At 46.2% G+C, this 144179-nt stretch overlaps 1 protein-coding gene and 1 long non-coding RNA gene across 7 annotated transcripts; one reads left to right on the top strand and one right to left on the bottom strand.

The window, feature by feature from the left end:
* The first annotated feature begins 4972 nt into the window (after positions 1–4972).
* ALPK2 (alpha kinase 2) lies at positions 4973–120629 on the top strand. 6 transcript variants are annotated; one of them, XM_072822337.1, is made up of 15 exons: positions 5271–5541; positions 10899–10962; positions 15849–15899; positions 19875–20002; positions 23173–23290; positions 49076–50810; positions 83237–86450; positions 89909–90056; positions 93604–93731; positions 93836–93871; positions 96721–96995; positions 98619–98707; positions 101489–101706; positions 106757–106805; positions 119856–120629. In XM_072822337.1, the coding sequence occupies exons 4-15, from the start codon at positions 19894–19896 to the stop codon at positions 120082–120084; spliced, it is 6348 nt and encodes a 2115-aa protein (XP_072678438.1). In that variant the 5' UTR covers positions 5271–5541; positions 10899–10962; positions 15849–15899; positions 19875–19893; the 3' UTR covers positions 120085–120629. The 6 variants fall into 6 exon arrangements, with proteins under 6 accessions (XP_072678422.1, XP_072678464.1, XP_072678438.1 ...); XM_072822327.1 differs by lacking the exon at positions 10899–10962 and having other exon boundaries at positions 5276–5541; XM_072822347.1 differs by lacking the exons at positions 5271–5541; positions 10899–10962 and adding an exon at positions 14904–15028.
* LOC140631114 (uncharacterized) lies at positions 30232–63813 on the bottom strand. Its single transcript, XR_012028775.1, has 4 exons — positions 63467–63813; positions 62931–63064; positions 40547–40673; positions 30232–31376 (listed from the first exon to the last, which is right to left on the bottom strand). It is a non-coding gene; the product is annotated as an uncharacterized lncRNA (long non-coding RNA).
* Positions 120630–144179: the final 23550 nt, after the last annotated feature.

Genomic DNA, 144179 nt, shown 5'->3' on the forward strand with positions numbered 1-144179 from the left:
TTTTGGATGCCTTTAGTTGATATCTGGAGCACTAAAATGGCTGCTTGTCTGTATTATCTATTTTATCTATCTATCTATCTATCTATCTATCATCTATCTATCTATCTGTATTTTTTTGTATTTTCCATCTTTATAGTTGCTTTTGAGGGAGATTTTCCAGCCTCTTTATTCAGTCACAGTTAAGTCTTACCTCCCATTTCATTCTATTTTTAATGGGGGGAAATCTAGTTTTCAAATCAAAATCCTATCTGTATCAATCTCTTAGTTGCGAAGGGTGGAAGCCACTAAGAAAGGAACTGAGAATCTTAGATATCTGGGTTAAGGAAAAAGACACAGACTGATCCAGGACACTAGCATAGATGAAGTAACATGAAAAAAGGAGAAGAGCTTGATTCAGACCCAACTTTACTCTCTGCTCTACCTGCAGCAGCATGGATAGTGGATAAGTCCATAGAAAAATGGAGGCTTTATAAGCTAAGGAAGAAACCATAGGAAAAAGATAGTTTTCTTTTTTATTGTGGTTTAAAAAATAACAAAGTTTGCCATTTCTTTCTTTCTTTTTTAAAGATCTTATTTGTTTATTTGAGAGAGAGAGAGAGAGAGAGAGCATTGGGAGGGTAGAGGGGCAGAGGGAGAGGGAGAAGCAGGCTCCCCACTGAGCATGGAGCTCAATGGGGGCTCGATCCCAGGACCCCAGATCATGGTTGAAGTTGGAGGGAGACTGTAGCCGTTTGAGCCACCCAGGTGCCCCCTGAATTTGCCATTTCTAAGGGTGCAGTTCAGTAGTGTTAAGTATGTTCACATTGTTGTGAAACAGATTTCCAGAACTTTTTCATCTTGCAAAACTGAGACTCAGAACTCATTAAACAATTCCTCCTTCCCTCCTGACCCTGAGCTCATTTTTGGTAAATAAAAATTCAGAACTTCTCTATGTCAGAACTTCACAAGTAAAAGGGAAAACCATAAATTGGAAGATAGAACCCATTTGCAACAAATTACACATGAAATGCTTTTATATGTTGCAAAGGAAAATACTCAAAGGTGGCCAAAAAATTTGAAGAGACAATCCATCAGAGAAACAGGGACTAATGAACTCATGAAACAATATTTAGCCTTGTTAGTAATCAAATAAATGTACATTACAATATTAATTTTGCTTCTAAGATTACCCAAACATTTTCAGTGATGTGCTAAGCACCAGGAGTTGCCCCCTCAGTGAGATGGGTGGGCTCAGACCTACTGTTAGAAATGTAATGCAATACAACCACTATTGTTTTATTTGGCAATATGTTTCAAAACCTTAAAATGTTCATACTTTTCACCCACTAATGTCACTTTCTGAATGTATAAGCACCCAGAAAGGGAAAATAAAAGAGGTAGAAGGCAATTAGCCAAAAAATGGTGGCTATCTTGAGATTTCAAAATCAAAATATTAAAGATTTTCAGCAATGAGTATGTAATTTTCAGTAACGAGTTTATATTGCTCTTATAATCAAAAGTAAAGCCTTAAAAAGGAAAATTTTATAAAATAGTATAAACAGCATACATAAATCTTTTTTAAAGTTTAAATATCCAGGCACTGTTTAACTAATTAATTTCATTTAGTATTTGTGAAACTGAAATAAACTGTGCCAGAATTTTATCTTGGAAGTCAAAGTCTGGATGTTTTTTTGCGGACAGACTTTCATATTTAGTTAAATTGAATTTTAACCTAGTTTTGACACTTGCGGTTTTAGGAAGCTGAAATATGGCACTTTGGGTACACGATGGATTTAGTACTTCTGTAAGGTGTTCTGTGAACCTAACTCCCATTTATTATTTTGAACCTTTGGGGGAAAATGAAATCTAACTTCCAAGCAACATTCATATGGTTGGAAAAGCCCTTCTTGAATATAAGAATTCTGAGAAAACTGCATTTTAAAAATTATTTTGCAAATTTTTTTAATAAAGATCTTTTAAGTCACCTGTATATCCAACAGGGGGTTTGAACTCATAGCCTCAAGGTCAAGAGTCACATGCTCCACTAACTAGCCAGCCAGGAGCCCCTTTTTTCAAGAATTTTTTAAACCTCATATTCTCATGAAAAATTTTATGTTACCTGGTATGAAAAACATCACGAGAGAACACAGTCCTGTATTTACATTGATATTTCTGTTGCCACTGCACTTAAAGAGTTCAAAATGCCTATTGGGTTGACCTACCTGATTGGCAGTATGGGGAAGTGAATGAAGGTTGCAAAAGTTGGATTTGGGTCATGTCCACCGGCAAGATAGCACACCCAGTGCATAAACTATGAGAACCCCTATATCCTAGGTATATGGACTATTGAGAGAGGGAATCCGAGCTGATGCTCTCAGTAGTGGGGGGCTCTCCCTAAATGCAGACTGTGCCCTGAAGGTGGAGAGGCTGCCTCAGCTCCGGCTTGACCCAAGGACCCTGGCAGAAAATCTGATCTGACCTGACATGTGATTGGTACCAAGTCTCAGCCAAGAATGTGCTCTGCTGGAAAGGGCATTCATCACTCCTACCATTAGGAGTGCAGTTAGACATGAACATTTGAGGGCCTTCTGTGCCAGCAGGGATAAAATGAACAGATAAACTCCTCACGTACCAATTCAAACCCAATTTATGGGAGTGAAGAGCAGCTTGAGAACCTAATGAATTGGCTTTAAATATTCAGATTAGTTGGGAACTGACTCGATCTGGTCCCATCGAGCCTAGAGTGGCCAAGGAATTGTGAGGCACCCACTCATTTGAGAAATGAAGAGAATAACAAAGCCCCAAAGGTCTTTGAGAGAAGCAATTAAAGGACATCCAATAAAAAAAAAAAAAAAAACAAAAACACACATGTCCAGGGCACCTGGGTGGCTCAGTGGTTGGGCGTCTGCCTTTGGCTCAGGTAATGATCCCTGGGTCCTGGGATTGAGTCTCACATCAGGCTCCCTGAATGGAGCCTGCTTCTCTGCCTATGTCTCTGCCTCTCTCTCTGGCTCTCATGAATAAATAAAATCTAAAAAAAAAATAAAAAATAAAAAAAAAATAAAAAAATATTTCCAACTCTGCTCTCTGGATGGATAAAGGGAGGTTCTTGTTTCTCCTTCTCTAGCTTCAGAAAAAAGAGATAACTTATGCATACTTTCTTATGTGCTATATTACTTTACCTGGAATGATACTAAACATTTTTAGGTCTTCATTTTTAATCACAAACTCATGTATTTTTAAATGCTATTGAAAAGGCACAAATGTATGCCCTCCTTTTTCTCTTCAATACCTTAAACCACAGAAAATTCAGAACAGTGTCCTGGCCTCATTGAATTTAATCCCAAGGTCTGTTTCTGACTGTCATCTATTCTTGCTCCCCAAACCTAAGATTAAAACAGAAGCCCTGGGCAGCCCTGGCGGCTCAGCGGTTTTGTGCCACCTTCAGCCCAGGGCGTGATCCTGGAGACCCAGGATGGAGTCCCACGCCAGTCTCTCTGTGTGGAGCCTGTTTCTCCCTCTGCCTGTGTCTCTGCCTCTCTCTCTCTCTCTGTGTCTCTCATGAATAAATAAATAAAATCTTTAAAAAATAAATAAATAAAACAGAAACTCTATGGCTGCAGGTTAAGGAGATGAACAATAAAATATATAAACAATATATACAATATATTGTATATATCGTATATATATACACTGAGCCAATATATACAATAAAATTTATAATCCAATATAAATTATATGTATATTTTAATCCTCTGCTCCTTACATTTATTTTACTAGAAGATGAATGCTAGACTGGGAGGGGGTCCATCTTTCAGATGGTTTGTCAGGAACAAAAGCAAGTTTCATAATGAGTGACAACTTTTCCATTTAAGAACTCCCAGGCAACAATTCTTTCATGACCATATATGTCTGTCTACTGCATTGGGATGTTGGTTCCCTTTGTCTTTATCCTATCCTGTTGCTGTGTGATAACTTTCATTTATTTTTTATCATCACACCTTCCTCTTATCTGCTCTCTTAATGTTCTCTGCTTTTATTTGGAAAGAGCCTCTATGAAGAGGATCCGTCTTTAAATAAAACCAGCTGATACCCACAGTCATCAAGGGGTGGTAATTTTTTGCATCCGGCTGCGTTTCATAGGTGTGTTCCCAATGGGACAGTCATTATTTTAGAGTCTCTCGGCTTTCAATGCCTTTCTTCTCATATGAAGAGGAAACTGAGAAACAGATCACATCAACCATATACATCTTGATATTTAATGACTTTAGGTGATGACTTTTTCATCTTGTGAAAAATTTCATTCCATCCAGGTATGGTGATGCACACACTGCTCTATGCAAGCACAGTCTGCTTTTGAGGATTGTACTGCCCAGCACAGAGTGAGTGTATCCAGTTATGTCCCCTTCAAAGTCACTCACTCAGAGCTGCTAATTTTAGCCACCTCTGTGAGTGTCCTAAGAAGTTTCTCTCCAAGCTGTCAGTTTCCAGGTATGGCACATACTTTTCCGGAGAGACAAAGTAGTTCCAGAGAAAATACTCCTGGATTTTGTTTATCTTCTGTCTTGGATTTGGACACAGTTCAATAAAAGAAATGCCCACATTACAAATTCTACTTGGTATGTAACAAGAGCAATTCTTGACAATTTGACAGATACGTGGCGTTTTTTTTTTTCCTATGGTTTTCTTGTGTTCTTCCTCTCTTCTCTTCTTACTACTGTAGTCAGAAATAGGAAGAGAGAGAATGTGTGTGTGAGTGTGTGTGTGTGTGTGAGAGAGAGAGAGAGACAGGGTGGGAGGGGAGGGTGTGGGGAGGACCGCTAGGGGTGGAGGGAGGAGGGTGGATCCTGCTTGCTGTGGCTTCTGCGTTTCTCAGAGAACTTCAGAGAACAACTGTAATACCAGTTCTAAACGAACAGCATAATGCCTCTTTTTTTCACCTCCCCTTCACCCCCACCACCCCCTGCACAGGTTTCCTATGCCTGGTATTCTTGGTCTGAGAACTGCCGGTGTCACTCCGGCCCCAGAGACTTTATCAGACAGCAAGATTCTGCTTTTCTAGGAGGCAAGCCACTAAAGCTGAGGGCCTGCACAATCTTGCAGAGCAGTGCTCGGTGTCCCAGGCCTCGGGGACAGCTCGTCTGTGTTTCGTCAGCTCGCTGGAGCTGCATTTCACCAGGTCCCTTTGCCAGGGCCTCCCCGGCGGCGTCAACAAGTGTCACACCTACTGCAGAAACAGCCCTCAAGTTTCATCACAGTGATGCTAAAAAATATTCTCCAGCTTCAGCAATGACCTAGTTTATTCAAGGGCAGGGAAAAAATGTCTTCTTCCAGAACGTCCCTGGGCACAGAATTTTCCCTCTTAGGAGGATAGGAGCTTTTCTGGAAACAGACCCAACTGTGCTTTGACTTGAACGTGGATAAGACCCTGAACCCTGTAACTCTTCTGAATGCCCAGTCCCAGGAGCAGGGACACCCAATCAATACCTCCCAACACAGCCCGGGGAGCCCACAGCCGAGCCAGCCCTCCTATCACGTCTCTTGGACAAAAAATACTGAAAAGTAAGTATCCAGACTTTGGTTTTTACATAAGGAATGGCTGTGCTTTAAATATGTAGTTGTTTGCATTTTTGCAATAAGGAACAGAGCAGATGGTTTCCTGATGATACAGAACAGGACGGAACAAGTAGGGGCCATCTGGCACATTTGACTCTATAGGCTTTAAAGTAGCCAAATTACCATTTGTAGTTTAGGTCCGTTCAGACCCTCTTGGGAAATGATTATTTTTCATGTCTGTTTATTTGGGCCCAGCAGTAATTAAAATAGACACTTTCTATCTCAGCAATTAAAACACACACACAGGATGACTCGAAGGAGTGATCTGCAAAGGTTTTGCAAAGTAACATGAAAAATTGGAGTGATCATCCTGGTAACTCAGCCCCAGATCCTTCTGTCTGAAATATTTGAGTATTTTAGTCAAAAGTTATTGCTTAGATTATATGAATGATTGAAAATCCCCACTTTCTGGATGGACACAGCAGTATCTTGTCTGACACCCAGAATGCAAATTGCTGAAAAGCTATCAGGCATTTCAAAATGGCTGATGGAGACATTCATCAAGTCATTAAATAGATTTGCTTTCCTCTCCTTTCCCCCTCCCTTTTTAAAAAAAACTGAGGTAAGAACGCTTGACATCTAACCTCTCGAATTTTAAAGTGTATAATGCAGTTTCGTTAACCATAGGCAGGATGTTGTACTCAAGTTGTTAAATAGATTCTTTAAAAATTTAAGGCAAGAAGTCAATCAAAAAAAATCCATCGATAAAATGGCCCCACTGTCACATTGCATTTTGATGAACACATTCAAACTTTAAAACCACCGATTAAGGGTGTCAGTTACAGACATCTGGCAATCATTTAAAAATAGATAAAAGCAAGAACAGCATTTAGAGCTGCTTCTGCTCTAATATTTCCCTTCCCCAGTCTTTTCCTTAAGTATAGTTATCCTTAATTTTGGAAGCTTAAGTGACCAGGAAAGGTAAGAGATTTTTTTTTTTTTTTTTTTTTTTTTTTAACAGCATGCCAGCCAGCTAAGGGTAAATTGAAAGAACTTCTTTGCTGTGAGACTTATGTACCAAAATCCAGGATGTTGTTCTGAATCAACAAATTGACAAATCCTGTATCAACAGGCACTGATGGTCCATTAGCACATTCAGATCTTGGAAATCAGGATTTAAAACAAATTGAAACAGATTTGCTGCCAAATGTCATCGTCCTTTTGGAGTTTTTGCAAAACACTCACTTTCTGGGGAAGGCTTTTAGGTCATGTGGATTCTTGTGTCTGTCACAGGCAAAAATCTCCCCTGTCCCAATCTAATTTGTTTTTAAGCGCCCCATGCACACCTACATGTAGATATCAGCCTAAGCAAGGAGGAAGCGGTGGACATTCTAATGTGGGTAGAAGGTAGTGGGGGGCCGGGGATGCTGAGGAGTAAAGCACAGGCTCTGGAGTCAGATTTCCAGTCAAATTCTGAGTCTAGCACAGTTTTTCAGCCTGTTTGAACTCCAATGTTCTCATCTGTGAAATGAAGATAGCAACATCCACTCTGACTGGAGTGATGGGGACATGAATAAATATACCTAAAGTATATGTAACATCCTAGCTTCTCCCCAAAGGCCAGTTCTTCTCCTTGGTTAATTTAAAAACTTCTCTCTCTCTTTTTTGCTAAAACTTCTAAATGCTTTTACAATAGAAACTATTAAAGTGGTGGAAGTTAACACATTTTTGACATCAATACAATGATTAAACCAAAATAACGTAGAAAATTAGATTTTTTGGGTGCCTGAGTGGCTCAGTTGGTTAAGCATCTGCCTTCAGGTCAGGCCATAATCTCAGGGTCCTGGGATTGAGTCCCACCTCCAGCTCCCTGCTCAGCAGAGAGCCTGCTTCTCCCTTAAACCTCCCCACACTCATGTGCTCTCTCTCTCTCTCTCTCACGCATAAATAAAAATCTTTAAAAAAAAAAAGAAAATTAGATTTTTTGAGGAAACTTCTGTACTTAAAAATAAAGTGTTTGAGAGCAAAACAAACAAAAAAAGATTATATTTTAGAATGTGCCTGCAATAAATGAGAAAAACTATTTTTTGTTTGAAGATGGTTGATGGTATATTTATTACCTGTACAGGTAGGGATTTATCAACATCATAGGATACTTTTTAATATATATCAGTGCCATATTTAAATATGAGTTCTCATAATCCATAAGAATGGAAAGTAAAGGTATAAATCTATACATATGAAGTGATATCTCTGTGATTATTATGAAAATTAAGGCACAGGTCCAGTCTTTCCTCAAACTTTCTAGGGGCACCTTTTTGCTTGGACAGAGGCCTAGTGGAGTGAGGACATGTGAGAACACTCTGAAATGGGCTAGCCATGGGGGGCTCAGCGGAGACAGCAGCTAGATGGACATTTCAAGAGCCATGGCTGGAATTTCGAGGTCAGTGATGAAAGCGCATTATGAACAGGGTGCTTCCTCGTTCTGGAGTGAGGATAAGTCAGGCATAGAGGGATGGAGCAGACAAGAGTCATGAGTAGGCCTCATGGGACAGGTCCAAAGAATGCTAGCCACATCTTTATTATTGCACTGTCTTGACTGAGCTACGGCACAGCTTCTGCCCAGGCACATCAGAGTAGCTTGATAAATCCTTTGCTTGAGCTACTGACAGGTTCACAAGGAAACTTGTTGTTCTTTTCTGCCAAAAAGGAAATCTAGACATTCAGAAATGTAAAGGAACTTGGGAGACAGTAAGCATGTCATCTTAGGGTTGGTAAAAATCAAAGAATAAATGCCCAACTTGCAAAAGAGGAAAAAGACCCACAACTCACCTCTATCTTCACTTGGTCTTCACTCCTGCTCTTGGATAACCAGGCTCATTTGCTCCTCAGTCAGTAGTTGGAGATTTTTCTTCTAGTCCAGTGGTTCTCAAACTTTAAAGCGCAACAGAATCAGAAAGCTTGTTAAAATACAGGCTCCTGGGTCCCACCCCTAGAGTTTCTGCCTCTGAAGGTCCGGAGAATTTGCATTTCGGACAAGTCCTCAGGTGATGCGGATGGATGGCGTGGTCCAGGGACCACACCTGAGGGTCACTGCTTTAGCTGTTTCTTGGGCCTGTAATTTCTGGGGAAACCCTATTTGCGTTGATCCTTTCAATCACTAAACTTGCCTACTTTTCAAAAGATGTGTGGCAGGCCCAGTCACAATATGCTAGAACTGGGGAGAACACAAAAGATAAACCCAGGAGTCGTCTTGCAGGCAAACCTCTCACAGTGGAGTATGTCTGTGGGGGACACTGAGTGTAGGCAGGGCGCACGGAAGTGAGTGGTCCACCATTTGGGGAGGAGGCTCTTTTTTCCTCCCACCCTAAGGCTCTCAGAGGAGGCTTCAAGGACAATTTAGCCCTTTAGCTGGGGTTTGAAAACTAGTGGGACTTGAATGGAAGAACCAGATGGAAGATGGTCTTTCTGTGTAAAGGATACAACACTGAGCAAAACGAAACACGAAGGGCAGCTTGGAGAAGGCGTGTCCCACACAGAGTTGTGGAGTGGAGGGCCAGGGGTGGGAATTTCAGGCGCCCTGGGCCAGGGAGGACCAATCTGGACCAATCAGGGCCCAGGAAGCAGGAAGGCTGAGGTCGCACCCATCCTTGAGGTCCAGGTGGAGTGATGATGGGAGAGGAATGTGGGGAATGCAGTTAGGACGACTGGGAAACTTGGCCAGTCAAGGAGGTCTGGGATTTTTTTTTTTTTTTGAAGATTTTATTTATTTATTCACGAGAGACACACACACACACACACACACACACACACACAGAGACAGAGAGACAGAGACACAGGCAGAGGGAGAAGCAGGCTCCATGCAGGGAGCCCGATGCAGGACTCGATCCTGGGACCCCAGGATCACGCCCTGAGCTGAAGGCAGGCACTAAACCACTGAGCCACCCAGGGATCCCCGGGCCTGCTTTAAACTGCAGCCCAAACAAGTTTAAAAAAAATCTCCTGTAGAAGGGTCCTGTGTGTGACTGCAGTGAACGCATGGTACAGTGCTACTCCCCTGCTTTCCTTGGGGGTGGTGCTCCTTATCTCTTAGGCACACTTTACTAAAAACAGCTCGATAATGAATGATAAAAATAATTCTTCAGAAAACAAGGCAAGTGGAGGCAAAACCACAACATTTTCTCCCAAGGCCCCCTGACTGGCTGGGAGAAGGATGGCGGATGAAGGTGGCCGAGGTGACACTGGCACTCTCCGTAGCAGCCCCAGCTCCCATCCCAGGCCGGGAGGGGACAGAAGGGAGGAGAACTTTCCCCAGGTGCTCCCCTGTCTACAGATGCCTGACATTGCACACATTTTGGTCCAATTTAAAATAGACATTCTATAAATACATAAATAAATAAATAAATAAATAAATAAATAAATAAATAAAATAAAATAAAAATAGACATTCTCTCCAAAGAGCGACCCAGGGAGCCTAGGAGAAAGCAGAGGACAAGAGGAAGAGGAACGAGAGAGAGGATTTCTTCACAACACAGTGAGGACTGTGATGACACATGCCTCCATGGGACACAGCCTTCGGCCCCCCATGTTCAACCTCCAACCAAAGTGATGTTAGCCAGTTAGTCCATGGCAGTTGGTCTCATTAACAGTACAGTCCTGCTCTGTATGTTGATAGCATCGTGATCTTTCCTTTCTACCCTGTCTTTGCCCGGAGAGAAGACAGGGATAAGCCCAGTAGAGGAATATGTCCTCTCAACATAGTAAGTTGAAAATTAGAATCAAGAATTATGGACTCTGCCATTCATAAGCTGTAGGACCTTGGAAAAGTCACTTAAGCTGCCAGTTTCAGGGGCATTTTTCTTTTTTCTTTTCTTTTTAAAAAGATTTTATTTATTTACTCATGAGACACACACACACACACACGCACAGAGAGAGAGAGAGGCAGAGACACAGGCAGAGGGAGAAGCAGGCTCCATGCAGGGAGCCCGATGTGGGACTCGATCCCAGGACCCCAGGATCATGACCTGAGCTGAAGGCAGATGCTCAACCACTGAGCCACCCCGACGTCCCAATCACTGTTTTTAACAGGCTTCCCACTCCCCTTCCTTAGATACTTGGGCCTCCATCCAGAGACAACCATGGTACCAGTGTCTTGAGAGGTTTTAGAATCATTGTGTGTATGGATAAGCGTATCAGAATATTCTTCTTGTTTTGCCTATACAAGTGATAGCTGCTCTCCACTCTTCTATATTTTATTTCGCTGAACAATATATCTTGGAGATTATTTCATATCAATACATACAGAAATTCCTTATTCATTTTTAATGCCCATTGCTGTTAAAAATAGAAAATCCATTCAACAGATAAACTGTAACCATATTCCTACCTGTGGAGATTTTGGTTGCTTCCAGTCTTTTGCTATCACAGGTAAGACTGCAATGACTGCAATATGTGCTTATGACATGTTTGTCTCCTTGCTTCTATTTCGGAAATTAGCTTTATTGGGGCACCTGGGTGGCTCAGTGGTTGAACATCTGCCTTTGGCTCAGGTTGTGATCCTGGGGTCCTGGGATCAAGTCCCGCATCGGGCTCCCCTCAGGGAGCCTGCTTCTCCCTCTGCCCGTCTCTCTGCTTCTCTCTCTGTGTGTCTCTCATGAATAAGTAAATAAAATCTTTAAAAAATTAACTTTATTGAGACATATATTGCATTTTGTATAATTCACCTTTTCCTTTTTTCTCACCCATCCCGCAATTATAATTCACCTCTTCTAAGTCTTCAATTCAATGATGTTTGAAGTAAATTTATCAAGTCGTACAACCGTCATCATAGATCAGTTTTAGAACATTTTCATCACCCCAAAAAGATCCCTCATGGACACTTATTATTATTATTATTACTATTTTTTTAAAGTAGGCTCCACACCCAGCATTGAGCTCAACACAGGGTCCCATCTTATGACCCCAAGATCAAGACCTGAGTTGAGATCAAGAGTTGGGTGCTTAACTGACAGAGTCACTCAGGTGCCCCCATGCACATTTATTATTAATCAGTGTTCTCCCGCTGCCTCCATCTCCAGCAACTACTAATCTACTTTTGGTCTTTATAACTTCTTTTGGATATCTCATATAAACAGAATCTTACGGTATGTGGTCTCTTGTGTCTGGCTTCTTTCACTGGAATTTTTTTGGAGTTCATCCATATTGTACTGTGTATCCACGTTTTTTCCTTTTTATTTCTCCATAGTATTCTATGGTGTGGCTATACCCTATTTGTCTATCTGTTCACTAGGTTTTTCCAGTGGGCATTTAGATTGTTTCCAATGGAAATTTAGGTTATTTCCAATTTTAGGTTATTATGAATAATCCTGTTAATATTTGTGCGCAAGTCTTTGTGTGAATATTTGTTTTCATTTCTCGTGGTGAGATACTTTTGGTAAATTCATGCTTATCTTTTTTTGGAAACTGCCAAACTGTCTTCCAAAGTGTCTGTACTGTTTTATATTCCCACCAGCCATGCTTGAGGATTTTTCTCCATATCCTTGCCCACACTTGGTTGCCTATCATGTTGTAACCACTCCAGTAATTGTGAAATGCTATCTCATTCATTATATTAATTTGAATTTCCATAATGACTAATGATAGTGAGCATCTTTTCATGGGCTTATTTTTTTGCCTCTGTTTCTCACATACAACCCAAAAGTCACACCCAAGAAAGAAAATAATGCTTGAGCTCCAACAAACCTGGACGCAATATCAACACTGTCCCTTGCAGGCAGTGAGGAATTAAGTTTGTTATGTCAACGCTTTTAAAGTTACCTTAAAGTGTCAAGTCATTATGTATGAAATGGGAAAGAACACCTGCCTTGGTAGTTTTGCTGTGGAGATTCAAAGTGATGATGTCTACGAAGTGTCCAGCCTAGGGGCTGACACATAGAAGGTACCAAAAACATGTTAATTGTTTCTCTCTCCCCACCTGGTTTGCCTCCTCCTCACCCACTTCCCCAAATTCCCAGATCCCAAATTCCCAGACCCCATCTTTGGGGAGCGTATGCTTCCCTAACTAACATGGGATAGTAGATGTGACATCCAAATCTGTAGTAACTCAGATACCAATTGCCATTTGGATTAGGTTGAGTAATCAGAACTAATCCCTCCTGTCCCCAGTGAGAAAGCACGGCGACAGCTGGCTTTCCTGCCAGCTCCAGAGGCGCTGGTTAGCTATTATCTGCATGTGGGATGAGAGTATTTCCCTGACCCTGTCAGTTGACAGCAGCTTTCCTGCTGACAGCAGCCAAGCCACCGAGTGATTGGGGCAGATTGGCCAAAATAAAACTTGGCATCCATCGAGGGCTCTAATGATTCAAAGAATTCTATAACCTCCTATCTCTTTTCTAATTTGAGAGGAAGATGTTTTGGTGATTTTACTGATATTAAACCCAAAGCTCCTGGGCAGCCTGGGTGGCTCAGCGGTTTAGCGCCGCCTTCAGCCCAGGGCCTGATCCTGGAGACCCAGGATGGAGTCCCACGTCAGGCTCCCTGCGTGGAGCCTGCTTCTCCCTCTGCCTGTGTCTCTGCCTCTCTCTCTCCCTGTGTCTCTCATGAATAAATAAATGAAATCTTTTAAAAAAAACAAAACAAAAAAACCCAAAGCTCCTGATAGCTAACACTTACAGAGTTCTTACTCTACCATTTAGAAGAGCTTTATACATACTCACTTAGTTTTCCTAACAACGAAATGAAGTAGATACTGCTATTATCATAGTTTTACAGATGAAGAACCTTTGACAGAGCAAAGGTGCGCTAGTAAGTGGCAGAGCTAAGACTTGAACTCAGGAATCGGGCCCTTCATCACCATATCCTTCTGCTATTCTGTTAAGGGCCCTGCCCATTTGGAGTATCTATCAAAATAGAATATGTGAATGCTCTTTTATCCAGCAATTTCATTTCTTGATATTTAGTCTGGAGAACCACTTATGTGCCCAAGGAAGCATGTAGCAGGATGTAGTTTTATTGGAGACACACTTGTAAGTGTAAAAAACTCCAGCCTAGCTCAATGTCATCAACACAAGAACACACAGATTAAGCCTGGTATTGCCATACTAGGCAATATTGATATCATTGAGCAGCATTTAAAAAATGATGTAGCCTTTAATGGATTGGATTGGCAATCCATAACAAGCCAACGGTTATTACTAAGTAAGATAAGCCAACTGCCTGGGAAGTATACACAATTTAATGCCATGCATGCCACAAAATTATATATAAACACACATATGAGATACACATAAATGGATAGAAAGTATATAGATATAACAAAATATAAATGTTATGTAAATGTATACATATTTAGATGCTGATATACATACATGGATAGAAAAATGCCTGAAAGTACAGCAAATCTTTCCTCTTTTTAAAAAAAATATTTTATTTATTTATTCATGAGAGACACACAGAGAGGCAGAGACACAGGCAGAGGGAGAAGCAGGCTCCATGCAGGGAGCCCGACATGGGACTCGATCCTGGGTCTCCAGGATCACGCCCTGGGCTGAAGGTGGTGCTACACTGCTGAGCCACCTGGGCTGCCCCACAAATCCTTCCTCTTGAGAAGGTATTGAGATGGAGGGATAGGCATGAGGGAAACTTTGCCTTTATATGTGTTTTTACAAATACATGTAACCTATGCATTTAGAATCTGTATAATTAAAGGCAAGCCAATTTTTTTTTTTAAAGGAAATGACTTGTTCTGGACCCCACAGCTAAAAGAAACAAAATAAAGTCATGCAAATCTTGTGCTCTTTCCAGTTAACATGTTACCTCTCCATGTCTGTGAACACCACCAGAGCCCCCTCTGCTTATATCAGTAATTCAATATTGGTTGTCCTCGTTTAGCGGAGAATGATAAATCTGTCTCCAAGGAGTCTAACCTTCAGAAAAGCCACGAAACATGAACCACAGCCTGACTTAACTGTCCTCTCTCCTTTATAGTCAGCACAGTCGTGGCTGGGACAGGCAGTGACTGAACCGTCTCTATGAGTCAAATAGCATGTTTGTAAGTGTTGTAACCTGTGGGACTTCACCGTCAGGAAGCAGTCACCTGGGGAGGAGTCAGAGATGACACATAAGGTTCCCAGTGTCACCCTAACTCTTCTTCTTGGCCGTTTGATATGTCCTTTCTTCCCTTTCTATCCATAGGGGTGGATCCTGGGAATGGGGATGGCAGGAGTCATGTCTTGAAATTACTATTACAGGTGAATGTTCCATGAGGAGAGATTTTTAGACATCTATTGGTGTATTGCTTAAAAAAATTATTGTGGTAACCCACAGCAGGAAAGGAAATTGATGAAACCAAGTGACGTCTTTCCTTAAAGCCTACTGATTACCACCTCGAAGACCAATTATGTGGCAGGTTCTCGTTAGGCCATTTATGTAAGGATTATTCTAATCCTTAGAACATTAGCATCATCTCCTTTTACAGATGAAGAACTTTGACCAGGTAAGTGGCAGAGACAGATGTAGATATGTCCCTTGCAAGTGACAAAGCCTGGGTTCGGTCCTCAGTCCTGTGATGTTTCCTGGATCAGGAGAATTTTCCAGATTCTAGAGCCCTTCCCCCCGCTAACTCCCCCCTCCCCCAATCATCTAAGTAAGTGTCCTAGGAATGTGGAGAGCCAGGGCAGTCAGTCTTGTGCCCCGACAGTTGCTCCCAAGAAGGGTTGAAGAATGGTGTAAAAAGGAGTGAATACTGACCCATGATGCAGCACAAATGGACCTTGGAAATGTCGCGCTAAGAGAAAGAAGCCAGTCACAAAGGACCACGTAGCATTTGATCCTGTTGATCTGAAATGTCCAGGATAGGCAAATCCACAGAAACAGAAAGTGGATTAGTGGTTGCTCGGGGCTGTGTGTGTAGCTTTGGGTGAAGGGACAGAAAGATGAGAACTTGAAAGCTAAGGAGTGTGGGATTCTTTTTGGGGAAATGAGACTATTCTAAAATTGATTGCGGTGATGGTCACACAACTCTGAATATATTGAAAGCCGCTGAATTGTACACTGTAAATGAATGAATTATATGGCATGTGAATTCTATCTCACTAAAGCTGTTAAAAAATGTTGCATATCTCTCAGCCTTGCTGCCAGTCAGATGGGCTAATGTTTTCAATCAAAGCCGCATTTAAAAAAATAATTAGTGCTAACATTTATCGGGCTCCTACTTTTGTGCCAGGTGCTGTACGAAGTGCTTTGCAAGCAGTAACTCGTTTAATCTTTATAACAACCTAGGAAGTATAGACCACTGTTTTGCCTTCATTTTACAGATGAGGAAGCTGAGGCACGGAGGGGTCGTGACACGCTTCTTGACAATGCTGGTAGGGAGTGCCGCCAGCGTGTGAAGCCAGGGTATCCGGCTCTGGATCTCCTAGCACCTGTGCCATGCTGCCGCTCAAAAACAATAAAGGGATGCGTTGGAACTAAGAGCTCTGACTCCTACTCCCTGCTTTTCTTGAGTTGTAAAACCTACTTACATGCTGTGTCCAACCAATATGCTACCTGGTGTATAAAATACGTAAAATTGCATGGTTCTCATTTTTGGAAAATTTGCCAGACCAGTAATAAATACTCCAAATATCTTTATTTGGAGGATGATTCTAAATCTCACTCTCTTTCTCTTGCCTTCCTTCCTTTTTCTTTTTCTTTCTTTTTCTCTTTCTTTTTTCTCTTTCTTTCTTTCTTTCTTTCTTCTTCTTTCTTTCTTTTTCCTTTCCTGCTTTCTTCTTCTCCTTTTCTTTCTTTTTCTTTCTTCCTTTTCTTTCTTTCCTTCTTTCTTTTTCTTCTTTTCTTTCTTTCTTTCTTTCTTTCTTTCTTTCTTTCTTTCTTTCTTTCTTTCTTCTTTCTTTCTCTTTCTTTTATTTCCTTCCTTCCTCCTTTCCTTTCCTTTCCTTTCCTTTCCTTTCCTTTCCTTTCCTTTCCTTTCCTTTCCTTTCCTTTCCTTTCCTCTTTCCTTTCCTCTCTCTTTCTGAAGCTGTACTTTGATATGTTTGCCAACCCTTGTTCTATATTTTATATTAAGTTAAAACAGCAGATGAGGTCACAAATACAACTTGCATTTTCAGTTCTGAAATACAGTAAAAAATTTAAAAGTGGACTTAGTCCATTCTTACTGCCTTTTGCTTACATTTAGCCCCAACAATGTTTGTTCAATAATACTGAGAAATATCAACTTTTATCTCAATTCCATAGCTCTAGCTCTCATCACCTGCTCAGACCTCTGAAATGGATGAGCAAATACTGACATTAACCGAAGAGCTGCTTCTTTCTGTGTGTATTTTCGGTGGGGGGAGGCACAGTACGTGGGGTGGGGAACATTTCTTCAGCAGTGAAAGAACAGCACGTTGCCATTCATTTTTCCTGGCTTCTGAGCACCGTGGGACCCACACTCATTCTGGCTTAGTCATCTATTCGTACAGTAATTCAGCCACACACACCAAGTCTTCTGTAAACTTCCTTGTGCAAAGTGGCTACCATAAAAGTTGCCCTTTGGAGTTATTTGTCTTTGAGATTTCTTTCAACCTAGTTGAGATAGTTTTTCCATTAGACATTTCTGTGACTGCTAAGTAAATAATAATGCAGGTCAAGTCTGGCCTTTTTATACTGATTGGAACCATCAACCACAAATGTACTTATTATGTAATCTGGAGTGCAGGTGTCTGTTTGACATCTTGCCAACAGAATTTCTTGCTGTTCTGTGCAACTAACTTACTATCTAGACTAAGAGGTGCTTATGATCTTTTAAATATAATACCTATTAATCAGGAACCCTGTGGGGCCCAATCTCTACAGGTTGCATTTAAAATGTCCTATAACTGGGGCACCTGGGTGGCTCAGTTGGTTAAGCAGCTGACTCTGGGTTTCAGCTGCTGTCATGATCTCAAAGTCGTGAGATCAATAAGTGGGGAGTCTGCTTGGGATTCTCTCTCCCTCTCCCTCCAGCTCTTGTGCGTGAGCTTTCTTTCTCTCTCTTTCAAATAAATAAATAAACAAATCTTAACAAATAAATAAATCCAGTAAAATGCCCTGTAACCTAAAATCACCAGAAATGCAATTCAAGTCTTGATTAAGGGGTGTCGAGAGGATCCAATTAACAAATGTAGAGCAAAACTTCTTAACATCCTCTTTTCCGTTTCTCTGGCTCAATCTTCTTTGCCCCAGTTCCCCGCAGCCCTGTGGGCTTCTCTCCCTGCCCTTGTGCTCTGTCTCAGACCTAAGCACTTACCTTCCTCTTTGATGCAAACCTACTATTTCTTCAGCTGTACAGCTCTCTCTCCCCGTTCTGTATGTTAGCTGAACCTCAGGTCAAAGCACAAAGTTGCTTTCTACACATTCTCCTGAAGAAAGGAAGGAAGTACATTCTCCTAAATTAATTGTTTTTACCCCCATACTCAGAGAGCTTGGGTGTTTCACTAAGCAGCAGTTGGGAGTGCTTTTTTGTTTTCAAGGACTAACCTTATTTCTAAACAGAACACCTTAAGATTAAGGAAATGCCCTGGGAACACCAAATGCTGAAGGAAAGGCCTCAAAGGGGAGGAAGCACTAGTGGCCATTGGTGAGCAGAATGTTCTCGGGGCCGTGTCCACCGGGCAGGGCCAGCCTCAGGATCCCACAGTGTGAGCCTCGCACAGGGCCCCATGCCCAGAAGGGCCCCAGCACTCAGTTTATGGCTCTGTTGTTGCCATCTCAAATAGCTCGATCATTTTTGAACAAGGAACCCCTCATTTTCTTTTCTTTTCTTTTTTTAAATTTTTTAATTTATTTATGGTAGTCACAGAGAGAGAGAGAGAGGGGCAGAGACACAGGCAGAGGGAGAAGCAGGCTCCATGCACCGGGAGCCCGACGTGGGACTCGATTCCGGGTCTCCAGGATCGCGCCCTGGGCCAAAGACAGGCGCTAAACCGCTGCGCCACCCAGGGATCCCGAACCCCTCATTTTCATCTTGAACCAGGCCCTGCACATTGGAGGAATTGGTTCTAAATAGTTAAGGTCCACCCATATGGAGTGGGATTTCCCCTTCGATGATACAGTTGTGACCATTAAGATACAGCCTAGAGCTTGGATCGCTCCTGCTTTTGGATGCTCAGCATCCCCAGAATCACCGTTTGCATGTCAAAGTGCGCCTCACCCCATCCATGCTAAATGTATCCCACTGTGGGATGTGCTTTCCCTTTCCTGAGCTTTGAGCATATGGGAACTGTTCACCAACATCCAGAGGAGTGGGAGCCTCCCGTTTGGATAGAGCAAAATGTTATTTACAAGCGCGGGGCTCTCCAAAGGATCATTTTGGCAGAGTGGTGCTAGCCTGTATCTGGAGGAAAGAGAGGATAGGGTCCTCTGGGTTCAGACAGACCTGGCTTCTTAGGGGTGTGTGGGTTGTGCACTGCGCAACTCCGGGGACACCTTGCACGCTAGCAGTGTCAGCCTACACAACCATGAAGGGCACCCCAGGACAGCAGCCACTTGGGCTGTGTGACCTTGAGCAACTTGTCGAATTTCTCTGAGATTCCACATGGGTAAGATTCCACATGGGTAAGATGTAGGAGGTGTTAATAACCATTCAGGGAATTTAAAAGAAATGAAATGAAATTACACACCTGGTGACTAATCAAGTGTTAAAAGCCTTCCAGTATCAATGAATACAGGCTTGCTCAAAACTGCCAGCCCATCCCCCGCCCTCCTGGGGGCGCTCGTCTGGGGGCTCAGAGGGAGCAGTACTTTCCCAATTTCAAAATACCTCCCACCTGGAGATTCCTTTGCATTTAATCAACTCTTTATTTGGACGCAAGCGTGGCTTGCACCCTTTTTGAGTGCAATGAGAAGACTTTAAGGACAGAAAGAAAGAGAAAAGAGAGATGGTAAAGCCGTGCTCTCTGTCTGGGGACCAGCTGCCTTGCAACCCACTGGGGTGCATGCTTCTGTACTGGGGCTGCCCTCCCTGGGGAAACTTGGCAGTGTCTGCAGATATTTTTGATTGCCACGACTTGGGGGAGGGCTGCGGCGTCTGGTGGGTGGAAGCCAGATGCTGCTAAGCATGCGACAGTGCACAGCACAGCCCCCACGACAAAGCATCTGGTCCCAGTGCCGGGCGTTGCGCAGGTGAGAAAACCTGCCCACGGGCTTCTTGCAACCTGCCCACCTGCCCACCTGCCCACCTGCCGAGGGCCACCGCCCAGCCTTCCGCAAGCCAGGGACACGCTGCGTTCCTTCTCTCCCCAAGAGCCACCACCAGCACTCCCGGGAAAGTCAGAGGAATCCCCCAACAAATGGTGATGTCAGGGATTTTTGTTTTTCAGATTCACGTGGCATGAAAGGATGACAGACTTGGGAGGGCCCCAGAGGCGCACACTTTGTTTTTTATCTACGTTACTTTCCCAGAAGGTTCCTGAGAAGTCAGACGCCGTGCTTCGCTGCATAATATCTGGTAACCCTCGGTGGCTAATGACCCTCTGCAATCTTCCTGGGGCCCAGGGTTTTAGGCTCACAAAGGCATTATTAAAAACATCATGGCCTGGCTAGCGTGGTCTGAGTGATCAGTGGAACAACTAAATCCTCTATGATTTTTTTCCCCCAATCTGGAGAATTTCTTCAAGTAGCTTCCTGGCCATATTTTTTTTTAATATTTTATTTATTTATTCATGATAGTCACACACACAGAGAGAGAGAGAGAGAGAGAGAGGCAGAGACACAGGCAGAGGGAGATGCAGGCTCCATGCACCGGGAGCCCGACGTGGGATTCGATCCCAGGTCTCCAGGATCGCGCCCTGGGCCAAAGGCAGGCACCAAACCGCTGTGCCACCCAGAGATCCCTGTGGCCATATTTTAATGATCCTTTTCACTTCACATTGTGGTTCTTGGTTAGGCGATTCCCACACTGGTTGTTTTTTCAAATAATACACTCTTAATTTCCTGTGTACGTAGGAATGGGATGATTGACTTTACTTCAGATGACTTGATGAAATCTTCCCTCACTCTTTCCCTGACATTCCCAAACTGGCTAAATGCATCTCCCGCTGCTCGCCTTCTTCAGGTGTGCTAGTCAACAGTAAAGAGGGCAAAACCAAGGCTGAGGATGCCCAATGGAGAGAAGCAGGAGACTGGAACTCCCCCTGGACTGGAGAGTAAATAGCCCAGACCTGGCCCCCTAATAGGTACCCCCAGTAGTAAGGAGGATTTATTATTAAAAGGAAATAGTAGAAGCAAAATAGTAGGGTAGGGAAGTAGTATCTTGTACCTTGTGGGTTTTCTTTCTTGGATTATGTCTCTTCCTTCAAAGACAGAGGCACCGGTGGTCTTCCCTGAGGGTACCTAGAAAACTCTTCTCCCCTGAGCTCACTTTTTCTAGGGAAGAGGAGAGGAGCCAGCTTCTGAAATGGCCACGATTCCTTAGCCAAAGTCGTAATAAAATCTCTTCTCTGGTCTGGGTGCTGGAGTGTATGACTGTGCGCTTAGCTCCTTTGAGGCCAGAGCCAAGCCCCCATCTTTCTCGGTGTTTGTCCATCATTGAACCTTCAGAGGAGGGACAGGCACAAGTCTACACTGAGCCTTCATACTGGGGCTCCCATGTCTCCTCAGGAAGCCCCAGTGTTGGGACATACACGAAACTTGCCTACCAGTCCCCACACCCATTAGCCGGATGCTTGTGAAACATTCTGGAGGTGGCTCTCAATATGTGACCTGCAGGTAGGCTTCAAAAACAAGGGAGGATTTTCGGGTGAGGTTTCCAGCAAGTGGAGGGAGAAAAGAAAACCACCCACAAGGTATAAGATACCACTTCCCTGTGTAAGTCTCATTTCTGGCTGATTATTCAGATCTATACTGCACAGAAGGAAAAAACCCGTCAGCCATTAAGAAACTGCGGGCATCAACCAGCCCTGATCAGTGTGAATAAGAAAACTGGGGTCCAAGCGATTAGAATGAGTTCCCCATACCTTAGGTACCGTCTTTAAAAAAAAAAAACCACACACAACTATGCATAAAAATAGGAGCAACTCGATACTTCCTGGGAAGGAATCTAGTAAATTTGACTAGATGATTTTAGGGGGATGCAAAGCTGCTAAGAACAAGCCGAAATGAATTATGATCAGCAGCATCCTTGACGATTTTTCAGGGAAGCTCATTTTTGGTGGTTTAGTCATTTGCCTGGAAGGGACTCCACCAAGCCACTGGTAAAGAAGGATGTGTCCTTGCACGCAGGCCTGTCTGCTCCTGGTTCCGCGGACCGATTAGTCAGGCCCCTGCCTAAAGAGAGAGAGGCAAGGAGTGATAGCCACAGTGGCCACCAAGCACATTGGTGGAGTTAGCACAGAGGTAGCCTGGCTGGGAGGCCCCAGATCAGACAAGACATGGGGAGAGAGGCAGGGCCTCTGAGCACCCTCAGGTCCTGTCCATGGTGCAGATCTCAGAAGCGCATCCAGCACTTCCCGTAGTGATCTCTGGGGCCGCTCACCAAAAATCCTGTGATGAATTAAACAGAAACACAAGAAGGATGGATCTAGAAAGTGTTTTGTTTCTCAATATTGGGCTTTTCCTCTGATCACATGGCACATTTTGGTATGTTTTCAATGAAACAGAGGCTAAGGGGAAAGCTCACTGGGACACACTGGAAACCTTCCTTCGGCTGTAACATGGGGTAGAAAAATCCCAAGAGGTGATCTGGGGTTTTGCCAGATGAGTCCATTGGCATCACATCTGGTTAATGATCACAAGGGCACGATGGGCTCCTTCTGAGGGAGAAGGCGTAGGGCAGTGTCTGTGATGGCGCCAGCCAGGTATGCACAGACCCAGCCTGGGAAACACACATCCTGGACTCCTTCATCCTTAGGAGATGGCATTTTGCTCCTGCACTTCGTTCTTCCCTCTTCTGTGCCATTACAGTTAAAGTACAATTTTCCAAAGGTCAAGCGACTTCCCTGCAAATGTGAAATGAACATTTCAATGGTTTCATTCAATCTTTAAGTAGAGAGGGAACCGGAAAGTAGGAAGTCCTGGTCAAAGAACATTTGAGGAACTATTTATTTATGGGCAACTTGATAAAAGAATGTTAGGATAAGATTGCTGATCCAGGTAAAATACTGGTTAATGTCCTATAGGGCAATAAACCATGACTTACAGAGTTATTTTTTTCAGCCAGGCAGAGATCATTTACATCTCCACTGGATAAAAATTTACCAGTTTACATGTAGCTTCACTAAATCTGGGAATTTTAATCAGTAGTAATCTTCGAATTAAACAGAGTACATTCCTCTAGATGGACCTTTGTCCCCCTATGACACTGAAAGAAGATCCTATCCACATTTTTGCCTCATATCCATGTTTTAGATAATTTTTCTTAATAGCTCCTTGAGATTAGGGAGAGGATCCTTCATTTTGGATGCCTCACCCCCACCCCAGCATCACATCATCTTAGGCATGTAGCATGCTCGTTAGTGCTTATTGAGTGATGCATTTGAATCCAGGAGAGGGCATTCCCCAACCGAGATACTTCATCATGCTCATCCCTATTGCTTATTACCCATTCTTGTTCATAGCTTTATGATTTTTTTTCTGAAAATACTTAATCCAATAAGAACATTCTTATGTCTTCATTATCAGGTCAACCCAAGCCAGAGGTAACTTGGTATAAGAATGGCCGAGCCATCGAGGAGTGTGGCATTGTTTCCAGTTATGAATTCTTCCAGAATCAGTATATTCATGTGTTACATCTCTATCGGTAAGTAAATGTGCCTCTGTGGACTGTTTAGCAAGGCCCCTGCATTATGTCATGTGCGGGTTGATGTCGGGGAAGGCCAAAAGATTGGCTCCTATTTGCTTTTCGTACTCCCATGTTAGATGCTATGAGCAGACGTCAGCCAAGGCATCCAGCTGAACTCTGTCTGGTAACTGTTCACACTCCTCTAAATTGCTGCCATTGATGGAATTACAGCTTTATCTAGACTTTTATTCAAGGTGGTCCGGGCATTTTCCTTCATTAAATGAGCTCTTCATTTAACCTTGTTCTCTCTGGAAAGTCAAGAAATGCAACAGGGTTTTGGCACCGTCACCCAACGTTTCTTGCGTAACAACGGAAGGAAGGAGGAGTGGCTGGCCATGATCCCATAGCACACTGGTGACGGCAGAAGGCTGGAAACCATGACTTCTGGCTTGATTTTAGGAAGTAGTATGGTCCAGTACAATGGTTTCTATTCTTTTTTGTTTCCCCAAGAACTATTTGTTTGATGAAATCAGGAAGCTCCACATATGAAGTAGAAAATATAAGAACTGCTTCGGTTGAAAGTGGGTGGACAGTCTGCATGCTCTTAGTCCTCTGTGCTACAGAACTGGTCAGATGGTCCTTACGGGGACTCTGAGGAGCCCCAGGTCTGCAGAGCAAGGTATGAAAATGACCAGTAGGCATGCGCATGTGCAATAGCCTTGGATCTGAGAATAACAGAGTAAGAATGGGGTTTGAATTCTGGCTCTACTATTTTCTGGCTGTTTGACCATAGCCAGGTATTTAATTGTTCCAAGACTGAATTTCTTTATCTGCAAAATAAAAGGATTGCTGAGAGAATTGAATAATATTACGCTTGTAAAGTTCTTGCTGTGTAGTAGTTGTTCAATAAACACTAGCTTTCTCATTTTTCTATCCATTCTTTTGTATCAAAATATGATCAGAGAACTCTTTATCATGGTTGAAATTCTTAACTGGCTTACAGAATATCTAACTTGATAGTCAAGATGCTCATTTATTCATCCACTATTTAATTCATTTTTTAAATATTTTATTTATTTATTTATTTGAGAGGGAGAGAAAGTGTGCAAGTGGAGGGAAGGGTAGGGGGAGAGGGAGACGCAGAACATCTCAAGCAGACTCCACACTGAGCACAGAGCCCAATGTGGAGCTCAAACTCACCACCCTAAGATCATGACATGAGTCAAAACCAAGAGTCAGACACTTAACCGACTGAGCCACCCAAGTGTCCCCATTTACTATTTAATTCTTTAAACAATATTCATCAAGCAGCTATTATATGGCAGTCATGTTGCATAATGCTAGAGGTAGAGATGAACAACATAAACATTGTCCATGCTCTCATCAAACTTTGAGTCTAGTACAGAAGATAAATGGTGAACAAATCATGCCATTCCCTCCCCTGCTCCCCAGTATACCTGAAGCCAGCCCAGGTGCCACTTGCCACCCTCATCCATGGAGTAGACATTCCTGCCTCTTCACTCTAATTTTGTCAAGGCCTTCCCCTCCTTTCTCTTCATCCTGTTCAACTTAGAATCCATCTCTATAGTTCACAGTAATTCTAGTTACGGCTCTGTCTAGCCTCGACATTCTCTTCTCTTTTGCATGGACACCTCTTTGGTGCTTATTTATTGCTTAGGATTGACAGTTCAGTGGACTGTAGGCCTCCTTGGGGTAGGAACAGTCTCTGTTTCACACTAATGCATCCCCTAGGACCTAGTAAAGTGCAACATAAATATTTACTAAGAGGATGGGTGTGTGGATGGTTTTATATATACCATAAATATATATGATGTTAATTTAGATCGACATTGGCAAACTTTTTCTAGAAAGAACCAGATAGTAAATATTTTAGGTTTTGAAGGCCAGATGATCTGTCACAACTACTCAACGACACCATAGTAGTATAAAAGCAGCCATAGACTGTATATATATATATATATATATATATATATATATATATATATATATATATATATATTAAGCATGGCTGTGTTCCAATGAAACCATTTACAGAAACAGGTAGGGGACCAGTTTGGTCAATGGGCTATAGTTTGCTAATCCCTGGTCTAGATGGTAAGATCCTTGAGTATCTACATACTGTACTCTTTGTATGTTTTCCATTCTTCCCTTTGTCCCTCTGAGCACTCAATCCATATTCCTTGATTAATTTTAGTCTCACACTTAGCTAAAATATTATACTCACTTTTTTTAGCCAGGAGAGAGGCTTAATGAGTGTTCTTTGACTGATGGAATGCCACTTAAGAATTGAGGTTTGTTATCTACGTTATTTGCTGTTTATACAAGACCAGAAATGTAGGCACAACCAGTGTTTGTGGGGTAAGGGAGCTAAGGGATGGAGGAATGAGAAGACCATGATGAAGCCCAGGGGCAGGTGGGCAGGTTAAAATGGGAAGAGAAATTTATGAAGACAACTTGAGCTGTGGGCGGGGCACGGAGTCCTCATTCTCATCCCAGAAGTCCAGCAGGTTTACTGTAACAACTAAAGACCCGAGTTGAAGAAATGTATTCTTTCCAAACTCTTGTTTTGCCATTTTGAAAAGTAGCCTCTGGGAAAGGCATTCAGTCCTGGTACAAGGAAGATTGATGGGGCAATACGATATCAGATGCAGTTGTATTTTTCTGCTTAGGAATGTGCTAGGTACTAATGATCTTTTGAAAACTCTGACTTTTTAACACCAGTAAAGTTCTGAACCATAGCTGCCCATGAGCATCCCCCAAGATACTTTTAAAACCCTGTAATGCTTGGCCTTCAACTTTGACTAATTCACTCTGGACCCCAGGTGATTCCAATGTAATTGCCCAAGGTGAAAAATTCTTATTTATTTATTTATTTATTTATTTATTTATTTATTTATTCATTCATTCATTCATTCATTTATTTAATCTTTACACCCAACGTGGGGCTCAAACTCACAACTCTGAGATCAAGAGTTGTATGCTTGGAGACGCCTGGGTGGCTCAGCTGTTGAGCATCTGCCTTTGGCTCAGGGTGTGGTCCCAGGATCCAGGATCAGGTCCCCGCATAGGGTTCCCTGCAGGGAGCCTGCTTCTCCCTCTGCCTGTGTCTCTGCCTGTCTCTCTCTGTGTCTCTCATGAATAAATGGATAAAATCTTTGAAAAAAAAAAAAAAAGAGTTGATGTTCTTCCAACTGAACCAGCCAGGTGCCCCAAGATGAAAAATTCTTTGCATCCTAAAACATTCACCTGCCAGTGTAGTTTGACTTCTACCAGTGTGTTAAATGCTGCTTAGGCAAATGAATGGTATTTTGTGCAAATGTCCTCCAAAGATTAAAGGCTGGTTGTCAGGGGCAGCCCGGGTGGCTTCCCGGTTTAGCGCCGCCTTTGTCCCAGGGCATGATCCTGGAAACCTGGGATCGAGTCCCACATCAGGCTCCCTGCATGGAGCCTGCTTCTCCCTCTGCCTGTGTCTCTGCCTCTCTCTCTCTCTCTCTCTCTCTCTCTCTCTGTGTGTGTGTCTCTCATGAATAAAAAAAATAAAATCTTAAAAAAAAAAAAGCTGGTTGTCAGTTATCATATTAGTCTCAGATTTTCTTGCCATCATCAGGACACCAGAAACCACCAGATTAACTCATAGTTCCCCAAAGAAAAGTACTTTTGTTTTTAATCTACATGAGTTTAGTCTTTAGGTCGTTAAATCTTCACTCTCAGGTGTTCAAAAGCTCCTCTTCCTGTGTTTCCCAAGGATTTTTTTTTTTCCTGGCTTCATAAACCCAATCTGCAGTTCCACTCTGGTCAAGAACTTATCAATGGACCTTCTGATTTTACCTCTTTCCTCACCTGGCATCATCCTTCTCTATCCCTGGTCCCTGGGTTCTCCTCCACATACCCCTCTAATCTTGTAACACCATGTACTTTGAACAAGTGAGATTGCTAGAGGAGATTGATCAGGGCTGTTGTGACCTTTACATACCACAGGTCAAGTGTGCTTGGCAGGGGAGAAGTGGAAAGCCAGGAAAGCATTCCAAGGGAGGGCGACGTTAATAAGAGCATGGTTTGCACTGTAGCATGAAAACTTTTTTTTTTTTTTTCAAAATACGTGGGGGTTGGGAGGAGGAGAAGAAAATGCAAATAGATGTTTTCTATCTCATAGAAAGTGAATTTTGAGGAGTGCATATACATGCAAGGAATTGTGGTCTTTTGTGAACACGATTTAAGGCAGCCAAACAGATAATCTGTCCAGGAACCCACACCTAGAGAGAGACTCCTCTCCTCAGCAAGGAGGTCATCCCACCACGATGAGAGAGCACGGATTGCGAGAGAGGTGGGAGGGAGGGGAAGCTGGAGTGAGTGGGGTTGGTCAGAAAGCCTGGATCCAAGGCAGGGGTGAGGCTGCTCCTCCCACCCTTCCTTAGCTCAGCAGTCCAGCCTGAGGTAGGCTGGAGGCGTGCCCTGCAGAGGACCTGGTGGGGGCCACGCACAGTCACCATGAACCAGTCTGTGCTTGATGTATATGGGTTGAATAGTGTCCTCCCCAAAATTCATGTTCATCTGGACATCAGAATGTGACCTTATTTGGAATTAAGATATTTTCAGTTGTAATTATTACTGAAGGTGACATGGTGGTGAATTGACGTGGGTTTTAATTCAATAACTGGTGTTTTTTTAAAAAGGAGAAAATAGACACAGATGGGGACATAGCCATGTGAAGACAGGCAGAGCCCCAGGGATTCAGCTACAAGCCAGGAAATGCTGAGGACTGCCCCCCACCACTGGAAGCTAGGAAGGGGCAAGAGAAGATTCTTGTCTAGAGCCTTCAGAGGGAGCATGGCCTTGACAACCTTGATTTGGGACTTCTAGCTTCCAGAACTGTGAAAGAATAATTTATTTATTTATTTATTTTTGCTACTCTCTTCATAGTGGTGTGTTATGACAGCTCTAGGAAACTAAAACATGATATATCTGAACATTTTAGGGAAAAAAAGTGCTACCATTTGCCTATCTTGACTTAGGGGTGACTGACTTCTCTGATAATGTAGTACTGGTCCCAAAATACCAGCTGGATTCACCTGGGCCACCTGAGAGGCATCTATGAGTCAAGGGGCAAGGAACATTTTTCCAGTTATGCCTCAAACTGGATATTGATTACTTAAGATTGTGAAGGAAAGATCAATATGAAGATTTCCTGGGTCACTTGTGTTTTGGCCCCCAGGGAACATTTGACAATGCCTGGAAATATTTTTGATTGTCGCGGCTGGGAGGGGATGCTCCTGGCATCCAGTGAGGAGAGGCTAAGGGTGCTGCTAGACATTGGACATTGCCCGGGGCAACGCCCTACAACAAAGAACTATCTAGTCTAAAATGTCAGTAGTGTTGAGGCTGAGAAGCTATGTAATAAACCACCACAAAACAGAGTTCCTTGAAATGGTAGTGTTTTATTATTTCTCATGGTTCTGTGGGGGTGGCTGTGGTTCCTCTGCTGGCTTGGCCTGGCTCACTCAATGCTCCCTCTGGCCACTTGAGTTTGAGGATTGGTTGGGCTGGAAGGTCCAAGACGGCGTCACCAACAGGTCTGGGAGTTGATGCTGGTTGTTGTCTGGGCCACCTCAGCTCTCTTCCACATGGGCTCCTATCCTCCTCCAGGAGGCTAGAACTGGCTTCCCCATGCTGTGGTCTCAGAGCAGCATTCCAGGGGAATGGATCTGCAGGCCTTTTGGTTGCCACCGTAATACCAATTCCAATACATTCCCCTGGTGGGAGCAAGTCACTGGACCAGATTTAAGCAGCACAAAAGTAGAAGCCACTTCTTTAAGAGTGGAGTGGCAAAGTCACATTGCAATAGGGCGCGCGTAAATGCACGGGAGGAAATTGTGGCAAAGTGTGTGATCTACTACACCTTCTCTCCATCTAACACGTACCTAATTAATCTTTTAAATCACCTACTTAAGCCTCTTCATCCTGCTGGAAAACAACTTTCTAAGGTTCCTTTTTGCCTATAGGACAATTCTTTCCATTCCTAATCCATTCATTTATTCTGCAAACATCAAGCACACTTGGTAGGTTCTCATCAGCCCTAAATAGGAGCATGCAGAGGGCTAAGAAAATGTCTCACCCCTGACTTCTGTGATCTCACAGTCCAGCGGAGGAAGCAGACACAGAAGAAGACAATTAGCAGAATGAGTCATCTTTTTTCTTCCTGATACCAACCAATTCTGACACCAGCTGGCTGTTCTACAATTCAGTTCAGTTCTGACAACCAGATATTCAGAGGTAGCATCAGACTCCACAGGTTTAAGATCTCCCTCCCTCAAGATCACCCCCTCGTCCTGCTTCAGACATCATTAGTTGCAAGTATTGGGTCCCTGGTCACTTCTGTCTGACTGGCTACAAAGTCGGGGGATTCCCACAATCTCCTCTCCCTCCTTCAGGTTGTGTAATTGGCCAGAACAACTCAGGACTCGGGGAAAACACTTTACTTACCATAATCCTTTTGTTATAAAGGGCACAATTCAGGAACAGCCAAACAGAAGCAATACATAGGGCGAGGCGTGGGGTCAGGGCTGCAGCACTTCGTGACCTCTCCAGGTTTGCCCCTCTCCCGGAACCTTGATATAGTCACCAACCTGGGCCCTTTCTCAACCCAGTCCTTTAGGGATTTCTCTGGAGCTTCCATTATGTAGGCACGAAATGATAGAATTTTTGGCCAATGGTGATTAACCATCTCTAGCCCCTCTCCCTCCCCGGAGGTCTGGGCCTGGGGCTGAAGTTCCAACCTTGTAATGGTGCCTTGGTCCTTCTGGGACCAGGCCCCCTCCTGAAGCTTGCCTAGGGGTTTCCAGGCACCAGTCATCCCATCACCACACAAAAGACATCACTCCAGAGATTCCAATGGTTTCAGGAGCCATGTTCCAGGAACCTGGACAAAAATTGAGTATTCATTTTTTTTTTTAAGATTTTATTCATTTATATGAGAGAGAGAGAGAGAGAGCGCATGAGCAGGGGAGAGGGGAAGAGGGAGAGGGAGAAGCAGACTCTCCACTGAGCAGGGAGCCTGACGCAGGGGCTCTATCCCAGGACCCCAGGATCATGACCTGAGCTGAAGGCAGATGCTTAACCCACTGAGCCCCCCAGGTGCCCCCTGCACATTATCCTTTACTTGGCTTCTGTCTGTCTCCTGACTGGATCGAAAGCTCTGTGAAGCCTGGACTTTTCGTTCAGGGCTCAGTCGATATTGACTGCACGAAGTTAGTGACTTCTGCTTCACTGATGTCCCCCTCTTCTTTGTTGGAAGGTCAGCTCCTAGGGGCAGGGAGTGGGATTTCTGTCATCTCTTATCCCCACAGACTCATGTGTTTGTAAATGATGACAAAATTCTCCAGGTCCTGCCTCAACGTCCTCATTTTCACTGTCGCCATGCTCTGCCCCTTGCTAGCTGTGTGGCCTTGAGCAAGTCCATTAACTTCTCTGTGCTTTGGTGTCTTCATAAAGTGATCTTTTGTGATCATTTAAATGAGATTTTTCATTCAAAATGGTCAACAAAGTGTGCATTAAGCATGCAACAAGTATCAGTTATTAGTTAATAATTGATGCCCTTTTCTCGACCACTCCCTGAAAGCAATGTGGTCCCAGAATTACTCTGAAAGAATTACTCTGCCCTAGCTGACAGCAGTTGTACTTAGAGCCAGGATAATTTTATCTGAATAGTTTTGAAAAGCATTAGAGTCCCTGGAGAATTTTCAAAACCAGGAAAGAAGTGGACATTTAACAGGTGAGCTGGAACCCAGCCACAAGTTGAAGCTGCTTTTCTCATATATGCTTGTACTTGAAACCCTGTTTGGAAGGTTTTTAGATGGTCAAATCTGTGACTGTAGTGATGTCTTAGACTTTTTAGTTATTCCTCACATCTGGGTGGACAGATGCCAGGAGCACCGGGATACTGTTATATTCTCGAAGCCATTCTGGTTTGTCACAAAGAGCTGTTTATAAGTTCTTGTTGTCTGAGCCAGACACTTTGGTTTCTGGAGGCCGTCACCCTCTTTCTGGACATGATCACCCAGGGAAACCCAGACTCCTTGTCAAATACCTAAAAAACATGAGTCGTTGGTCAAAAATGAGTCTGGGCAAATGAGTATTGGAGAATTAGTTTCAAACATCTCGATCCCTGCAAGAAACACTTCAAGCCACACATCCCACTAACAGCAGAATTGTCACCATCAATGTTACTTACAAAAGAAAGGAGGTTTTCCTTTATTTCCACCATTTAGAGCAACGATCTGAAGCCAGGTTGTCTGGATGTAAATCCCAGATCTTATATACTGTATCATCTTCAGCAAGTTACTTAGCCTAAGACTCAGTTTTCTCATCTGCAAAATGGGGATAATGATAGTACTGCTTTATGGGATTGGTATGGGGATTAAATCAGGATGGGCGATTTAGAATTCTCTGCAAATAATATTTTATGCAAATGAACATGCCCCCACACTGAACTATCATTTTTGACCTGATTAAAAATAGGGCAACTTGGAGGTAAGACGGGTAGCAGAGCTTGGCAGTATTTTCCCTTGGCTATTTCCCTTTGGAGGATGAGATGTAATTAATGTGTTTCATCAAGGGACCGTTGGGTAGAAATAAAGATGACTGAATCCTGCTATGTCTTGGCTAAGACAGAAAAGGCATTTCATCTGAGGTTGGAAAGCATTTTGTGAACTTCGTGTTCCTGTGAGCTTAAGTAGGTGTAACAAGTCTTAAGGATGACTGGCGGAACTTTCTGCACCCCGAAGGCCTCTGTGTTCCCAGCACAGAGCCCAGGCGGGCGTTCTTCCTGAATGATTTCAGCATCGTGGGCATTCCTCAGAGCATGCCTCGAGCATTTCGTGAATGAGTCCTGAGGGTCTGACGAGAAACTCCCATTTAGTCCCCAGGGTGACGGGTCTGTGCCGAGAATCCCCCGCCTGTCCTCACACTCTGGTTTTGACTTTGGTTAGGTAAGTGTGTCAGAGGAGTGAATGGTTATGGGAGCCACACTGTGGGACACTCATCTTTTCCTGAGCATTTGCTCCCACTGCGGTGCTGGCTCTCAGGGCAAATCGATGCTAGTTTGGGAGCAGGTGACAGACTGAGTCAGGAGCCCCTCCCAAATGTTGGGACAGAGAGGAGTGCAGTAATCCCTGGAAATTGGATGCGTGCTAAATGTCTTTGTAAATGCCACTCCATCAACACTTTCTGGGGACTTAGAGCAGACCGGTAACATTAGGGAAGTTCGGGGCCAACTGGGGTTCATTCTTAATTCGTAATCACAGAATCTTGTTCCAACACTTCTGATGATTGACAAGATGGGGAGCCTCACTGATGTAGAAATCACAGCATTAGTGCTAGTGATCACTTGACTGACTCCCGTTTTAAAGGTGAACGTCATAAAGATGCTACTTGACAAGGACAGACAGCGACTTGGGGGAAGAGCTGGAACCAACTCAGGCCCCATGAGTCCCAGGATGGGCTTTGCTCCAACTCTGAAGAAAGGGGTGTTGGGCAGTGGGTAGGCAGGGGAGTGCAGGACTAAGAACACAATTTGGTTTGGGAACATGTGTCCTTGTCCTGGCCAGCACAGCCTTATTTTCTGCCTCTCAGCCAAGAGTCCCCCATGAAATTTACCTCCATCTTTGCCCCATCACGCCTGGGAGCTTCTCCTACCTCTGACTCCATTCCCCTCCTCCCTGTACTTTTAGTAACTAAGTTCTGAGCCACTTCGGAACTCAAAGATGTTAATGAGGTCTAGTGGCTTGCTCCCACAGGGCCTTTGCACTTGCTCTTCCTTCTACCCAGAATGTTCTCTCCCCACGTAGCCCCATGGCTAGTTCTTGCATCTGCTGCAGCTCACCTGATCACCTAGAGCTTCTCTGACCAGTCACCAATAGCTCTACCTGCCCCAGCACGTCCTACGTTTCTTATCTTGCTTTATTTTTCACATAGCACATGACATAATGTGTGTGTGTGTGTGTGTGTGTGTGTATACATATACTTAACAGCTTTGTGTGGGTGTAGTTGACACACAACGAACTGCTCATTTAAAGCGTTCAATCTGGTAAGCTCTGATATGTGCACACACCCATGAAGCCATCGCCACCATCAAGATGAACATGTCTGTCACCCGCAAACGATTTCTCGGTGTCCCTTTGCAGCCTGTCTCGGCCATTCATCCTTACACAGCAACCCATCTGCCTTCTATCACTGGAGGCTAGTTGTCTTTTCTCGAATTTTATATAAATGAGATCATAGGGCGTGTACTCTTCTGTACCTGGCTTCTTTCACTCTTCATGATTATCTTGAGAATCATCTGTGTCCTTTGCTGTGTCAATAGTTCATTCTTTTTTATCATTCAACTGTGTTTCAGTGTTTCATTGTTTGGCTCAACCGGAATTTGTTATTCCATTCACCTGTTGATGGACACTTGCATTGTTTCCAGTCATGATGCATATTTATTTGTATTTGTGTTTATTGTGAGGATCCCTCAAGTGGATTGTAAATTCCATGGGAGCAGAAATATGTCCAGTGTTCCTTGCTGTACCCCAGAGCCTGCCCAGTGCCTGGTTATCATCACACATTCAGTAAAGATCTATGAGATAAATTATATAATGCATTCAGTGCTTTTGCTGTATTCACCACAGTTTTGCCAAGAGAGGGGGGAATGCTGACGGGGTTCAGGATACATTACCTCAAAATATGGCACCTTGGCATATTAAATAACTTAAGCTGAGGAATTATTAAAAACGGCAGAAGGAGGAGGGTCTGAGTGCTCCCTCCCCCACAACCATCCTCTCCCTGCTTCCCTGCAACAGGTCTTAAAACTCGTCTGAGACAGGTACATTTCCTGTGCCAGGGGGAGGGGAGACATCTTTATCACCAGAGACAGGCAATTTGGGGCCAGGAAATCTGTACAAACAACCTTGTCAAACTCATTCTTACCTTCCTAGTTACTTCTTTACCATTTGCTACCTTTAGCCCAAATCCCTCTGTCTTACCAATTTTTCACAAACTTCTTGTTTCTTTGTCTAAAATGTATCAAACAACTCTGCTCTTGTCACTTCTTTGGGTCTTCACTCTCTCGTGAAGACTCCCTTGTAAAAATTCAATAAAATGTGTATGCTTTCCTCCTGCTAATCTGTCTTCATCAGTTTAATTTTCAGATCTGTTCAGGGACTCTGAATAGTTGAGGAAACTTTTTCCTCCCCTGCAGAACCATTCCATGAGCAGCCATATGAATGGGGGGGCCTGATTTAAATTACTATGGCTTCTTGGTGGTCAGCCAACTATTACTTTAGAGGCTGTGCGGTCTAAGGGGATTGTGAAGATAGGAAGTAATTATAAAAGGCCCTTGGCAGGAGCTATAGGAGCAGACCACTGTGTCAGTAGCTCCTGTGGCCATTTGAGCTCCCGGGAGTCTGCTCTTCTGGTCATTATGCTGCTGCCCCTTCTCTGTTCTTATCATTTCCCATTCACTGGGTTGCCAGGCCAGCAAGGCAGGGGTTTTTCCTGCTCTCCAGCCCAGGCCAGCCTTCCTGCAATATGAGATGCTCCTCTCAGGTGCCATGTGGCTCCCTGCTTTCCTGTGGCTGCCTGGGGCCACACACCTACTCAGCCACAGGGTCCCAGAATATGGGATCAAGGCAGAGGCACAGTGAGATGGCCCAGAGGAATGAAAGAGAGGGACATAACATGCACTGAGGCTCTGGCAGGGCAGGACACAAAGAGAAGCAATTGAATTGTGACAGTTTCTTCCCTGACCGCAGACTCTCAGACTGATTTTGAGAGAGAAGTTCTCGGGTCTGGTTTTGTGCCTGGGTGGAGGGGTTGGTTTTTTTTTTAAAAAGCAAAACTAGCTCCAACACCCACAGAGCTGGATGTGGGGGCAGCTTGTCAAGCAATTACTGGGAACTCAGCTCAAATTGAGCAGTGAGTCAAGTGACAGCTGATATTTTTTTGAGAATTTAATAAAGGGACTTTCACTTTTTAGAAACATTGGAGTCCTGGAGCTGGAAGCAACTCTAAGAACTTGCGGCTCAAAGGTGATTTCAGAGCCATAGCAGCAGCCGCCACCATAGCCCCTGGAGCTCTCTAGAATGCCCAAGTCCTGACCCCTTCCCCTGCCAGTTGGATTCTGCATTCTAACAAGATCCCAGGAGATTCCTGTGCACAATGACACATGAGAAGCCCAGCTCTAAGGATTATCCCACACCTGGCTCTCTGTGACACACGAAGAACTCTAAAAAATACTGATGCTCAGGTCCTACACCTAAGAATGGCTGATTTAATTAATCCAACCCAATTGGTTTTTTACTTTATAGATCACCCAAGGCCCAGAAAGATCATGGGACTCTTCAAAGTTCTTAACAACTGGTTAGGAACACAGCCACTATTTGAAGTGAAAAAGTCTGTCTCCTAGGACTCGTGTCCTATTATATTACTCTCACTGCATTACTCTCTATCAGCCGTCTTCTAAAACAAAATCTACTAACATGTGTGCTGGATTATAACTCAAAACGAAGTGATCATGAGGCTTGCCTTCAAAAAATAAGGATTAATGGAGGGCCTATGGTACACTAGAACCATTCAAGACCCTGGGGACCCAGTAGGGAGCACAGTGAAGTCCTGATCTCATGGGGCGGGGGTAAAGAAGGAGTTACACCAGCAAAACCAGTAGTGTCAGGTGACAAACAGAAAAGGAGGTGGGGAAGGGAAGGAGTCTTGGGAAGAAGGGGTCTCTGCTGAGGTGCTAGGAGCAGGGGTGTGAAGGGTGAGAGCAGGAGAGGGCTGGGATTATCCTGGGGCAGAATGTTCTCTCCAGAAGGACCAGCAGGGGCAGAAGGAAGCTGGAAGTGGGAGCATGCAAGGTCATTGCAGCTACAGAGGAGATAGAGCAGAGTGGGGAAGACCCACAAGCAGCAAAGCCATTATCCAGACAAGAGAGGAAATGGCCCAATCCAGGGTGGACCTGGAGCATGGCGAGGAGCCACCAGGTTCTGTATCCATCTGCCAGGAGTTCCTGCTGGATTGGATGCCGAGGGGAAGTGAAAAATGGGACTCTGAGCTGTGCCCCATGAATGATTAGTAGAACGGAATCACAATTTTTTTTGAGACAAGAAGCAGGCCTGGATTGCGGTCAGTTGGGTTTTTGACGAGTTAGCAGTACTGGTCTTTATAAGCTAACTGGCTTTTATAAAAGAACTCTGGGTCTTCCAGTGTCTAGTGGTGTGCTGTTTTTGGCCTGTTCTCAAGATGCCATGTCTTTCATGGACAGATTTATAATTTAATATAGGAGTTCTTCTGTTGTCACAATGTGCCTTGAGATTTCTGGACACACTCTGGGCATTCTGCTAGCTTGGGTGGAATGTAGGGACCGTTTCTAACTACCCTTGGGTTTTCATTTGATAAGAAGGTCCAGCTGTTAGGGCGCCTGGGTGGCTCAGTTGCTAAAGTGTCTGCCTTCGGGTCAGGTCATGATCTTGGGGTCCTGGGATCAAGCCCTGTGTTGGGCTCCCTGCTCAGTGGGGAGTCTGCTTCTGTGCCTCCCCCCACCACTTGGGCTCTCCCTCTCTCTCAAGTAAATAAATAATTTTTTTAAAAAAAAGAGGGTTCAGTTGTCTGTTTACTAAGCCTGATGGTAGTAATGCTGGAGGTTTTTCTTTTTCTCCTTTCTGAAGTCAGTTTGCTTGTTTCCTATTTAAAGAATATCTGGTCAGCCTACATTGCTCCCAGAGGCTCAGAAAGCTGTCAAAAGCTTAGCACTTTTGTGTCAAAATAGAGCCAAGAAATCACTCCTGATACATGCCTAAGCAAAGATCCCTCCTCTCCCATCAACTTACCAATTCCTCTACCTCCTTCAGGGCCACACAGGAGCTAGCATTCATTTAGCTCAGTGCTTCTGAGCTCTGGTTCCCCTTTAGAATCACCTGGGAAGCTGCAAAAATATGCATGGTGAAGCTCCTCACCCTTGAGATGCTGCTTAATTGCTTTTGGGGGGGAGGGGTCTTGACACTGGTATTCCCACCCCTCCTTTTAAATACTTCATTCTTTAGAGTACTTTTAGGTCCACTGCAAAGATGAACAGAAAGTACAGTTTCCATACCCGTCCTTGACTCACCCCACACACAGCCTCCCCCACCATCTCCATCCCCCACCAGAGTGGTAGAGTTACCATCAGTGAGCCTATGTGGAGCTGTCATTATCACCCAGAATCTGTGGTTTACATTGAGGTTCACTCTTGGTGTTGCACAGTCTATGCTTTTGGATCAATGCATAATGACATGTATTCACCATTATAGTCTCATACGGAGTTGTTCACTGCCCTAAAAATCCTCTGGCCCTGCTATTTTTGAAAAGCACCCCTAGTGATTCTAACATTCAGCCTGGGCTGAGAACTACTGATTTAGTGCTTTCTGTGTGCTGGGCCCTGCTTTAAGCACTTCTAGGAATTACCTCCTATAGTCCTCAGGTCATCCCCTGCTGTAGGTACAGTCACAGTACTTTAGTAGCTTGTCAACATCACACAGTGAATGGGCAGTGTGTGAACCCAGGCAGTCTTGCTGCAAAGTCTGTCCATTAACTGCTGTGCCATACTGGCTTTGCCATCTGCCTCTCCCGTCTGCTCAGAATTGCACTCGGGTGAAGAGGAAAAGTAGAATTTCCACTGCAGTTCACATGTGCCTTGTTCTCCTGAGCAGGACTCTGTGCCTTTCAGCTCACAGCTTCTGTCTTTAGAGCCCTTTCCCCACCAGCTCATTTCTTTACTGTCCCTTCCACATGACCTGCTCATTTCAGCTCTGGTACATCTGCCACGAATGCCCTTGCCACTTCCCCCCCCCCCAAACCCGGAGCCAAAATTTAATCCTTTCCACTACGCTCAAGTTCCACGCTCCTGGCATGTTGTCTGAAGATCCAGGCCACCCTGACCTCTCCCCTCCTAGCACCAGAAATGCTCCCTTGCCTTAATTGGGCCTTTTGGGATTCAGTGACACTAGGGTTTGCAAATTGCATTTTGCCCCCTGTGTAACACCTGAAAGTCTCATCTCTCCGCAAAATTGGAGCTCCCCTGGGGAAGGAGACCATCAATATACCATTGATTTCTCTCCCCTTTCTCAAGTCCCACACACTGGCTGGGCATGTATTGTGGTAGGTCCAATAGGACATATGGGAGAATGAGGTGTTTCTGCTCCAGCAGGGACCACAGCCCATGTCAGGTCTGGAGAGCAGGAGCCCTCCATCCTCCCCCTGGCACACTGTGAGCGTGTGCTGAGCATCTTACAGTATGGTTTCTGTTCCCCTCTAAATGGCTGCTTTGATCTGATTCCCAGGGATTCCCAGTTGGAGCCTGAGGTCCAAACTCCCCAGTCTCAGGTGGAAAATCCCCCACAGTCTGGGCCCTGCCCAAGCCCTGGTGGGTGACCACATCTCCTGATTTATCTGAGTCAGTCTCTATTTCCCTGGCATGGCCCTGGTTTCTGCCTGCAGTATTGGTGTATTAATAGTGTCCCTTTTCATTCTCAAAACTGTTCTGTTTAAATAATGAATACTGCAGTGGCCCTAGCTTTTAGCCCACCACTCCCCTAGGATCTCACCTTGAGGCTGTTCCTTGTGCCTGGAATGATCAGCTCCCTCCCCAACCCCAGGCATATACCAACTTTCCCGCCAAAATCCTCCTGTGTATGTCCTGTTTCCTGTATACTCAGGAAACCTTCTCTCATTATCTTGTGTCCCCTGACCTGGCTCTCCATAGTTAGGCATGTTTTTGATAGCCCTTGGCACGTACTGTCCTGTATTGTAGTCGCTGGTATAGATGCCTCATTTCTCTTATTAGATGAGAAGCTCTTAGGAAGAGCCAAGGAATTTACCATTTTTATCTTCTACATAGAGCCTAACACGGTGCCTTATGCATGGTAGACATTTCTTATAATTTCTTAACTGTGTTACTTAAGATAGTCACATCTCGGGTCTCAGTTCCAACTGAGTCAGTGAACTAAATCACCCTCTATCAGTCAGGGTCTAACCAGGAAGACAAAAACTATTTTCAAGCATTCAGTGTGGGATTGTGTGGGTGATTGAGCCACCAGGTCACCCAGAGATGAGCATCAGCAGGAAGCCATCATTCCCTAGGCTGCTCAGTCAAAGGGAGGTGGCGGGACTACTAGTTCTGGGTCACAGGACAGAAGCTGGAACCCTGGTGGGCCCGTCCTGTGAGACCTGGAGCTACTGAAGAGGACAGAAGGGATGTCCTTTTAGAAATACTACCTGAGGGGAGCCTGGGTGGCTCAGTTGGTTAAGCGTCTACCTTTGGCTCAGGTCATGATCCCAGGGTCATGGGATAGAGCCCTGGGTGGGGCTCTCTGCTCAGCAGGAAGACTGCTTCTCCCTCTCCCTCTGCCTGCTGCTTCTCCTGCTTGTGCTCTCTCTCTCTCTCTCTGTCAAAAAAATCAATAAAATCTTGAAAGAAAGAAAGAAAGAAAGAAAGAAAGAAAGAAAGAAAGAAAGACCACCCGAGGGTGACTTTTCCCATCCTCCCCCTCTCCAATCTCCTGCTGCCCTGTAATCAAATATAGCAGGAAGCCAGTGGTCCTGGGAACCGGGGATCCAGGGGCGGCACAGCTCCAAGTCCCCTTTCAGTCTTCAGACTTGTGGTTCAATAAATGCATCGGAGAAATGAGTGAACAGGTAAATGTATGCAGAAACTCCTCATCAGTTCTGAGGTGTATCTAGCTCGTAGAAAGTATGATCAAGAAGTTCCGTGTGTTCCTAGAATTAGAATTCTCCCATTTCTTCAACAAACATAGCTTTGGGGCACGAAAAAACCCAAGCCTTTCTTATTCCTTTAGTTATCCTGAATAATTCAATCAATCAAACTGATAGTAGCAGTTAGGCAAGTAACAAGATATGGACACTTAGTGTAAGAAAATACTTTGACCTTCACCTGGTGCTGTGACGGGGGCAAGGACATGGATGTCATCATGTAAGTATTTATTGAGCCTTGTGCTCTCCCTCCCCTCTGCTGCAGGCAAGGCTCAGAAAATCTGCAGGGTGGGGAGGTAATGGGAGGGGGGCTTCAGAGGCCTCCCACCCCCCCACCCCCCCACCCGAATTCCTGGCTGCCCCAGGGAAGACAACTGCAGACATTTTGTTCCCAGGTCTTGTTTCCCTCCACTGGAAAGTGGAGAGCATAGTAAAATAGAACAATACCTGAAACCCAGGGAGGATTTCCTGTCTTACCTCCAGCCAATCGCTTGAGCTTTGTCTCTCACGAACACTGTCCTCAGGGTGTCTGGTCAGATTGCAGGGTTTGTTTCAGCAATTTTAATCTTGGTTGGGAGAGTTTTCTGGGGAGCAGGGGAATGACCTCCAGGAGACAAAAGGGAGAAGAGAAGCAACCTGAGCCGGGGAAATCCACTTTTCAGTCTGCACGGGAGTAAGTCATTCTATTTTATTTGTCAGTGGAATGGTGAGTGAATAGATGTATGAAGGAATGAATGTGCAAATCCAACACCCCGAGGGGGCAGTAATGGTGGGGGTTGTAGGGATTTCATTTATTTATTTTTTTAATTTATTTTTAATTTATTTTATTTTAATTTTTGGGGGGGTTGTAGGGATTTCAAAGAATACCAGGTCTGATAGGTCTGTTTTGCTGGTAGCTAGAGAAAAAAATTGATTCCTTGTCTTCTTTTTGCACCTGTTACATTCTATTCCTCAACCCCCTATTTTCATATTCTTATTTGCCCTGTTCTAGTTCTCACTCGCATTTATAATCCTTGTTCCCAAAGCACAAAACCATCCTATGATCTTTTGTGCAAGATCTCTAGAAAATCTAAGGTTAGCACCCCCCTCCCACTCCTGTATTGATTGATCGAGCCTTCTCCAGCCCCAAATTACATCGTGTAGACCCATGTACCGAGCATTAAATGAGAATCTTTAGGGGGTGGGACCCAGACATAGGTCTTCTTCCTCTTTGTAAATCAGGAAACTGAGGCCCAAAGAGATGAAGTCATCTGCCTAAGACAGCACCTAAATGATTATACTGAGCAACGTGTCAGCCCTGCATTCTGTTGCCCATTTTCCAGAGTGCAAGGGCACTTCTCTGCCAGGTGTTTTGTTGTGAGAGAATTTCTGAGAGCATTTTAAAGCTTCCCTTGGTGAATAGCTTTAATTAGTGGTTTTCAAAGTGTGGTCCAGGGAACCCTAGGGTGCCTAATGACCTTTCGGAGGATCTGCAAAATCAAAACTATTATCACAGAAGTACTGAAACATTATTTGTCTTTTTCACTGTGTTGACATATGTAGTGATGATAAAAAGCAATGGATGGTAAAACTGTTGGTGGCTTAGCATGAATCTAGGCAGTGGTCCCAAATTATACTAGTTGTCATAGAATTGTTCACTGTTATGCAGCCATAGTTAAAAATCAAAACATTTTACTTGATAATGTTTCTGATGCATCAGTAAAAACTGCTAATTTCATTAAATCTTGATGAAGCACTTTTACTGCCTTGTAAGGAAATGGGAAATGGGAAATATGCCCATCCATCTCTGGTGGATTTCCTTGAGATGATAGTCGTCTTGAGAGAAAGCATATATATTATTGTTTAAGTTACAAGCTGAACTAGCCACTTTTTCATGAAGTACAATTTTTTTACTTGAAAGAACAATGGACAAACGATGATCATCCAACCTTGGATATTTGGTGAATATTGTCTTGGAAATAAGCAAAGTAGGCCTGCCACTTCAAGGAAAACTTACAGTATCTGGTGCTAGTGATAAAAATCCAAACTTTTAAAAAAGGTACAAACTTCCAGTTATAAAATAAGTAAGTCTGGGATGTAATGTACAGCATGGTGACCATAGTTACTAATGTTGTATCATGTATTTGAAGGTTGCTAAGGGAGTAGATCTTAAAAGTTCTCATTATAAGAAAAAGAAATTTGTAACTCACTACAACATTAGTGAGTGATGTTAACTAGATCTATTGCAGTGATCCTTTCACAACATATACAAATATTGAATCCTTATGTCATATACCTGAAACTAATGCAATGCTATATGTCAATTATACCTCAATTTAAAAAAAATCCAAGCTTTCAAGTTATCATTGCAGTCCCTTCTCTGAACTAAGGACTTCCACTTTCTTCAGATATTCTTTCTGCTTTTTTATTCTCCCTCGGGGACCCCCTTTATGTATATGTTGTGAGCTCACTGGTATCCCACACACACAGGTCTCTGAGAGTCTGTCCACTTTTCTCCATTCTTTTTTCTTTCTATTCTGAAGACTAGATAGATGCAATCAATCATCTGCAAGTTCATCAACTTTGTCTGCTCACCTCTGCTCTTGAGCCCTCTAGTAAATTTTTTCATGTCAATTATTATACTTTTTAACTTCAAAATTTCTATATAGTTCTTATTTATAGCCTCTGTGTCTTTATTAAGACACTCTTCTCACATTTTCCTTTAGTTCTTTAGACATAGCTTCTTTTACTTCTGTGAACACACTTAAAATAGCTAATTTAAAGTCTTTAGCAATTCCAGGGATGGTTTCTACTGACTACTTTCCTTGCCCCCAACCCCCATGTATGGGCCATGCTTTAATCTTTCTTTGCATGTCTCTAATTGTTTTGCAAAAACTGGACATTTTAAACATATAATGTGGCGACTCTGGAAAGCAGATTCTCTCCCTTTCACAGTGCTTGTTGGTGTTTGTTTAGTGACTTTTCTGAACTAATTCTTTAAAACCAGTATTCCTTATTGTTTGTGGTCACTGAAATCTCTGCTCAGTTAGCTTAGTAGTTGACTCATGACTAGACAGAGATTTCCTTAGATGCCTGGAACCAGTAAGTCTCTCAGTTTTTGTTGAAAGGCTCTGTGCACATGTTGGGACATGCCTTCAACACTCAGCCAAGCAGTAGACAACTCTGTCTTAGCTTTCATTTCCTGCTAGCACAGAGCCTTCAGGTCAGTTAGAGTTGAGTGCTTACTGTCTTCTTAAGTCTTTCCTGAGCATGCATACAGCCCTGGACATGCTAAGCCACACACATGTGCATAGCCTACTAGATTCCCAGAAACATGTTGGAGCTTTTCAATGCCCCCTGTGGGCACCTCATTCCCTATCTTTCCCTCTTAATCTTTTTGGTTAGCCCGTTGTTTGTCTCACCAGTGATCCAGTGCCTCAGGCAGCTGTGATGTGAAACAGTTGCCTCTGAATTTTTACCTGACAAATGTCTCAGGAAAAAGGTTGTTCACTCTAGTTGAACTCTGAATCAGAACACATAAAGACAGTCTTGTGAGTATGATTTTTCAGGGAGCCACCAGAGAGGTCGGATAACAATTCACTGAGAATGGGGCTTTGGAGCTGCTCCAACCCTGTTCTGCCCCTTCTGGTGGCTGCCAGACCCCTGACTTCTGCCATGATTGTGAACACTTGGTTTACATGGAGGTGGGGATGAGGGATTGGACTAGGGAAAGTTTAAATACCAGAAAATTTGCTATTTTCCTTGCGATTCCGTTATTTTTCTTGAATAAATCTTCAGATTTGTCTTTGGTTAATTTTCAGAATTCTGAAAAAGTTGATCCTGGCAAATTTTGTCAGTGTTCTCATTGCTTTTATGGAGGAGAAAATTTCCAGAAGTTTTAATTCTGCCATTACAGATGTCCCTCACCCTTCCACTGCTACCAAGCAACTTAGCACAGAATTGACTTATGTTGTTATGATTAATTAATATTTGTATTATTTCCCTAACTAGAAATTTCAAAAACTTGTATCCTTCATCAGAAGCTTAACAGTTTCCCAAATTATTTTGGAACCAACAGTAGGAATATTAATGCATGTGATTTAAAAAAGGTATTATTTAGAAGATCTCATGAACCAAGTTCCTCCAGATGAACAAATACATGATGTTACAAAATCATATATGGGTAAAGATGCATGTAAAATGTAGTCTAAACCAATGGATTTTATGTAACTAGTTGATAGGGGTTCAGATTCCACATTGCAACCACTCTTTGTATAGTTACAAAGAAGATGATCTATAATCATATGAAAAGACTATTAAAATACTCTTTCTTTTCCAACTTCATATCTGTGTGAGGCCAGATTTTCTCAATATACTTCAACCAAGCCTTATCGTATTACAATACAGAAGCAGGTTAAAAAAAAAAAAGACCAGCTGTCTTTTATTAAGCCAGATAGTAGCTGTGTGAAAAAAATGTAAAGCAGGGGCACCTGGGTGGCTCAGTGGTTAAGCCTCTGCCTTTGGCTCAGGTCATGATCCCGAGGTCCTAGGATAGAGTCCTGGGATCAAGAGCTTCTCCCTCTGCCTAGTCTCTGCTTCTCTTTGAATGTCTCTCATGAATACATAAATAAAATCTAAAAAAAAAAAAAAGTAAAACAATGTTACTCTTGTGAAATTTTACTTTGTTTAGGGAAAATATGGGTATTTTAGCGTAAATATATGCTATTTATGCTAATATGTAATGGGCTTATTTTTGTTATTTTAAAACGAACAAAAGTTTTCAATTTTTCTCAGCTTTAATTTTAATATGGTAAATATTGAAAGATGTAACCCACATAAACAAAGTTCTTGGGAGTCCTCAATTGTTTTTGAGAGCATAAAGGGGTCCTGCTGCCAAAATATTTAAGAACCTCTGATTTAGACCAACCCAGGGGGTTCAAGCCTAGAAGAAGCCCCATCCACTTAAGGTCACATGTACGTCTTTTTCTTTAATATGGAAATGATTAATTTAGAAAGAATGTAGAGCATTCCAGCAAGACTTTCACAGCGAGGCAGAGGAATGCTGCTGCTTCCTTCAGCCAAAAGGAAAGATATGCAAGCAGGGAACGCAATTAATTGTTCAGGGAATTTCTTCCGGGATGCTTTTGCATTCCTGTCAAATCACTGTGGGGCACACAGGTCACTCTGCCAGCATCTTGCAGATTCGAAAGCCCAAGCCTACTGACATCGTTTCAGCTGCCACCACTGGAGTCTCCTCTTTGAGCTTCTCTTGTTCTTCCAGTTTCCACTGAACAACTTAGCACAGAGCAGACCTACAAGGTTCTCACAGAGATTCAGATTGTTTCCCCCAGTAGATTGTTAGTCATTTTAGGGCTGGACATGACATGGCACACATCTCCTTGACTCTCGCTCAGCACTCAACCTGACACTGGGCACCAGAACAAACTCTTCATGAGTGTGTCAGTTGACCAATGAAGATAAAGACTTAGGACAGAAACACTTTATTTGCAAAAATGATCTCTCTACATTTGTCGCTTCCTTTTTCTGAATGTGAATTTTCTAACATGACACACTGAGCTTGACCTCAGAGAAGAAGGCTCTGGTTTCCTAGCCTAGCACCACCACTTACCAGCTTTGTCACTTCAGGGAAATCAATCAACCCCTTTGTGTCTCCACTTGGACGCAGGGAGCAGCATAGCACATTGTTTACTAGAGGGGATGGTCAACAAGCACAGTACTCCTGGCCAGATTTTCTCCCTCTCTTCTTTAAGATATTTAGAGATAATGATCAAGGACATGTCAACCACAAACCATAAGTCTCTGAAAAGAGGTCATTAGCTAGTGAGAAGAATCATACTTAATTTACTTCTTAGAGGTCAGTTATGCTTTTTCTCTCTAGTAGATTTAGGATGATTTGTAAATCTTCTATCACCTGAAACACATACCCCATAAAATCATACATTACTAAATCATAACATTCTCCCATTTGCTTATTTATTTAACCCATTATTTTCTCCATATTTTTCTAAAATTTGTTTGGTTTTACCCTCTTTGGTTCTTGAGAACTATTTCTGTTCTCTGCCTTTGCTAATTTCTCGCCTGGTCTCTTGGCCTCTCCAGCTTATTTTCCTCGCTTCCTTTCTGTTCTTTCCACACAAGTCTTGGCAGGTGGTTTCTCTGGCATAGGGATTTGGTCTGGATAAATCAGGAAATCACAATTATTTGGGGTTTCCCAGTAACCCATGGTATTGTTTTATGCTCTTTCTAAGTTCCTAACTGAGGCTAGGTCTCCAAGGACTAATGGAAAAGAGGCAAGCAGGCAGTGGCATGGGCCATGTGAAGCTCAAACAAAGGCCTCTTTGTCTTCATTCAGCTTTAATTCAGCTCAATTGAGGAGACCTACATGTAAGTAATGAGGATGAGGATGAGGATGTCTCCAAGGGCAGGCCAAGGACAACTTATAGCAGAATGTGTGTGTGTGTGTGTCTTTTATTTTATTTTTTTAAATTTATTTATGATAGTCACACAGACACAGAGAGAGAGGCAAAGACATAGGCAGAAGGAGAATCAGGCTCCATGCACCGGGAGCCCGACGCGGGATTCGATGCCGGGTCTCCAGGATCGCGCCCTGGGCCAAAGGCAGGTGCCAAACTGCTGCGCCACCCAGGGATCCCCTTTTTTTTTTTTAAGATTTATTTATTTATTTAAGAGAGAGCCTGCAAGAGTGGGTGAGTGGGGTTAGGGGGAGGGAAGAGTGATGGGTAGAGGGAGAGAGAGAGAGAAGCAGACCCCTGCTGAGCGTAGAGCCTGACACACAGCTCCATCCCACCACCCTGAGATCACAACTGGAGCGAAACCAAGAGTCAGGCCCCCCTGTTTGGGACCTTTAAAAACAGATTCTCAGGCCTTTTACCCGTGGATTCTGATTCAAAAATTTTAGTTTCTTGATGATTCTTCTGCACACTTCTTGAAAACCAGAGGTAATCTGGTCTTAGCACTCTCATATCTTTTTTTTTTTTCTAAGATTGTATTTATTTATTCATCAGAGACACAGAGATAGAGGCAGAGACACAGGCAGAGGGAGAAGCAGACTCCCTGCAGGGAGCCCAATCCAGGATTCGATCCCAGGACCCCAGGATCACACCCTGAGCCAAAGGCAGAGGCTCAACTGCTGAGCCAGCCAGGTGTCCTCCTCCCCCCCTTTAAAATTGAGTTATATTTGACATGCAACACTGTGCATGTTTTAAGGTGTACAACATATTGATCTGATGCATTTATTTTTTATTTTTTATTTTTTTATAAACACTTCTTTTTTTTTTTATTATTTATTTATGATAGGCACACAGTGAGAGAGAGAGGCAGAGACACAGGCAGAGGGAGAAGCAGGCTCCATGCACTGGGAGCCCGACGTGGGATTCGATCCCGGGTCTCCAGGATCGCGCCCTGGGCCAAAGGCAGGCGCCAAACCGCTGCGCCACCCAGGGATCCCGATCTGATGCATTTATATTGCAGTCTGATTACCACAGTAGTGTTAGCTAATATCTCTATCATATCACATAATTATCATTTCCACATTCTTATGTGGCATAAGGTTTCTGTTTTGCAAAGCCCCTTTACATTGATTTTTCTAATTGGAACTTCAGAATAACATTGTGAAGCAGATAGGAGGGGCAGGCACTGTTTCCTCTAGAAAGTGACCCTAAATTTCGTCTCCCCATGCTGTTGGCCAAGGCAAATCGAACATGGGCTGTGGCCAGCCTCAGCCACCCCTGGGTGGCTCCTGCTTGCGAAAAAGATTATAAAAAACTAAGATATTAACAAAATTGGAATTAGTCTATTATTTTTGAAAATGAGGCATATCTGAGCAGGCATCTGACGATTGAGGGCTTACGAGCACATGTGAGCTTGGGGAGACAGAGCGATGCTTTCAGTGAGAAGAGAGAGAACAAGAAAGACTGTGTGCCACTGAGGGCCTGACACTAATCCTTCCAGGTTATCTATTTGTGCACATTTTGTTCAGATCAGTCAATAAATATCTAAACATCACCTCTAATTCTGGCTAGACCCACAGCTGCTGCTTTCTGAAAAGTGCTTTTTGACTTAAGAGCTGGATAATGCATCGGGTGAGACCAGCAATGTTATAGCTACACTGAGGTCAAATGAGATAAATGAGTGCAAATTATAAAGCAAGTGTAATGGGTTTTTATTAGGATTGCAGAGCCTGGAGACAAGCCCTAGTGGGAAAGGTCAGCGAAGCCGGTCAGGCTGGAGGCTACCCGGAGCTCCAGTCAATAAAGGGAGGAGCCACGGGAGCACTGTCTCTCCTGGTGGAGGGAGAGCAGGCTCAGCATGGTCCAGGATTCAGTTTCTTCCCTGTTGGGCCAAAGCCGAGCACCTGGCTCTGTCTGTGTAAGTCAGGATGGCATGTGGACCTGGGTTTCCAGCTAGAGGGGCACACGGGGTGAGGTTTAGACTTCAGAGTCATGCAAAATTAAGAGAAATGGCACTATCCTCCATACACATAATCCCGGCGTGATACCTTGACACCCTCCTGGCAAGAGCCAGGCCTTCTTAGCATGGGCTTCCACAGAGTTATTGCTCATGCTGCTCCCACTGCATGAAGTAGGATTCTTCAGTCCTTCGTGTACAATGACTCACTCCAGAAAATTGTGTTTTTCTCAACTTCCCATAGCATAAAAAGGACTTAAAAGGAGAGATGAAGAAACCAGATTATAAGATGTCTCCCCATTCATCTGAATAATTCTCAAGCATTTTTCAAGTTGGGGTAAGATGGTGGAAAGTTTTAAGGGAAAATGCTGAGCTTCCTGGATTCTCAGCTCGAGGGCAACTGGAGCCCAGGGGCTGGTTGCCTCTGACCACAAGCCCCCTTCCAGGGAGACCACAGAAGATCTCCTGGAGGGTGCAGCTAAAACCATGGTCGTTTTCTGTATGCCATGACGTGACAAATGTTGGCACGTCCATCATCCAAAACATGGCAAACTTACCTGTGTGTTCTCTTCATCCTAGCTGTACCCCTGATGACGCTGCCGTGTATCAGATCTCTGCTAAAAACTGTTCTGGAATGATTTGCTGCTCTGCTTCTGTTGAAGTCAGGTGCTCAGCAGAGAACTCGCAGCTCTCTCCTAACCTGAAAGATGGCAGGGGCCCAGGTTGGCCACCTGCAACAGAGGCGTGTGCGCAGGGCAAGACAAATCAGCTGGGGGAGAAAGAACCTCCTTGTGAGGGTGAAGAGTATGTCTCGGCAGGTAGTCCCGTGTCTGCTGACTCCCCCTCCTCCAAATTCAGCCCCTCGTGCTCCCTCCAGTTATTGGCCAACAGTGACACTAGTGCATCCAGGTCTGAAAATCCCTTGGATGTTACGGGAACGAGGCCAATGGAAGAGGCGCCTGGTCCGGATGACACAGAGGAAGTTGCAGTTGGGTTGCTTTTTTCTGATTCAAGTACAATCCCCACTAAACAAAATGTGTGTTACCCCAGGACAGCGCATTCCGAAGTATCGAGGCTAAGGGATGGTGCCTCAGGCAGTGATGGCCTTAAGGAGGAAGTCTCAGACTCTGGTCATCCGGATCCTAAAGCGCAGAAGTACATCAGCTTCAGCCTGCCACTGTCAGAGGCGACCGCATCCGCTTGCCCAGGTGACAGGGACACAATCAACCAGCAAGGCAGCCCACAGGTGTCCAGCGAAGACTCTGACAGTGACTATGAACTTTGCCCAGAGATAACCCTAACCTGCACCGAGGAGTTTTCAGATGATGACCTAGAGTATCTGGAATGTTCCGACGTTATGACGGATTACTCTAATGCAGTCTGGCAAAGGAACCTGCAGGGCTCTGAGCATGTTTTTTTATTAGAAAGCGATGACGAAGAGATGGAATTCGGTGCGTGTTGCCTGGGTGGGTGTGAGCATCTCCTCAGTGAAATGGGTTGTGGGCCTCGGGTGTCGGATGACACGGGGCCTATGGATGCCACCACTGGCTTCTGTGGTTATCACTCACAATCCCAAGAAGTGGGGGTGAGGAGCAGCCAAGCCTCCACCCACAGTCCCTCATCCCTGCAAACGGGGATGATTCTGACTTGGGGGCCTCACCGAGACACGACATCTACGGTGACAGACCAGGGGAGACATAAACCACCCACTGCTTCTGGGGCCGCTGAAAATGATTATCCAGGAATTCGAGGAGAAACCAGAGACAGCCACCAAGCAGGAGAGGAATTCCCCAGTGACAATCTGCTAAACATGGATAAAGCAGTGATAGAGACGGCGATGAAGCGCTTGTCTGGTGAGTTAGAGAAGCCAGGGGTGAGCCAGTGGATGGAGATCGCAGCAGACAAAAAGGAAGGGGATGGGGGGTCACTGACCAAGACGGGCTCTGAGAAACCCCCCAGGGTGAGGCGGCCAGGTGTGAGAGGAAAACCCAAAAAGCTGAGCCCCAACCTAAAAGAGAGTGCAACAGAAGGCACCCTTAATCTCCTCTATCCCAAAGAACCTGTTAAGCACCCACTAACCCAGAGTGATAAAAGAGCCGGTCTTCGTGCCAAAGCAGAAGCTGCTGATTGGAATTCCCAGTTCCCTGCAGGAGAAGGTGCTGTTCCAGCGCCAGCAGACCAAGGAGCAAAAACCCTGCAAACTCCACTGGGCTCAGGCCCCCAAGGAGCGAACTCAGACTTCCAGGGGGAAGGAGTGCCGGTCCATAGGCTGTTTGAAACAAGCGGAGTTCCAGGCTGGAGTGCTCTTCCTCAGGTAAGACTCCTCTCTTTAAAAATTGCTAGATGAAAGGTATTTGTGTGTGTGTGTGTGTGTGCGTGTGTGTGTGTGTTTCCCTTCCCTTCATATTCCTGATCACTCTACCACAGTGTAAATCAAAAGAAGTCTCCCAGTACCATTAGGGTACTTGTGAATGACAGCTGCTGCTGCTGGGAAGGAAATCTGGTTTTGAAAAAAGGCCCAGATAAACCCTAAGCCATCCTAATTATAGCAAAAGACAGATAGAAGTAAGAGGCACTAATGGGATTCTGGACAGCTGGACAAAGAAATTTGATATTTTGTCTACCGCATGTGTTTTACTAGGCAATGTCTCTATTCAGAAGGGTTCTCAAGCAAATGTTTTGGGTGAAGACCTTAAAAGAAAAAGAAAAGTCTCTTTTGGCAATTTCTCGGGAGCTCTTTGAAAATGGTAAGCGCTGGTTTTAGTCAGAATTCATCGTAAAATGAAAGATTTCGGTGCATCTCAAAGATTTGTAGAACCCACTCAGTGGTGTTGGAGGAAGTAGACAGAGTCGGTTTCCTTCGCCCAACAAATCAAAGTAGATTTTTCAACGAATGCCTGTTTTTGTTTTTCTTAGATCACAAAGTATAAAAGAGGCTAAGAAGGTACCGCCGGGGAATAAATTTGTTTCACCCTATTACCGATTGGGGGTATATTTGAAAGAGATTAACAGGAATAATTAATGCACCAAAGATACTGTGTTTGATGTGCGAATGTCTTAAAGGCTCCCCAGGGGGCTTTGCATTGATGTTGTGCTGTGAGGCCAAGATTTTATTTTTGCAAATAACTACCTAAGAAAAGGTTTTTCAATTATTTTTACTAGATCTGTGTTCTCCCTCCGCTCAGCTTCATAGTAGGAACCTAGAGATTAGACATATTCCAAAGACGACGGAATATTCCCAAATGCACTCACAGTTACTGCACTCTCTCTGTGAAAAAGTAAACACGTACTACATTGGTTTCTAATGACCCAGTCCTAAAGAAGCCAATCTAAAAATCTCCAGATCTGAGGTAGCTTTTTCCTGAGCAAATTGTCTGCTCTGCTGGCCAAACTCACCACATAAAAGTCACATTTGTACTTTACTTTTTGCAGGAGAGCCTGCTTTATCCTATTTGGTTGTTTAACACCTACCATAGGGTGATCACATGCCAGTGACCACAGATGGGTGCCCAGGATAAGTTTATGGAGGTGGTTTAGCCCAATACTAATATGAAATTAGGTTGCAGTGTTCATTTTTTCACATCCATAAACATAGCATTTCCCTTTGTTTTCATATAATGCTCTTCCTGGATCAGCTAAGAACCTTTTTACAGTTGCTTATCCACGTTGAGCATTTCACTGGGCAAATTATCCTCATTATCAAAGGTTCCAGGGGAGGGGGGGTGAGGGGGTCAAGTGGCCGGGGAGGAGTACGTGGAGACTAGTGACAATGATAGTTTCAGACCTGCCACTGGGGGAAGCGCTTTCTAGCTTCCTCAGCTGCCAACAATGAGAGGAGCTAAAGGAAGGAGCCTTCTTAGTCCTCCTCAGCTTACACCCTAAGCTGAATTCTGAGATCCGAAGTCCTGGGGACAGCAGGCTCAGTGCAGCTAAATAAAAAGGGCCATCAAAAAATAAAAAATAAAAAAATAAAACAGGCCATCTCCAGGACCACAGGCAGCTGCCTCACGCAGATTCTTGTCTCCAGCGGAGTTCTTGTGCGACTCTCACTCCCCTCCCCAGCCATCGGCTGGAGGTCCAAGGTGTGTTTTGTGCTTTGTGGCATAACTAAAGCAATCGCCTCCGACCCATAGAGGATAGAGGTGACTTTTTAGAAAGCTTGCATTCTGCAGGTAGTAGGACTGTTTCTCCCTTTGCTGTGCTCCGTGGCAGAGCCAGCCTCTCACTCAAGGGCACCCAGAAACATGAATGGAAGTTGTCTATGGAGGACCGTCCTGTGCAGCCTCTGTATCTGTGCCATTTATCTTCCCTTAACTAAAGTGGGAAAATTTTGCCACAGGGCCAGTGGCATAGTGAGTGCAGATGCTTTTACCCACGCAAAAAGTTACTATCTAACTGTAGGAGATGCCTGTGTTTCTTGCACGCATACACAATATGGCCAAATCTAGAGCAAAGGGCTAAATATCATTGGAAACGTGATACAAAAGCATGAGAAGGCCCCTGGGAGCTAAATCAGACTTTTAATTTTCTTAAATACTGCTGAAGAAAAAAATTGGTGAATCTTTCTATAACTAAGTCGAAAAGATATTTTAAATATTTATTCTCAGGCAACTGAAGCTTGTGGGAACTTAAGATATGAAACGGTGACAAATCCTCGGTTGGGGTAATATTAACAAATCTGCCCACTCTTGACTCTTGCCTGATGCACTTACCTTTAGGTGTCTTTTTGTAGAAACAGTGGCCACCAGCTTATCTTTTAGTCGTTTGTCTTCATCTGTATATTGCTTTTAGCATTCCGAGGAAGGGTCCATACCTCTAATTCTGCATTTTAAAAATAAGACTAGATTGTAGAGTATCTCCTGCCTAAACATAGGTCTCCAGGTGTACTTACTTCCGGTCTTCCTCTCCTGCTTTTATGTTGCAAGGCCATCTTGTTCTGATTTGTGTTGAAATAGTACTTACCCAGGCTGGGACTGGAAAGCCCCCAATTTCTCTACGTTTATGGAAGATTCCAAAGTTAATCCCAGTTTGGGAGTGGAAACACTGAGAGGGTACCCCAGGCTAACTTGAATCATCTTCAAGGGTCACACTGCCAATCCCAATCCTTCACCTTGGTTTTGCTCTTCTTTTATGATCCAACTCAGAGGCATGGCCTGACGACCCGCCCATCTTAAGTTTCCTTGTAGCCACACTGGGGTAAGATCATCCTCACTCTTAAATCAGAAGTGCTGTGTCTGTCCTTCTGCATTGCTGCCCAGCTTCACCCCAGGGAGATTTGCATTTCTCTTTGGGCTCATGGGATCTCAAGTGCACAGTATGAAAGTGTAATCTTCGGTTCTGAGAGTTAAGCATCCTCTTGATCAGGAATCAGCACTAAGCACAGAGGGTGAGCTCCTTGGTGGCAGGGAGTTGGGTCACTGTATTTTGTTCACTGCTATGTCCCAAGCCCTTGGGTTCGGGCTGGCCACGTAGTAGGCACTCAGTAGTCGGAAGAGTAAGTAGCCATACGAGATGAGATTTAATTCCATTAATTCCATAATGATCAATGGTTTCAACCACTTTATGGCCTTTGGTATTATAAGTAGACCCTCTGGTTCCCTTCACCTACCAATTTTCCACTACCAAATTGCTTCCCATTGCTCTTTGGGCCCTGGGAATGGATTACTACGTACTAAACTGTAAACACCTTGCACGCGGCTTCCCTTGTGAGTGCTGGTGATTCACATATAACTTGGTCCCATCAGTGCCTTGTTAGCTTGCCCAGATCGCTGGCCAGACCCAGGGAGACCTTACCACGTGCCCCTCGCATTGAAGACCCTCTGCCATACTGCCTCCATCTACCTCTGAGTGGCAAAGCAGACAAACTCACTGGTTTCTTCACCTGGAAAATGGAGCATTCTTTCAGACGTGTGGTGTTTCTTCTGTCTTCTTGCCTTGGAATGCCCTCGCTCTGTGTATTGCCAGCTCAACTCCTTTCTTCTTTCAAGGCCAAGATCCTGCAAGGTACTTCCATTTGCACCCCACTCCTGAAGCACAGTCCTCACCCTTCACTATGATTTCTCTTTCCAGAGAAACACAGCTTTTTAAAAACACTTTTAATTTATTTTATTCATGAGAGAGAAAGGGAGAGAGAGGCAGAGACACAGGCAGAGGGAGAAGCAGGCTCTATGCAGGAAGCCCGATGCGGGACTCGATCCCAGGACCCCAGGATTACACCCTGAGCCGAAGGCAGATGCTCAACCGCTGAGCCACCCAGGGATCCCAAAACATAGCATTCTTATTCGCATACTCTGTGTGGTATAGTGAGCTCTGGGCCTGAGTTTGAGTCCTGCCTGACTGCCTGCTGACTCTGTGACCCTGGGAAAAACCACCTATGCTCTCCCGGGTCCACTTTCTTCATCTAAAACAGAAAACAGGGCAGCCTGGGTGGCTCAGCAGTTTAGCGCTGCCTTCAGGGCGTGATCCTGGAGACACGGGATCGAGTCCCATGTCAGCCTCCCTGCGTGGAGCCTGCTTCTCCCTCTGCCTGTGTCTCTGCCTCTCTCTCTGTGTGTCTCATGAATAAATAAATAAAATTTCTTAAAAATAAATAAATAAATAAATAAATAAATAAATAAATAAATAATACGGAAATAAGAATAATGCCTGATAGGGTGTTGTGAGGATTAAAGCCTTGCATGTAAAATGCTTATCACAGTACCTATGGTGCAGTTAGCATGTAATAAGTATTATCATTTTTATTTTAATATTTACCTTTTTAAAAAAGATTTTATTTTTGAATACTCTCTATACCCAACATGGAGCTCAAACTCACAACCCCCACATCAAAAGTCATATGCTCTACTGCCTGAGCCAACCAGGCCCCCCTATTATTTACCTTCTTAATACATATGTCCCCCCCCCATATTAAAGACATATTTGAGGGCTGGCTGTGAGTAGTTTTATACCTTTCTAAATTGAAATTTTCACTGAGACACTTGTACATGCACACACAGTTCTAAGAAACCACATGGAGAGATCCTTATACACTTTGCCCCCTTCCCACTTTGCCAGGTTCCCCTGATGGTAACATTTTGAAAAACTATAGCATAATATCACAACCAAAATATTGACATTGATACCATCTAGCCATCTCATTCAAATTTTCCCAGTTTTACTTGCTGTGTGTCTACCAAAATTTATCACCTGTGTAGGCTCATGTGATAAATGCAGTGTGACACTTCATGCTAATCGGAGTTCAGCCTCGTAGCTAGGCAGGCGATACCATAACACAGTATGTGGCAGCTTGAGATGTGCATGGCCATCCTGTGACAGGCAGGACACACAGTAGGTCTCCAATAAAAATTTTTTTTTAGCATAGGAAAACACCAAGCAGATAATCTAAGCCTCTTTATTTTTTTTTTAAGATTTTATTTATTTATTCATAGACACAGAGGGAGAGAGGCAGAGACACAGGGAGAGGGAGAAGCAGGCTCCATGCAGGGAGCCCAATGTGGGACTCGATTCCGGGTCTCCAGGATCACACCCCAGGCCGCAGGCGGCGCCAAACCGCTGCACCACCAGGGCTGCCCTCTAAGCGTCTTTATAATGTAGTTTTCATCTCTGGGACAGAGCAACCTGAGATTTGAATTCATCTGCATAATAAAATGCAAACACCTCCAAACACCTCCTCCGCCACCCAATAGCAACTATTAAAACAGACTCCAGAAGGCTGATAAGCCAGCTCTCTACTGATGAGAGGAAGGGCCGAAGTTTATAATCGCTCATCTCTTAGCACGCAGCAGTCAGGCCTCTTGTCAACACCATCCCACGGCTGACCCAGCAAGTAACACAAACATTTGTTTTGTTTTTAATCACAAAGCCTGCTGTGCTGCTTCTGCCAAATGCCATTACTGCCCTGCACCTGCAGGATTAGCGGGTGCCCTGGCTCGGCTGCAGTAATTGTACTCAGTGATTGTTAAATAATCAATGGAAAGTCATTCGAAGCCCCAGCTCTGCTACTAACAGTGCAGTCTGCAGACCAGCTTGTCAAAGAACAGAATCTCAAATCCTGCCCCAGCCTTGCTACATCAGGATCTGCATTTTAACCTGATTCCTAGGTGATTCGTATACACACTGAAGTTCCAGAAGCTCTGGTCTACAGAGAGGAGGTCTTTCTCAGATTAAAAAAAGACCCTAAAGCAGTGGCCTGGCTGGTTGGCTGGGACCTTAAAACAGTCTGATTCCTGAGTTCAGCCCCCAGAGTTTCTAAGGTAATTTGGTCTGGGTATGGCTTGGGCATTGGGGGTTTTAAAAGCTCCTGGGTGGTTCTCTGTATCTACAAATTTGAGAATCGTAGCTGTGCTTTAGAACCATCCCTGTATTTTCTACATGTAGAGATGCCTAAGCCCCACCCCTGGAAGTCCTGAAGTCAGGCTTGTACACCTGTTGCCTTAGTGGAATGGAAATGGAAGGGTCCGCTTGGAAGGGTCCCCTTGGAAGGTTCCCCCGGGAGGTTGAAGGTTGAAGACCCACAGAGCAGGGCTGCAGGGAGCTGAAGGTCGTAGGCTTCATGAAAGCATTCTTTGAGGGATTCTTGAGCCCCCTGCCCTTGATTTCCTTCCAGTCTTAGCTGAGTAACAAAGCCCCAGGTTATTCACTCCTTTTCAAACACACAATGAGTATTCTCCGCACATAAGATGTTGCTGCTCTCGTGCAATGTCCACATTCCTGAAACACCTCATATTCTGCAAAAATCACACACTTTAAATTATCAGGGCCTCTGGGGAAAATAGCAGTCCCTGCCGGTCACTTCAGAAACAGGTCATTTGAAAACCAATGACAAAAGCAAAAACATGTGCACAGGAAGTTCCTTCACTTGGACTGTCCAGGGAGGCAGCTCGGGTTGGCCGGTGGTTGCTGGGGCAGATATTAAAAATACACAAGAGGGGGACCTGGGGGGCTCAGTGGTTGAGCATCTGCCTTCGGCTCAGGTCGTGATTCCGGGGTCCTGGGATCTAGGTCTTGGTTGGGCTCCCCACGGGGAGCCTGGTTCTCCCTCTGTCTATGTCTCTGCCTCTCTGTGTCGCTCACGAATAAATAAAGTCTTAAAAAAAAAATACACAAGCTAACTGAGTGGAAAGGCTGGTAGCCCTCTAGTAGGGCAAGTCTGAGGGTGCCCCAGCTTCAGGGACAGAAGTGAGTGTCTGTGGGTGAGTGCTGGGGAGCTGGGCCTGGGGGTGGCGGTGGGGAGTGCCTCCTGAGCTCAGACACAGGCCTGGAGTGCACGTCTCAGGAGAGAGGAGTGCCAGGACAGGCCTCATTTTTAGCTTTATTCGAATATACCCAGAGAGTCTCTGCTGCCAATGCAAAAGTTGGGTTGCAGTCTCTTACCCTTTCCTGCTCAAGATTCTCTACTTTATGCCAGGGCTCCTGGGCCTAGGAGAAATCAAGAATGAAGCAGTGTAGCATCTGCATTATACCGACACCATCCCCCTACTAACTCCTCTCTTAGGGAGCACTCCCTACAGAGCAGGTGTTGTAGCGCAGGGTCACAGGGGGCCCAAGGCCTCTCCCCAGCCCAGGGGCCCAGGGCGGCGCAACACCACGCATCACCACTGCAAGGGTTTGGATTATCTGCACTGGGATCATCCACAATGGTGCTTGTTTAGGAGCACAAATCTCTAAATTTTACCTTGGGCTTGTTGGATTTGCGCTTGTAATGAGCACCGTAGGTGGTTCTCCTGCGCAAGTAAAACTCCAACGGTGAGCTTCGTTAGATAGAGACCCCGAGTGACTACTACCACCTGAGGCATTCCCGGAAAGAATCACGGGATTTGGGAAGCAACAGGAAGTTTAGGGCTTGTCGAGGGTAACCCCTTTGCCCTAAGAGGGGGGAAAACACCTCTTGATGGATGTTTCTCTGCTTTCTAGTTGGCTTGCTATAAACGCAGCTTGCTCTTCACCTGTCCGGCCGCTGAAATAAATACAGATCCTGACTTCTTGTAACTAATCCAGAACAGGTGTGCCATCTACAGCTGAGCTTTATTTTAAGGAGGAGTTCAGTGACAGGAATTTGAGGGGTAGCAGTGGAGGCCGGAGAGAGGAGGGTCGCTTGGCTGCTTGGGTGGGTTTAAGTCCCTGTAGCAAAACTCTCATCAGTTCTTTGGGTGGGAGCCAGGTGCCAGAGACATGCTTTATTGGTGGTTTTTTGGCTATGACAGAAAGTGAACTGGCTTTGCTGATAATGGGATAGGAAAGATGTTGAACTAACCATCCCTCTGTCAATATAAATGATAAAGCTGTGGCAGAAAGGGGTGGGAGCAGTCCCCAGTAGATCACCAGATGAACCAGACAAAGTAGAGAGTACAGAATTAGACCCAAGAATATATTGGAATTTGGTTTATGATGGAAATATCCTTTTAAGCTTTAGGAAAGAAACAATATCTTCGATGCTGACATGATTAGTCATCTGGGTGGAGGAAGAAATAAGCCCTGTATCTTGCAGTGGACCCCAAATAAACTCCAGATGGATCTCTGAGTTATATATATTTAAAACCCCCAAGCTATAAACTACTAGAAAAAATATTGCAAACTATTTTTAGGAACTTGAAAGCCATGAGATCTTCTTGGGACACAAAGAATGGAAAAAGAAAGAAAGAAAACATTGATCATTTTGGTTACATTGAGCTAATGTCTATATAACAAAAAATGTCAGAAACAAAAGTAAACGAAAGTGACAGACTGGAAGAAATGTGTAGGACACACGTAATAGGCAAAGATTAATTTCCAAAGTATATAAAAAACAGATAAGAAAAAATATTCCTAGCAATTGAATTTTAAGGAAAGGTAAAAGTAAATAAACTCAAGGTTCGCAGAAGAGAATATACAAATGGTTGCTAAACACATAAGATGTTCAGCCTCATGAGTAATTAGGAAAATATAAATTAAAAAAGTATCTCTCACCCATGAGATAGGCAAAAAACTTACAGGATGGTAGGTAATATCAAGGTGTTGAGACTATGGAGAAATGGGTACTTTGTCAACAAGAGTGTAACGTGGTGATATCTTTTAAAATTAATAATATCTTTTAAAATTAATTAATATCTTCTAAAATTAAAAGGGGCATTACCCACTATACTGCAGTTTCATGGGCGCAAGAGACACGTACCATGAAGTAGAGCAAGAAAAGTATATTACAGAATGATTCACACAACATGGTACCAGGTATGCTCCCCCCTGAACCAACCCATAATCATATATGTCATTTGTACATACACAGAGAAGTACATAAAATTACCTTCGTTAAATGTAGAAGGATCCACACCAAAATGACAACCACGATATCTGGCAGGAGAGGGCATGTGAATAGAAAACTAGTATTCGGATAGGTGTTTAGTAATGTTATAGTTTTTAAGGAAACTGTTCCTTTGTTACTTGTATTCTTGAAAACCAGTATGTTTTAAAAAGAGAATAAACTGAGGTCTAGGAATCCGTGATTTGGGGCCTAGTTCTGCCATTAACCAGCTCTGTGTCCCTGAGTCCACTTCTCCTCTTCCTTGGGCCTCTTCCCTCAGTTTTTCCTTAAACTGAAGGCGTTAAACTTGATCTCTAAGTTTCCAAGGCTCTAAAGTTCCGTGAATCCCTAATTCCACATCAGCTACCCAAATAAATGTCAAATAGAATGGAAGAAAATGTGGATCTCAAGGAGGAGGAAAGCCTTTCTAAGCATAAGGGCAAAAAGTGATAAATTTGACAATGTAAGAATTTTGCATGTTGAAAACCCCCAAGCAGAATTTAAAAACAAATAAAAAATTTAGAAAAGTACATATTGGAGGTGTATAGACAAAGAAAGCAGCATAAGAACAGATGAACATCTGATCCAAAATAGGCAAAGGAATCAAATAGTTCACAAAAAAAAAAGTACAATTACATCATAAACTTATCAACTGATTTTCTTCCTTCCTGCCTTCCCTCCTTCGTCAGTTTTCAGAGATTTGCTTTTAAAGAGATGATATCACCAGCTGATAAGACTGTGAAGGATCAGGCTTTCTTCTATGCTGCTGGTGGTGGGAGTGCAAATTGCTATCCTGTTCCTGGGTGGCAGATTGGCAATACTTACTAATACCTTTAAAATGCGAACTTTGGCCCAGTAATTCGCCATACGAGGTGATCAGCGCTATCAACAGAGCTAGGTGGACAAAAATGCTCATTGCGGCCTGACTTGTAATAAGGAAACTTTGGGACCAATCTAGATATTTAAGAGCGGAGGCGGGGTGGGGATGGTTAAATATTGTGGTACAAAATCCTTTGGAACACCACGCAGCCATCACAGATCATGCTTTGAAGACATTTAAGGATGTGAAAAGATGCTTGTAAACAAATGACGAAGCAATCTGTGTGTGTATGTGTGTGTGTGTGTGTGTAGTCTCTTTATTGGAAAAATGAGGTTTCATGAGAGGAAGCTCCAGCTCTTCCCCTGTGCTCCCCCAGACCCTAAGGGAAACCCCTGGTCATTTTTCTGTCCAGTGCCTTTACACCTTGCTGCAATTCTAGCATAAACGAGTCAGTCTCAAAATCACTTACTGAGCTCTTCCCTAAGAGAACTGACAAAACCTGGTGGCTTTTAAAAGGAAAGAGCCGGGTCCGTGGGTGGCTCAGCGGTTTGGCGCCTGCCTTTGGCCCAGGGCGTGATCCTGGAGACCCAGGATCGAGTCCTGCGTCGGGCTCCCCAGCATGGAGCCTGCTTCTCCCTCTGCCTGTGTCTCTGCCACCCGCCCCCGCCCCCCGTGTCTATCATGAACAAATAAATAAAATATTTAAAAATAAATAAGTAAAAGGAAATAGCCTCAGGGGCACCTGGATGGCACAGTTGGTTAGGTGTCCGACTCTGGATTTCGGCTCAGGTCATGATCTCAGGGTCATGAGATCGATGGAGCCCCGAGTTGGGCTCTGCGCTCAGCGTGGAATCTGCTCCTTCTCCCTCTGCCCCTCCCCCATTCCCTATCAGCTCTCTCTCTCTCTCAAAGATAAAAAAAATAAATAAAAATCTCTTCTTGTCTTCCAGCTACTTTGCAACATAAATAAGCTCCATTCCATTTTCCTTGAAAGACGATGTATGTATATATGATAATACTACAGCTTTTCTAAATCCCTTAAGGGGCTGCCCCAAATCTAGCAAGAGAACCTTTCTCTTTGATCAGTGAAAAGTAGTTCTCTTTGATGCTGAAAGTTAGATACTGCATAGAGGCCCCATGAGCATCCAAGGGGCCTAAATATTGTTAAAAATAGAACCAGTAAATATAGATAAAATCCCCTTTCTTACCACTTTCCTAGAACCGTATGTGGTGAGACTGCACTAGGTAAGATGTTACACCCGGGGGGCGGGGGGGGGGGGGGAGGTACTCTATGATGGTAAGCAAGGTGTCCTGACTGAATATTTATATCTCCACCCCACCCCCCCAGTCATATGTTAAAGCTCTAACTCCCACAGTATTGGATTTTAGAGGTGGGGCCTTCAGGAGGTAATTAGGTTTAGATGCCATCGTGAGGGTGGAGCCCCCATGATGGGGTTAGTGTCCTCGTAGGAAGAGAGACCACAGCTGGCCCTCCCTCCCACCCTTCCTCCCTCTCCTTCTCCCTCCCTTTCCTCCCTTATCCCCCTCTCTCTTACTATCTCTCCCTCTCTCCCTCCCCCCTTCCATGTGTATGTATATGTGTGTCTCTTTCTCCCTCTTCTCTCTCTCTCCCTCTCTTTCTCTCCCTCTCTCTCCCTTCCTCTCCTTCTCTCTTTCTCTCCTTCTGTGTTTGAGTGTGGATATATGTGTGTGTCTCTCTCTCCTTCTTTCTCTCTCCCCCTCTCTCCCCCCGCTTCGCTCCCTCTGTGCCACGTGAGAAGGCAGACATGTGCAAGCCAGGACAAGGGTCCTCACCTGGAACCACACTGGTTCTCCAGAACTGTGAGAAATAGCGTTCCTGTTCCTTCAGCTGCCCAGGCTATGGCATTTTGTTATAGCAGCCCGAACAGACTGAGACATAAGGTCACCCTCAGAATTCAGAGCCCCCCGTAATTTGGGAACTACTTGGTGCATTAATGTAATAAATTACCAAAAATCATCCCTATAGTCTACAGTAGACTAAACCAGAGGTTATTCAGTGGGAGGCTGTAAGTTTGTTTTCTATTTTTAAGATTTTATTTATTCATGAGAGACACAGAGACACAGGTAGAGAGAGAAGCAGGCTCCCTGTGGGGAGCCTGATGAAGGACTCCATCTCAGGACCCCGGGATCACGACTTGAGCTGAAGGCAGACAGACGGTCAACCACTGAGCCACCCAGGTGCCCCTGTAAGTTCTTATGAATGATGATCTTGGTATTTTTGTGTATTTTGTGTTCATGACATGACACTTCTATGACACTCTCGTAAGGCATTTTTCTGAAATGGCATTTTTACTTACCAAAACCAAGCAATAAGCGAGTCATACCAGGCAGTTGTGTAGTTAAAAAGCATCAAGATGAAGCTGTTGTGGAGCTTCTTGTTGTGGAGAACTCGTCATCTCGAGTTCTGTACCTGGTCCAACGTCTGCACTGACTGTAGAGAGAAACAAGGGTTGTCAGCCATAAAAATAGCAACAATTCATAGAGTGTTTGCATCTTCCAGCTACTATGCCAATGCCCTACGTTTGGTATTAATCCCTGTGATCAGAGTGTGAGCTGGCCCACGAAGCTCAAAGAGCTTAATTAACAGGCCCACAGCACATCTATTTTAAGTGATAAACCTGGAATTCACATTCTGAGGAAATCAGATCAGCACAAGCACAAATTGAGGCTGATGGTTGTGAGGGCCAGTGTGTTCTGATGGGCAGGAGAGTCAGAAACGTTGAGGTCAAAGAACCGCACTGACTGACTCCAACATCCAGATGGTCTATGAAATTATCTAGTTGTCACCCGAGTCACCTGCAGCTACGAGTGAAGACAGGTTCCAGCTACTCACTGCCTGAAGATTTCCTTCGTGGCTGGGGAGGTTGTCTGGCCACACGTGACAAGGCAGCTGGAAGGAGGAAACCTCACTTTCCCGTAGGATGACTCTAAGGCATGTGCCACACAGTGTTGTAGCAGGGCCCGTGGATTCGGGCCCCTGTGTTCACGGCTGCAATATGTTCAGCCCTGTGCTGGCTCCTCCCTCCCCTAACTCACACTCCTCCTCTCCCGTGCTCCCTGACGTCACCTCCCTGAGAAACTAACTGCACCCCCGTTCTTGTCTCATGTCAGCGTTTTGGAGGGCTGACTCAAATGAAGACCACTCCTAAAGCCTCCAGTTAACGTGCAATCTCCCGTCCCTGGAACACAGAGGGAACTCTCTTTAAAGGCTTGAGTGTGAAGGCGTCTGGCCAATGCCTCAAGGCCTAGCGTTCAAATGCCACTCGTTTCATAACACTTCCGGAATCCTAATGTCCCCGCCTAACCATCCTGCCCTGATCTGCCCTATGGCTCTTCATTTCACCGACTTTAGAGCTATTGCTGCAAATCACACTAGATTAGATGGACAGTACACTGATTCTGCAGGGGTCAGGGACAAGCCGTGTTGAGAACGTCTGGTGCCCGATGGTTAGAGATGCCCAATAAACGTTGCATTGAACCCAGCATTTGATCACAACCCACTTGTGAAAGGGGGTTCCAACTCAGCCAGTGTGACAAGAACTTCAGAAACTTTGTAAACCAAAGTAATAAGAGAAGATTTGAATTGTAATAATTCATCTCAAACCATACAGTGGTACAAATGTGGGAAAGTGGTGTTTTAGTTTACTAGGGTTGCCATAATAAAATGCCACAGACTGGCCGGCTGAAACAATGGAAATTAGATTCCCCACAGTTCTGGAGGCTGGACATGCAAAGCCAAGGAGGTAGTTTGTCCAGTAGGTTTCTTCTCGGGCCTCTCTCTGTAGCTTGAGGATGGCCACCTTCTCCCTGCTGGTGTCTCGTGTCTGTTTGTGTCCTAATCTCCCTTTCTGGCAATGACACCAGTCATATTGGATTAGGGCCCACCTGAATGACCTCATTTTACCTTAATTACCTCTTTCAAGGCTCTCTCTACAAAAATCATGTCATTCTGAGGTACAGGGACTAGGACTTCAACATATGAATTGGGGAAGGGGACATTTTTAGCACAGAACGAGTCTATAAATCTCTCACAGACCATTTTGGGGCATACGTCAAAAAGAATGAAGATCTGGAAAGTCAGTACTTAAATATCTCAGAACTCAGACTGGGAAACTCCACAATTCCAGAGAAGCAAATATGCCCAGTTTCTTCTTATGAAATGAGGATGGCTGGATGCTGGCTGAGGGGCCACCTGGGCAGATTGTCCAGACCCAGGTAACACGGTGGGAGGCAGAACAATGGCTCCCAAGATTAGGTCCATCACCCCCGTTCCTAGAACTCATGAATATATTATCATACATGGTGTAAGGGACTTTGCAGACGTAAGTTAAGCATTTTGATTTGGGGAATTTACTCTGGATTCTCCAGTGATCCAAGTGTAGTCACGAGTTCTTAAGTGGGAGGGAGAGAAGAAGGTCAAAGTCCAAGAAAGATCTGAAGACCTCCACTCCGCTGGCTTTGAATTTGAAGGAAGGGGCCATGAGTCAGTGAATGCAGGCAGCCTCCAGAAGCTGGAAAAGTTAAGGAGATGTTCTTCTGGAGCCCCTAGAAGGAATGTAGCTTTGCTGCTACCTTGATTTTAGCCCCATGAGATCCATGTTAGGCTTCTGAATTGCAGAACTGTAAGGTAATACATATGTACTGTATGGTAATATGTATGTATTCTTGTAGGGTAAGACATATGTATTCTTATAAGGGATTGAGTTTGTGGTAATTTGTTGCAGCAGCCACAAGCCACTACTGCAGACAGAGAGGGTAACTTAAAATCAAGGTACCTTGGGGACACCTGGGTGGCTAAGTGGTTGGGCATCTGTCTTTGGCTCAGGGCAAGTCTCTCATCAGGCTTCCCGCGTGGAGCCTGCTTCTCCCTCTGCTTGTGTCTCTGCCTCTCTCTGTATGTCTCTCATGAATAAATAAATAAATAAAATCTTAAAAAAAAAAAAAACACGACAACAAAATACCTCAAAGCCAAGTCTGGAGATGTCCTTTTTCAGGTTTTTACTTTAGATATCAGAGAGGGAACCCGTTCATGACACAGGCTTTGCAAATTCCAGTGGCCTCTGGCTTAGGAAATCTGATGTGGAAGAGAAAACAACAAGAACCATGGCAATCTACCCAGAATGAGGCCAGCTTCATTTAAAATGAGTATGACATTTTGGAACTCAGGAAGCCTCGGAGAGTGAGGACAGAGCCATGGATGCCACAGCTAATCCCCTCTGGGACTCCTGGGCCCTTCCCGGACTCTCTGGGCCCTAGAACATCTCCAAGTGCACAACCTCAGGTGTCCAGAGGAGCAGAGCACACCTGCACGGGGCTGGGCTCCAGAGAAGGCCACGCCCACTGCAGGGCAGCCTGGAGGAGGCGTGGACCCCTGAGCAGCTCTAGTGCCCGACCTCTCAAATGGGACACTACTGACTTTGGGAGCGGGGCAGCTCTGTGTTAGGGACAACTGTCCTGCACACTGTAGGATGTTTAGCAGCATCTCTGGCCAATCTCACCCTCTCACCCCTCTGGCCATTTCTCACCCCCACCGTAGCTGATAGCCAAGAATACCTCTAGACATTGCCAAATATCCCCTGGGGGAGGGGCAAAAATGACCCCATGGCCATTAGCTGTGGCTCAACTCTATCCCCTCAAGAGTGACAGGAGAGGAACAGCTAGGTCATCTCAATCTGCACTGCCCAACAGAGACCTAACACAAGCCACATACACATAATTTTTTGCATGTCCACACAGTGAGCAACCATCACCACCATTTAATTCCAGAATATTTTCATCATCCTCAAAAGAAACCCATACTCATGAACAGTCATTTCCTATTCTGCTCTTCCCCAAGCACTTGGCAAACTTTAATTTGCTTTTGTCTCTGCAGATTTGCCTATTCTGGATATTTCATGTACATGCAATTGTACGTATGTGGATTTTGTGTGTCTGCCTCCTTTCACTTGGAATATTATTATCAAGGGTCATCCATGCCGATCATCTATCAGTACTTCCATTCTCTTTTAGGGCTGAATAAGATCACACTGTATGGACATACCACATTTATTTTAATTCATTCATCAGTTGACGGACATCTGGGCTGTTTCCACTTTGTAGCAATTTTGTGTGGACATATGTTTTCGGTTCTCTTGAGCGAATGCCCAAGAGTGGGGTTGCTAGGTGTCTTTACATCTAACTTTTTGAGGAACCACCATACTGGTTTTCAAAGCAGCTGCACCATTTTATATTCCTACGGTAGTGTACAGGGGTGAGCCGCACACATAACTTTACTTTTTTGGAAGCTATATTTTGAAGTTATAAGACCTAGGTAAAGTAAGCTTTTATTTTTTGTTAATTAAATATAACCAAAATATTATTTCAATATATAATCCCTACACACAAATGGATATTTTACATCCTTTTTTTCTGGTATTACGTTTTCAAAATGTTACACTTATATTGTATCTCAATCTGGATGCTAACTATTCACTGGAAATGAGCTATACTCAGATTTCATGAAATTAGCAATCGAAAGAGTTAATTCACATACCCAAATTGTTCCAAACCCACTTAAAAATTTTACTGTGTGAAAAGAAATTTCACTGTATCACATGTCAGTTTTTGAATTTACATGTGAATTAATTAAAATTAAATAAAGTTTAAAATCCAGTTCCTTTAGTTACACTAGGAACATTTCAGGTGTTCATTAGCCACAAATGGCTGATGTCTTCTGGATTGGACATCTCAGCTCTAAGTTATTTTTGTTACAATTGTGATTTTTAAAAAGCATACTGCCCCCGGCCTCAACCTGGGTTTCTTTTTTTTTTTTTCTCTCCTAAAACTGATTCGATGACAAATTATAATTTTCCTTTTATTAAAAAAAATTAAGTTTTCTTTTTCAGGGTAGTTTTTGGCAAAATTGAGCAGAAGATAGAGAGAGTTCCCATATACCTCCTGCCCCTACACAAGCACAGCCTCCCCCACTATCAACATCCCCCACCAGCATGGCTGGTTATGATCGATGAACCTCCACGGACACATTATTATCACCAGAGTCCATGGTTTACATTAGGGTTCACTCTTGGTGAAATCTGATGTGGATTTGGACAAATTCTGTGGGTTTGGACAAATGTATAGTGACATGCACCCACCATTATGGTGTGTGGTTCTATTTTTTTTTTTTTTTTTGAGAGAGAGAGAGAAAGAGAGAGAGAGAGCGGAGGGAGAGGGAGAGAGAAAAATCTTAAGCAGGCTGTATGCCCAGTGTGGAGCCAGACCTGGGACTCGATCTCACGATTCAGAGATCATGACCTGAGTTGAAATTAAGAGTTGGACGCTTAACCGACTAAGCCACCCAAGTGTCCCTGTGGTTCTATTTTTAAAAGAAAGGGCTGCTTCCTGTATCTCCTATATTTCTGGCCGTGGTCTACCAGTTTGGAACAAGTGGCAAACAGTAGCAATTGTCACCCCACGAGCCCCTCCAGCCTCCCAGCCTTAACCCCAAGTAGGCTCTACTTTCAAGGCCAGGTTCTAAGGCAGCCCCCCACTGCCAGAGCCTTGCGTCCCAGTTGGCATCCTGGCAGCCCTGCTGCTTGTTGGGCAGGCTCCACTGTGTCTCTTATATCACTTTAAAAACAACATGCCACCCCGCCCCTGAGCCATCTATCAGGTTACCGTCAGGACAAAAGGGGACACATTCCAGTTGTCTTTGAGGTCACAGGTTATTGGGCTTGGGAAATCAGATGTGGAATAGAAAGCTGGAGGGGAGAGGGCCTGCATTTCCCTTAAAAGTGAGTTTTCATCATAAAACATCAAAGGGCTTAGGTCTGAAGGTCAAGATTCAGCATCAGCATCTGCCCAGAGGCAGGGAATCTATGGCCCCTTCCCTCAGGGATTTTGGGCTTGTGTGGGATAGTGCTTCTCATGCTCTCACGTGCATGCCCGTCACCTGGGAGGTTGTTGGAAAGCAGCTTCTCATTCACCAGGTCTAGGGAAGGGCCTGGGATCCTGCACTTCCAGTAAGTTCCCAGGGATTTCCAGTGAGCACACTTTGAGCAACCAAGGCTTCCCCCAGAAAGTATTCAATGTCCCCTGGCCTTCCCTTCCACCCTCCCCCATCACAGTCAACTGCCCAGTAGTTAATAATAGCTGATGTTTATTGAGTTTAAATATGTGCCAGGCACTGTGCTAAGACCTCAGTAGGTTAGCTTATTTAATTATCTCAACAACCCAACCAGATAAATCCTGTGGCTATCTGGGCTCTGGGTTGGGAAGTGGTGCAGCCGGGCTTTGAACAGAGTCTGCTTGACTCCAGGCCCTCTGCCCTCACCATGTTACATAGCCCCCTAATTCCATTTTATTTTATTTTTTAAATTGGTTTTATTTATTTGAGAGAGAGAGAGAAAAAAAAAACACAAGCAGGGGAGGGGAGCAGCAGGCAGAGGGAGAGGGAGCAGCAGACTCCCCGCTGAGCAGGGAGCCTGATGTGGGACTCGATCCCAGGACATGGATCATGACCTGAGCTGAAGGCAGGTGCTTACCCGACTGAGCCACCCAGGCGTCCCCTCATTCCATTTTAGGTCTGAGTTCCTTAACTGTCTTTAGGACAAAAATAAACTCTGATAACTGTAGCTGCCTCTGGTGAAGGGGACTGAATAGGTGGCAGGGGTAGGAAGGACGCTTGTCACTCATACCCTTTCCTCGTGCACCTTGTGAGGGTCTTACTGTGTGTGTGTGTGTGTGTGTGTGTGTGTGTGTGTGTATGACCTACTCACATAAAGTAAAGAATGGGGGAAAAAAATAAGCCCATGGCCTTCACAGTCAGAACCATACATCAATATAGGGTCAGTATCAGGCCAGTTCCCAGGGCAAGGGGGTCAGATATCTTTCTCCAAATTGGGCCTCCAACATCATTGGTGCAATGGTGAAGGTTCTTCAGGCTCCGGCCATAGCCTTCCCACCCTCGGGGAATGTAGGCAATATCCTCTCCTAAGACACTCCCCACATGCGGCTGCAGCAATCTTCCTGAAACCTGAATCTGGGACTATCATTCCCTTGTTTAAAAGGACAACACTTTCCCAGCCCGGGCCAAACCTTGCTGAACCTCTCTCTACGGGACTAAATCTGAATGCTTTGCACAACACATATGGCTCTCCATCTCCAGCCTGTAGGCTCTTTCTCCTTTTTTAAGATTTTATTTATTTATTCGTGAGAATCAGAGAGAGAGAGAGAGAGAGAGGCAGAGACCCAGGCAGAGGGAGAAGCAGGGTCCATGCAGGGAGCCCGATGCAGGACTCGATCCCAGGACCCCAGAATCACTGCCTGAGCCAAAGGCAGACATTCAACCACTGAGCCACCCAGGCGTCCCCAGCCTGTAGGCTCTTGCCACTGTCTCCTTGCCACCTTGCCCTTTCCACGAACCCCATACTCTCGTCATTCCAGATAACCGGGGGTTCCCTGCCCCACTGTCTTATTCGTGCTGTTTCCTTGAACTGCCCTCCTGATGGAACATTTGCTGACCACCCTTAACCTTCTTTGCCTCCTTACACAGAAAGTAAATTCCAAGAAGACAGTCCTTGGCTGCTCATGCTCTTTTCCCAGCGGCTATGATGAGGCCTGGCACATGGAGAACTTTCCATAAGTGTTTGCTGAATAAAGGAATGAAAGAATTAAGGCATGGCAATGCAGAGGCAGCAAATAAATGGATTCTGGATCTTTCCCTCATATGTTTGTCCCTTCCCCTCTCCCTGAAGGAGAATTGATTTCTCCCATAACATTTTTAAAAAAGATTTTATTTATTATGTGAGAGAGTGGACACAATAGAGAGCAAGAGCGAGCAGCGGGGAGGAGTAGAGGGGAAGCTGAGCAGGGAGCCCAACACGGGGCTCGATCCCAGGACCCCAGGATCGTGACCTGAGACACGGGGTTCGATCCCAGGACCCCAGGATCGTGACCTGAGACACGGGGTTTGATCCCAGGACCCCAGGATCGTGACCTGAGATGTGGGGTTTGATCCCAGGACCCCAGGATCATGACCTGAGCCAAAGGCAGACACTTATCAGACTGAGCCACCCAGGCGCCCTCCCCCATCATGCTTTATTCCTACCTCTCTGCTAGCCTGTTTGCTTGCTCAGCTGGGCTGCTACCCCGTAGGCACGTGGAGGCAGACTCTGGGTCTGATTCATCTGTGAATGTCCAGAGCAAACACAGTGCCTGTCACCATGATCTGCTCAACTGAATTAAATCTCATTAAAGAGGCAAGACAAACATGAAAAATCACATTCCCCCACCCCCTCCGATGTGCTGCCTCCACGGCAGTTGCAGAGCTGAGGAGCGGGGTGGGGGCGGGCGGGAGGTAAAATTGCAAATTCTGTAAGTTCCCCTTTCTGCTGATGCTTGAAAAATTATCTTTCTGAGTCAGCATAGGTATTTTGATACTGCCTTGAGATTTCAGGCGCGCGTGTGTGTGTGTGTGTGTGTGTGTAAGTGATGGCTTAAAAACAAGTGCTTTCACATTTACCATCAAACTGATGGTGTTGGTAGGGAAAATAATCTTCCTGAGAACCGCTTAGTACTTCATCTGTTCCATTTCTTTTTTTTAAGATTTTATTTATTATTCACGAGAGACACAGAGAGAGAGAGGCAGAGACACAGGCAGAGGGAGAAGCAGGCTCCACGCAGGGAGCCCCATACGGGACTCGATCCCAGGACCCCAGGATCACGACCTGGGCTGAAGGCAGATGCTCAACCACTGAGCCTCCAGGTGGCCCCATCTGTTACACTTCTAGCTCATCTGACAACACACATAAGGAATTCCCCAGTCCCTGCCTCTCGCTCAGCAGGTGGGAGCGCATCCAGCTCAGGCCTGGGCTGGTCCCATTAGGACGTCCTCAAGCGGCTGGCACCCATCAGAGGGTCCAGAAGCCGGGCAGCGATGAGGGCTAGACCTTTGGTTGTACTGAATTCCCTTCTCCCAACAGGCCACTTGGCACAGAAGCAAGCAGAACCTCCAAGCGAGAGCCAGCCTTCCCATAAGATCCTGCTGCTAGGACTTCATTCTAAACCTCACGTGCACACCATCTCGTCAAGTGACAAAGTGTCACTGCTGAGCAAACTGAGGACTGTGTGGGAGGGAAGGCCCATAGGACAGGCTGGGAAAGGAATGGGATGCTGTTGAGGGTTGAAAATTGTCCCCCCAAATTTATGTCCACCTGGATCCTCAGAATGTGACCGTATTTGGAACTGGGGTTTTTGTGGATGTAAAAAGATGAGGTCACAAAACAGGAAGGATTTTTCCCTAGAGCCTTCAGAGGGAGCATGGCCCTGGGGACACCTTGATTTCCAGCCTGTGGCCTCTAGATCCCAGAAAATAATGTGTGTTGTTCTAAGTCACCCGGTTGGTGGTCATTTGTCTCTGTAGCTCCAGGAAACGAACACGGTTGCCAACAGTGTGTGCAGGGATATGTCAGGAAGAAAAATGTCTGTTTTTCCATTTCTGCCTCCTGGGTCCACTTCCAAAGTAGCTCAGGAGACCAGGGTTGCCTCAAGGGTGAGGTGAAGATGGCCATAAGGGTTGTGGAGAGGAAAGCAAACAGATGGAAAGAAAAAGGTGTCTGTTCTTATTTTTGTTGAGGCAGGACAAGAATTTTTAGTTGGATTTTGTTGAGAGAGGGGTTTTTCTAAATTCCTTTCCTCTTATTAGGCCAGGGAGCCTTATGTCTGCACGATCAGTGGGAGTGCGTGAGGGTCTCAACAAGAGTACGCCCTTGCTGCCTCCACGGCAAGGGCCCTTGGAGATGCTGGGACAAACAAAGCTGACAGAGTCAGGGTCTCGAGGGGCACATTATCCAGGCTTCACGTCTCCTGGCGTCAGGATCGGGCTAGCACGAGCTAGGGAAACAGCGAGAACAGATCTTTCCCCTGCTTCCACTCTGGGACACGGGGAGTAGCCCACCACCCACCTACCAGCGTGGACAACTCAGACGCCAGCTCCCACCTGGCCCAGCAGAACCAAGGGCCCGGGCATCCTTAAAGGGATGGTCAAGTGATTGGCTCAGAGGCAGGCCTAGGCAGAGAGAAAGCTGTGACTCCCCACACAGCCCTCAAATTCCTATATGTGATTGAGAGCTCAAGAGGAAGACAAGGTCAAAAAAAAAAAAAAAAAAAGAGAGGAAGACAAGGTCAGTTCCAGGGGAAAAAAAATAATAGTACAGGGCTTGCATTTCCTCGTGCCTATGGGAAGAAATATATGAATTTGCAAGCCGTCATCAGTGCAAATATCAGTTCAGCATATTTTCTGCTCTCCTGGTTCAAATCACTGCATTGAACCCCAGACATTGTCTTTCTTTCTTGGGTCTCCCAGTATTTCCCTAACAACTTCAGCTTCCCGAAACTTCTCTGTTTCCTCCCCGCTACAAGGGGAGAGGTGATTTTGACGGCTCCGTGAATTTCTGGTCCTATCACCACATTCCTCCTTGCCCTCCACCCAGCCTTTGATCCCCTTCATCTTCACAGTGCGGAGGCTTTCAACCTGAGCCTTCCAGCGCACGGTGTAACTGTGCAACTCCGTGCCCGTGGCACGTGGACGTGGCCCCCTTCAGTGCCTGGTGCCCACTGGTGCACACGTACCGATGTCTTCCCGGCAACCTGCATTTGGAACCTCAGTCACTCATGGTAGAAACAAGAGGTGCTTCTTGCTCTCTGCTCTCTCTCTCTCCTCAAAAAAGAGCAGTTGGCAAAAAAAAAAAAAAAAAAAAAAAAAAGCAGCTGGCTTCGGTTTAGATCAAAAGAAGACTGAGGCCGAGCAAGCAACAAATGATTAGAGACAAAGAAGACTTAAATTTTAGGAGAATATATATATTAACCAAAGCACAGGCCCCTCGAGCAACTATTCAGGTAGCAAATCATCTCGACAGAGACCAAGAAGAGAACCCTACTCCAAAGAGGCAAAATTTTCCTGCTTGTGTTGGCAAAGAAGCACTGGCCCAAGAACAAATTCGATGGATTTCACTCATTCGGCCTATTTTTTGAGCACCCGCTGGGTGCCTTGCACCAAGGTGAATAAGACGCCCTAGGAAATTTTGCTTCTCCTGCTGAACCAGGCTGTCTCTGAATCTAATTGGGGAGCTGTATTGCCTGCTGAGTCTCTATACTATCCTTCTAGAACTGAACTTTCTGGAGGGACATTCTCGAAGCCAAACGTGAGCATAGAGCTATCCTGCTACTTACTAGAAGAGACAGATGGAAGGGAAGGGACTCTTCAGGCCCCAGGCTTGCATTTTCTCATTTTTGGCAATGATCATCCAAGACAAGTGACCTGCCCATATTTACGTTTATATTCAGATTTTCCAAGCGCCAAATTCCGTCACTGGTGTGCATCACGAAGCCACGCTGAACAGGCAGGGTAGGAGCGTAATAACCATGACAGGTATTTCCTGTTTCTAAAGTTGACAAGAACTTGCTTTGTACCATGTATTATTGTCGGTGGAGTACAGTAATTGCTACTACGCTGGTTTTGATTTTGCTCACAAATTCTAGAAACTGTGAAGAGAGAGACTGATTTGAAAATGCGCTCCTAGAACCTGACTAAGGGTTAATCCCCCCCTGTTATCCAACCTGAAATCTACTTAGAAGTTTCAGGCTGTGGGAAGTAAACCCCACGACTCACCCCCAGCTCCAGACCCAGGGCAGGAATTCAGTCCGTGGCCCCGTGGGCTCCGAGGAGGAGAGATCTCTGGGCTCCAGGGGGCCTGGAAGCCCCTGAAATGATTTGCAAAGTTGTGTAGGTAAAACAAAATTGGAGGGGAAGAGCCCATAACTTTTCTCAACTGTAAAAAGGCTGAGCAGATTTGGGGACTGACAGCCCCTGACCAGAAGGCTTTCATTGGCTTGGACTAGGCCTGGGAGGCTCCAGAGCTCTGCAGGGTGGGGATCAGGAGCCGTCCGCCGGCACAGTGCAGCCTGCTGGATGCACGAGGCCTTCACGGCAGGGAGGGAGAGGCAGCAGCGTGGGGGGGCAGGACGAGAATGAGGACATGGGGCCCCACGGTGCCCAGCCCACCCTCTCCTTCCTGGCCTTCTCTGGGGTCCCCACAGGCTCCTTCTGGGCCGGGTAGGTGGGTATGATGACAGGCTGCGTCTTTCTCTCTAATAGTTCTAGTTCATAGAGAGGATTGGGTCTGGAAGCCTTAGGAGTCCAAGAGAAATCCCCTCCAAGGAGGAGGTGAGCTTTAAGGCCCATTCCAGTGTTTGTGTTGGTTACATGGCAGCGGGACACAGAACACCAGGGCCGTCGGGGCCAAGAGATGCTCTGCAGCCTCTCACTTTCCTGTGGAAGAAACAGCCTCCGAGAGCCCCGGTGACTTCTCCAAAGCCACTTTCCACGGTGCAGCAGCTCCAGGACCAGAGCCCCGGGGTTCCTGAGGCTCACTCCTCAACCTACCACCGATTCCGCTTTCCTGGAACCTCCTGGTCCAATCCCAGTCTCTCCAAGACAGCAGCAAACCAAGAGACTACTCAGCAAAGGAATCCGAGAAAAATCGCCGGCCTTCCCAATTCTGTTTTCCTTATGTTTGCGTATCTCCCCGCCAACTTCCCCAATGCGCACGGGGAAGGATGAAGGCTGCTTTTCGGACCCATTGTACTTGGCAGGTGCATGCCATTTAGGTCGTCTCGTGTGCTGGGGTAGCTGGTATATTTGTCCTTAACTTTATACAACCCAAAGTCCCACTGGTGGGCTTTGCTATGGCATTTTACAGACGTCAGCTACATCAACATACGTAAAGCACTTAGAATAGTATCTGCCCCCTGTGAAGGACTACACTGGGCTTAGGGATTGGTAGTAGTAATGGCACTTGCCCCCCACTTGCTCCGCTCACAAGCTAATGGTCCTTCCCTGACACCGTGTTTCCAGGCAAAGATTCCACTGATCTCACAAGAGGCCCTCAGCCCCAGGAAAGGACATTTATCTTGGAGACCCAGGCCTCTCCCAATAAGGGATCAAATGGACATTTAACAGACTCTACCACTTTTCCAAGAAATCAGGACCGGATTGTAAAGCCAGCTGGCTGAAGATTTCTTGTCTCCTGGGAGAGAGTGGAATGAAGAGGGGCAGGTCAAGTGACAGGGGGTGTTCGGGATCAGGTTTCAGGGTGAAGATTTTAGACGAGTGTCCTCCACTTTCTTCTCTGTTATTTTACCCTTCAAAACCTTTAAGTGACGCTCCTTTCTGGGCCACCCGGCAACTCCTAAAAATAAACTCAAGTTCCTAAAATATTCTAGTTTGCCTGGAAGCTTGCATTGGCCAGGCAGCCGGGCGATTGCAGTGTTGCCGCCACAGGTGGTATGGATTTGCTCTATCGGATGACAAATGACTGAATGACGCTGTGGCCTAGTGAGGGCTCAGCAGATATTGAGGAAAGGTGAGCCGTGGGGCGAGGCTGCAGCACCCAGGATGGCTGGGAGTGGGGAAGGTCCTGCCTAAAGATTCCTGGAACCACGGCAGGGGGAGGGGGATTGATGATGTGCAGACAACTGGCAAAGAACATGGTGCTATTTATGACTAGTCCAGATAAGGAAGAAAGAACATTCAAAGAACATTTAAAAGGAAAGAAGAGTTAGAGAAAGAAAATTACAGCGCCCACCCCCCCCCACCCCCTACCCCACCCCCCACCCCCCACCCCCCCAGCCACCAGCCAGAGCACACATCAGGCTCTGGCAGTGTTCCCAGTTAAAGCAAGGATCTAAGTGGCTCGACGCCCCCCCCCCCCCCCATGGTTGTATTTGGCCTTTAGAACCTTGGCCTCTCCTTTGATGATCTATCTTCTCACATTTCCCCATTCTCCCTCCCTCCCTCAACTTCAAGTTCACCTTGCCTCAGGCCGGTTTGATCCCCTGGCATTTGGACTAGTCCCTTGAGTCCCCTTTCCAGGAACCACCCCCCTTGCCCTTTGTGACATTGGCCATCAGACTAATCTCTACCTAAAGCCACCCAAAGCCACCCACACGCCTCCAGAAGGTCTCCAGGGCCAACCTCATATGCCTTTTTCTTCAACCCCCGGCAGTATATTTTCCTCTCGTATCCATTAGGAGTGCTTTTAGCTGCAGTTAACGGCATAACCAACTACCGGCCTCAGATACAGGATCTTTGCTGTTCACTTGACCAGAAGTCTGGGTAGAAGGTGTCAGTGTTCTTCCAGTGGCTCAAAGATGCCTGCAAGCTCCCGAGTCTGTTCCCTCATTCTGCTCCACCAGCCACAGTGTGTTGGCCTTCATTTTTGTGTGACTGTTGCCTCTTGACCAGAAGATGACAACTCAGCCCCAGGTGGCACACTTCCATTACAGGAGGAAGGATGAGGGTAGGCAAGGTACCTGCCATATCTGTGCCTTCTCCAAGGAAAGCAAAGCCTCCTTAGAAGTCCCTTAGCAGAATTCTCCTTGTGTCTCATTAGCAAGAACTGACCCTTGTCCCCATCTAGCAATGGGAGGGTATGTGGTCTTCCAGCTTTTTCGGTTGGAGGTTTCAAGGGAGAAGGGGACTGGGGTGCTGATGAGTTAGTCAACCACGGTGCCTACCACATCTGCCACACTCTGCTCAGTAGAGAGGTTTCCTGAGACTTCAGAGAAATGTACAGGAACTATCTAAAAGTTGATATAAGTAACATAAAGGTGCAACGTCTGGGGGCACCTGGGTGGAGGAGTAAGTTAAGCATCTGACTCTTGACTTCAGGTCACGATCTCATGGGTTGTGAGATGGAGCCCCACGTCGGGCTCTGTGCTCAGCGGGGAATCTGCTTGAGGTTCTCTCTCTCCCTCTCCCTCTGTCCCTCTCCCCATCCCCATCCCCATCCCACACACACTCTCTCTCTCTTAAAAAAAAAAAAAGAGAGAGAGAGAGAGTGCAACATCTGGTTTTTGTATTGTGGGGATTGCACCTGTGGAGTAGGAGAGGAGGATTCGGTGGTGACCTTGTTTCCTCTCCCAGAGCAGCACTGATAGCTAAAATCCATCTATTTGGCCGTTGGCTCAACTTGTCAAGAATTGTTATTTATCTTTTCCATGTACATCTTGTCTCTTCAGCTGGATTATAAGCTATTTGAGAAGAGGGATCTTATCTCATACCACCTTCTATTGTTAGTGACTCAAATTAGTCTCATGCACTTTGTTGGCATTCAGGACGCTCCCGTTAATGAAGAGGAGTGTAACCTTGCACACCATGGGGTGTGTGAAGAGATGACACACCTTTCCGTGGAATCCGTGACAGGCATACTTAGGAGGCCAAAGTTTTGCAAAGGCCAACAAATGAAACAATGTGTTTGTAGAGTCAGAGGCATGTCAATAGAAAGGGGATTGGAAAGTGCAGCGCAAGCAGAGGGTAGGTTTTCAAGGCCGGTGCTGCTTTCAAAAACAGGTTTGGAAGTGTTACTAAATTCGGTTCAAATGTGTTCACTTGAACCTTGTATTCATTCATATGTTTATTCATTCAGCAAAATTAATGGAACCCCTACTATGGGCTACTAAAGTTCTGGAAACTCAGAAATGAGTAACAGAGCCCCTCCCCTTAGAGCCTGTGAGGAAGCTGACAGATAAACAAGTGGTCATGTTGCAGAGCAGGGACCATTACAATCTTCTACCCAAAGTGTCTGAGGAGCCCAGAAATGCTGGCTTTCAAATTAAGGGGGAGTTCCCAGCCTTTGGGTGGTGTTTGCTTTAACTTCTCTTGTTAGGAACCTTGAACTGGAAAGGGCTTTATAGCCAGAAAGACTCGCTTTAAGGCCTGGTTCTGCCACTGGCTCGGGGACCTTGGGGAGTTTTCTAACCCCTGCACATCAGCGACCTCCTGTGTCAGTTCTCAGTTTACAGCCTCTCAGTCCTCATGCACCCTTCAATGTAGGCTTACTGGGAACAGAATTTTATTAACCATTTCTCTGAGCTAGTAAGCCCGGTGTAGAGCGCTCTCAGCAGAAGGCGCCAAAAAGACACTGCAGGAGGAGGATGATCCTTGGCATTTTGAGCATGATGTGTGTGTGTGTGTGTGTGTGTGTGTGTGTGTCCACCCCACAGAACCTGCTCCAACCACAGGGCTCAGAACATGGCCCATCTGCAGCCTTCTAGCCCTTTCTACTCAGACACCAGAGCTCTGCTGGCCTCCTCTCTGAAGGGCCCCTGTCTGCACCAACATCCAGACTCCCGTGGCCCCAGATACGCAGGGCTGTCACTCCCCATCCCTACTCCCACCACATGTAGCCCAGCCCATGCACTCTGAAGGCCCCAGCCTCTGCCCCTGCCAGTGTCTGGACTCCTGCTGCACACTCACGCACCGGGTGCTGACTGGCTGCTCCCCACCTGCATGTGGAAGGGCAATCCGTTGCTCACCCAGCAATTCCAGGCCAACCCTGGCCTGGCTAACCCAGTGAACAGCTCTGTCGTCTGGTGACCTGTTTACACCTTCTCCAGCTAGGTCTGAGCACCTTGCAAGCTGTCCTTCCTTGGTACTCTCCCTCCCCTTAGAGTACAGTAGGGTTTCCTTGTATCGTACTGTCACCCTTCTACGTAGCTAACCATTATTTATATTCAACTTCCTTTACTTGATGTACTGTGTGGTTGCTGTCTCCTGATTGGAGTCAGGCTATTCAGGAAGAGATGATAGCATCAGTATTTCAGATTTACTTGGCCAACCCAATGAGAAAGTCTAGCCTCTGCTAATCGGTGTGGCTCAGTTTTTCTTTGTCCTAGCCACTTCTTTCTTTTTGCAGAGAACAAGGCAAACAAAGTTCGGTGGGATTGGAGGGGATGATACGGACAAATGTGTGGTTAGCCTTGGAGGAGGAGACAGAGGGTCAGAGAGGCCCACGACATTACTTGGGGTCATATATACAATACTGTACTGAACTGAACTCAGGGGCCCAGTCCTCATGAGCCCACCCTTCATGCACCACACTGGGCCTTCTTCTGGAACCTCAGACGTTTCCCTTCTTTCCACCTGAATGAGAACAGTTTTCTGACTCACAGAACTTCCTGAGTCCCAGCACTCAGTCGATAATGAGAATAGCCGAGCAGCCAGAGAATCATTTATTGGAGTTCTTTCATAATGACTTCACCGAGAGATCTCCTCCTAAAAGAAAGGCCTGACTCACTTGAAAAGTGTGAGTCTGTGGTTTCCCTCTCTCTCTGAGTCAGCCTCTGAATGACACCCAAGGAGCCTGCCCCTGGAGTCTCAGTCTTGACAAGTACATACTGGGCTGTTAAAGTCTCCACTTTCAGAAAATTCCATTGTTTCAGATCAGATTTATGGGATTTCACATCAGCAGCACACCTTTGGTGTGGTTTGTTGGACATAATTTCCGAAAAGCCAGCAGTCTTATGTTTCCCTGGTGCTTAGAATAGAACTTGGTACGTAGTAGATGCTCAGTAAATGCTTGTCAAGGGGATGAATTTATATGGATTTGCCATACTTTTTTTTTTTTCTTTTTTTTACATATGTGGGGCTTCACTAGGCTATTTTAAAGTGGGATTTTATTTTCAAAGCAAGAGAAGAGAAGAGAGAGTATACCTTAATAGGAACATGACTATTTTGGAAACCAAAGCACAATACCATGGATATGCTGATATATTACAGTGACCAGACTCACTCTGATCAGAACTTATTTGTCCTGTGACTCACCCTCTCCAGAGGCTAGTGTCTGCTAAGTGTCAGCCTCTAACTCTGTTGTTTGGTAAAAGGCAATAATGGGTGGGTAACATGCCGATAAGTAACATAGTGGCTTTTTAACTGGAGCCCTTTGGAAAAAAATTGTCCGGTGCCTGCCAGAGAATTCTACACAAGGCAGCTACTCCATAAATGTCTGTTGGCACTGATGATAATGCAATGATGACAAGATCTTAAAATAAAGGACTGACATAGGCGGTAGAAATTCTGGCCAGGGAAGAAGGCTCAGGAGAGGGTCGCAGTATTTTGAACTGGACAGTCTTTTCCTCATTTCTCAAATCATGACCAGGAAGCTGCTCACACTTTCTATGCTTAATATTTCATTATATTTGTACTACAGCTCATTAGGAAAAAAATGATCCAAAAAAGGAGATGAAAAGAGGATTCTCTATATGTGTTATAGATGTTCACGGATCGAGGTGAAACCATATACAGCTTAAAACTCCTTGACACTAAAACCAAAACAAAAAACCTACCCTTGTTTCTTATTTCACAGAAGCTATCTTTCTTGTTTTCCTTTTTCTATGTTAATGTGATGGGGATATAGAAATGATTGCCTGGGTACAGTGATGCTTGGGTGGCTCAGTCAATTAAGTGTCTGCCTTCAGCTCAGGTCATAATCACGGGGTTCTGGGATGGAGCCCCAACTTGGGCTCCCTGCTCAGTGGGGAGCCTGCTTCTCCCTCCCCCCGGCCCTTCTCATGCTCTCTCTTGCATGAATAAACAAATAAGTAAGTAAGTAAGTAAATAAATAAATAAATAAATAAATAAATAAATAAAATCTTTTTAAAAAGAGAAAGTAAATATATTTTTCTTTTTAGAAACACCAGGATGTGAACCAGTAGTGCCCCCTGCTGTGGTTTAAAAGTCCCTCCCCCACTTTTTTTAAGTAAGTTTTCCCAACGTCAGGATCTGATGGAAGTCCCAAGCCCTTAAGATTGAGAGGTCTAATGGGTGACATTGGGTTGAGCTGTCCGAACTGGTGCGTGGTTCATTCAGTCCTTTCAACAGGTGCTTGTGGCACAGCTGCTGGGCGCTAATTGCTATAACAGGCCTTGAATACAACCTAGAATGGGAGCTCCTTCTGGATGGGTGGGCATATTGCCCGTGTGTATCTCCATCCCCTGGGACGCCCCCTAGTACACAGCAGGCATTCAATAAATGTTTGTTGAGTCGACGAATGGCCCCAGCCCTCATAGAGATTATAGCGCAGGAAATTATACTAAATTTCTTCTTGTTCATTTAGCACTTGTGTGCCAAGAAGATCAGAATTCAATGAACACCGGGGTAGCCTAAAGGAGAAGATGAGAGGGGAATCACTGGTGGCAGCAGGCAGCCTTGGGTGGGGGGTGCCGTACAGAGGAAGGTGTGGTCATGCTGTTGTCCTGTTTCCCCCTGGCAGTAAGGAAAGGCATTGACTGCAGGGCCAGAAGACCAAGATTCTCTCGTGTGATTTATGGGAATGAGCCTCAGGACTTGGAGCCACACTGTGCACAGGAACATTCCAGGTCTGCTTTGTCATACCCTGGGGGGCTCGGCCTCCTCCCCTCTATAAGCCCAGTGATCGGTTTCTGCACATTTGAAGGGGGCTGCTCCAAAGCAGGGGTCCTGGGGGCAGAGATGGAGGTACTTGCCAAAATTTAGCAGCAATTCCCCTTTTTGGTGGCTGGGCATAAGTTTGATGTGTGTTGAAAAATCGATGAGCTAAAAGTTTTAAGAGACAAGAATGTGGTCCAAGATCCTATTGCTTCCCTTAAACAACAGCTGATGTCCCAGAACAGCCAGGGTTTACTCCTCACAATGTGAGCTTCCTTCCTTGCTTCTTTTCTCCATCCCTTTTTATCTTTCTGTGTCTCTCTTGCCATGAATCTTCTACTTCTCAACGGACATGGTCTGCCTGCCACAGGGCATTTGTTTTAAAGTGGAAGAGGCCTTCTAGGATTTTATAACCTTCCCAGGGCAGAAATAATTGGCAGTGCTGGTGGCCAGACATAACCCTGTCACTTCGTTAGAGGCAGCTCAAGGGACAGGCCATTCTCTGTTCTTTAGTAACATAATTAACCAGCAAGCCTGTCATATTTTGGGGACAAAGGTTGTTCGTTGCTACCTTACAAGCACTGTATATTTCATTTGTTATGATCATGTGAAACGTACCTTTCTGGAGAGATGCACACAAGCTCTGGTGACTTATTTGATCAAAATACTTTACATTCAGGGCACCTGGGTGGCTCAATCAGTGAAGCATCTGCCTTTGGCTCAGGTCGTGATCCTGGGGTCCTGGGATCGAGCCCTGCATTGGGCTCCATTCTCAGCAGGGAATTTACTTCTCCCTCTGCCTCTGCTTGTGCTCTCTCACTTGCTCTCTGTCAGATAAATAAGTAAAATCTATCAAAAGAAAGTTTATATTCAATTTATTTCCATCTTTTTTCCTGAGAGAGACAAGAAAGCATTAAATGGGGGTGCCTGGGTGGCTCAGTTGGTTAAGTGTCTGCCGTCAGCTTGGGTCACGATCCCAGGGTCCTGGGTTTGAGGCCTGCATGAGGAGCCTGCCTCTCTCTCTCTCCCTCTGCTGCTGCCCCTGCTTGTGCTTTCTCTTTCTATCTCGAAGAGATAAATAAAATCTTTTTTTTTTTTTTTTAAAGAAAGCATTAAATAATGACTGTCAGAAGGCTTTTTCTTATACTGGGGAATTTGACCTGGAGTCCCCTGGAACACATAGTTGCTTAAATGAGCCTTTCTCCAGGAGGTCCCTATCAGCTAGAGAGGGTTTGGGGACCAGTGTTTAGAGTTTAGTCATTTCCACTACTTCTCTTATCCATCATTACAGTCAAGGATTAACATTCTTGGGTTTGTAGTGATGCCCAATTGTGGGCTCTCCTCAGAACAAGTCTATTCATATCACTTTCATCTTCCTAGGTGCAAATTCAGGAAATGCTCAGGGAGAGGGACTCTCTCAGCCAGTTGCCTGCTTTCTCAGAGCCTGCTGGGGAGCTGTCTGCATTTGCTGGGACCACAATAAATCCCTTCCCCGACGTAGGGGGGATCAACGAGGAAGATGTGTCATTGGCCCAATACCTGGAACTGGAGAGCTGTCCTCGATGCCCACAGCATGGAGAAAAGCAAGACAGGAAAGACCACGCACTCGGAGGTTCTTGGAAAGACCCAGGACATGAGCTGAGCATCCCAGATGCCAATCAGGGAAATACATGCCCCTGGGAGCTGTCAGTGCTTTTCCCCCGGGAGGGCAGTGCTGACCCCAGGGAGCCCAAGGCTCTCTCTGCTGCTGCCCCTGAACCCGCAGATACCAGCTCCACCCTGGAAGCCCCATGCCATGGGGCAAGGGCCGGGGAAGCGGCCAGTGTGTTGGAGCATCTTGAAGCATGTGACCAAGGAACATGTGAAACCGTGGATTCTCCTGTTGGAGCCTCAGCTGATAAATACTTGCCTCAGGAAATTTGCTCCCTGGACTTAGAGCTGGCCGAGCGGCCAAACAAACCCTCTGATTTATGTTCTCCTGATGATGAGACGCCAGGTATTCACTTTCAAACACAAGGCTCCGAGCTCCCACGGGCTCCATGCGAGAGCAGCAAGGAGCGAAGCCCTGCCATGCCCCCTCTTTTTACCAGTACTTTTACCTGGAACATTTCGCAAAAAGCCAGTGAAGGTGGCCCAGGGGAATATTTAGCAGAGATGGAGAATTCCACCTCCACGTTGGTCTCCGTAGTCCCGGCTGGCCAAGAGAGGCCAAGCCCCGGAGGCCCAGGAGGCTTGGAAAGACAGCCTCTATGTTCTGAGAACAGCTCTTCTGTGCAGCTTCCAGGAGGTGACAAGAGGCCCAGTACCAGTGCCCCAGACACCACAGCCACACCAGCCCGAAATGGCTCGGTTGTAATGTTTCCTCAGGAGAAGCCAATGACTTTAACTGCTAATCTCGAGTGTCTTCAAGTGACCAGGGAGAGTGGGGACACATCGACAGTCACCATGGCCACCAAAGTCCACCCAGCCAAATACCTCCCTGTTTCCATTGCTGAGAACCGTCACACAGATGGTCCTGAGGAGAGTTCACCTCCAGCACCAGACAAAAATATTTGCCAGCTTCCTTCCAATGCACAGTTGGGTCATACTTTAAATGATTCCACAACCGATTCTCTAGAAGAGCCCTTTTGCATGGCTCCCGGTGGACCAGGAGCCCACGTCCATGTTCCCCAGCGCCCAGAGGTGGAGGGCTTCGGTACCAGTTCCCCTCTTCAGACTGATAACCATTCTGGAGATAAGAGCCTGACTGTGGACACAGCAGACAGTAGGAGCCTTGAAGAGAATTTCCAAGACAAAGGAAGTGAAACAACACAGAGGATCCAGCAGGAGAGCTTACCCCAACGGGGTTTTCCTCCTGAAGATGATTGCGGAGAAAGTTGGCCCATGGCATCTGTTGCACAAGGGGAAATAGACCTAGTGTCCTTGGACCACTTATCAGCAACCTCCAGGGAGGAGAAGAAACAGAGCTCAGGCCCGGGGACTAGCATTTGCAAGGTGGGTGAAGCCACCGTGGAAGATGGGGGTCAGGCTCCACGCCACATTCCGCCTCTGTCTACTCTCTCCCTGGAAGGGTCCAGAGGGAGCGGGCCAGGATTTTGGAAAACAGGCAGCAAGCTGAAGATTATAACTCTGGAAGCTTCCATTCCAGAAGTTTGGCCACCAAGACAACAGACTGGTCCTGAGTACAAGGAGTTGGAAGCTGGTCCCACAATTCCCGACAGGGTCCGGGCTGCATCTGACGTTCTCAAGGCTCACGGCCCTCAGGCCGAGTCTGGCTCAGCCCTTGCTAAAAACAGAGAAACTTATGGGACCAGAAGACCAGTCAGCCGTGCATACTGGAGTAGTCTTTCTCCCAAGTATTTGAACCAACCCAGACTCCTGGAGTCATCTGTGGATCCTGTAGACAAAAAGGAAATGTATGACACAGATGTGCCATCAGAGGCTTCCAAAAGCGGAAAGAGGGAAAATGTTGACACTGTGAGTCGAAACCAAGAGGAAAGCCAAATCAAGGTGGATCATGCTGCCTTCTTTAAACAGTTTCTGACCCGCTCTAAGGTTGTAGAGTCCTCCGTAGATCCCACGGACGAAGCAGGCGTGACGGCGGGCGCCGGGGTTGAGGCAGCAGGGCCTTCAGCATCCACGCCGGCTGCCACGGGGGAGGAGGCTAAGCGGAGTGTTGGGCACACGGGCCAGAGCCTGGAAGTCCAGCCTGCCAACTTGCAAGGCCCAAGTCCTGACGAAGGTGGGGAAAGCCTTGCACGCCGACGCAGAATAAGCCAAATACAAGACGGCAGCGAGCGAAGCTCGGGGGAGGCTGAGCAAGGCAAAAACAACACAGCAGAATCCGTTTCTCCCACTGCACCTCTTTCTCATGGCCCCGCAGTGATAACTCACGCATCTGTTGGAGTGGACACTCACAACTCCTCAGGTCCGAGTCATGACGTCCCTGAGAACGAGCTCGTCGTTGAGCCCAGAAACCACCAATATCCATTTTCTGACTCAAAGGAGAGAGGAGCCGTTGAGAGTGAGCGTGGGAAACATGCAGCCTCTTCCAGCAGTCTCACTCCGTTGCCTTTTACCTCATCTAAGGGAAACATCACAAACTTTTCAAAAAGCCACAAAATCTGGGAAATGGAAGAGCCCCGCACCGGGGAGACCAGGCCTGCAAGCGCAGCCGGCTGCCCGGCCGTGACCTTGGCATCCGTTGCAGGTGAACGTGCAGCAGAGAAAGCTGCCGAGACCCTGCAGTCCCCACGTCCACAGGGCTCCCCCCTGGACAGTGGGCGAGACCCAAGGGAGGAGATGCTCGGGCGCCTGGGGGCCCAGACCCTCCGACGCCCAGAGGCCCCACCAGCGGGGAGTGGCTTCGAGGAGGTCCAGAGGCCAGAATCCTCGGCGAGTGGACATTTAGCTGAGGGGGTGAAGAAGAAAATCCTGTCCAGGGTGGCCGCCCTGAGGCTGCGACTGGAGGAGAAGGAGAACGTCAGAAGGAGTTCAGGCTTTCTCAAAAGGATTCCTAACCTTGAAACATTGGCATCGTGTGCAGAGGAGAAGCAAGATGCGAAAAAACCACCTTGCAAAAGAGAAGGAAAAGGTGAGGCTCTGTTGCTTTCTGTGGTTAAGCTTGGGTTTGTGAACCAGATGACCGACCGGTGCCTGTGTCCTTCCAAGTCCTCCTGCGGTTAAGGTGAGTGTCCCCTGGGTAAGCGCGGGTGGAGATACTACGGCAGCGACCGGCGGGCTTGGCACGCAGGCCGAGGGCTCGTTGGAATGCAGATTGCCAGGCTCCCACCCCCAGAGCTTCGGGTTCACGGGGCCAGCCGGGGAAGCGTGTTTCCAACAAGTTCCCCAGGTGATCTGGAGAGAGAACCACTGGAAGGGGCCGCCTGGAGGTAGGTTTCATCGAGGGAGCGTGATTAAGATGACTTTCTGTTTAATTATCCTGTAAAAAAATATTTTACAAAGATAAACAGAAGCATTAATCAGTGCAGCTAATTAGTATAATTAAACAGACCACACGCTAAGCAGGATTTACAGAAATAAACATTTAGGTACAATTTGGGACTCTCTTCTTTAATTGGTGATTTTCATTAAAAACTGCTTAATGGAAACTTGGGGTTTCTTCCAAATTTGAGCATAAGATTTCTTTCCAACTCACCCTCCTCTTTTGCTGAGTCTAAAGTGCCCAGGGGTCTCTGGTCCAGGTTTCTGACCGCGTGAGGCTCAGGGCCCTTGTGACTTGCAGTCACTTCTGCTTTGCTGGGGCGGTGGTGGGGGGTGTCACGTCCGCCCCAACCTCCATCCCTGAGCCTGAATGTTAGCCTCTTTTATTTCAGAGCTTTTCTTTCCCTTCTCATGGGTAGGAGGAGTCAAAAGAGAAGACACCACATACAGCAAGGTGATGCCCTCTGCGTGTGCAGGAGCCCAACGGGGGCCCCTTTAACCTGGAGCGAGGGCTTTGCTCCTCCCGCACCGTTTTCAGACTTCCACACCGGTGCTCCTTATTCCCTATGCACACCACTGGCCCTCAGCCCCTGCTGCACGCAGGACTCGATACAAAACTCCCTTCTGAAAGTTTGGGGGCATCCAGCCAGATATCTAATATACATATTATATATAATATGTATATTAGAAATGTGTACAAAAAATTAAAAATCTTTAAAAATATTGCTTCATTCTCTTTCAATGTTAGAAACATATATATGTGTGTGTGTGTCTAATATATATATATACTAGAAAGAGAATGAAGCAATATTTTAAAGGATTTTTAATTTAATTTTTTGCACACATTTCTAATATATATTATATATATTATAATTATAATATATATTATACTCTTTCAATGTTTGAAACATATATATATGCATGTGTGTGTCTAGTATGATATATATATACTAGAAAGAGAATGAAGCAATATTTTAAAAGATCCCTAAAGTGGTTTCAGCCCAAAGGGAAAGGTCCATCTGGAATCCTTGTCCGTAGTTATCCGGGGGACCGTAGGAGCAAGGACTCTCCAGGAAAGCACAGGTGGTGGAGTTTGCACGGGGTGTCTGCTCGGCCTCCGTGAGGACAGCGCTCTGGAGGGGGGTGCTCTCATACAGAGACCCCACAGGGAAGGAGTGAGTATGGGGGGTGGTTGGAGGGTGACTCAGGACTCCACTAATAAAGCTGAGTAACCTTTCCTGGGTTCAAAGCTTTGTTTTCACCAGGGACTGCTCTAGCCTTTCTCCTCAACACTTGGCCAGAATATGCACAGAAGAAAAACCTAGCCACACTCCCAGGGCTTCCTTCTAGCTCCTTCATCTCCGTTCCCCTCTTTGTCCCGCACTAACAGGGGTATCTTCCTACAGCCCCTTGTCCAAGACCCGCATTTCATTCTGCTGCCCATTGTATGCCCTACCCACTGTCCCCCCAACTTTCTGTGTTCAGAACTTAGAATGGGCGGCGGACAGGGTTGGCAGCCTCAGGAACGTTTAGGTATCCACAGATCATCGTGAGGACTGCCACCACATAGTGCTGGAAGGGCCAGGAGCAGGAGGCAGGCTGAGTCAAGGCTCTGGACCCAGAGTTTGAGGCTGAAGGCCTCGGTGCCCAGCACAGCTAACCCCGTATGGCTGTGTGAACTGAAGCAGGTCTTGCCATCAATAAGCACTTGGTAGATTTTTCTCTCTCTCCCATCATATTGTTAGTATCTTCAGCTGCTTTCTAGTTGAGAGGTTTGTCTCCCGAGCCCATTATCCCATGTCCTGGGAAGAAAATAAGCTTCTGAACGTGCATTCTGGGGCACCTGGGTGACTCAGGGGTTGAGCATCTCTTTGGCTCAGGTCGGGATCCCAGGGTCCTGGGATCGAGTCTTGCATCAGGCTCCCCGTGGGGAGCCTGCTTCTCCCTATGCCTGTGTCTCTGCCTCTCTCTCTGTGCCTCTCTCTCATGAATGAATAAGTAAAATCTAAAAATAAATAAATAAAAATTAAAAAGAATAAATAAGTGTGCATCCTGTTGCCCAAGTGTCTGTTGGCCTCTAGGAGGGACGAGAGGCTACTTCACGGCCAGTGGGACCGGAGGTAAAGGGGCAGACAAAGCATCAGTGTTGAGGACTCCCGGGTTGACAGTGGATTAGGTGATGCTTTGGGTTACCACAGCTGCGGAGTTGGGGAACTTGGTCTATAGAAGACTGACACCACGTTTCCAGTAACCTCAGTGCCACACCATTCAGCCCACCGGTGGGGTCGGCCCCCCCCTTGTCCTGCTCTAGTGTCAGTGCTGCTGCCCAGGGGCTGCCCTGAGGAATGGCACGTTTACCAGGCCGAGGTGCTCCCACCCATGGTTTAAAAAGGTGGTATTCAAAGAGCACAGCTAACCCCCTGGGAATGGTTTCCTGCTGGCTCCTATTTCATTCTAGAAGACACTTCTCTCCTGCTAATGAAGTTGGTATCAGACACCACCGCAATCCATTAGGATCTCTTCAGCGAAGGCAGCAGATTAGGGGAAAGATGGAGGGATATTATTCATAAATAACTTACTGATAAGTTGCCTTTCGTGTCTGGGGCTGACCCACAATTACTTGGACGCTCTGGATTTTACTCTGCTCCCTAATCCCCAGCTCTGACTTCAACCTGGACCATTTGGTGATCATTTAAAAGCATCCCTGATAGGCCCAGGTTTTATAGACTACGTATCCACAGTCCCCTGCCCTTTTCTTTGAAGAAGAAGAAGAAGAAGAAGAAGAAGAAGAAGAAGAAGAAGAAGAAGAAGAACTCTCTCATATTCTTTTCCACTTTGTGCATTATAGATCTCACTCAGGGAGTTTTAAGTAATGAAAAGTGAGATTTTTCTGTTAGATTGATTTGTTCATTCTCCATTAGGCCTGCCACACCTGCCCTCAGACACTTGGTTTCTTCATCTATAAATTGAGGGTAATAATTATTATTATCCCAATTCTTGGGATTGTTGTTGGAATGAAACGTGATGGAATGGGGAAGCCCTTTCCCCATTTGTGAGGCTTGTCACGACTGTCGTAAGGATACTGACCTGCAAATCTCTCGTTTCCAGCTCCGATATTACTGAAAAAGATCCAAGCCGAGATGTACCCTGACCTCTCCGGGAATGTAAAATTAAGCTGCCAGTTTGCGGAAATTCATGAAGATTCGACTATCTGGTGGACAAAAGATTCAAAGGCAATAGCCCAAGTGCAGAGAAGGTGCGATATTTGCCCGGTCACTTTTCACAGCTGTTGCTTGTTTCACAACGTAGTTCTAAAAGGAAAGAATAATAGGAAGTAAAAAGGAAAGCTGAAGCCGAAACCCCACACCCAAAGTATCCAAGACGAGTAAGTAAGCAAAGACAGGTGTCCAGGCCAGAGAGGTAGTGGAGGGTTCCTACCTGGGGCCCTACCCTCCCAGAGTTTTCTGGCCTCAGGAAGCCAGGAAGCCTTTCAATGTTTTATTTATTTATTTATTTATTTATTTATTTATTTATTTATTTATTTATTTATTTATTTTTGAGCTTTTATATTTGATCATGATGTTTTTAGAATCAGGATCAGGTCAGATCATCTTCTAGGCTGAGGCTCCGTGGTCCCAAGATTACAGAGCTCTCTTCTGTACGTCTGTGAATTTGGCTGTGTTTTCTGTTTAAATTCCTGTAAGCCTGGCAAGTTTCAATGCCAAGAAGGTGAATCCAAAGGAAAAAAAAAATCAATCCAGGAGGTAATAAAAAGTGGCAGCTTGGAGGGTGATAAGCAGCCATTTCTGAGATGGAAAAATCTGTTTATTTCTGGGGCCCTGGGATGTAAAAGGAGAGTGGGGGGGGGGGGGGGGAGAGAGAGGAGAGTGCGAATCCTTGCCCAGAATACTGGTGTGGAATGAACCTGATGCATGGCTTCTGTGACCTTGGGCTTCACCGGACACACTTGAGGGGACGTGGCTCATTCTCAAACACATCACCTGGTTCAGGGGAAACCACTATAACTCAGACAGTCCTCAGATGCGTCTTTCTGCCAAAGGAGGTCCCCCCCTCCCCTTCAGCTCTAAGTCATGGGAGGTGATCCTACCCCCTTCATCTCATTACAAGTAGCCTGAAAAAGCAAGAAAAATCGAAGAGCTTTATGTATAATTAAATGAAACACGTCTGCTTGGAGCATATGTCTGGAAATTATGTCCCAAATGCAACTCCGACAGATTTGAGCTATAGTTTCTTTTCCCTGACATCACTCCAGGAAAGCTAACTGGATTGTGACGAATGAGAATAAGGCCTTGCTGCCCCAAATGTTGCTATTATCCTGCTTATGTATGGCTTCAGAATAATTGAAATGCAGAAGAAATGGCTTGATTTTTAAATCAAGGCCGCTCCCTAGAGCTTTATAGAAAAGAAGCACTAATTATTCACTTAAAGAACTTTCTCTCGCTGTCAGCCAAGGATAATTAACCAGTGGGGTTTGTCGCAGTCTTGTTCTGAGCTCAGAATTGGCACCTGAATCTTCTGGGTCCCTTTTCCATTTGAGATGTTTTTAGAAAACCTACCCTCCCTCCGAGCAGCATATGACAGTAGTAGGCTTGCCACGTGCTAGTGACCCGTGGCCAGGCCTTTACGTTCGTTGCGATGTTGGCTTCGTTTCTTCTTGGCAACACTGGCTCAGGTGCACTCATTTGTGTTTTCTCTGGTGACACTGGAGAATATTTGGGAGTCCTATATCCTCTGTATATCAAGAAATTACTTATATCATTTCAAGTGGGTTTTTAAAGGTTTTCAAATTTCTCTCACCCGTAGTTCCAGGTGAGTGTTTACATGTCCCTCCAAGAAGCATCTCACTGCCTTGTCAAAACGTAATTTTAAAGAAGTTGAAATCTCTCAAACAAGAATCATATAAACATGCAGCAAAGATCTTTTTCAACTGGTTAGATAATAAAGAACCAGTAAGATGGTATGGCTGTTCAAAGGAGCATTTGAGGCATGGAGATTTGTATAGTCAGGCAAACAAATTGCAATAAATAATACTTTTGCAAACAGATACAAAACTAGTTAATATTCAACAGGTAATAAATCTTGAGGGTTGTCTTTTCTCCTAGACAGAACCTATAAATTGCAAGTTAAAAACGTCCCTGGTGGTGAGGGCGTCTGTTTAAATAGCAAAGTCCCCCACAGGATCATTCTCCCATAATTAAATTCTCTTCGGGTGAGCCCGTTAAGCTGTGACATATGAAAGGCAGGAAAAGGCCTCCAAGGTTCTCTATCAAGTATCAGAGAATCAGGGAGTTTCTGGGTCAGAAGAAAGATGTTCATGGGGCAATTCTAGTTCAGCCCGCAGCCTTTCCGGTGGGTCTTGGGGACAGAAATGCTGTGCTGACCAGGAGGCCACAGAGAAAGACACTGCCCCAGCCCTTCTGTGGCTCAGTGTTTCTCAGCCCAACAGGAAATCTTCCCCTCATAACTGGACCCGTCCTCTTCCAACCATACATTCAGCTTGTGTTCAGAGGCCACATTGGACAATGTATTATGAATTCATGGATTTGTTTTAAGCCATTGGTGCAGGAAACATGGGTAAATCAGAGACTTGATGTCCCTTGAAAAACCAACCGATAGTGAATACTCTGTTGAATGAGACATTGAGACAGAGTCATGACAAGTGGAAGGTGGGGTTGAACTGTGAAATGATCCAAAACTGAAACAGACCCTGCACACACACACACACACACACACACACACACCTGGTGAATGTTTAACCACATTCATTACACAGAACAAAGCTGCAGCTGTATTTAGTGTAATTTTTGGGCTACAAGTCAGTTTTTAGTTTGTGACTTTGGAATAAAGATTGGAGCATTAGCCATAATTCCCATTATCCCAGGTGGGGAGGGCGGTGGTCACAAACCACCTGGGGAGGCCGCATAATGAGATCAAGATGAGGACTCCAGACTCAGGCTTTCTTGGTTCAAGTCTCAGCACAACCCTTATCAGCTATGTGACCTTAGGTCATATACCTGGTCTCTGTATGCCTCAGTTCCCTCATCTGGGAAGTGGGAATAGTAATACTACTTCTCTCATTAGATTGATCTGTGCATGACATGAAGTAGACGTGTAAGTCATTAGCACAGTGCCTGGCGCGTACCAAGCGCTCAGTACCCGTTAGCTATCGTCATCGTCATTGTCATCATCACTACCACCGCTGGGTTTTTTGTTCATAGCGCAGTGTCTGGAACTTAATAATGTTGAGTGGGTGGGAGGGCGGATGGATAGACGGTATTGATTCACTAGGGGAGTTCCCTATTTAAAAAATGCCCTCAGCCACGTGTCTTTATTTACAGCAGAGACCCCCTTTTTTTGTCCCTTATATCCCTATGGCCCTGTGTTTAGATTTGGGTTTGGAATTTTTAGGTTTCTTTTAAGCACAGGGCACGGGGATTAGTAACATAACTGAGGTGAATTCTGAGCCAGAAACGTTAATGACAGCTCCCAGAATTCGCATTTCTGGTTCTTTGCTCTACTAGCAGCAGCCAAACATCCCAAATGTTTCTGTATTAATATTGTATGTTGGAGTGAGTGAGGATGTTAAACCAAAATTGGACTGATCATCATCCCCTACAGATAAATGAATTATTTAAACAGCTTATCGAGATCTTGTTCTTTAGCCAGCCCCCTGGCCCAAACCATTAGGACAGGGAAGCATGTGTTTCTTTCTCCCTAAATATATTAGAAAAATCCAACCTCAGAACGATGAAGCATTCAAATATTCATGTCTCCTATTGCAGTGCAGGCGACAACTCCACTGTGTCCTTGGCCATCGTTCAAGCTGGTCAGAAGGACCAGGGCATCTATTACTGCTGCATCAAGAACAGTTATGGAAAGGTGACCACTGAGTTCAACCTGACAGCTGAAGGTAAGCCTCAGATGTTCCGTTTCAGGCGAAAACCATGAGCTGTACCCCCACTCCAGTTCAGAATGCCCATGCCTACTAAAGGCACTCTCTTCTTTGTCTTCTAGTTCTGAAGCAACTCAAGAGTCACCAGGATATTAAAGGTAAGCTAACCCGATTTAGATGTCCAAGGACGTGGGCACTCCACCAAAGCATGTAATAGCTCCTAGGATCAATGGTAGAAGCAGTCTTCCCATCGCCTCTTCTAACCAGGAGATAGCGAAGGAATGACCGAGAAAATGAATGACCACTCATGAGCTAATTCAAGCTACTTAAAAGGCCAGTAGTCAGTGCACGAGGCTACAAATATCCAGAAGTATAGTGTTTATGATCCGACTGTAGTGTGCAGTAGTGAGGGCATGCTGGTGGGGCTTTGGGGTAAGATGTCTTCCTTTAGGCCTCAGATTTGCATCCAGCCCCCCTGCAGGGGGTTGTCAGGCTTTTGTGTCTTACCTTGTAGTTTGACTAACAGAGCAGATTCCAAAGACAGCCAGGTGTGGAGGAGAGTATCTCCATTTGTTTGCATCTTTTTTCTTAAAGAATTTATTTATTTATTCATGAGGACACACAGAGAGAGGCAGAAACACAGGCAGAGAGAGAAGCAGGTTCCCTGTAGGGAGCCCGATGTGGGACTCCATCCCAGGACCCTGGGATCACACCCTGAGCCAAACGCAGATAGAGATGCTCAACCACTGAGCCACCCAGGCATCCCCATTCATTTGCATCTTAATGAAGATGAAAGATGGGGTTTGGTGCATCCCTTTGGCGGTTTGGTGCTGGTGTGGCAACAGGGAGACAACTGCTCCTGAACCGTCACTGGGCCACCCACTAAGTACAGCTTGGTGGAGTCCAAGCTTGGTTGGCATGGATTTCCTCTTAGGGAGAACTACCTGTCTCCCCACCCACATGCCCAGCCCCACCCAGTGGTGTGCTGGGAAATGCTTAACCTGCCCATTGTTAAGTGAGGGTGGGGAGGCCCTGATTTCTAATTTCTGTGATGTAAATACTCTCACCACAGCCCATTTTAAACTGCCAGTGTGATGTCGAGAAAACATGGAGCCAGGATGAGATGCACCCCCAGCAGCTCTCAGGAGCTGGAGTGAGCCGGCCGCAGCCCCCTCTGCACGCCTGCCTCACCCTCACCCACGCGACCCCAGCTTTTATTTTTTTTTTTATTTTTTTATTTTTTGCGACCCCAGCTTTTAGTACCTCATAGGAGCTTTGGTCCTTTAGAGGAGATGTGAGGAAAACTGACAACTCGGTTGGTTTAGTGTCATAAAGAAATTTACCCCATGTGAGGGATTTTTAGATGAACAAAACACCTGAAATCCTTGTGAAGAAAAAGCAGTAAATGCAGTTATGATGGGGGAGCATCATAGATCATACACCAAGAAGCTGGGATCCTGACTTAGAAATGGTCTAACAAATACGCATCAAGGTGTTTTTCCAACACAACACATACGGGATCTTTGTAAACCTATTCAAATGTATTTACTATGCAGTGTACTTGTATAATTTTAGATTCTTTTTCCATGTCTGCCCCCATCTCCCCAGAAGTCTAAATATGCAAAAAAAGATGTCTTTCCTCCTTAGAGAAAAGAAAACAAAATGACTTTCAGAAGGCTTTCTCTGTTTCATCAGCTTCTTAGCATTGCTTGGCACTCACATTCCAGATACTTGCTATGACCCTGCTCATATTCAGGTTCACATAAACTCATTTTTCTAGGTTTTTACCAGTTAGGAATGAGACCCCAGTGGGGATGAGCTGCTGGCCACCTGGGGGGAAATGGTGCTGCAGGTGTAGCGCTGTGACTCCAACCAGAGGGCTTGGGTCTAGACCCAATGACCTCACCTATTCCCAGTATCAGACCCCCTATGACTGGGGGGTCCAGTCTCATGTCTCATGGGACTGGGGAGCCCATACTTCCCTCCCTGTCCCCTTGATCTTTCATGTGAAGAAACTTCAAACAACTTCTTTACCACCTTTCTTATTTGGAGGAGTCCCTCTCACTAAACATTTCATTAGCTGAGTTCTCCAGAGGACGAACAAATAATATTTTACAAGTTGGTCTCTAATTAAGAAACTAATAAAACCAAGCTTGTGGGAAAGCCCAAAATGAATGATGGTCCAAGTAAAACACAAGCTAGCCCAATTTAATGATAGCACACAGGGCTTTCAAAGAAAAGTCCTAAGATTTATTTTTCTCTCCCTTTCATTGTTTTATCTTTGCTAAGGAGCCAATTTTGTTGGAAATTATAGATAAGACTGTTAATTATACCCAATATAGTAATATACAAAAAATTTCCCTTCTTATTTCTAGGCATGTAGTCTGGAACAACTTTTGTGTTAAATTTGATGCATTTGTAAGCACTCAGTTCACAATTTTCTGTTAAGAATAATTGAGTTTTAGAAATTTGGGGGATTATGAAGAAAAACAGAATGGGGTAAATATAGCTCATATTTGTTGGGCTCTGGTGTGTCCATATAGAATACTTCTTATTTTCTTTAAGTGGTATTAGGGCCAAATTTTTAACATGAAATTACTCCTGTAACTAGAATTGAGAAGATTTGGGTTATATAAAAAGAATCCCTTCTTTGTTTTGTGATCCAATTTTAAAATTTAACTTAAAAAATACTTTTCTCCATAAATTAATTTTTTTCCTGGTTCTACTACTAAGGCTGAAACCTATGATACAATGATTTCCTTAAAATTTGCCTGGGAGGCGCCTGGGTGGCACAGTTGGTTGGGCGACCAGCTGTTGGTTTCAGCTTGGATCATGATCTCAGGGTCTTCAGATTGAGCCCCATGTCAGAACCTATGCTCAGCACAAAGCCCACTTGGGTTTCTCTCTCTCCCTCTCCTTCTGCCTTCTGCGTGGGGATGCCCGTTAGCCAAGGAGCAGCTGGGGGGTGGGGGGTATTCCATGGGGCTAAAGGTGAGCTGTGTTTTAGGATGTGAAGAGATTGAATTCAGCCAACTCATCTTCAGGGAAGACTTCCTCAGCGACAGCTACTTTGGGGACCACCTGCGCGGTCAGATCGCCACGGAGGAGCTGCATTTTGGAGAAGGGGTCCACCGCAAAGCCTTCCGCAGCAAAGTCATGCGGGGCCTCATGCCCGTCTTCCAGCCCGGCCACGCCTGTGTCCTCAAGGTGCACAACGCCGTTGCCTACGGGACCAGGAACAACGCTGAGCTCATCCAGAGGAACTACAGACTCGCCGCCCAGGTGGGGCCCCCTGCCCTAAAGAGTCACTGGGGGCGTGAGAGGGATGTGGGAGAGCCTGGGATGAAAGTCAGACTCAGAATTCTTGGGAGTGTCTCTCCCTTTGGGGTGCGGTTGTAAGGGAGCCCCTGATCAAGCCCCGAAAGCCGGGAACCCTGGCTAAGTTCTTGGGGGCAATTTCTTGCCCTCATGCCAGCCAGATGGGAGGGATTCAGCCTATGTCTGGAGGGCCCTCACCTGTTCTGACCTCGGCTGGGGTTACTTCCACTCTGAGGGAGCCCCGTGAGGTTCTTGAAGGTTTGGGACCACTTGGACACAGGATGTTATGGAAAGTGGAGATTCCAAGTTGCGTGGGATGCCAGGATTCCCACGCATTCCCAAGGCAGCAGCTTCTAGATTGGTTTGGTTTGGTTTATGGAGGGGGGTAGGATATATTCAGAAGGTTCAACATTTGTCCTTTTTCCTGCCTTTCTGAGTTTGGGTCAATGTCAGCCTATAAGCTATGATGGGAGATTGAGCCAAGACTCCAACTAAGTTCCCGCCTCCCTGTGCTATTGAGTCACAAGATCTTGAGGCAAGAAGGGAGCATGGGCTTCCCTCCCTGCCCCTCCTCCCACTTTGGCCCACGTATTTCACTCTTACCACCAGCACTCGCCAAGCTTTCAGGAGCGCTGGGTCTAGCTTTTTCACAAACAAGGTGCCCTCCTAAAACTGTTACCTGTAAAATGAATAAGTTATATTTTTAAAAAGATTTTATTTATTTGTTCATGAGAGACACGGAGAGAGAGAGAAGCAGAGAGACACAGGCAGAGGGAGAAGCAGGCTCCCCATAGGAAGTCCGATGAGGGACTCGATCCCGGGACTCCAGGATCATGCCCTGGGTAGAAGAAAGGCACTAAATCGCCGAGCCATCCAGGGATCCCCAATAAGTTAGAATTTGATGACTGTCCTGGGTGCTGTCAAGCACTAGCCATCTGCGATTGTCTCAGATGTACTGATGGCATGTGACACTTGGTGCCCATGAAGGCAGCCCGTCTTCTGAGTATAGCATTTTGCCAATTGTATTCCTTTCACCTCCAAATCAACCCTTCTTTTTTCTATTCTTTCACTGCATATTCTTCCCATTTCTAGTGCCATCTGGTCCAGCCGGAAAACCTCCCAACATCCAGACTCCCTCTTGGAAAGGCCCTGCAGAGGGGGAAGCAGAGTCCATTTTGCTTTCCATTAAGTCTTGTCGAGATGTTCACTACCCAAGGCTCTCATTACACCCTTGAAGAAGGACTTTAGATGGGAGAGCTCACAGCCCTGCAGGTCCCGAGCTTTACCTGGCATCCTGCCATGGGGCCAGTCCCTTTGCCCAGGATGAGTTTCAGCCATGCAGTTCTAGAACTTTTATAGTTCAGCACATCGGGCCCCAGAAACCTCTTGAGTTTTACCTGGATAGTTCCTTCGGGTCTCAGAGCTCCTCTGCAGGTAGATACCTCTAGGATGCAATAATTGTTGCTTCTGTACCTCCAACCAGGGGAATCCATTGGCTTGACCCACATCAGGAAATCTGATTAGCCTTCCCGGCAACTCTGAATTTCTTCTAATCACTTGTTTTTCCCATGTGTGTGGGTGATGTAGGAATGCTATGTCCAAAATACTGCCAGACACTATGCCAAGATCTATGCTGCTGAAGCACAGCCTCTGGAAGGCTTTGGAGAAGTGCCAGAGTAAGTGTGTTTATCCTCTCTTGTATCATCACCCCTGGTTTGCTGTGGACCTAGAGCACCTGGAGAGAGGAGAGGATGAGAAAGACCAATAGGACAAGTATTTCACCTGAGCTTTTTGGCTGAGAGTTATGAGAACACACACAGATGGCTCCTATCCTGTTCCTCACTAGGTTGCCAGAAGCTTACAGAGAGATACCTGATAAATATACTTTTTTAAAAAGATTTTATTTATTTATTTATTTATTTACTTACTTACTTATTTCTTATCTTACTTGAGAGACAGAGCGTGAGGGAGAGAGCATGAGCAGAGTGGGAGGGGCAGAGGGAGAAAGAGAAGCAGACTCCCCACTGAGTAGGGAGCCTAATATGGGACTTGATACCAGGACCCTGGGATCATGACCTGAGCCAAAGGCAGACACTTAACCAACTGAGTCACCCAGGAGTCCTTAATAAATATTCTTTAAATCAATGTATGGATGGACGGATGGTAAGAGGGATGGAAGGATGGGGAGATGGACGGATGGATGAATTCAATAAATGTATCGTATTAAATAGAAAAGAATTGGATAGAAAATGAATTGGATAAATGTATCGTGTTAAATAGAAGAGAAAGAGTGTCTACTTCGTGGATATTACATTATCCCAACAATAAGCAAGTACAAGAGAATACAAGAATATCACAAAACAATCACCCTATGATGAAAATAAAATACGATGCTGTGTCTAAGAAGAGTGACTTGGGTAGCAGCAGTGTAGGGACATGGTACCCACTTCCTGGAACCCCACAAAGACAAATAACATGGATTATTTTTATCTACTCATTGACTAAATATGTACTAACCCAAGCAGTTGTTTGGGTGTCTGCAGCTTGTGGTTGCTGGTCTGCTTATCTGGTTGAGATCGTATGTGTGTGTTCAAGTGGAAAAAGAAAGAGGTATGCCAGGGCACACTGGAAGTTTCAAACAAAACAGTCATTTGTGTATCAGTAGAAACTGGGAGAGGAAAGAAGGAAGGCGTTATTGCTTCCATGGACCCTGTCAGCTCACAAAGGGGGAAAAGTTCTCTCCCTGAGGTGGTGTGTTGGGCAGATCATATAGGAAGTCTAATGCTTTCTGCTCTATGACAAGAATTGCCTAGCAGACTTACTTAGTACACAGACATTTCTTGGCAAGTTCTAGATCAATTTACATAATGCAAAGAATATACACAATTGCCTTTCCGGTAAATCCACTAAGATGGCAATGTGGGGTGAGTTACTGTTTGTTATAGGAACTTGCGCGTTCTCTTTCTTCTCCAGCCTCCTTTCTCAGTCTCTGCCCCCTTCAGTTCTTCTCAAGGAAGAAGAGGGTCAACCGGGTGAGCCGTCCACATGGGCAGAATGGCAGCACCCTCAGGCGGGGTACACCCAAGTTTTGCGTGACACAACAATTTGGGGACTTTCTAAAGAGAACAACACAAAATTATGACTATAAAGATTGGTGCAGGGACTTGGAAAGGGCCTGTGTATGTGAGGGACACAGGGGCTAATTAGCATCATTGACACCGCCCCAAATATGCCGGTGGCCTCAAGATAGATTAGGACATTTTGATGTGTAAACACCTTTCCCTTCCTTACGGTGGAAGAATTTGTGAGCGCATGAATAACATGTGGAAGGAAAAGAAGTAGCTGGTGGAGCAGGAAGGAAACCAAGAGGAAATTTCTGGAAGCAGTAAGAAGGGATGTGATCCCTTGTCCACTGGAGACACCGTCACTGTTGTGCAGTGTGTTTCCTGGTCTTCCTGCCTCTGCCCCTGCACAGTCCCTTCCTCACAGAGCGACAGACTCTTCCATAACACAGGTGTGTGATCGTGGCACTCCTCTGTCCAAAACCCTCCAGTGGCTTTCTATCCAAATTGGTACAAAGGGCAGAGTTTCCAAATGGCCTTCCAAGACCCCACAAGGTCTGGCTTCCCGTTGCCTCCCTGTCCTCACCCACCCGCTCTTACCTCCCCTTTGCTAACTCTACTCCAGCCACACCGGCCCCTCCCTGTTCCTGGAGCACACCAAGGATGCTCCTGCCCTAGTGCCTTTTCCCTTTGTTGGTCCTTTTACTCAGAGCCATAGATACCCTCATGGGTCCCTATCTCCCTTCTACTGGTCCTGCTCAGACATTCTTGCTTAGCAAGGCCTTCTCTGACCGCCCTCAGTAAAATAGCAGCCCCTCCCTGCCCCCTGTGCTATGGAGCACCTTTCCACTGCTTTATTTTTTCACATAGCACATTGCACTCTACATTTACTTATTTATTGCCTGCCTCCCTCATTTTAATGTGAGATCCTTGAGAGCAGAGCCTCTGTTTTCTTCACTGTTTTCTGGAATAGCATCTGGAAGACTATCTGACATAGCAACTACTGAAAGACTATTTGCTGACTGAAAGGAAGGAAGGGAGGAAGGAAGGAAGGAAGGAAGGAAGGAAGGAAGGAAGGAAAGAAGGAAGGACATATGATGGGTGGATGAATGGCCAATGGGTCACGGGGATATGACTGTAATGAAAACATTCATTTCTACATGGCAATCAAACTCCATCCCAAGGAAGAGTTTCTGACCAACTCTAAGCCCAAATGAAAGACAGAAATATATCTTTTCACCTATGAACAATTGTTGTGGTCGAGGTCAGCCTGCGTCTAATGGAATCCGGGGATTTGTTCTGCAGCTCCCTGCTACCCCAAGTGAAGAAAGAATGCCCCTGGTCTCTATTTCCAGGTGAGAATGTGATGTGTGCCCATGCTGTCTTCCCTTCCAGGATAATTCCTATTTTTCTAATCCACCGACCTGAGAACAACATCCCTTATGCAACAGTGGAGGAGGAGCTGATTGGAGAATTTGTGAAGTATTCCATCAGGGATGGGAAGGAAATAAACTTCTTGAGAAGAGAATCAGAGGCTGGTCAGAAGTGTTGTACCTTCCAGCACTGGGTGTACCAGAAGACAAGTGGCTGCCTCCTGGTCACGGACATGCAGGGTGAGGAGAGCAGCCTGACCTGGGATCCAGGGATGCTGTGGGCCTGGAATGTTCCTAGGGATGTGGATGGGAGGAGAGGGAGAGATCTGCTGGATGCTCTTAAGCATCTTTATCAGCAGAAAGTGTTACCGATGTCTCATCAGAAACAAGGTCTGACAGAGGAGCCTGAAATGACCAGCCAGACAGAGTAATAAAGTACACTTTAATGACTCGCGCCAAGAATGCCTGCCTCTTACCGTAGGTAACTGAAGATTGGCTTTATTATTATATCCTCAACAGGTGCAATTCAGAAGTATCTAGAGAAATCTGGCTATACCAAACGATAAATGAAGATCTAATAATTCATTTGTCACAGGTGAAAGGGTCTTTCACAGTTGGATTTCAAGCTTCCCTGGCTAGTTTACAGCATTTTCAATTTATATACAAATTGATGGGAATGCGTTTCTCATATGAAGAGGGGATTTGATCATCAGGTTGCCCATAGAGGCTGCCCCGAGACAAGATGCAGTTTGGGGTTCCCTAAGACTATCTTCTGGTTCATTAATTTACTGGAAAGACTCACAAAACTCAGAAAATCCTTTACACTCATGGTTATGGTTTATTATAGTGAAAGGATACAGACTCAAATTAGCAAAAGGAAGAGGTTCATGGGGCAGAGCCAGGGGGAGTTCAGGTGGGAACTTCCAGTTGTCCTGTCACAGCGGAGTCACGCAGACAGCACCTACTTCTCCCAGCAATGATGCGTGGCAGCATGCGTGAAGAACTGCCTTCTAGAGAAGCTCACCCAAATCTTGGTGTCCAGAGTTTTTATTGGGGGTCTGTCACTTAGGCGTAACTGGCCATAAGATGGTCCTTCACCTCTAGCCTCTCCAGAGGTCAAGCTGGTACCCCACACCCAAGGCCCCAGGCAGATAAAGACACTCTTTATGGGCAGGTCACTCCAGGGCTTAGAAGTTACCTCTCAGGAGTTAGGCAAGGATTGACTCTATTTGATTAATCCTTTCCTGCCCACAAGTGTTCAGGTACAAATATTGGAGAGGGGATGCCAGGAAACACTGGTAGGTGAGAGAACTGTGACAGGCAGTGGGAAGGCAGGCAGTAGGGTACCTATAATGTGGGTTACTGGAGCTCCTGCCTGCTGGGGAAACTGGGAGCCTGTGAAGAGCACACTTCTCAGAATCATCCCACCCAAGGAGCGAGGGAGCAGGGGTATTGATGCACCAACTGCCTTCAGCTACCAGTGGGAGGCTATTCCTGGTGGGGGTGTTAGTTCCCCTGCACTTGCCACCTGCACACAGGTGAGCCAAGCTGAGCAAAGCAGGCTCCTGCGATCAGAGAAAGTTCTCAGGCAAGAAATGTTGGTAGCACAGTGAGGTGGAGCCTGTGTGCACGGAAGCGGTTAGGGTGAGGGCAGTGGGCGGGGCGCCAGTAGTTTCTACCACAAGGGTTTTCCTTTTCCTCTTCCTTTCCAAATAATCATACTGTGAAGAAAAATCTGAACTGTAACTGTATGCCTGCTGTGTGTCAGACCTTGTCACATATGAGGATCTCCAGCTCTGTCTCCGGCCTGGTGGTGAAGGGCTAGCCTGCCTCCAGGTTCTGTTCCCACGGCTTCCTAGCTGTTAGCCTTGGGCAAATTACTTCCCTCTCCGTGCCTCAGTACTTTACGCGTGGGGTTCTCGTGAGGGTTACACAGGTGGGGAAAGCATTTAGCACAGAACTGTCACATTATAAGTGCTCCCCAATTCTTTTAACTTTTTATTTTGAAATACACATAGACACAAGGAGTTGCAAAAGTGTTTGGAGAGACCCGCCCTCCCTTTTGTATGTATTCATTTTTTTCCCTGTAATTCTTGTTTGGTCTTCACGATGACCCTACAAGGAAGCCATTAGGATCCATTTTACAGATGAGAAAACAGAGGCTCAGGGACAGTGCTTTAATGGCCTTCTGTCACTCAGCTGATAGGCAGAGGGGTCTAAGACTCTACCCTGTGGTTTCCAACTCCCAAACCCAAGCTCTTTCCACCAAACCACAAATTCACCAATTTGCAAGAGATTTCCAAGTGTCTGATGAAGCTAAATCTTCCAGTGAGGACCTTCGTGAGGGTGCGGTGTTACAGTCTTGCCGTTTGGGACAGTCTGCATATTGAAGGCAGCCATATCTGCTCACTTTCCAAAGAGAAGCCACTGCCACACGCACGCACGCGCACTTGGACACACACACAAGGTCTTAACACACAGTCATCTGTTCTAATTAGACTCCGGCTGTGTAAATCTGGATTCCCTCCTCCATCTATTCTTCTTCAGAATTAATTTTGCAATAAGTATAGTTCTTAGATAGAAAAGCAACACCCCGGAGCTTCGTGCACAGCTAATTTCGCTTCCAGGCACTTGTAAACAAGCCTAGTGGAATGTTACATCTCTCGGTAAATGCTCTGTGCTGTTTAATATCTTGGCACGGTGTACCATGCTAGGGAAAATCTCTTCATTGTCATTACCGATGTGTAGAAGATGGCACATTCTTCTCTAAAGAACCTCTACATTTTATAATTTTATGGAGACACTAGAATTAGGATGAAAAAATCAAGCCAACCCAAACTCAACGGTTACCTTCTCAGACTCTTGAAAGCCATCACCTCTCTCATTGCATCTGCTTGTTGATGGGATCGTGGTGGGTTCTGCAAGCCTAGGGGTGAAAGCCTCTCCTGTGATTTGGCCCTGAGATCTGCCCACTGCTGAGGCCACTAGGGTTGTAAGAAGCCGTCACGCCAAAGACCCAAGAACTCAAGCTCTGGAGAGCAAGTTCCAGAGGCTGCTGCGTCCTTCCTTCCTTCCTTTTATGGGAAACGACTTGTAGATGACTGTTATCCCCCAACTCCACTTCACTGCAGCACACTGGAATTCAAATTATTATCCTATAGAGACTTGGTTGAACTGCTGGCAAATTACTAAACCGAGACAGAGAAATTTCCTTTTCAAAATTGCATCCTATTTTTCTAAACCGTAAGTGATAGCTGATGATTGTGAGAGGCAGGAAAAGCAATTCCCAGGGTCAAAGACCTTTTGCCAAATGACTTTTTAAAGCTGAACTAAAAATGCAGCTCAGAGCTGTGGTTTTTAAATACAAGTTTCCACAAAAAAACAAGATGTCCAAAGAGGGCTTTTACAATTTGGGGCCTTTTTATTTTTATTTTTTTAAAGCACAGTCCTTGTAATAAAGGCTCCATGAAGCCTTTCTGCATATGTTCTAGTTGTTAGCAGCTTTGCAAGAATGAGATGAATTAGTTGCCCACTGTGAACGAGGCTTTTAAAACGCTCACTGGCTCACCCAAAGTGCCGGGTCTGATTTAGCTCACAGGTGCACTGCAGAAAAGCAGGGCTCGTTGCTTCTGTCTGACTAACCAGCCTGAATAGCAACATGGCCTGGATTTTTGCTGTGCTCCAGGCAGATGCTGCTGAATCAGAGCATTAACCCGTTAGGGTTCCTTTCCCCGGCCTCCGAAAACAGTGCTCGGAAGAGCAGAGACCCTTGGATGGAGCTAGGTTGCCATCACATCTAACCTCAGTTGGCTTTGGAGAGGATGCTGGTTCCTTCATCCACAGCCTAGACTGGTTTCTGTGCTGTGACCCCCTCCATGAGCGGGGCATCTGCCGGCCATGGGGAGCACAGCAACCCAGGCCTGGGTAGGACAAGAGTTAGGAGCTGGAGAGGAAGAGGCAAGCCTGACGGGCCAGCGGGGTAGCACGGGGGGAGCATGTGGATCCCATGCTCTGCCACAGAAGGCCTGTCACTGGATTGCACGAGTGAGCCTGAGGCAGAGGAGGCCGCCTGAGTTGGAGCCGGTACCCATAGCCACCACCCTGGAGAGACAGGAGCTGAACTGGGCTGTGGTCTGGCAAGGAGGGTCTGGAAAGGCCAGAAGCCATCCACACTCAGGGCGTCGGAAAGGTCTGTCTTCCTCCAAATCTGGAAGAGGCTGAGGATGCACAGGGAGATGGGGACAGGCTGAGAGCATGGCTCTCCTCTACCGCCCCAGGGGCTGGCAACTCTTGCCCTTCCCCGCCCTGCAAGACAGAAGGATCTCCCCTTTTCTGTGTATCCCTGGGTTCTTCAGTCGCTCCCCAGACCTGCTCCTGCCGGAGAAGCAGAAGCGAAAAGACTTCCATGTGCTTGGGATTCGTTCTGGGGCACTACGGCTCTTTGCTGAACCAGAGCTCGGAGCTCGGGTGGCTGTTTGGTTGTTCGCTGTTGGTGGCCACCCGCCACGATGGCATAATGGGTAGAGGTCAAGGTGGGTGTCAAAGGGTTAGACCATGGGGGCCATGTGTCAGCATCTTCAGGCCAGTGGTTAAAAGTCGACACGTAACTCGGGAGTGTTTCCCTTAGGCCTAAAGCCAACCCAGGAAATCTTCCATCCTCAATTGGGAAACCAACTCTAGGGAGATGGGAAATCACGTATCTGGAGTGTGGCTTTGAACTGAACAAATGCCATGTCGAACATTCTCGCTGCTGACCTCTCCCACCCCAGCCCCTGGCCAGGCCCGCGCCCGCACCACCGGTCTTGGTGTAGGGACTTCCACACTCAGTGATGAAGTGGAGTAGACCGAAGCCCCAGTCGGAGCATTTCTAGGCAGAGAGCTGGTGGGACGAGCGACAAACCTGAGTGGTTCGTAGAGCTAGTGGCCTTCCTCCTCCAGCAGAGAGGGCGGCCAGACAGACAGAGGACGTCGTTTCTGAGCTACAAAGGGCTGGGGGCATCTGGGGCATCAGGCTCCACCGCTGGTGCCCATAAGACACAACTCCCCTAGACCTCCGTCAGAGGCCGGCCGGCCCCCATTATCACCCCACCGAGCTGGATGTACGTCTGAAAGGCTGTGGGTGCCCATAGAGAGAGGCCTCTGCTGGTGAAAGCAGGGAGGGAAGGGTGCTGATGTAGGAAAGGAAGCAAGGTGGGGCTGGCACTACCCCTTCCCCGAGAATAGATGGCCAGAGCCTCCCCAGGAGCTTTCCCGGTAACACAAATCCCATCTCTGCTCTCTCTTCCTATAGGCGTAGGAATGAAGTTAACGGACGTTGGCATAGCAACACTGGCTAAAGGGTGAGTAGAAAAACCCCCCAGCACAGATCGTTCCATCCTGAGCTTCCAAACACCTGCTGTGAAGCTGATGCGGGGGGGGGGGGGGGGGGGGGGGGGGGGGGGGGGGGAGGGGGCGGGGAGTAGATTTCTTGTCCTAACCACGGATGACAAATGTTCTTGGGACGAATTCAATTCACTTTTCTGACTTATATAAAATATTTATGGACTTCGTTCCCCCAGGGAAACACATTTGTTTCCTAACTTTGAAACAAACAAGGACTCTGGAAACACATTTCAAGATTAATCACTAACAGGAGGGCCATGGAGGGTGGGGGGCAATGCCAGCATCATTGGAATTTCTTCTAATTATGAACATTCCATTTTTCTGCCTTTCACATCTTCACTATTAGAAGCTTCTAATTTTTTTTTTTTTTTTGGCATTTGAGTGTCCTGAATTCAATTTGCACATTTTCAATGTTCCCCCCACCCCCCTCCAACATTCCACCTTATCCCAAAAAGTCCTTTGGGCGGTTCCCACATTTCCCTGGAGGTGGTTCAAGGCGCGAACGGCTAGGGAGGAGCTGGGGTGAGCTCCCTTGGGATGTGATGGCTGTTTTCCCACGTTGGTGTCGGGTATTGCTTTGTGCCAGGTGGGCGCTGCCTGGGCGGCCCTGTAACATCTTACTGACTTATCTCTTGAACAACTGTGGCTTCTCTCTTCTTTGCTGGAACCACCACTGAGGAGAAAGCAGGCAATCTGTGGTTCTTGGTGAGCATGAAGTTCTGCGTTGGAGCTGCCACTGCATTTGCCCACTGCCGTTCCCGTGTACTAAGACGGTCTGTTATGAGGACGAAGCGAGGGAGAGATGAGTTTTAGAAGGGATGGATGGCTTCTGTTTTGCTATTGTTCAGGTGTAGGGAGGCCAATGCTTTTCTGGATCGAAGAGGAGACAATAGCCACTGAGAAGGGTTTGTTGCTCATGGTTCCCAAGAGGGCCAGGCCGTGGGGTCCACGTAGAGAAGCACCACGTAGGTCATTGCGGGGGCAGAGGAGTGTGGGGAAATGCGAGCAACAACTTATATTTGGTTTTCAAGGGAAGGAATGGGTGAGGCAGGGAGAGCCAGCTTGGAATTGGCTAGTTTGGAAAATGGCAGCAGGCTCTGGGGTGGAGAGGCTGCCCTCGTGGTCTGGCCCTGGTGCATCAGGGCAGGTGTGAGACCCCAGGAGAGGAGGTGGTGGGAACTGGCTTTGGACTGGTTAGTGTGCATATGAAGGCCAGTCATTTGCCATCTCCAGGACCTGGCTAGCCCTGGGAAGGGCGCTCTCTCCAGGGTGAGCAAGACCCAAGATGTCAAAGCATCAGAAATACAGAAAACAAAAGTCGGGATGGATACAGCTTTCTGTCCTATGACTGCTGAGGACTTATCCGTGGGAGCTTTCTGGTGGTTTCAGACCACGGGCATCAGAGCTCTGCTTCCAACAGGTATACCCATTCCCACGTTAGCAAAGCAGCATGAGAGAAACGCAGGGGGGATATGAAAGAAGTAGAAAAGGGGCTTTGTGACCTCCAGATCGTTGACTGTGATTCAGAGTTCTCACAGACTCTGCAGCGCTTCTGGTTTGGGTTTCGAAGTAAGATGCAGCTTGGATAGTTTCCTTCTCAAAAGCGGCTCAGCATAATGCAGTTTTGTGTTGGGATTCTCTCCGCGCTCCGTCGGCGGTGCTGATGGGAGCCCCCTAAGTCAGATGAGCCCAGAAGTTTGGTTGTGGCCTTGGGCTTGTAAAGAGAGCACGTCAGGAGGGGCACGATGTGGTGGGGAGAACGGGCTGTAGAGGGAGACTTGGGTTCAAACTTTGCTTGTGCCCTTCACTTCTTCCTCTTCTTTTTTAAAAAATTTATTTATTTATTCTTGAGAGGGACACACAGAGAGGCAGAGACACAGGCAGAGGGAAAAGCAGGCTCCCCACAGGGAACCTGATGTGGGACTTGATCCCAGGACCCCCGGGGTCACACCCTGGGCCAAAGGCAGACGCTCAACCACTGAGCCACCCCTCGTGCCTTTACTTCGGACTCTCCCGGGGCAGCCTGGCCTCTTGCGTTACAGGCACTAGTGTGGCCCGTGAGGTGGGTGAGGGTGCATCCCGGTGTGTGCAGGACGGTGCCATTTCATGCCTGCTGTCCTGGCCTCCGTCTAGTTAGTCATTTGTCCTGCACAATGTTCTCCACTTAGGAAATAAATTATATGGTGCTGCTCTTTATGAAGGGATTTCTCTGGACCTCAGAAACATTTCCCCAGTAAGGCAGATTCCCATGTTCTCCATGGTTCAGAGCAAATTCAGCATCAAGCCTACCTGCTTTGAATGCTGGGTTCTCATCTTACCAGCTATGGGGTCATGCGACTTCAAAAAACTTTTTTTTAATGATTTTATTTATTTATTTGAGAGAGAGAGAGAGTGGAGCGAGCATGTGAGCAAAGGGAGGAGCACAGGAGGAGGGAGGGGGCCAAGCCGACTCCCTGCGCAGCACAGAGCCCAACACGGGGCTCCATCCCACAGCCTGAGATCATGAGCCGAGCAGGTGCCAAAAAGTGGAAGCCTAATGACTGGGCCACCCAGGCGCCCCTGGTCACATGGCTTTACGTTCTGGAAGCCACTTATCCACAGAATGGGGACACAGAGGGCTGTCTTGAGGATCCCCCCTGCCCCGTTAATCTGCCTCCAGGCCCTGAAGCTCAGTATGCACGCGGTAATAAATATCGGTTTCCTTTCCTCCTCTTGCCTCAGCCTGACACCAGACTGGGCAAAATTCATACCATTCTTCAGAACAACTTTCTACCAAAACAAAACAGAAACCTGCCCAAGAAGCTTCAAAAACTAAGACAAATGTAAGAGCATGATTATTTAAGATATCTTTTAAGAACATCTTAACAGTTTCCGGGAACTCACTGCACATTTTTTCTCCTAATTTGAAAAGAAATCCAATCCCTTGGTTTTGTTCTCAGCTTTAATGTAACTTGTCTGGCCTGGGACAGCTGCCCAAGACCCATTAGAAGAGCAGATGGCTGGAGCCCAGTGCAAAATGTTGTCTATAAAGTGTTACTTACGGCTTTTCCTCCCCAGCAGTGGTCAGAGAGGAGGAGATGGGGAGAGAAGGGAGTTCTGAAGCATCTGAGAGTTTTGGAAAGGATATTAGATCATCTTGTCCATTGTTTTTACTTATTTATTTATTTATTTATTTACTTATTTATTTATGTCCATTGTTTTTAAAAAGCTTTTCCTTAAACTTTTCCCAAGTCACAATTTTCCCCCCAAAGAAGCATTTCTTAGAAGCTCAGTTTAAAAAGGTGCTAGAAGGGAGAACCCTGGATTGGAAAGTAAGGAGTGGTTGAGAGAGCCCTTCGGAGGCCCCTGGGAACCCTCTGCTCTGGATTGAGAACCAACAACCATGTGCAGCCTTCTTTCCAAGTGAGGAGCAAGAGTTGACGAGAAATGGCCATGCCGCCTGCAGGCAGGCGCTGTGTGAAAGAAGGCACCCCTGAGCCAAGGGCAGAGCCTCCATGTCCGGAGCTGAGAATCAGCTGAAGAGACTCTCCAGTGAAAGCCAGAGCTGCCACATGGAGCTCAAAAGGGGAGAGCCTGAGAAAGGGTTCTGGTTCAAGGGCAGCTCGAAGACGGGGCTGAGAGAGTCCAGGTGGGGAGGATCGTAGGCGGGGGAGAGAAGACTGGGGAGCACTGTAGATGCCAGAGGGCTTCAGGAGAGCAGGAGAGAGGATTGATGGCCAAGCGTCCATTACGCACTGTCTCTTAACTCTTAGCAAGCATCCCAGGGGGGCTTAGTTCATCTGCTGGAGAGGGAGGAGCCTGGGGAAGGGGCACCATCCTAAAAAGCAATGTTCCATGTAGGCAGCATTACACACGGTCTTTTAACCACATTAGAAAGAACACAAGGCATGGATGATGGGAAAAGCACTGGAGGCCAATCTGACTTACTTTACTACTGCTACTAAACAGGGCTCCTGGCTGGCTCAGTGTGAAAGGCATGTGACTCTTGATCTTGGGGTTGTGAGTTCAAGACCCACCTTGGGCATAGAGATTACTGAAAAAAACCCAAACATTTAAAAAAAATAATAAACACTGCATTGCATTGTTTAAACCAGCAAGAAAAAGATCTCCCAGATTTAGGGCCCGCCTTTTCCGGTCAGCAGTGGTCAGGATCTTTTGCAGGAAGAGAAGCTATTGTGTCACCGAAAGAAAATATTCCCCTTTTGTCTCAACCTGCTCCATATAACTGGCTGCTGACATTCCAGTAAGTGCAACCTGTCCCGTCCTCTTGTTTAGTGAAGGCAGAGGGTATGTTACTATGTTGAGGGCAGTTATTTACAATCTCATGAAATAAAATAGGGGCTGTCAGGACTTACTTGTTTTGATGCAACTTTGCCTGCAAGTGCCCGTGGAACTTTCTCCAGAATAGACCACATACTGGGTCACAAATCAGGCCTCAATGGATACCTAAAGATTGGGATTGTCCCCTGCATATTTTCAGACCACAATACTTTTGAAACTAGAACTAAATCACAAGAAGAAATTTGAAAAGAAACTCAAATGTAAATGATCCTTAAAGCAGAAGTATGTCGGGATCCCTGGGTGGCGCAGCGATTTGGCGCCTGCCTTTGGCCCAGGGCAGGATCCTGGAGACCGGGATCGAATCCCACATCGGGCTCCCGGTGCATGGAGCCTGCTTCTCCCTCTGCCTATGTCTCTGCCTCTCTCTCTCTCTCTCTGTGTGACTATCATAAATAAATAAAAATTAAAAAAAAAATTCAAAAAAAAAAAAAAAGCAGAAGTATGTCATATTTCTCCTGGGAGCCAGAAATAGGAATAGGTCTGGAAACACATCACCTGTACCTCGGTACCCATAATCTTTCAGCAGTGGTGAGTGCAAAAACTTCAAGTCACGAAGCATGGCAAATAGCACTGTTACAACTTCTAGCAACCCATTTTCTAGGCAGACCCAAGATACTGACGGGACAGCTGAATATTTTTCCAATTTGAAATTGCTTGGCCATTTAGAGTTCTTTGAAGGGGGAAAAAGGAGAAATGCCTACTTCTATAACTGGAGATTTAGCAATTTAACGTCACCAAACCAAAACCGGTGTAAACCCATGCGTGCAGGGGAGCAGAGGGGCAGGTGTCGCAGTAGGTCCTGCAAACACAGGCCCCTCCCCAGCCAGCAGTGGAGTTTCTGGGGAGATGGCGTGATTGTGATTAGCCACCAGAGGGCACCAGAGCCAATACGTTTTCCCTTTATAGTCTCAACAAAAAACCAAAAAAACAAAACAAAACAAAAAAAAACCCAAACCAAAAACAAACAAAAAAAAACCCCTACATTTTATGTTGCTGGATTAAAGTAAAATAAAGAAGAGCCCTGAGCAGATTTCTTCACAGTCCGTAAGCACTGGACCAAAGCAGGTGTCATACGAATAGTCCCAAAGGACAGTCCTCAGGGTGGCCATCGGCCAGCATCACGTTTCTACACTCAAAAGAAAGAAGAAGCCGTGAGATGCATGGCGATGTCCAAGGTCCCTGACACGGAAACCAAATCCAGGAGACCCTGGACAGAATGCCAAAGGGCCTGCTCCATGCAGAAGGGCAAAGGTGAGGCGATAGCGACCCAAATGTCAAGGCAGGAGCCTGGTAAGGACGAGCGCCCCGAGAAAGAGGCTCTGCTGGTGTGTGTCCAGCTCGCATCCTACCAGCCATGAAAAGAGGAGAGATTGAAATAGACTCTCACATGCAGGCAAGCCGAGCTCCAGAAGATGGGCTGCCCTCGCTGCCGAGATCAGCCCACCCTGGGGCCTGTGTGCCCACGGGCGGTCACGAGTCGGAGACCCCGCTGTGCCCCAAGAGAGGCCAAGGCTTGTGGAGACAAAGAAGGATTTGTATTCAAGATACACAGTCCTACAACAGGCTTGGGTGCACATGTGTGTGCGTGTTCTGTGTGTGTGCGTGTGTGTGTGTGTGTGTGCATGGTGACTCCAGGCGGACTCCTTAATGCATGAATCTGCCAGGAGGGGAAGAAACAAAGGGACCTGGGCACAGAATTTCCTGACATCCTGTAAGTGCTTCTCGCAGCAGAACCCACACTTTCTAGCCGACTTGCCACTGCAGGCTTCGGAGGCCCCTCTCTGAGGCCTAAGGGACCAGAGGAAGACACTTTACCCCCTAAGCTGTCGGCTTTCTCCCACTGGCCCCACTGGCATCTGCCCTGGAAGGCAGCCTGCATCCCATTTTAATCTGATCGAGCCATTACGCGGAGAGCGGGCTGGCCAGGGGCTGCTGTGCTTGGCCACTCTTGGCCACCGAGGAGGTCTGGAGGCCCATGAAGGGAGCATTTACCTTTTTCATAATTTTGGCAAGGCCGGCTGGCGCCACCAGCACTGTTCTCTGGCATGTGGTCAGAGTCCCCTGGGCCCACGCGTCAGCAAGGACATACCCCCTCCACCGAGTGGGAAAAGCACGGCAGTCTCCTGGGCTGTGCCCAAAAGGTTTGCAAAGGACACTTTGTCCAAGTGACTACAGTTGGAGCCGTGTTCTCCCCATTGCTCGGCGCTACCCCCGGCCCAGCGCCCCCGGGACCTGAGGGACCCACAGCCAGGCTCCTTGTCATTTGTCGTCCAGCTTCATAGATGAAAGAACATCTGGAGAGATTGCCGGGTTCTAGACGGGCCCCTTCAGGACAGCCTGGGAGGCAGGAGGAGGGAAATGCACGATGAGGGGGACGGGGCGCCCAGAGCACAGGCGGGATGAGGGCCAGAACCATCCAGAAAGAAGGTATCCGTGCCTTGAGGAAGGTCCAAGCAAAGTGCAGTGGAGCCAGGTTAGAGGGATGGAAGAGGGGACGCGCCACAGAGATGCCACAGACTCGACAGGTGCGTCAATAGAAGACAAGAAAACGTCTGGAAGAAGCTAGAAGGTAGCTCCTCCCTCTGCAGCTAAAATTCAGGAGGGGGGCAGCCTTGGGAATCACACGGCTGGGCTCTGGCTCTCGGACTGCCTGTTTTAGGGTCTCCAGGCTCCCCTCCTCGGCCCTCTGTGTCCTGACTTCAGTGTATGTTCCAGATATTACGGAGAGGACTGCGCGCTTCTGGCATATGTGGGGATGGGCCACATGGCCTCAAGAGTGGGGACAGTCGTAGATGCTTGGTGCTCCCTCTAGAATGGCCTTGCCAGCAGAACCAGAGAACCGGACTCGTGGGCTGCTTTTGCCCTCCTCTTTTTATGATTCTGCCTTTTTTTTTTTTTTTTTTTTTTTCCAGCCTGGGCGGATGTCAGGGAAGAAGGTGCCAGGGCCGGTTTCCATGGAGGCTTCTGGGCTACTGCTCAGGCTGGGGCCTGAGGGAGGAGCCGGGGGTGGCGGGGACACAGCCGGACAGGGGGTGGGCTGTTGGCCAAGGGAAGTTCCTGGGACATGGAGCCCTGGAGCAGCTGGGTGACCGTGATCCGTCTTACCCGGGGGTGGTGTGGGAGAGGGACAGCATGGTCTGGGGTGAGGTGGTGGCGGCTGGACCAGGGTCCCAGGGCCCTTGCAGGGGTTGGGGGCGGGGAGGAGAGCTCTCCAAAGGGAGGAGGATCAGCTCGCAGACAGCCTCAGAGTACAACTCATCCAGAAAAGGCAGTTTTGATTACCTCGCGGCATCCCCACCCCAAGAGCTCGGTGGACTCTCACAGAGGCATCTTTCAGAAGGATTGTGTGAAAACCAGATTCCTGTTGCCAAATAACCTTGGGGAACCCTGGGTCAGAGAAGTGCAGGAGATTTCCTTAGGGTGGGCCGTCATTAGGTGTTTAAAGAGCCGGTGGGTGATTCCAAGGCCCAAGGGGGAGGGAGAGAGATCGTAGAGCCTTGATCGCGGTTCTTAAAACCACAGGATGATTTTTCGTTCAAAGCATCTTGTGGGATTCTTGCTCCTTGGAACATATTTTGGGAAATGCTGACCCACAAGGACAATCACATAGCGCGGCTCCTGAAGCCTCCCGCAAATGTCCTCTGGCCTCATCCCTCCTCAGAACGTTGTCTGAACCTTTGCCTGTGCCGGGCCCTCTGCCCCATGAACCCTAAGCCATCCGTCCTGTGAGTCCTCCTCAGGACCCACCACGTGCTGGGAAAAGCCCCATCTCTCAGGATCCTCATTAGCTATTTATCACAGCAAAATGCAATTATTTGTTAATGTGTCTGTCTTTCCTACAAGATGGGCAGCTTCCCGAAAAGGGCCACGCGCCTTATTGATCCTTTGGGGTCCCCCTGGCATGTCTGCCCTCTAGCTGTGCCCAGTGAATAAACAAAGGAAGAAATGGAGGGTATTGATGGAACTGCAGGAATTACCAGGTGGTTCAAGTGGGGGGCTTCCCCGGCCCCTCCTTTAGTACATGTAGGCATGAATCTGTTCTATCTGTTCATAAATCCAGCCCTGGCTTTATTGTACACACTCCTCCCAAAACTAGAGGTTTATTCCAATTCCTCACCCCCAACCTCAACCTGAATTCTGTGTCCCTATAAATTAAAAGTTTCTTCAGAAGGGATATCAAACTGACATTTCTGTTATAAATAGCCTCTGGCTTGCTTCTAAAAAGATTACCCGAAGTATGGGGATCCCCTACTGCTTTTTCTTGCCCTATGAAGTTTTCTTTAACGGGTCCCTTGTGAAGCCAGACAGAAACCTTAATTTGCTCACCACAGCCAGATCTGGAAGTTCCTGCTGCTTGGCTCTACCCGCTTCCCCTCCCAGGTGTGTTTGGAAGCCACACACGGCACAGGGAAGCCGTGATGAGCCGAGAGAGGAGCCGGCCGTGCCATCAGCTGGCGGTTTCTGTATGAGTCTGATTATGAGGATGAGAGAAAAAGAGGAATCGTTTTTTAGCAAAAAATCAGCCTAGCAAGGCTGCCAGCACATAGTGAGTGCTGAATAAATCTGTGCTGAGTCGGGGCAGGATTGTGAAATAGAGCGCTTCCTAGCTCCTCCAGAAACAGGCTTCAGGATGCCGTACGACATAAATTTCATGAACAAATGATATGCCTGTGTTCCGATTTAAATATAAAAATGTCTCCAAGGTCAGTAAGGATGACTTGAGGTCATCACACTTTAGTTCATCTCCTGGCTCCTCCAGGTGGGATTCCTGGACCAGTGGCCTCAGCATCCCCCACCCACCCCAGAGCTCCATGGAGATGCAGGCTCTCAGACCCCACCCCGGACCTACTGAGCCCAAACCATTGTTTGAACAAGATCCCTGGGTAATTTGCATGCACCACTCTCATCTGAGGGGAAAGATATTCAAGAAAAGATCCCATTGGCTGATGTCCAGTGGAATGAATTTATGGTTCTACTTCTGGAACAAACTAGTGGCTTGAAACAACACAGATATATTCTCTCACATTCTGGAAGGCCAGAAACCCAAGGTTCAGGTAGGTGTCAGCAGAGTAGTTTCCTTCTGGAGAACCAGGAGAGAGAATGTGCCCCATGCCTCTCTCCAGGCTTCCCAAGGTCATTCCCAGCCTGTCATCATGTGATCTTTCTCCCTGTGTATCAGTATCTTTTCTCCCCTTCTTGCACAGACACCAGTAATATTGGGTTAAGGACCTACTCTACTCCAGCTTCACCTCATTTTAATTACATCTATAAGACATCGACACTATTTCCAAATAAGGATATGTTCTGAGGTTCCAGGAAGGATATGCCTCTTGGAAGGGACACCGTTCGCCCTAGTACATCCGTCTAACAAACACAACAGAGATGAGTGCAGTGGGGATAATGCTGGTGAGATGTCAGGCTCCTTGAGATTCACCGTCTACTCCTGATGGTGGCAGATGGCACAATGGCATGCCAGGTGGACCACAGGCAGTGTGTTGCCCATTGCTTGATGTTCCAGGAGAGCTTTGTGTCCTTGGAAACATTCTGGGTTAATTGATCGAGAAATACAAAGGATGTTGCCCTCTTTTCCTTTAAGGCATCAGCTATGGCTGTGAGTCTGAGAAAATAAGAAATCATGACAGAAACCCAGCATCCCTGACTGAGACCAAAACCAAACTGAGAAAGGAGAAGGATATTTTTTTTAAGATTTCATTTATTTATTTTGAGAGAGAGCATACACAAGAGGAGAGGGGGAGAGAGAGAATCTGAAGCAGACTCTGTACTGAGTGGGGAGGGGGGCCCAACGTGGGGCTGGAGCTCATGACCATGAGATCCCAACCTGAGCCTAAACCAAGAGTCGGACACTAAACCAACTGAGCCACCCAGGTGCCCCAGAGAAAGATTTTTAATTCTGTAGATGCTAGGTAGCCAGAAAAGTTCTACAGGTAAGGGACGGAAGTTCGTTATTATGTGACATGCTAAGCTGAGAGTCCAAAATTAGACCCAGAGAGAAAGAGAAGTTCAGAAATGCGATCTGGGGACCCTCTGGGCCAAGGTGAAGCAGCTCTGAGGATGGAGCTGGTTCCATTTGTTTCCTTGACCTTTGCTGAGGAGCCTCCTCTGGACAGGTCTGTCAGGACTCAGGTAGTGTCCTGGGAGAGATCACAGTCTGTGCAGAGATGTGAGGCATTCCCTGAATTCTGAGAAGCAGATGTAGTTTCCTAAAGATGCAGGGAAGAGGTTGGAGATATTTCTTCTCGTGGTGAAGACAGGGTTAGGGAAGGCTTCACAGAAATGCCCTCGAGCTGGGGGCTGAGAGAGGGGCTCTTAGGTCAAGCAAAGCAGCCATCCTTCTAGGGCCTCAGCAAGCCCACGGCCATCCATAGTAAAAATCAGCCCAATCTGAGTCCCTGCTGCCCTACTCTGGCTTTCCATGAGGACTCTAAAGAAGGAGGGACATAGAGGAAAAGAAGGGACCAGATTTTGGAAAGAGGCTTGAGCTCTCAGAGGCTAGTCAAGAGGGCAGACCCTGCTGGGCTGCGCAAAAGTCCTGCCCCTTTGTCTACACTCGGCCTATTCCATTCCAGAGCTTGGGTACCACTATATAAGGGCTCACTTGTTACCTGGCATCGCATACTCGGCCACCAGGCAGGGCTTACAAAGTGACTCTCAAATTTTCTGAGAGGTCCCAGTGTGAATTAGTGATTTTCCTCTGCAGAGACTGGATGTTGTCTGAATGTTTAGAAGCCTCCAGGCAGCCTGAGACACGTGACCAGGACGTGTTTCCAGGGCCTTTAGACAGGGAGGCTGCCCCTGCCCGTGACCTTCCTAGTTTGCATGAGGAGCGAGGCCTCCCTCCAGCAGAAGGATGGGGTTGGGCTTTCCATCAGGTCTGACAAACTCAGGCCCAGGGGGCCTTGCATCCTGGCTGCATCCTGCTGGGAAGCACTCGGGGACCAGAGAGATGCAGTGGGGCTGACATTTCAGCCTTTCTCTAGTGTCCTACAGAAGATAGAGATGTAAAGATGATGCGGCTGGCAGTGGGATTTTTTTCTACGCTGCTGGATTCAACTCCTGTCTCGAGCTGACTTTTTCTTCAATGAGGGAGCTTGGCTTTTAGAAACCGAGTCATTTTTCACAAGCAAATGGCCTGTGGGCTCCCGGGGGTAGAGCGTTCCCTCGCAGGGAAGAGGAGGAGGGAGCAGGGGGGATTTGTAACAAACTTGTCCAGATAGAGCTGCTGCCTGATGCTCTGGCCCCAGAGATGAAAGGAACCTTTAACTCCCTTAACTGCTCCCCTAGCAGCTTTAAGTCCTTTAACTCCCCTAACAGAGCTGATTTCATAGGGAAAAGCACACAGTCCTGGTCCCCGTTCATTCCAGGTTCGTTCATCTTTGTGGTTTCTACCAGCAAATGGAAGAGGCCGGACTTCTCGTTGGTCCTATTAATCAGACGTGGCCAGAGCTCTCTCTCACCCAGCAGGGCCAGTTTCATGGGCTTGCTAACTGTGTGGTGCGACGGGACCTGCACTCCAAAGGGCCCTGGGCTTCATTGAATGAATGCATGCTCCACTGTTGTCTCAAAAGTCTTCATAATTTTTGAACAAGGAACCCTTGGTTTCATTTTGTACAGGACCCTACAAATTGTGCCGGCCCCATTCTGTGTGCCGGGCTCACCCCCGCTCCCCCATTTATACCTCCCTCATTCTCCCTCACCCTTCAGTCTTGGCTTCAATATCCCTTCCACGGGATGGGATGTTATAATATTGATCATTTAATAACTTGGCCAATGTTCATTGAGTCTGTACTGCATGTCATGCACTGAGCTAGGTGGTCTATGTGGATTTTCTCATTTCATCCTCACAACAACCCATCAAACAGCTTTCTTGATGGGTGGGGAGATTGAGGGCCTTGTCCCCTCAAGGAGGACACTAACCTTCTATGATCGGGATGAGAAAAAACAGTCATTTAGAGTTTGAGTATTCAGTGTCCCCACCCAAAGGAGCAACCCCTCGGACTACTCCGAAGCAGGTCAGCATAGCCCCTTCTAGAGCCCACCAGTGACAAAGGCCCAGATTCTTCTCCTGCTGGGGAGCAGAGGGGGTGGTGACACAGGACCAAGATCTTCTCTAGAAGAAGACTCAGGGGGCTGCATCCTCACTTGGCTCTTGTACTAACTTGCTTTGTTTTCTGGGCTGCTGCCAGAGTCTCTGGGCCTACATTCCTCTAACTATGAATTGAAAGGTCTAACCTAAATAATTTCTTCCAGCCCCAGAGAGTTGTAGAATCTTTTATTCAGAACTTCTGGGTGGGATGGGATCGCTCTCAGACCACCGAGAGATCTAATTTTTTATTAAGATGGTCCAGCACTAGTCCCCATGATTAAACATAAAAGGGCAATGATATTTTGTTTTATTGGAACCATAAGCATCTAGAACACTTGTGTAATCGCAGGCAGTTGGCCCGTCCTGTGCATGCCAGTGGGTCTTTGCCTTTGCTTAGTCCCACAGGGTTTGTTTTTCCTGTCAATAGCTGTGGCAAACATTGGGCCGTTCCTGCCTAGAGTGGGAATCAATATATTTTCCATGTACCATTAGTGTCCCCGTTAAAACTGGTGAAGTGTCCTGTTTTTAAAAAAAGTATGTGTCCTTCTACCCAAACTCGCAGGTACAAAGGATTTAAAGGCAACTGTTCTATGACCTTCATCGATCAGTTTAAAGCACTACACCAGTGTAACAAGTATTGTAAAATGCTGGGGCTGAAATCCCTTCAAAACAACAGCCAGAAACAGAAGAAGCCGGGTGTCAGCAAAAGCAAAACTCAGCCAAACTCCACAACCACAAAGAAGTTGGCGTCCGGGACCCCAGCAGAGAAGAGAAGCTCGCATCCCCTGTGAACCAAGGGCCGCCGGCTAGCAGCACAGTCTTGTGGGCGGAAATCTGGAAACACCCAAGAAGAGGACACTAGCCTGCCCAGCGGTGTGACAATCCGACAATCCGATTTCCAGCTGCTTCCAAACCCATCACCTGCTGTCTTCCCTGAAATGACTTGGGGGGCAGGACTCGTGACCAGACGTCTGGAGAGACAGAGTCGGCTGTCACTCCCGAAAGACAGTCCATCTTTGTGCCCAGCTTTACCGACTTCGCGTTGTCTATGTGTGTGTTTTTGCACGTGGCTGTGTTGTCCAGGACTCAGTGCTGAGCAGGGTCTGTCCAGGGCCCAGGCCCTCCCCGCCCCCCGTCCCTAACCTGGGCACTCCCAGCCGCATCCAGCTGCTGTATCAACAGAAAACATGAATTCCTCCGCTGGGTCAGGTCGTCACGCTAGTGCTGAGTGTGCCCCTTGCTGCCACAGGCGGCCTCTAAGACATAAGGCCATTTCCTTCGTTATCACACATGTGGCTACAGCTCTCTGTTTAATTAAATTCACATTTAAACAAAATGGGTGAGATGAGTAGATTGGCACAGACGCTTGCTCTTTGGCATCTGTGCCCCAGGTCACGTTCCCCCAGGTTCAGTAACGTGGTAATACCCTCCTCGTCCTCCGTTTACTGGAGCAGGACATAGGTGCATCCGTGTTTCCTCCCCGCTCCTGCATCACGGCTTCGCTCTGGGGAGCCAGGCCTGAGCCCACCGGGTAGCACCAGGGGATGGTGCACAGCCTGGGGCGCGCACCCCAGCTCATGGGGGCCCCACGTCCCACAGGGTCTCCTTCCCTGCCAGTGGGGATCCCACCCGGCTGTAGGGCAGAAGGGCCTACCAGTTGACACCAGGCAAGAAGAAATGACAGAAAGACAGCTCAGGGATGGGATTGTGCACCCCAAGCTGAGAATGTCTGCCCCCCGCACCCCGATTGGTTGCACAGGTTGTCGAATTAACAGATTATTTTTGAGAGCAGTTTTGGGCTTACAGAAAAACGAGTGGCAAGTAGAGGGTCCCCGTAGGCTCCCTCTCCCCCACTCCCTTGTTTGGCCCTATTACTCTCATCATGCATCAGTGGGCCACGTTTACCACGCTTGAGGAGCAAGTGTAATACGTTGTGATTAACTGAAGTCCAGGGTTTACATTAGGGCTCACTCTTCCGGCTGTACACTCCCTGGGTCCTGGCACACACGGAAGGACGTCCATCTACTGCTGCAGCGTCATGCAGAGCGGCTCCTCCGCCCTCCCGACCGCCTGTGCCCCACCGATTCATCTTCCCTCCGCCCCCCACCCCAATCTCCAGTAGCCACTGGTCTTTTAGGGTCCCTGTAGTTTCACTTTTTCCAGAATGTTGTAGACAGTAGTTGGAATCCAGAGCACGCAGCCTTCTTAGATGGTTGTTTTTGAAGATGATTTTATCTCCTCCCTGACCCTGCCGTTGGGTCACCTCTAAGCTGCGTGACCAACGCTGCTCAAACAAGTGCACACGGGTCACCCGGGATCTTGTGAAAATGCAGGTTCTCACTCAATACGTGTGGGGTGGGGCCTAAGACTCTGCATTTCTAGCACACTCCCAGGGGCTCTCCACCCTGGCCAGGGACCCCACTCAGAGAGGGTGTCTACACCACAGGGCCCCAAAATGTTGAGGGGAGCACTGGACCTCCTAGAATTCCAACCACAGTCCCCTGGAGGAGCACCAGCTACTTCTTAGCAGCTTGACCACAGGGAGGTGATGGCTCCGGGCCTGGCGAGCACCCCATGGGCCAGCGCGGCCTCCACAGAAGACTCCTGGCTTCTGCTCTAAAATACTGTTCTTGGGCACAAGCTTTGGATTAAAAAAAAAAAAATACATGAGATTTTTGTTTTGAAAAGGGATTTGGAGAAAATCCTTCCACCAGTCACATCTCATGTTTTCAGACAATCTGCCATCTCCAGCCATCCCTCTGAAGTGATTCCCTGGCTACAGATCCTAAAATGCTCATTTTTGTATGAGTCAGCCTGCAGCCTGCTTTCCCCAAAGAGATCCTACAGGTGCATTTAGCCACGGAGTTCTAGAAGGTTCTACAACAGCAGAAGGGCACAGGGCGCATTTTGATCAGAATGAGTGTATGCATATATATGCACATATCGACTTAGTGGTGTGACCAGAGCCCTCTCAACAGACCAGGATACGTCCTTTAGTGATCATTTAGAATTATAAACATAATATCGGGGGGCTCCTAGGGGACTCAGTCGGTTAAGCGTCTGCCTTCAGCTCAGGTCATGATCTCAGGGTGCTGGGATGGAGCCCCACATGAGGCACCCTTGGCTCAGCGGGGAGCCTGCTTCTCCCTCTCCCTCTGCTGCTGTTCCCCCTGCTTGTGCTGTCTCTGTCAAATAAATAAAATATATATTTTAAAAGATTTTATTTATTTATTCATGAGAGACACACACACAGAGAGAGGCAGAGACCCAGGCAGAGGGAGAAGCAGGCTCCCTATGGGGAGCCCGACGTGGGACTGGATCCTGGGTCCCCAGGACCACACCCTGGTGGAAGGCGATGCTAAACCGCTGAGCCACCCGGGCTGCCCAATAAACAAAATCTTAAAAAAAAAAAAAAAAAAAAAACCCACACATCACATCAACACAAGCAATAAAAAATAAAAAATTACAGTAAGGTACAAAATGAAAGGTCAAAGTCCCCCTGTAACCCTCTTCCCCTCTGGCTGGCTTTGAAGTTTCATCTGGACGATTGAAGGGAAAGCTTTTCTACTCCCAGATTTTGCATTTCACAGTCAGCCCACGGGTAGCTCTCTTGGATGGAGCTGTCCTTTCCTCCTTCCTAGATTTTTTTCTTTCAAAGAGTCATTATTGTTTAGTATAATCTGATCTCATCTGTCTGAAAATATTGGGAGGACCAGGGATGGAAGGGGCGCCCAGGGAGCCCGCGGTGGGGTTTGTCCCAGCCAGGGCTCCCATGGATGGCCTTTGTGGGGCCGCGTGGCCGTCTGTCCACCACCCAAAGCCTGACCTTCTGTTTGAGATGATAGGCTGCTTCCCTTGCACGAACACGGTAAGTGTGCAGCGGGTTCCCATACAGCAAAGATACTCTCCTGGGCTCTCACAAGTACCCAACCTGCTTGCCTGCTTAGGTCTGTTTGTAACACGTTCAGTTTCCATGATTTTCCTGCCTGTCTTCCTAAGTGGGTAAGCTGAGGCACTGAGCTGGGCCAGCCTCGTGGGCCCAGCCGGCGACTCTGCCCCCGAGGCCCTCAGGCTGCTCATACACGTTGAGTGTCTCCATTTCCCAGAGGGCCCGACTGTGGACCTCTGCGACGGGCAGAGGACAAAAATAAATGAACGTCTCATTGAAACGGGCTCATGTTTTCAACAGCAGGTTTTATCACTAATGAGAATGGCAGAGCCGATGCCCTCTTGCCAATGGGCATCATGTCCTGGAGGGAGGCTCGTCGTGGATGTGCGGATGGCTGGCTCGCGGTAATATTTCACCTTACCTTAGTGTGCCGGCACCTCCCCAGCCAACGTTTCTGATAAAGCCCCAGGTTAGTGAAGGATTGCAATAGATTCATGGTAAAAAGAATGCAAAAATAAAATAATAAAATAAAATAAAATAAAATAAAATAAAATAAAATAAAAATAAAAAATAAAAAGAATGCCAAAAGAAGCAACAATTATTTTCTAATTATAAAGTACTCGCTTGTCTAAGTATCTTTAGTGTTTTGTGTGTGTGTTGGGCATGTGTTCAGCTGGCTGCAGACGCGGGGAGCCGGCTGCAGCCTGGTTCGGCTTGCTCGCTTCCTGGAGGTTCTGCTGCACTGGACCATGTGTGCGAAAGTGAACAGATTGGCATTTCTCCCCCACTTGGATCTGCAGATGCCACTTGGGCTCAAATAGTTTAAAAAAAAAATTGAAGAGACACCAAAACCCCTCTGCCTCCCAGCACAGGGTGTGTTTTCCAACTTTTTGCTGGAGCAGCTTTGAAATCCTCTGAGAGCCTGGCTGCACTAAAACCGATTTGTAAGAGCCTTCAGCCCGACGGATGCCACGCTCCTCTGCGTGCTCACGTGAGCACAGGCTTCACTTTTGTGATGCAATGAACAAATATCGACAAGTACTCACTGTAGCACCAGATCAAGAATTTTTAATGGTTCCAAATAGAAATCATAGCCCTAAATGGTTCCAGATAGAAATCATCTCAGAGGCTTTTTTTTCCTTTTTTTTTTTTTTTTTAAGATTTATTTATTTTTGAGAGAGAGAGCATGAGCGGGAGGGGCAGAGAGAGAAGGAGAGAGAACCTCAAGCAGACCCCGAGCTGAACACAGAGCCTGACACGGGGCTCAATCACACCACCCTGAGATCCCAACCTGAGCCGAAACTGAGAGTCAGATGATTAACCAACTGAGCCACTCAGATGCCTCCCAACCCCAGGCTTCCCCCCCCCCCCCAAAAAAGCCACATGTTGTTGATCAGAGTTGACCCAGAAAAGCCAGTCTGTCCACTTCCATTTTAGGGAAGGAAGTTTCCATCTTAGTATCAGAAGCAGTTTGAAGGATCTCACCTCTATCTTCCTCTCCATCCCTTCACTTCCTCTTTCCCTATGTCCAGGAGGAATGAGAAGACAGTGGCTCCTTCCCACCGGAAGCTGCCCTTGGTACTCTCTCTGGGGGCTGTGTCAGTCTCCTGCCATAACAAGGGGCCACAGGTTGGTGGCTTCCGTAGCAGAAGCTTATGGTCTCCTAGTTCTGGAGTCCTGAGTCCTAGCTCCCGGCATTGGCAGGGCCACAATCCCACATGGAGCCAGGGAAGGCTCTGCTCCAGCTGCCCTGCTGGCTTCCCCGCCACACCAAGACTCGGGGCTTCCTGTGTAAGTGGTGCTCTCCCCACGTGCACATCTGTGTCTGAATTTCTCCCTCTAATCAGGACACCAGTCCTACTGGATGAGGACCCACCCTGGTGTCCTCATTTTAATTGGGTTCAGATCCTATTTTCAAATAAGGTCACACCCTAAGGTCTTGTGAGTTAGGACTTCAACGTATAAGTTTTAGGGGAGACAATTCAACCCATACAGCGTCCCTATCTTTCACACCCTCATTCCGGGCTGCTCATTCAGGCTAGGAGGCCAGGCCAGAGGAAACCAGCCTGGTGCACGTACTGCCCGCTAAGGGCCTCCCTGACCTCACGGTGGGCATCAGCCCCCAGGATCTGTCCCTGTTCTCTTGAAGCCCACCCAAACCTCTCGCCCTCAGCAATCCCAGGGAAAGATCTTCATTTGGGTGCCTCAGTTTCCTCTCCTAGAATCTTAGAGAAATATCTTCCCTTCTCAAAATCGCCGCCTGTAGCCACAGCTGCCACTGAATCCCGGGGCCAGCACAGGGGCATCTAGAAGGGATGGGAGCGAAAACGCCAAGGTGGGCTATGGTTTGGAATCAGTGAGCAGCCAGAGGACATCAAGGGGGGGTTTGCTTAGTTAGGAGGTGGGGGTCACACCATGGGAGGGCCGGGGCAGGCAGCAGGGGAGTCTCAAACCTGGTCCAGCCAACACGGGAACACTTGGCTTGCTCCCACACCTGCTGCTTCCAGTCTCCTTCAGCTCAGACAATGGAGGCCCCACCCCTCCTGCTGCTCAGGCCCCTGACCTGGCAGTAATTCTCGTCTCCTCTCTCTCCCTCATGCACGTCTCCTCATCCACCCCCGAATGCCCTTCCTTCCCTCTAAGTGTATCCAGTACTGGCTCCACCCCCATCTCCTTGGCCCAAGGCCCCATTGTCACCCATCTGGCTTTCCTGAGTAGCCTCGATTCTCCTACGTCCAGCAGAGCAACCAGAGTGATCCCATTAAAACCAGTATTCTGGGATCCCTGGGTGGCTCAGTGGTTTAGCACCTGCCTTCAGCTCAGAGCATGGCCCTGGGGTCTCGGGATCGAGTCCTGCATCGGACTCCCTGCATGGAGCCTGCTTCTCCCTCTGCCTATGTCTCTGCCTCGCTCTGTGTGTCTCTCATGAATAAATAAATAAAATCTTAAAAAAAAAAAAACAGTATTCTAAGATGCTGTCTTCTTAGGACCCTCTGCCACTCCAGTAGCTCCCACTCCAGTAGCTCCCATGTCCTTCAGAGGAAAGGTCCAGGTCATTACAGAGGCTGGTGAGACCCCATACAATCCCCCCATACCTGTCTCACTTCATCTCACCACTTGTTCACAGGGGTCCAGCAACCCTCAGGCCCTTTGCACTGGCTGTTCCCTCTGTCTGGAATGTTCCGCACCAGATATCCACCACCTTCTTCAGGTCTTTGCTCAGCAGTGCCCTTCCCACAGAGTCCTTCCCCCACCACTTGCTCTCCCTGCCTGATTCCATTATCCCCTCCAGGACTTTATTGCTACAATTCTTATCACCATGTGACATAATATACATTTTACTTGTTTTAAACTGGTCTGTCTTCCTCACACCAGAATATACATTTCCATAGGGCAGGATTTTTTTTCTGGTTTATTCATTGCTGCATCCTAGTATCTAGAAGATGCCTGGCACATAGAAGACGCCCCCCCCCCACTTTTCTTTTTAAAGATTTTATTTATTTATTTGACAGAGAGAGAGAGAGAGAGAGAAAGCAAGCACAAGCAAGGGGAAGGGGCAGAGGCAGAGGGAGAAGCGAACTCCCTGCTGTAAGGAGCCAGACTCAGGGCTCCATCCCATAGGATCATGACCTGAGCTGAAAGCAGATACTTAACTGACTGAGCCACCCAAGTGCCCCAGAAGACCCTTTGATAAACATTTGCTCACCGTGTGAGTATCTCCGACTCATGGATGCTGGTGTTCTCCTTTGACAGAGGGCAGGGCGTCCTTTCTTAAGTCAATTTGATGGGCTAAAGTCTCTAGCTTCCTTTGATAGCTTGGCATGAGACTGTCAGAGCTGAAACACTTCCAAAGCAGGAAGGCCGCATGGGGAGCAGTAAGGCATCTGGTCTCTGGATCAAATAGATGAGGGTCCAGTCTCGGTCCCGACAATTAGTGGAAGAATGAGTTTGAAGAGTAATTTCACCTCACTGATCCCCAGCTTCCTTAACTGATAAATGACTATGATGATGCCTATCCTTCAGGGATGTGAAAATTAATTCATGTATAAAAAATAACTGGCCTAGAGGCACCTGAGGTGGCTCAGTGGTTGAGTGTCTGCCTTTGGCTCAGGGTGTGATCCACGGGCTCCCTGCATGGAGCCTGCTTCTCCCTCTGCCTGTGTCTCTGCCTCTCTCTCTCTCTCTCTGTGTGTCTCTCATGAATAAATAAATAAAATCTTAAAAAAAAATAACTGGCCCAGAGTAGCATTCAATAAACACGAATCATTATTAGAACTCCTAAGCTTTTATATCTATTTTTAGCTGAGAACAACTATTTATCTATAAATATCTTAGTCATAATAGAAAAATGAATTTTATAAATTATTTTACTATTCTCTAGGGGAAAAGAGTACAACAAAACATCACCTAAAATGACCTACAACTGGAAGTGAACTGTATTTTCCCCTTATTGATATTAAGAGGAAAATGAGAGGTCATCTTGTCAGACGATGGATTTATGTCATGGGTTTTTTTCAGGGTTCAGTTTTCAAAAGTCATTTCACGCAGTCTCATCAGTCTCGCGCTGACACCCCCTCCATTAACCCCAGCCACCCCGTCTCTAGGGGAGCTGGCAGTCGAAGTTCTGGTGACTCGGCTGCATGTGTCTTTGGGGCGCCTGGGTGGCTCAGGGGTTGAGCGCCTGCCTTCAGCCCAGGGTGTGATCCTGGGGTCCTGGGATCAAGTCCCGCATTGGGCTTCCTGCATGGAGCCTGCTTTTTCCTCTGCCTGTGTTTCTGCCTCTCTCTCACTGTATCTCTCATGAATAAACAAATAAAATCTTAAAAAAAAAGAAGAAGAAGAAGCCTCACTTCCAAGCACCGAGGAACCCTGGCTCTCTGGGAACAGTCCAGGGATTACCGACAAGCCGGTCGACTTTAGTTCTTGCTATTTTTAGATGAGCACAGCTTTGATCAATAGCTGTGTCAGCTCCTACTCTCTCTTTCATCTTCCTTCCTTCTGAAAGAGGTGAATGTTGAGCAGGGCAGAGAGGAGGTGATGGATCAGCAGAGAGAAGAAAGGAAGGGAGCCCACAGGGGGAGAGTCTCAAGAGCCAAGGTTCAGAGGCTGGGACGACAGCACCCTTGGGCGACCGCAGGCAGCCTTGGCTGGAAATGCAGGAGGCTGGGGGCATGGGGTGAGGCAAGGTCTTTGCAGACAGCTCCGCAATCTGGCCTTGATTTGGAGGCTCAGCCAGGGACACAGCCTGCAGAGCTGGGACCCGGAGCGTGTACTGCTCGTCCAGGAAGGAGGCAGGAGAGGAGCCAGGAGGAGAACACCTACTGCATGAGGCTGTGGGTCAACACTCAGGGAAGGCCCTGTGACATCAGAAGGACCCCGTGTCCAGAAGAGCTCGGAGCAAGAGCAAGGAAGAAACCACACTAGGTTATTCAGTTCCAGCATCTGGAAACTTCCTTCTGCAGGCAGCTTCCCCAGGGCTCCACTGGGCAGGGCCAGTCCTCACACAGGTCACCTCGGCCGGTAAAGGAGAGCCAGAAGGGTAGCACCAGGGTGACAAGGGGAACTCCTGGTGGCCTCTGAATGTCCCCAGTGGGAGCCACTGTGTGCAGCTATTCCTCGGAATCAACAGCCCACAGGGAAGTTCACCCTTGATGATGGATTCCCGGGTGCTGCTGTGACCCTGCAGGAGGCCGTCCCCTTGTGTCATGCTGTGTACTCACAGGTCTTGCTAACAGTGCCTGTGATACGGTCCTGAAGGCTGATACAGACTTTATTTTTTTTTTAATTTTTATTTACTTATGATAGTCACACACAGAGAGAGAGAGAGAGAGAGAGAGAGAGAGAGGCAGAGACATAGGCAGAGGGAGAAGCAGGCTCCATGCACCGGGAGCCCGACGTGGGATTCGATCCCGGGTCTCCAGGATCGCGCCCTGGGCCAAAGGCAGGCGCTAAACCGCTGCGCCACCCAGGGATCCCTGATACAGACTTTACTATTGTTTCCACGTCTGTGTTACAGAAAACCAATATCTCAAACCAACTGTACCAGACTGAGGGTTCAAATGAGACATTAGACATGGTCCTGTGTCCCTGAATCATCTCCCTGCCCGCGATCCTGTGACAGGCTTGGTAAGAGGAAAACCGCCCACCTCAGAGAAGGGAGGCGATGACCCTAGGGCCCCTGCTCTCTGGCCCTCTGCCCTCACCATTTCTCCTCCTGGGGAGACAGTTCTCTGGACACCCACTTTATGTAGCAGGTGGAGCCCTGAAAACCTCATTTAAGCAAAATTCTTTTCCACTGAGTCCTATTTTAACTATCCTGAGGGAAGTGGAGGACTCTCACCATATAAAAATTCTCCTAGGAGGGGCACCTGGGTGGCTCAGGGATTGAGCATCTACCTTCGGCTCAGGGCGTGATCCTGGTGTCCCAGGATCCAGTCCCATATCGGGCTCCCTGCAGGGCCCGCTTCTCCCTCTGCCTACATCTCTGCCTCTCTCTGTGTGTCTCTCATGAATAAATAAACAGAATCTTTTTTTTTTTTTTTTTTTTTAAAAAACAAAACCAAAAACTCTCCTGGGAGTGGCGCTGAGGTGACTCAGTCAGTTGAATGTCCAACTCTTGATTTCGGCTCAGGTCATGATATTGGGGTCTGAGGATCAAGCCCCATGACAGACTCCATGCTAAGCAGGGAGTCTGTTGGAGAGTCTCTCCCTCTTCCTCCATCCTTTCCCTCATTTACAGCCCACTCACTCTCTCTCAAATAAATAAATAAATAAAATCTAATAAAAGAAACCTCTCCTAGTTGGTTTGGATTTTGAGGTTCCCTCTTAGTTACCTACAGAATAATCTATTTTGAAAAGGCAAACAACTTATTTTTCTCTGATTTACTGCAATAATGCCTTCTGTTTTTTACTTTTTATTGGGTATTTTTCCCAAAATTTCTCTTGGCTCTTTCCTTATCTTTCAGATCTCTACTCAAAAGTCATTTTGTCAGGGTATCCTCGCTAGCCGGCTCACCAAGGTTCTCAGTCCTGGTTGGGTGCTGCAGTATCAGGGAGCCTCATAGGTTCTACCCCCACCTCCCCAGAGCTGCTGATTGAACTGGTCTGGGGTGCAGCCTATGCAGTGGGATTTGGGGACTCACTTCAAATTACTTCGGGTGGTAGGATTTGATGCCACCCTACACAGGAGATTGGCCCACGCAGACCCCTTGCTAATTAATATTCAAGGTTTTTCCAATACCACCAAGTGATTCTGCAACACCAGCTGGATGTCCTACAATTTAGCTAAACACTGACACCGTCTACATGGAGACAGCATAGGATTCCACAGGTTAAGGGCTCAGTCCTGTAAGACTTCCTCCACTGCCCACTTCAGATGCCAATCACAAGTTCCAGGTGTCACCTGAGCTTCTGACCAATGAACAGGCTATAGATCGGAGGTTCCAAGCCCCCAATCCACTTTGGGTCCCATTAATTTGCTAGAGCAGCTCCCTGAACTCAGAGGAACATTTTATACAAGGATAAAGCTCAGGAACAGCCAAATGGAAGAGATGCATGCAACAAGGTCTGGGGAAATGGGCAGCAGCCTCCGTGACCTCTCCAGGGTTCCATTCTCCCACTGCCTACACAGATTCACCAACCCAGAAGTTCTCTGAATCCCATCATTTTGGGTTTTTATGGAGGATTCATCATAGAGGCACAACTGATTTTATCATTGACCATTGATGACTGATTTAACCTTCACTCCCCTTCCCCTCCCAGGAGGTGGAGGAGTGGGGCTGAAAGTCCCATGGATGGTTTAGTCACATGGATGGTTTCCCTGGCAACCACCCCATCCTTAGATTACGTAGGGGCCTTCCAAAGGTTACCTCATTAACATAACAGAAGACAATATTATTACTCTGGGCGCTCAGGAAATTCCAAGGGTTTAAGGAGCTCAAAGCCAGAAACAGGGACAAAGACCAAATAATAGTTCTTGTATAAATCACAATATCACACACATAAAATAAATAAAATTAAAACATAAAAAATAAATCACAGTATCACAAAGCTACACATAGCTATGGACAAAGCTTAACAGGAGTACTGCCCCCATCCCTGCAACTTTTCCTGAGATACGGTGGCAGTAGTAACCAGTGTGACACACAAGAGGATATCCTCAGCCAACTCATCAAGGAGGCGCTCCAGGTTCAGAACTCCATAAAAAGAAGGCAGTTACTTAGATGCAGAACTTCCCAGGAAAAAGCCTACACTCAAGCTTATTTTTCTGAAGTTTCCAGTTCCACCAAATTATGAGTAGTACCAAGAAATTTAAGCACCACTTTCCAAGAGTGAAAAAGCCAGTTCCATGCAGGTCCAGGCCTGCTCAATGAGTTGCTGCCTGTGTGATTGGAGATCAGGAGACTAAGCACTCCCCTGTCACAGAAGACTTTCTTCATCCTTTTGTCTCATGTCCAGAAAGTCAAACTTTTGGGTGAAAATGTTGCATCTCAAGAAATGATGCAGATAGGCTGCGTGATAGGATCACTCCTGCGATTTCCTTACATGGATTACCAGAAAGCTGGTCCCTGAGGGTGGTGGACAAAGCTTTGAAGGAAGAGATGGGAGCCTGATAATGAAACAGAATAATGTTAACCTCCCTTTGTATACAGCTGCCAATTCTTGAAAATGTGGACTATGCTATTTAAGCTTGATGACACCTCAGGAGGAGAGTTGTTCAGACATCTGAATGCCCCCTTTCTCAAGATGGTAGCTGAGTGTGCAGGAGATGTTCAGTGAGTTACCAGCAGTCATCCATGGCTCAGCAGCTGAGCCAGCACCTGAAATCAAATCTGACTCAGATGCCTTATCCATTGCTCTGTCTTCCAGGCAGGTGTTTTGGGTGATGTACCTCCAAAATGGGCCTAAAGCCCTAGCTTATCTTAGCCCTAGGAACCTCCAGGAAGAATATCAAAGCAAGGGAGGGGATTCACAAAGGAGACTCACTTCCCCAGACCATCTTAGTTGACCTCTTCATTTTGCTGGGTTTCCACTGTCATTACCCTCAAGCTGGCCTCTGACATCACTGGCCTTAGTGCTTCGGATATGTTTATTCTCTTGATACTGAGGGTGAGACAAAACTTCACTGGGTGGGTTATCCCATTCGTCATCATTAAATTTTCCAGGGTGCTTCTGAGATGTTTCACCAAATAATCTTAGTGTGTTCTATTTTCAGTCTTTGATCTTTATTGCATAACAGCTCAAGAGAATTGCCATGGTTCATATAAATATGTGTATATATTTATACCATCTATAGATATGCACACAATAATGTACAGTCAGTCCTAAATGCGTAATATGTGGGCGATTCAAAGGTCGCTCTGCTTTCTCCCAAAGTTCTGAGTCACCACTTCTCTCGTTTTGTATAAAGCTGGGTGCTAGCTCCAACTACCAGACAGTCCTCATACATAGCCTGTGTTAGGGTCTGGGTGGGGAAGGCTTTGCCTTTCATAACCTGCCTTCAGCTCTAGGGATCCACCCCCACCTGCAGTTCTGACCAATGAGATCTAATCTGAAGTCTCTAGGTAGGCTTCCAGGAATGTTCTTCAAAGGGGATTAAGCTAGTCTTGCAGGGAAGATGGCAGAGTAGGAGGACCCTTAATTGTCCTAGATAACACCCATATCAGTGTAAATAACCCAAAGACTGACAGAACAAACTCTCCACAGATAGATATAGAGAAGAGGCCACATCAAAGAGGGCAGGAAGGGCAGAGACACGGGGGAGGTAAAAGGACTCAGACTCGAGGGACTGTCTGCAAGAGGGAGGGATGTGATGGGTGCAGAGAGGGGAGTGGAGCAAACCCCCATGCTAGGCACCCCAGGAACCCACATGAGGAAGATGAATCCCCATAACATTTGGCTTTGAAAGCCAGAGGGGCCTAACAAGCAGTGGAGCTTAACACCTGGAATTTTAAAAACCAGCAGTTCCAGGGGAGCTGGAGGATGATATGAAACAGTCCTAGCCCTTAAAGAAACAGCACAACAAACATCCCCACAGAAATGCCCCATAGAAGCAGTAGTTTTAAAAATACCTGGGGTTTATGGAAAGGAGATTTACTTACTAAGAAGATTATTTATTAATCTCTGGGCATGTGCTGCAGACACAGAGATCTTTGGGAGACTTCTCCAAGAACAAAAGAGCTGGTGGTTGCCTTCCGCTGCCCCAAGCCTTGACACACAGACACATCTGCAGGAGCCAGCTCAGCAGGAACATACTCCAGCTAACTTGCTAATAGTCATGGCCTGCCTCTGAGTTCTCTTTTATTTTTTTTATTTTTATTTTTTTTATTTTTTTTATTTTTTTGAGTTCTCTTTTAGACACACTGCCTCAATCCCAGCTTGGAGAAGAGTTTTTCCAGGTAGCTGCGGGCCCCCTTCCACAGCAGACCAGTGCAGACCTTGCTGGCACAACCTGCCCTATGCCCGAGTTCTCCTGTGGACTCATCCCCTCCAATATGTCCTTGGCCAGAGCCCATCCAAAGCAGTGCCACAAGCCCAGCCATGTGCAAGCAGCCCAGAGGGAGACCAGCACCATTCCAAAGTGGCTCTGGCCCTGGGGGAAGGGGAAGATAATCACACAAGCCAGTCCAACTGCAGCCCCAGCAGGACAGCAGGCACATTGGGTCTGACAGCAGGCATCACCCACCAATGCAAGCTTCACAGGGGATAGCACAGGGAAAGTATCCTGCAATTTTATGCTATTTCATCTCTGGCAAACACCTGATCTGATTCAATTCAAACCCAAGGTAGCCCCTGACTGGCCCACTAATAACACAGGGACCAAACCCTGCCCACAACAGGCAAAGAGAGTCATTGCTGATGACTGGACTGAAGGCAAACAGAGCTCAGCTACAATAGAATGGCATACACAACATACATAGGAGACACACTCCTGAAGTTCCAGGTTCTGGTGAACAGAGGATATTGTACTAAATGGCACCACAGGACCTCTTCTTCATAAGCCACTACCTACAAGAGCAAGAGACATAGCTAGCTGCCTTTCCTAACACATAGAAACAGAATGTTAGACAAAATGAGAAGGAGGAATGTGTCCCAAATGAAATAACAAGACAAAATCACAAAAAAGTCCTAAATGAAATGGAAATAATGTTTCTGATAAAGAATTGAAAGGAAGGGTCATAAAAATACTTACTGGACTTGAGAAAATAGTGGAGGACCTCAGTGGGACCCTCAACAAAGAGACAGAACACATTAAAAAGATCTGAGATGAAGAACTCAAGAACTGAAATAAAAAAGGGAATAAATAGACCAGAGGAAGTAGAACAGATCAGCAACCTGGAGGACTGAGTAATGGAAAGCAATCAAACTGAAGAGGAAGGAAAGAAAAAAATAATAATTAATGAAAATAGATGAAGGGAACTCAGTGATTTCATCAAGTTTAATAACTTTCACATTATAGGCATCCCAGAATGAGAAGATAGAGACAAGGGTCAGAAAATTCATTTGAGGAACTAATGCTGAAAACTTCCCAAATCTGGAGAACGAAATAGAAATCCAGATCCAGGAGTTAATAAATCAACCCAAATAGTTCCACACCAAGACACATAAGTAATCAAAATGTCAAAAAGCAGTGATAAAGAGAGAATTTCAAAAGCAACAAGAGAAAACACTTATATACAAAGGAAACCCCATTGAGGCATTCAGCTGACTTTTCAGCAGAAACTTTGCAGGCCAGAAGAGGGTGGCACGATAATCAAAGTGCTGAAAGAAAAAAAAGCCTGCAGCCAATAATATCTAGTAAAGCTATCATTCAGAATAGAAGGAGAGATAAAGAGTTTCCCAGACAAAAGCTAAAGGAATTCACCATCACTAAACCAGCCTTACAAGAAAAGTTAAAGGGGATTCTGAGTGGAAAGGAAAGACCATTAGCAGAAGTAAGAAGAGTAGGAAGCACAAATGTATATCTATAAAAATCAGTCTAGGGATTCACAGAATAAAAGGATGTAAAATATGACACCATATTGGGGTGAGAGGAGTAAAGAATGGGTTCAGACTTAAGCAACCATCAACTATATATAGACTATTATATGTAGAAGATGTTATATAGAAACCTAATGGTAGCTGTAAGTCAAAAACCAGTAACAGATATGCAAAAAATAAAAAGAAAGGAATCCAAGTATATCAGTAAAGAAAGCCAGCAAACCATGAGAAAAGAAAGCAAGAGGAGAAAGGAACAGAGAAATACAAAAACAACCATAAAACAAGTAGAAAAATGGCAATTAAGTATATACCTATCAATCATTACTTTGAATGTAAATGGACTATTGCTCCAACCAAAGGACTAGGGTAACAGAATGGATAAAAAAGCAAGCTCTATCTACATGCTGCCTACAAGAGACTTGTGTTAGACCTAAAGACACAGGCAGCTTGAAAGTGAAGGAATGGAAAAACATTTATCACATAAATGGAAGTGAAAAGAAAGCTGGGGTCACAATACTTATATAGGACAAAATAGACTACAAAACAAAGATTGTAATAAGAGACAAAGGACACAATATGATGATAAAGGGAACAATCCAACAAGAAGATATAACAACTGCAAATATTTATGCACCAAACATGGGAGCACCCAAATACATAGAGCAGCTAATAACAAACATAAAGAAAGCAATCGATGATAATACAATAATAGTAGGGGACTTTAATAACTCATTTGCATTAATAGATAGATCATCCAAACAGAAAATCAACAAGGAAACTGTGGCTTTGAATGACACATTGGACCAGACGGACTGAACAGATATATTCAGAACATTCCATCCTAAAACAGCAGAATACACATTCTTTTCAAGTGCACATGGGACATTCTCTAGAATAGATCACATGGTAGGCCACAAAACAAGACTCAACACATTCAAAAAGATTGAAGGGATAACATCTATTTTTTTCTGACCACAACACTACAAAACTAGAAATCAACCACAAGAAAAAATCTGGAAAGAACACAAATACATGGAAGTTAAATAACCTGCTACTAATCAATGAATGGGTCAACCAAGAAACTAGAGGAAATAAAAAAATACATGGAGACAAATGAAAATGGAAAAATAACAATTCAAAATCTTTGGGATGCATCAAAAGCCATTATAAGAGGAAAGATTATTGGGCAGCCCCAGTGGCTCAGCGGTTTAGTGCCACCTTCAGCCCAGGGCCTGATCCTGGAGATCCAGGATCAAGTCCCACTTTGGGCTCCCTGCAGGGAGCCTGTTTGTGTCTCTGCCTCTCTCTCTCTCCCTCCCCCGCCCCTCTGTGTGTGTGTGTGTCTCATGAATAAATAAATTTAAAAACAGGGAAGATTATAATAATACAGGCCTCACTGGATATTATGCTACATGCTGGCAAAGTGAATTTAGATAAAAAATAGTAATACAGGCCCACCTCAAGAAACAAACAAACAAAAAATCTCAAACCTAACCTTACACCTAAAGGAGCTAGAAAAAGAACAAAGCCTGAAACCTGTAGAAGGAAAGAAATAATAAAGATTAGAGCAGAAACAAACAAAATAGAAAATCTATACAAACCCAATAGAATAGATTAATGAAGCCAGGAGGAGCTGGTTCTCTGAAAAGATCATCAAAATTGATAGACTTTTAACTGGATGAGAGAGAGAGAGAGAAGACTCAAATAAAATCAGAACTGAAGGAGTAGAAATAACAACTGACACCACAGAAATACAAAGGATTATAAGAGAATATTATGAAAACTTGTATGTCAACAAACTGAACAATCTAGAAGAAATAGATAAACTCCTAGAAACATATAACTTCCCAAAACTGATCCAAGAAGAATTAGAAAATTTGAACAGACTGATTATCAGCAATGAAATTGAACAAGCAATTAAAAAATTCCCAACAAAGAAAAATCTAGGACCAGACATCTTCATAGGTGAATTTTATCAAACATTTAAAGAAGAGTTTTATATCTATTCTTTTCAAACTATTCCAAAAAATAGAAGAGGAAAGAAAACTTCCAAATTTTATTCTATGAGGCCAGCATTATCCTGATAACAAAACCAGATAAAAACACTACAAAAAAATGAGAACTACAAGCCAATATCTCTGATGAAGATATATTAAAAAATCCTCAACAAAATATTAGCAAACCTAATCCAACAATATATCAAAAAAATAAATAATTCACCAGGATCAAGTGGGATTTACTCTTGGGATGAAAAGGTGGTACAGTGTTTCCAAATCAGTCAATGTGAGACATTATATCAATAAGAGAAAGGCTAAAAATCGTATAATCATTTCAATAGATACTGAAAAAGCATTTGGCAAAGTACAACATTCATTCATGATAAAAACCTTCAGCCAAGTAGGCTTAGAAGGAATACACCTGAGCATAATAAAGGCCATAAATGAAAAACCCACAGCTAACATCAATGGTGAAAAACTGAGAGCATTTCCCTTAAGACTAGAAACAAGACAAGGATGTCCTTTCTCACTGTTCTTATTCAACATAGTATTAGAAGTCCCCGCCACAGCAATCGAACAAGAAAAAGAAATAAAAGGCATTCAAATTGGTAAGGAAGAAGACAAGATTATGCTATTTGAAGATGATATAATACCATATATAGAAAACCCTAAAGACGCCACCAAAAAAGAACTAGAACTGATAAATGAATTCAGTAAGGCTGAAGGATACAAAATCACTATAGAGGAATCTGTTGCATTTCTATACACTAATAATAAAGTAGGTGGAAGAGAAATTAAGAAAACAATCCCATTTATAATTGCATTGAAGATAAGAAGACACTTAGGAATAAGCTCAACCAAGGAGGTGAAAGACCTGTACCCTGAAAACTATAACACCTTGATAAGAGAAACTGAAGATAACACAAATGGAAAGATATGCCATTCTCATGGGCTGGATTGGAAGAACAAATATTTTTAACATGTCCACATTCCCAAAGTAATCTACAGGTTTAATGCAATCCTTATCCTACTAACAGCATTTTTCACAGAATTAGAACAAATAACCTTAAAATTCATATGGAACCACAAAAGACCCTGAATAGTCAAAGCAATCTTGAAAAAGGAAAAACTGGAAGTATCACAATCCCAGATACCAAGACGCACTACAAAGCTGTAGTAATCAAAACAGTATGGTATTGGCACAAAAATAGACACATAGATGAATAGAACAGAATAGAGAACCCAGAAATAAATCCACAACTATGCAGTCGACTAATCTTCGACAAAGGAGGCAAGCATACACGATGGGAAAAGATAACCTCTTCAACAAATGGTGTTGGGAAAACTGGAGAGCTACATGCAAAGAATGAAATTGAACCACTTTTTTTCACTCCATACATAAAAGTAAAATGAGTTAAAGATGTAAATATGAAGCCTAAAACCATAAAAAGAATAGAACACAGGCAGTAATTTCTTTGACATTGGCTACAGCAACATTTTTCTAGATATGACTCTGCCGACAAAGGAAACAAAAACAAAACAACAACAACAAAAATAACTATTGAGACTACATCAAAATAAAAGTCTTCTGCCCACCAGAAGAAACAACAAAACTAAAAGATAACCTACTGAATGGGAGAAGATATTTTTAAAAATATCTGATAAAGGGTTAATATCCAAAACATGTAGAGAACTTATACAACTCAATATCCCAAACCCAAATAATCCAATTTAAAAATAGCAAAAGACATGAACAGACATTTCTCCAAACAAGACATCCAGGTGGACAGCAGACACACGAAAAGGTGTTCAGTATCACTCCTCATCAGGGAAATGCAAATCAAAACCACCATGAGATATCACCTCACACCTGTCAGAATGGCAAAAAAAAAAAAAAAAAAAAAAAAAAAAAAAACAAGAAACAAATATTAGTGAGGATGTAGAGAAAAAAGAACCCCTTTGCACCAGGTTTAGCTACTGTGGAAGACAGTATGAAGCTTCCTCAAAAAGTTAAAAATAGGGCAGCCTCAGTGGCACAGCGGTTTAGCACCACCTGCATCCTGGGGTGTGATCCTGAAGACCCAGGATCGAGTCCCACATTGGGCTCCCTGCATGGAGCCTGCTTCTCCCTCTGCCTGTGTCTCTGCCCCCCGCCCCCTCTGTGTGTCTCTCATGAATAAATAAATAAAATCTTTAAAAAAATTTTTTTAAAGTTAAAAATAGAACTACCCTATAACCCAGTAATTCCACTACTTTTTATTTACCCAAAGAATACAAAAACACTAATTTGAAAAGATATATGCACCCCGATGCTGACTGCAGCAATATCTACAATAGCCAATGATGGAAGCAACTCAAACATCCATTGATAGACAACTGGATAAAGAAGATGTGGCATAGTTGCACAATGGAATATGACTTCACCATGAAAAAGAATGAAGTCTTGTCATTTGCAACCACACGGATGGAGTTAGAGAGTATCATACTAAGTGAAATAAGTCAGAGAAAGACGAATACCATACGATTTCACTTATATGTGGAATTTAAGAAACAAAGCAAGTGAAGGAAAAAAGAGACAAACTAAGAAACAGATGTTAACTCTAGAGAACATACTGATGGTCACCTGAGGGGAAGTGGGAGGGGTAGATGGGCGAAATAGGTGAAGGGGATTAAGAGTACACATATGATGAACACTGAGTAATGTTTAGAATTGTTGAATCACTATATTGTACACCTGAAACTAATACAACGCTGTATGTCAACTCTACTGGAATTAAAATGAAAAATAAAATCAGGGGCAACCCTGGTGGCACAGCGGTTTAGTGCCGCCTGCAGCCCAGGGCGTGATCCTGGAGACCCAGGATCGAGTCCTACGTCGGGCTCCCTGCATGGAGCCTGCTTCTCCCTCTGCCTGTGTCTCTGCCTTTCTCTCTCTAAATAAATAAATAAATAAATAAATAAATAAATAAATAAATAAATCTTAAAAAAAAAGAAAAATAAAATCAATAAGGGGATTGAGCTAGCGAGAAATGCACTTCTTGTCCTTCAGCCTTTTAGTTTTCCTTCCTGGAGCGTGAAGTTGTTAGCTGGAGCTCTAGCAATCCCACTGCGACCATGAGGACAGCATAGAGTGGCCATCTCTAGGAGGGAGAACTCAAATTGCTGAAGACATTATAGAGCCACTGCCCTACTCCGAGGCTCTTCACTTCCTGTTTTTGTTGTTATTGTCGTTATTGTTGTTGTTGTTTTTATGAAAGGAGAGAAAAAGAAAGTTCCAGTTTGTCTAAATCACTTGATACTGGATGCATACTGTTATGTAAGCTTTTCCTGTTTAAAAATAAAGTTTCAAAGTCATTCAAAATAGAGGATCTTGTTAATACCTTCCCTAACCATGGGGCCCACTTTTGGCTGCACATTAGAGTCACCTAGTGCACCTTAAAAATGTCCATGGCTGGGTCCCCCTCTTGAGTAATTGTTCTGGGGCATGGCCTGAGCAATGGGGTCTTTAAAACCCTCAGAGGGAGTCTGATGTGCAGCTGAGGTTGAGAACACTACGCTGTTCTCTTTTTCAAGGCAAGAGTAACTGGTTGATTGATCCCCTCCGTTGCTTTCTCATTAAACACTAATAAGCACCACAGCGGGCCAGGCTCTGGGCTCAGGGATCCATCTGAGGCATCTGGGGGATGTTAAAACCCGGGCTGCTGGGACTCTGCTTTAAAGGGTCTGGAGCAGGCCAGAGAATTGCATTTCTAGCAAGCTCCCAGGTGACGCAGGTGCCACAGGTCAGCTCAGCTGAGGTTTCTTTTGTCCCTAAGCTGCTGTTTCTCTGACCTATTCTGGTTCTGCTACCCCACCAGGCCCCATGGGCCCTCTGGTTCGCTTTACTCTTCTCGCTCTATTGAAAGCAGAACAAAAAGCTTGTTCCCTTTTAAAAGGTGAACCTTTTTTTAGGTAGTAGCACCCTAGAAGCTCATGCAAATACTCTTCCCCTCCTCATTTGTCCAAAAAAACTCTACTTGTCTTCCAAGTTTCCATTTAGGGGTCACTTCCTCCAGGAAGTCTTCCTTTGAGTCCCCAAGTCTATGCCCTCAGAGCCCCTGGTACTTCTATTCCCTCGTACTTGGGTGCAATTGCTCTCCTGAAGATGGAAATCTGTTTTATCTCCATATCCCCAGGACCTGGTACAGGGTGTGCACTCAGGCAATATTTTTCCTGCACGAAGGAAGGAGGGTGACTTCAGGCAGGTTGGGCCTCTGCTCCCCGTAGAGAGGAACTGGGGCTGGTCCCAGCTGAAGCCGGAGCACACAGATGCCCTGGTGTGTCCCTTGTGACCCAAAGATCACCCCCCAAACACCCGAAGCTCAAATCTGCCCTGTTTATCCCTCCCTCGAGACCCCTCCCTCTATAAGCTTAGGTCACATCGTCCCCACGTCCTCTGACTCCAAGCCTAACCCTGCCCCTATTTCTCCCTTCCTCACCCTCCAAACATACTCTGCTTTGTGGGACATTTGGTGTTGTCTTGCCAGCCCCTCTAAACCTACTGTCATTTCTACATTTTGTTCTGAAATTCACAGCCAAGAAGTAGCTGCTTAGAGCAATGGTTCCCAGCGGGTGGGAGTCTGTCCCCGTGGCTGTGGCTGGAGATGTTTTCGGTTGTCACGGCACAGGGGATGCTGGAGACATGGGGCAGGTGGAGCCTGGGGATGCTGCTCAACATCCTACAGGGCTCAGGTTGCCAGGGACCAAGAATTCTCCAGGCCGCATGTCTGCAGGCCGCGAGGGCTCGCTTCCCTTCCAAGGCCTCACTGAGAAGGCAGATGACCCTGTGGTGGGGCCAGCGGGGGGGCAGGGGGAGGAGGGTGGGGTGGGGCAGCCAGGGCAGGGTCAGCTCTGTAACTGGGCTGGGCCCCAGAAGCCTGAGGCTCTCAACAGGTGGTGCACAGGGCACAGCACAGGGTGCACCTCGGGGCGGGCCCCAGGGCCCCAGGGCCCAGAGGAGGCCTCCCTCCCGGCCTCAGACAGAGCCGCACAGCTGCCGCCTCGGCTGGGGAGCTGCTTGAGAAGGTCGCCCTCCTGGGAGGGGAAGCCTGCGAAAGGGGGCGCCTCCAGAAGGGCTCCCACTTCCTCTGCGAAATGAGCAGGGGCCCTGGCAGGAAACCAATCCCACACACAGATGCTGGTCAGAAGATGTAAATCAGGCCTCAGGCTCAAAGGAGGGCATTTCAAGCCTTCCAGCCAGGACCCCCGCAGGGGCTCCTCGGGGACAGTGTTGGGTTAGAGGCCACGCGCAAGGCTCAGCCCAGAACTTTCTGTTGCCCCAAAGGACACAGCTGCTGCAGAGCAGCCACAGGGGGGCCTGCTGGCTGCACGGGAACCTGGGATGTGTTTACCCTGTTTCAGAATGTGGAGGGAGGGAGGAACCTTCTAGAGGCAGAGGGCATCCCAGTGGAACCAGCGTGAGCACTCAGGACACAGAATGCTCGAGATGCTGGAGAGCGGAGGCCAGCCCACGGCGCTGGTAACAGGTTAGAGGGCTGGCGTGGGCTTCAGTGAGCAGACTCGGTCGCTTGCGATCACAGCGCCTCAGCTTTCTGAGGGTGGAAGACCCTCTTGATGATCGGATAGCAGCTCTGGACGCTCATCCTAGAAAGATGCATCCCTGTATAAAATGTCACGGTCGTCAGCCTCAGGGGTCGAAGAACCACCCTGATTCCACCCCTGGGCCCAGGATTACGCATCCACCCTTACGATGAGAAATGGCACCATCTCAGGTTGGCATCTGGCACGAGCTATCTGGAGTGCAGATGTTCAGATGATTAACTACAAGGTGTTTGGCAGGAAAAGAGGCCAGTGGATGCCAGAGACAGGCAGCTACGTAACTGTAGCAGGACCAGGGTGGGCTAAAGGAAGACAGTCGTCATATGGTCCAACGAGTGGGGACACAGCCCTGGAGACACGCACAAGACCCTTGACTCTACCAACCACTTATTTATCCAACAAATATTCATCACAAACCTGCCGTGTGATCAGCACTGTTCTGTGAGCAAGGAGACAGCGAGGTCCCTGCTCCCATGTGCCTAACCTTCTAGTATAGACACGGAATATAAATAAATAAGTAATGTCAGGAGGTGAAGAGTGCTATGCTGGGGGAAAAGGCTTCAGTGAAAGGCAACTTTGAATTGAAACAAGAACGAGGTGAAGGAGGGAGGTATGCATGGATCTGGGAGGCAAGGTCCAGAGACGGAGCAGTAAGTACAAAGGTCCTGAGGCAGAATGACATTTGGCATGTTTGGGGAACAGCAAGGGAGGGGGGAATGGTGTGGAGTGAGCAAGAGGAAGGGAAGGAAAAAGTTGAGGTCTGTCTGAAAGGCCTGGATGGGATCCTTGGGTTTTATTTCCAGTGGGATGGGAAGCCATTGAAGGATCTCGAGCAGGAGAGTGACATGATCTAATTTAGGTTTTAAAAATGAATCAGCTTCTGATGGAGAAAATAAATGGGCATAGTCAACGCTCTCATTAAAGTAACAATCAGTTTTATTCCCTTATCAGATAAATTATTTACTTTTCATTGGCCTCGATCTGAGGTCAGCAAACTTTTTCTATAAATGGCCAGACAGTAAATATTCTAGGCTTTTGGAGCCATATGGCCTCTGTCAGAACTACTCAACTTTGTCACTGGAGTGTGAAAGCAGCCATAGACAATATGCAAATGAGTGAGCCTGGCTGTGTTCCAGGTGACAACCATCCCAATTTGCCTGGAACTGAGGGGTTTTCAAGGATCTAAGATGTTCAAGTGCCAAACTGGGAGAGTCTGGGCAAATGGGAACAGCTATAAATTCCAATAAAGCTTTATTTATGGATGCTATAATTTGAATTGCATATAAATTGCACATATCATGAAATAGTATTCTTCTTTGGACTTTTTTCCTTCAATAATTTAGAAAATATAGAAACCATGCTTAGTTCATATAAAAACAGGCAGCCAGGGTCTCCTGAGTGGCTCAGCTGGTTAAGTGTCTAA

This window comes from Canis lupus, chromosome 1 (assembly GCF_048164855.1).
Source record: "Canis lupus baileyi chromosome 1, mCanLup2.hap1, whole genome shotgun sequence".
NCBI classification, from domain to species: Eukaryota; Metazoa; Chordata; class Mammalia; order Carnivora; family Canidae; genus Canis; species Canis lupus.

Bases quoted from the DNA above. Each gene is read 5' to 3' on its own strand.
- ALPK2 (XM_072822321.1), top strand. From the start codon at position 19,894: ATGACAGACTTGGGAGGGCCCCAGAGGCGCACACTTTGTTTTTTATCT. The intron at 93,872-96,720 runs GTAAGCTAACCC...GCTGTGTTTTAG, and splicing joins GAGTCACCAGGATATTAAAG to GATGTGAAGAGATTGAATTC. The intron at 101,707-106,756 runs GTGAGGAGAGCA...CTCTTCCTATAG, and splicing joins CCTGGTCACGGACATGCAGG to GCGTAGGAATGAAGTTAACG.